General features: G+C 41.8%; 1 protein-coding gene across 1 annotated transcript; it reads left to right on the top strand.

Moving 5' to 3' along the window:
• Positions 1-34,007: 34,007 nt before the first annotated feature.
• Positions 34,008-132,044, top strand: LOC119651806 (protein wingless). Its single transcript, XM_038055598.1, has 6 exons — positions 34,008-34,076; positions 35,527-35,728; positions 96,360-96,622; positions 116,952-117,256; positions 125,169-125,518; positions 130,422-132,044. The coding sequence occupies exons 2-6, from the start codon at positions 35,580-35,582 to the stop codon at positions 130,726-130,728; spliced, it is 1,374 nt and encodes a 457-aa protein (XP_037911526.1). The 5' UTR covers positions 34,008-34,076; positions 35,527-35,579; the 3' UTR covers positions 130,729-132,044.
• Positions 132,045-144,179: the final 12,135 nt, after the last annotated feature.

The raw sequence follows: 144,179 nt of genomic DNA, 5'->3' as shown, positions 1-144,179 counted from the left end.
TCTAGTCTGTGCACCAAAGGAAATCATGACTTCTCCGAAGGAGTTAGATCTTACATATCATCTGCTTTGCCCCATAGAGTTGCAGAGTTGTCTTCTTGTCGGCATTTGCATCAGGTTAGGGCCATGATAAAGAAAGGAACAATTCGAAAGACTTTCCTGAATTGTTTTTGAGAATTGCTGGAGTCTTAAGTCTATGAGCGCAATCTGCATTCATTAGGAATAATATATTTTCTACGGTTTTAAAGCATCAGCCCCTTGTTTGTGCATTATGATTAGTGCTAGGCCACTCAGCTTCAGAAAATAGAGCAACTATTTGTGCTAAAATACCGGATAAAAAAGAAGGGAAGTGTCTTTGGATTGGATCATACTAAATATTTCTGGGGTGCTATTGGCGTAGATTGTCAGATACGGAAATTGTACACTTGGCAACGATCCTCTGCTAATTACACACTTTTCCCATATCTCTGGAGACTTGCGGACTTCTCAGCACTCTCTGTGAATCAGTGGCACATGTGCTGTTCTGCGACAAGTGCTTTTGGACGACCCACTCATCGGCGATCTTGGGAGGGTGTATTCCAATGCATGGCGTAGTACTCAATACAATTGTCGCCCCTCCTTTCAGTGTGACCTATTTTTTTTTTTGGGGAGGTGGAAATCTTCAAAAGACACTGGTCTGGACACACCAGCGTGTAGGATTTTTACCTACTAAAACCACCCCCAACTCCCTTCCTGCCCCGCGGAACCACCATAAGGTATTACATCACGGGGAGGAGTCAGCTTACTCTAGCTTAATCCCATTTCTTCTATACGCGGCGCACGTGACCGCGCTTTTCTCCTTTCCTCTGCCTTTCGCAGTTTATCTTGAATAAATGCGATCATGGAGTTGACCGCATCCCAGTTCTCTTGATGTGCTAGCATTTTCGGCACCAGATTTTCTGGTACCAGCACCTCTCCTAGAGTTTCCTCTAGATTCCTCCTTTTTTCCACAAATCTCGGACAGTGGAAGAATACATGCTCTGGTTCCTCTGGGACTCCATCACAATTTAAACCTGTGAAGGTATTGGAGATATCCTCCATGTCCCGTGAGAAACTGGGTGAGATTATAGTTAATCTCACCGTGTCATGCTGCATCATCTGAGACAGTCCTGAAGGCAGAGCATACCCTCAGAGCTGTCATCCTGTAGACTGCATTCAGTTTGCTAGTATTAACTGATATCCGTTACGCCTCGCTCCAAACTGGGATCGCATAGAGCATGATTGAGGTCACAACCCTGGCTATAAGCAACCTAGAGTTATGCCATGGCCCTCCCACGTTCGGCATCAACCTTGCCAGGGTCATACTGGCAGTGGACGATCTATCGCAAACATACTGCACGTGTTGCTTATAACTGAGCTTCCTGTCTATCAGCACCCCCAAGTATTTGATGATCGGCTTGGAAGTGATGATTTGATTCCCGATCCTAATACAGGCGTAATTTCTCTTCCGACGCTTAGTGATGAGGACCGCTTCTGTTTTTTCCTCCGCCAGTGTCAGACCTGAGCTCTTTAGCCAACTTTTAACAGCACTGATTGCCTCGCTTGATTATAACTCAGCATCTTCGAGATGATTTGCGACAACAACCAATGCTATGTCGTCAGCGTAACCCACCACTGTGGCTTTCTCCGGAAGGGGAAGATTAAGTACATCATTGTACATGATGTTCCACAGCAGTGGACGCAATACAGAGCCCTGCGGGACACCCGCGGAAACAACGTACTCCTGGGGCCCGTCATCGGTGTCATACCAGAGCCTCCTTTCAGCTAAATAACTATCGACAATAGCAGCGAGATAGGCGGGCATACCAACCTTCGCTAAAGATTTCCGTATTAGATTCCAATTAGCGGAATTGAGTGCATTTTTCACATCCAGGGTTACTACCACGCAATATTTACTGGTATTACCCTTTCCATGAATTGCATCATCGGCCAAGCCAGTAACCAATTTGATGGCATCAATGGTTGATCTGGCTTTTCGAAACACATACTGCCGATCTGAAAGGCCGCCTTGGCTCGCAACAACCGGGAGTAATCTATTATAGATTACCCGCTCCAACATTTTCCCCACCATGTCCAAAAGACATATGGGTCAGTATGACGATGGTTCACCTGGAGGTTCACCAGACTTAGGCAGAAGTACCAACTTCTGTCGCTTCCAAGCCGCCGGAAATATTCCTTCGGACAAGCACGCTTCGAACAACTCAGCAGACATGTCCGGCCTGGACTTCACGGCAAGCTTAAGGGCCTTACTCGGTACTCCGTCCAGGCCCGGCGCTTTATTGTCTACTATTCTACCGCAGATCTCCAGCAGTTCGTCTCTGCTGACTGGAGGAATTGCCGTCACATTCAGAGGTGGGTGGAATATGTCGGTGCTCTCCTCTTGCTGGGGGAATAACCCCTGGATGATTTTCAGCAAGAGGGTGGGACACGTGATCTGCGGAGAGGAGCGGCCTCTGAATCGTCCCATCACTATTCTATAAGCACTGCCCCACGGGTTTATGTCCGCTTCTGAGCAGAGCCCCTAAAGCATTTCGCCTTGCTTCGCTGGATGGTGAGCTTGAGGGTTTTGCGGGCTGCCCTATAGGCGCACTCCTTCTGCCCCTGATCGACTCTACCTACCGCCCTCTGAGCCGCTCTTCTGGCTCGGTGGCAGGCTGATCGAAGACCGGTCAGTTCATCATTCCACCAGTAGTTTGGCCTTCTACTGGGGAATGAGCACCTCCTAGGCATAGACGTCTGATGCTTTGGCGATGCATTGAGCCACATGGACGGTTCCTTCCGTAGAGGCGCCCGCCTTATCAGGTTGATCTAACCACACCTGTATGAAGGTCTGCTCATCCAAACATTTTGCAGACCACCCTGAAACCTTTTTCGGTTTCGGGCATGATAGCTCTTTGCCCTGTGGCTGGACACATGTCTCAAAGAAAATTGCCTGGTGATCGCTGTGGGTGTAGCGTTCGCTGACGCACCAGGACATACCACGCGCCAGGGAAGAGCTGATAAAGGTCAGGTCTACAGCCGAGCCTGACCCCCCTTTCTGAAAGGTGTTTACAGCACCTTCGTTAGACAAAACCATTTCCATCTGCGCGAAAGCTGCTATTAAACTGCGCCCCCTAGCATTTGATTCTCTGCTACCCCACTCTAGAGCCCAAGCATTGAAATCACCAGCAATCACCTTTGGACTTCGTCCCCTTGCATCGAGAACAAGATTATCAAGCATTTGCTCAAATTCAGACAGTGTCAAACTTGGTGGGGCGTAGCAGCTGTATACATATAGACTACTTATTTTCGCCCACACAAAGCCACTGGCTGCCTGACTTGCAGTACATTGTATGGCCTGTCGACCACAAGCCCATATCGCCGCTCCACCAGTCGAATCTGTGACCCATACACCACCGTGACGGTTTCTGTACGGCTCACTTATGATGGCGATTTCCATCTCAGATTCGAACGTGGTCTGCTCAAGTAAATCCTGAGCGACCCTGCAATGATTGAGGTTTATTTGAATAAACTTCATTTTCTTATTGCAGTGAGCGCCTTCCTAAATTCCGAACGTTTACTACTTCCGGCAATATGCCGGGTATCCTGTCCCTCTTTCACCTCGCACAATGCTGCTGGTGCATACCTTGGCGAAGTGCCCAAACATGAGGCATTTAAAGCACCTCTTTAGTGAAGTTTATTCCCTTAACCGGCAGACAACCCATCCAATACGAACTTTTCTGGCTGCCAACAACTTCTGCGCTGTCTCCGCTGGTACTCGTATTGTGGCCCTTTGAGTACCACCATAGGCTTTTCGTAAACTCACAACAGACTCCTTGGCAAGTTCTTGAATTGCTCCTTCAGAGCAGCACAAATTTCTGCTTTTGATGTTATTTCATCGAGATCCTTACATTGTATGTAGATCTCATTTTTTTGGGCATGCACTGCGGCATTCTCCCCAAGTGAGTCCTTCACCCGAGTGCGAAAGTCATCAGCCTTGCCCACGCTGGATCTTTTCAGCTCGAACATGAGATCCCCTCTCTGGGTTCTTCGAATTCGATTCACATTTCCGCTCAGATCTATTAAGTCGGGATCCGCTTTGACCTATCTGAGTATCTCCGCGTAGGACAGATTGCCCTTACTGGAGATACCAATGGCATCTGGACGGGTTCGCACTTTTGCTTTTCCTTTCGCTTTTTTGCTGGTAACTTTAGTCCATCCATCGTTTTCGTTCGTCTTGGGCTTCGCAACGCTGGTCGACTTTTCTACATTCGCTGTATGCTTTCCTCTGGAGAGAGGGTAATTCCTTCGGATCGGGCCTCCGCTCCCTATAAGCCCCGACAGGGTTACTCCTTTTATACGCTGCTTCACTTTTGGCGGTTGTTGATCTTGCTTGTGCTTTATCCTTCCTCGTCTTTAGCATTGGTGGAGATCTCAAAGTTGATGAGCTTCTTTTGAAAGGATCCTTTTCCTGTTCCTGGAGCACCTCCTGCTGTCGCGCATTTTGAGCATATGCGGTGGGTGTTGCCACGGTTTTTGTCGTCCAACGATCCGTCTTCAGTTCATCCTTGTGTGTTCTTGCTGCTGGTGTTCTCGGTAGAGTCGTACTTCGCTTGAACACTTCCTGCTCCAGATCCAAATCACTTGTAACATTATATGCCAAGGTGGCCAACTTGTCCACCACCGAGGCACTGCGGTCGAGGGATATCGACGGCCGGGAGCCCGCTTGCTAACACCCAAAAGCCGCCGGTACTGGGGTTCCGAGCCCCTGCACCGTAAGTTTACTCCTTATCTCGTCTTCCATGGTGGTTTTATGTTCTGGGTATCCTTCCCATAGCCATTTTGGTCCGCGCACCAGAGATGAGCAAACACTAGCCCATGCACAGTCAGAAAAGGAAAGTGCATGAACACATATTTACACATCAATAGGTATGCCCCAATCCGCCAGCTGGGGTCGCGCCTGATGGGAGATCTGGCCACTCCGCACAGGAAGTGTGACCTATCCACTGCCACCTTCGTCTTCCGATCACAGTGCGTACGAGCGGCAGGCCTGTGCGCCGACCAAGCCCTTCATCTGAGATAGTGTAAGGCCAGCGCACCTTGATGATACGTTGCAGCCAGGTGTTGACGAAAACTTAGAGAGAAAATTTAGTTGAGAAACAGTGGAGTTCATTGCATCACAGAAAGAAAAGCATAGAAGAGTCAAAATTTGATCTTGGTGTTGGGATAATTGCATTTCGCGCGTTAACTCGTCAGACTGAGAACCTTGGTTTCATTGGTGTTTACCTTCTGTCCGACTCTACTTGTCGCTCTTTCCAAATCCAGAGCCATTTGCCCAAGGTCCATGACCCGGTGAGAATTTTGGAAAAACAAACAGATGTCATCAGTGTAGTCGAGCTGTTTGAGGAAAGATGTCATTGTCCATGGAATACCTCCACGTTTTCCGGACGAGGCAGCACGATGAGGTAATCTAGTCACCGATAACAAAAGGATATAATATCGGTGATGCGCGCTCCGCTCCACGATCCGCTTCTCAACACACTGTTCCAAAAGATTTCGTAGAATGTTGATGTGGTCAATGCAGGACGAGACGTTAGCCAAAACTGCAAGGATTAAAAAAATGTGTCACTTCAAAAGGTTTAATATGAGCAGACGGGTATTATTGGCTTTTGGTGCCATTTCAAAGAAGTAGCAAAATAGTTGACTTACTTTTTGGGTTTGTGAGATTTATGCTGCAATTTATGAAGGCAAATCACACCCATTGGTAATAGCGCGTCTCCTACGGTTTTAAGAATCCCTTGCTTTCGCATAATGTATAATGTTTTCAAAGAAAATCGGTAACGACTTCTTCTGAAGAAGATACCAAGCTCAGCCTGCAGCGCAGGATCACGACTTTCTTCAACTTCAAAAAACCATTTTAGCTTAGGCCAAGTTAGGTCTGAATTAAACTATAAATTGGAACTGCTTATATGTCATGTCTCCAAAATAAGAAAGGAGCAACTGACATCTGGTTACGACAGCGGTCACATTGCTTCCAGACTTGTGATGAAAAAAAGTCTTTTCGAAACCTCTATTGAATTTGTTACAAGATATTCTCCAGAAGCAAGCAGAACTTTTCGGGGTCATTGATAGCCTCCCAGTAGGCAGACTACATTATTGTTGACGGCAATCATCAGCAATAAATTCAGAGAATGGTAACTAGGAAGGATACTAGGATAGAACTGTAAAAATGCCTGAATTGGCCTTGTCGGCATCTGGTGTTGAGTACTATATCTAAAAAAATCAAGCGGTTAATATCTGTTGTTGCTGGTTGTTAGAAGAAACACTTACTATTGGTAGGTGCTCTAAGGTGGCGGCGAAAGAAATGGGTCAGGAACCCAGTCTGCCAAACCAAAACTGAGTAGCCGAGGAGAACCCCATCTGGTGGCACCGGGAAACGCTGTATTCGCTATGGTTTGCTGGCTGTGATGCAATAGGATAATGTTTCACAGCCTAATTAGGGTAGCCAGACCCGAGTCTGCACGGGGACTCATCGGAAGTCGCTTTAAATCAGGAAACCTTACCATGGGTTATACTGGAACCATGGGAATCGGAATAACCCCTGAATTCAGATGTCTTAACAGAATTCTTGTCTCATGTAGGTTTAGCAGCGGTTGGCCCTATAATGCGAGGTTTATCGGGGTTTCGGTTACTTTCAAGCAGACAGAGACGTTTGGACGTCAAACTTTGGTTGCGTTTCAACATGGGTGCCGAACCCCTAAATTCGTAGAGATTTGCATGGGTTTTGCATCCTCCAGTATGAGTAAACTGAACTATGTACTCAGTATAGACTGGTACTGTTGTCCTTAAAGGTGGATGGAGGTCACGTCGGGGGTAGCACAGGGATCCATTCTAGGGCCGGACCTCTGGAACGCTACCTATGACAGTCTGCTGAAACTCGACATGCCAGAGGAGTCGCGCCTGGTCGGCTACGCAGATGATGTCGCAGCGCTTGTTGCTGGACGCACTGTCGAACAGGCGCAAAGCAGACTCGGCATATTGATGCGACGGGTAAGTGGATGGATGACTACTCATGGTTTCAACCTTGCACTGGAAAAACCGAAGTAGTCATCCTGACTAAAAAGAGAATTCCCAATTTTTAAGTGGGCATGGAAGTTTTCAGTCTTACCTGCACAAGATTGGAAAGGCGCGTTCTCCGGATTGTGTGTTATGCAATGGAGTTGTGGACGATGCCCACCACACTTTTTTTCCTTGTGGAAGGTGGGATGGGGTTCGTCAGCAGCTCTATTTAAACACAGGGGATCCCTCTCCAGACAACATTGTAGAAGAGATGCTGAGGACTGCTGACAGGTGGATCGGGCCCTTCTCGTTGCTAAGAAGATAGAACTCGACCAGTGGAGGAGCCGGATGGCAGGGGGCTCCTCGAACTGACAGTTCCCGTCCTCCTCTCCTCTCCCGTTGGTGAAAGGAATTCCCTGATTTGAAGGCTCTGCAAGGCGGGAGAGTTCGGGGGCTAGCCCGAAGTAATGTGACAAACGGTTCCAGGCTAGCTCTCTGACGATGGGGAGGTGTTTAGTTGGTAGTCCGACGACGTGTGTGCGTAAATGCATTCACCTACCCTACCCCGAAAAAAAAAAACTGTTGTCCTTGTTTCAGCAGGGCTCTGATTGTGGTCACAAAATCAATCCGCGTCTTAAGAAGACCGTGGGATTAAGTCAGGTTGACAAGTATTCACGTTATACCATCGAGGCGTAACTAATTTTTCATCTAAATAATATGAAGTAAAAAACCCTGCGCTATATAAAATAAGAAGAAAAGATAAGTGGAGAGGATGGTCTTTTTCGAAGTTAGATTCAATCCTAGCAAGAGGTGGTAACTCAGCTATACAGCGTTATACGTCTGCCTCGCAAAGAGACAAAAATGTTTAAGCTTTCTAAAGGACACATTTTTCAGATTTCGCTAGTTACATATTTTTTCCATATCTCTGGAGACTTGTGGACTTCTCAGCACTTCTCTATGGAAGCAGGCACATGGTCTATAGGAACACTCCCTTCCTCTTGACTGTGCTATTCCAGTTTAATTTCTAACGTATCTAATAACCTTTAAGTGATATGCCTGAAGAAGTAGGGACTAACATAAACATCCATGACGCAACAAGGATTCACAGCACTGGAACGAGACTAAGACACCGGAATTGTACTAACTTGGTTATCGCACTACCAAACATAATTTGTGGACACCCTTCAAGTGAAAGTAAATATTTTTTGAGCCGAACCAGTTATGGTGCCTATTTTAGATATTTTTGTAGGAATTGAAGTTAGGGTCAAGTAGTGCACTGCAGGATAGACTGATGTGGAACATAGCTCCCTGAGGCCAACCTATCTTTCTCTAAGGATGAGTTGTCTCTCCTCTGGGACGGTGTGTGCCTTTTCAGGGGCCAAGCCTCTCGACTACCAAGACCGTTAGTGAGTGGTGATAGCCACACCCTGTACGAGGTGACGTTACTATTAACAAAACGCTACGGATCTAGACTGGGGAGTCGAAAAACAACTCCCCCAATCCAGGGTGTCATGCAAACCGATCGAACGGAGCCTCACTGATACCTGGTCGCCTCAGTGAGTAAGTTAGATCTTACCGTGCTACGGGGGGCTATGGCACGGCGGACCTCTTAACCCCCATACTCGTGGGAATCAAATGAGTACAAAACTAGAAAAGAAAACAAAAAGCAAAAAAGCGGGGCCCCGTACCGCACCCAAACTGGTTAATCAGGCGGAGGCATGTCTCCGAATTATTGAAAGCCAGGTGACTACACCCAAGAAGGGAGAAGTTGGGACGTCAAGCAGTGGATCCAAGGTGAGCATTGGTATACTGCGTGGACTACAGCCAACGAACACCACTGCTCAAAGAGCAGGAACTAGCAAAAGCACGTCTGAGATAAATATAACAGACGTCAGGAATGAGACAGGTCTCAGTGGCGCCGGGGTTAAATTGTATCTGCGCTATCTGAAGGAAGGCCTGAAATCAGAAGAGGCCCTTAAGAAGGCTCAGGGCAGACCTAAGCCATCTCTACCGGAGCCGAGAAAGCGGGGAGCAGCAGAGATCAGCCCGCATGAAGGGAATGCTCCCAAAAAACCCAGACCTGAACCCACGGGAGGAGAAAACCCGGGCAGATCAGGAGTGAAGGCAGGACCCAGGAAGCCCGGCATTAGCTATGCTAGTACGGTCAAGGGCATTCGACTGGCCGTACTGCCAAAAAGGTTTCCCGAGCAAATACTCACTCGGGAGGAACAGGAAATCATTGAGGAACTTGTCGTCAAGCAGATGATCAAGGGTTGGACGTCGAAACTGGTGTTCACCGGGATACGCTTTCGACCAGGCCTTATACTGGACTGCGCGACGGAAGGTACCGCAGAATGGGTTAGAGCCATAATTCCTAGATTGCCAGGCTGGGAAGGGGTGGAACTGTCAACATGTGCTGGAGATGATATACCAGGAGCCCACATGGTCACAGTTTTTCTCCCAAAGGCCGCGGCAATAGTAACAGAAGACCTTATGAGACTCCTAATTGCTCAGAACGAAAATCTCCATACTCGACTATGGAGAGTCTTCCGAAGCAAGGTGGAGGGAAAGGGTAAACTCCTCACGATCGGGGTAGATGACCGATCCCTAGAGGCAATTAAACGTTGGAGTTGTCATATCAACTGCCGATTTGGCAACATACCCGTGCATGTGCACAAGGAAAAGCCAAGGAAAGAGACCTCGGAGGAGGCATCGGGTGGAAAACTTACCGAGGTCCCTGAAGAAGTCGCGGAAGCCATAGAGGCGGAAAGAACTGGATCAACCAGGGAAATAGACCTGCTGCCCAGTGAAGAGCAGAAGCTGGACGACCTAGACCTAGGACTCCTAGGGCTCGGGGTGGACAGCGACGCGCAGGAAAGCGCCATGTCCGAGGAGGAGGGTGACACTTCGACAGTGAAGAAGAGCTCCAAACAATAACGGAGCCAATGGCCAGCACTAAGATACCCCAGATAAACCTCCACCATGCGAGAGCTGCATCTGCAGTGATTGCAAGGGCAAATTCCAAGGAGAACATTGGAATAGTGCTGGCTTAGGAGCCCTGCGTGTACCGGGGGCAGATTCGCGGTCTGCAAGGAGGAGACATGCAGGTAATTTGGGACTCCTCTTGTGAAAAACCAAGAGCTTGCATAATTTTCAAACGTAATTTAAAATACATATGTCTTTCAGAGTTCTTAACCGGAGACCTTGTGGCTATCCAAGTCTCATTGGAAGCCGGGAGGAGCACTCGAGAGGTAGTTGTAGCATCGGGATACTTCCCAGGAGACGAGAGCCGGGCTCCACCGGAACAAGTCGCAAAGCTGACGGAGTATTGCGAGGAGAGGGCGTTACCACTTCTTCTCGGCTGCAATGCCAACGCCCAGCACGAAATGCGGGGAAGCAGCGACACTAATCGTAGAGGTGAGTACCTTCTCGAATTTATTCTTAGTAATAAGTTAAAAATATATAACGTAGGGAACACTCCAACATTTGTGGCCAGCACCAGACAAGAGGTACTAGATATAACTCTAGGAAATACCCTAATGAACGAGATGGTCAGGGATTGGAGGGTGTCGGATGAACCCTCAATGTCTGATCACAGGATAATCAGATTCGACATTGAGGGTAACTCCGAAATAAAAAGAATAATAAGGAATCCCAAGAGAACGGATTGGGAATCCTACACAATGCACCTGAGGAGACATCAGGAGCGAATTGGAATTAGAAACGGTGGTGGAAGACCTCAACACAATCGTCATTGACGCATATGAGGCCAGCTGTCCGGCCAAGACAGTCAAGCCATCAAGGGATGTACCATGGTGGAACTGGAACTTAGCCAGAATGAGAACGGAGGTACGAAAACTCTTTAAACGGGCAAAACGAATCGGGGACTGGCGGAGGTATAAAAATGCACTGACTGCGTATAGCAACGCGATCAGGGAAGCGAAACGGAACAGCTTTAGGGAATTCTGTGAAGGGATTGAACAGATCACAGAAGCAACCAGGCTGTACAAAGCTGTAGCCAAAGACGGGGGAATATCCTCTCTCTGCTTGTAAAAGGAAGATGGGACATTCACCGAGAATGAGGAGGACAAGGTACACCTGCTTCTCAGAACTCATTTCTCGGGGTCCTACCAATAACCCTGAGCCGCAAAGGAGTGGGAAACACCCTGGCACTCTGGATGGGCAAAATGCTAGAAAGCAGACCAATAGAGGTACAAACAGGTACAAATTCTATTATCATGAACACCACTCAAGGCTGTCCACAGGGTGGAGTACTATCGCCGCTGATGTGGAGTATGGTAGTGGATGAACTCCTGGACGTGTTAACTAATACTGGAATACAAGTCCAGGGCTACGCGGACGACATTGTTCTAATCTGTAGGGGCAAATATGAAGATACCCTATGTGATAGAATTCAAACTGGATTAAGGGTTACTAGTGCCTGGTGCAGGAAGGTGGGACTGCGGATCAACCCAACCAAAACCACCATAGTACCATTCACTAGGAGGCGTAAGCTGGATCACCTGAAAGCCATAACATTACATGATATGGAGGTGAAACGAGAAACAGAGGTAAAATATTTGGGAATCACGCTAGACCAACAATTACCCTGGAAGACACATGTCGGAAACACTTGTCGAAAAGCCACGAGGGCTCTGATGACTTGCAGATCCATAGCAGGAAAAAAATGGGGTTGCAGCCCGAAGATACTACTTTGGATATATACTGCAATAGTAAGACCAATGATTACCTATGGAGCGGTAATCTGGGCAGAAAGAACTCAACTCAGCACACAAGTCAGGGAATTACATAAGCTCCAAAGGCTGGCTTGCGTGTGTATCAGTGGGGCAATGAGGACATGCCCAACGGCATCCCTGGAGGTCCTTCTGGGATTAACCCCACTCCATCTGCACATACAGATGCAGGCAAGGAGATCAATATTCAGGATGGCCGGTAGTATGAGTGAGGCGGGGAGCTGCCTAAATCGAAGGAAGATTGATATCCTTTCTAGGCGGTATCCCGAATTACTGATACCGAGGGACAACATGACAACGAGGTTTCACTTCGATAAGAAGTTTGAAACACGTTGGAGTAACAAGGCCAACTGGGAGAGCGTGGCTGCGACATACGGCTTAAACCAGCAACTGATTACTTGGTACACTGACGGATCCCTCACAGCAGAGGGAGCGGGTGCCGGTGTCATTGGTCCAAGGAAAATGTACGTTGAGCAATGGGCAAGTACACTAGCATATTCCAGGCGGAAATTTACGCCATAGACAAATGTGCCTCCTTTAATCTGCAAAGGAACTACAGGGGGCAGAACATAGCTATTCTCACCGATAGCCAAGCAACAATTAAGGCACTTAGGTCCAACCAGGTGAACTCTAAACTGGTATGGGAATGCCTTGAGAGACTGAATACACTCGGCTCGTCCAACAAGGTCTGGATACTTTGGGTCCCAGGGTTGGAAGGCAATGAGGCAGCGGATGAACTAGCCAAGATGGGAGCAGGGATGCCTTTACACGGGCCAGAACCCTTCTGTGGAATCGGAAACGGTTTCATGGCTATGAATCTAAGAAACGAAGAGAAACGGTTGAGGGAACTATATTGGGCGGGCCTACCAGGAATGGAGAAGTCCAGGGTGCTTATTGGGGGATACGAACCCATGCGCACAAAGGATTGCTTAAACCTCACCAAAAAGAACCTCCGAATCATAGTGGGAACTCTCACTGGTCATTGTCGGTTGAACTATCACCTAGGGAAGCTAGGGATATCTACGGACACTGCCTGCAGGTTCTGTGAGGAGGAGGACGAAACCTCTATGCACGTCCTGGGACAGTGTCCGGCACTTGTGCAAAGTAGGTCGATACATCTGGGAGAACACTTAATACCAGATGCAAAGCTGAAACTTCTGGAAGTGGGGAACATACTAAAGTTCCTAACAGTTACAGGCCTGCTTGAGATACTATGATCAACAGGTACACTATAACCAGTAAAAGGGGCACAATAGTTCTTCAAGGACGCGGTGCGACTTTCACTTAACAGAATAATAGGAATTGAAGTTTTGCTAGATAGATGTGAGCATCTCGCTGATCTATTTCATCCTGCTGTTCGTCATATTTTAGTGTTTCCTACAACAAAATACGATTTAAATCGACCAGTTACTGTCAGTAGTGATCAGTACTCTTTTGGCAGATCCCAGATCCTCAGGATATATGGCACTTCTCATCCTTCCTCCCTCGGTCGGTCTCAATGGTCCTTGTAGATCTAACCATGCTTTTGAGCAGTTCTGTATGAACTAATCATTTCGATGAATTTTTCACCAGCCAAATCTTAAGGAGAAATTTCCACATATACATTTGCAGTTCCGAGCTCCAAGTTGGTAACAGTAGCTGAAAACCGAATCTTAGTTTTCGAGTTTCACATTCGGAAAGCTCAATTATGGGCATGATTTCCATTAACTGTTCCTAATCCATTCATGAACTTTTATCTGACCTAAGAGCTACTGACACTGCTTACCCTACTAACATCCTATATTATCATTTAATGAAGCCTTTACATAAATTGTTCAAAACTCGGACAGTAAGCTATTATCAGCACCAAATACTCAATTCTCAATCAAATCCTTATCAAGTATTGAACGAGAAGAAAGGCTCTAACCTAAGCGGAGAGATGCCACCCTCACGCTTGAAATTCATTGATTAACGCCGACAAAGGGTGCCATAACAATCGGCTTCTTTTTATATCTCATTGTTAAGGCGGCGTTTTTTCAGTGCATCTTTCTCAGTGTGTAGGAGCCAATATCTTGTAATAGGCCCAATGACTTCATCAATAACGCCGCTCAAGTAGGACACACAGGTACATGCGATAGTGGGAACATCATAATCTTGCACTGCCTCAATAAAGAGGTTCACAGATATTGGAAATTGACGGGCAATTTAGGACTTATATTTGGTCACTTGGGCTGAGTATGCTTACTTTTACACCCTCGTCATTTGCGCGAATTTTGAATTGGGTCGTTGAGGGGTTATGCTTTAAACAGCGTAAAAGATACAATATGAAATGGAAAAGATACGTAGGTGTCAATTAGTTGTCCAAGTCCATGCGGGCCTTAAAATACCTCCACTTTGTGGTTACAGTATCAAGCGAGCGCTACTCAATGGCTTTTAAGTGAAGGAAGCTGATTGAATTCAAGAAGACCCACCTAATACCCAAGTCCCCCGCCTGAAACGGCTACCACCAGTACGGTTTTATTACAAGAGCATTTGTCAAAATTACCATAGCTCGTATGGCAATAAAACCCATTTCTACGCACGAGTGTTAACTGCCATTAGGTGGTAATTCAGAGGCTGCACTTGTAGCTGCAGCGCGAGTTTCGAAAATCGCTTTGATAGCCCTAATACAACCACCATAAAAAATCCCAGCATCCCTGACCCGCCAAGAATGGTGAAACATTAGTGGTATTTGTTTCGACTTGAGAACAGGACAAAAGTTGGTCATAATGACGCGTATTAGCTGCCGCGTTTGCACCGTTGCTCAGGTAAGACCACCATCGTGTGCCTAAGATTTGGATTCGGTGGTGCAATAAACAAATGAGGGCCCAATATAACCTTTGCTACGGGACTCGGTGTCGCGTCTTGAATCCTTTACCAAGAAATTGATATGATGAGAAAAACTGATGGAATGCCGGAACTGATAAGAAAATTGGTTCAAAACTGACTTTCGGAAAATTATAGGAATTGGTTTTATGATGTGTGCTTAGGACAAGAGTGTTCATATTAGTACAAATGCTGGGAACGGATGTCTTTATTAGCGGAGTTTTCAGGTATGATCTGTTGTTGAGAAGAAACCAAAGTGCTAAAGGTAATATTTAGATGTTCAGTTTTTTGTCATCAGTCGCGTATTTCCTTTGTTTAAGACGATTCTGACGATGTTTTGATAAGGATTTCATCTCAATCAATTGGAGCCAAGAAATCCTTTAACTATGGATCTTGGTATGACTTCAGGAGTGAAGAAAATCTTTGAAAGGCCTCGAAGATCAACTATGTCGTGTCCAAGGCACGAGACTCTATAATACCCTACTTACTACCGCTGTTTTCCTAAGCAGAAAATTGCCCTCGTGGTGTCCCTCGGGAAAACAGCACTCCAAAATGCTCTTTGTCTAGAGATAGTGGGCTAACTTCCTTCGGGTTCCTTTATGGTTTTCTTGTAATTGTGACATAGAGCGTAGTGAACCATTTCCAAGTCTGCCTATTCTTTGAATTAAAGCTTCATAACAAGCAAGTCCTCATTCCTCTCAAGAGACTGACAATCCTGTACGGACAAAAAGAAGACAAAGAAAGGGTTGAAGCAACACGTTGGAGGCGGTTCGGCCTTCTAGCGTGAAAGATGCTGAAATGGACCCAATGTTAAAAATGGAATTGTAACCCCAACGGCTGCGTAACCAACGAAATGCATTGTCAGCAGTATGTGACCTCCATTTAAATAAGCTCATCACCCTAGGATGCAGGCTATTCCAGGGAAGCTGGACTCGTTGGACCAAAACCTAGGACCACAACAAAAAAGTGGGATAACTAAAAAAAATTGGAATAGTCGAAGAGATAATGTTAGAATAATCATCAGAATGGAGCTATTTATTTCGAGACATTCACGACCTGTCGAAGAAGATGCAACCATAGCACACGAGTGATATACCCAGATCTTTTTTGGATAACCAGCCAACCAGCCAAGCCAACTTGCGAAACGATGTGCTTAATAAACTCTCCTACCTTGTCGTGGTGAGGTAGCTCAGTAAGGAAGGAACTCCAGAGAAGAAGATATGACACCTGCATTTAATCAAAATCCCAAGTGTGACTACCGTGCCGAGGGCTAAATGGTTATATAAGCTAAGATGTGGTCATGAACGGTGAACTCTGGGCACCAGGCGATCTCACGTTTCAATTAACCTTGCCTCGGCAAAAATGGGTTCTGCCAAAATCGACTTACTTTCTCCAAAAAAACATTAAGGTCATGGCAGTCAATTATGAAAAATCAAAAATAAAAAATTAAATCTTGATAGTGATGATCCAACCCCGAGTGAAGGGCAACTCGAAGAGCATCTATGGAGAACCCAAGTCTAGACGCAGCTTCTTCACTCAGGTGGGAGCGAACCTGATTGGGACCAAGTCCTTAACGGACGAGCCGAAGTTGGACCTTTCTCTCTTTCCCATGGGTAAGCATCGGTCCTCGGGCAGTAAATAGCCTTCCGGTGGTCGGGAAAACCAACTCCGGATAAACCGAATTCATTCAAACCGATTCCGGGCAAACCACCCTGAGGGGAAATGAGCACCCAGAGCACCTACGGCTAAGAGCAAACTGAATCGGTGGCGGTTCTTGGACTATCCCCACTCTTCGACACAAAGTGCAGATTACTCGGCCCGCAACGGCTAAGACTTCATTTGCAGGCAAGGCTTACGAAGTGGATAGATGGCTCTATTATGACGAGACCAATCCATGTCGTTACGATACTGAGCAGTGTGAACAGCTTAGGAGGAAGCTCCTCCCAGCTGCAAGCACGCTTTGAGTCGGTACGTGTATACCGTAAAGTGTTACGGATAAACTTTGCCGACGAAAATACGAACGAGGGGCTGAGGCAGTACTGTTCCACCCTCAACAATGTGTGAGAGGGTGCATGACTAACCCTGAAAAAGGTCTATGAGCCGACATCGTTCAAAAAGTGCTTCCTCTGACTTTTAGAAGAAGGGCATAATGGCGCTGAGAATTTAGAACAAATTTCTGCTAGGCAGCAAAACAGGGGAGATAGCCAGCAGGCCATAAAAAAGATATGAATTTATCTTGAAAAGCATTGACACCTAGGACGAATCAGAAAAATGCTTGTCAGGATATACTGATGCCTTCTACCCCGATACCTCAAAAACAGAAAAGGGTTGTGGTGCAGGAGTCTAGCTTTCCAATAATAGCGAGAAGTGGGCTTTACCTTTGGGGCAATATGTAATGGTCTTTCAAGCTGAAGTGGATGACTTGTGAACAGTTAGAGGGCAGGCGCATAGCAAGCTGCAGCGATAGTCAATGCGGTTTCCCTGCCTATTGTCGTCTGATGCGCAGATTTTTGGTGCTGATGTATTCCCACTGCAGCGGGTAGTATCACAGTCAATAACGGAAATCCTGCGATACATAAACTAATCCGGGATATTTCGTTAGCGGCGGGAATCAAGTACAATGGGCCACTGGGGTCTAAGTGCTCAGAAGCTTTGCTTCTCCCCCACCTCATTCATCCCCTACAGTCTACAGACGGTAGGCTAACTTCCCTCGGGTGCATTCATTCTTGTAATGGTGGCAGAGAACGTAGTGATACATTTCCAAAAGCCTGCTTATTCTTTGAGTTAAAACAACATAACAAGCAAGTCCTCCTTCTCATCGTGAAACTGACAACCCTCTAGGGACAAGTAAAAAGACCGTAGAAACACTTGAAGCAACAGCATCAGCAGTATGTAATCTTCGGTTAACTAAGCTCTATAGTCTTGGATTCTGGCTTTACCAGGGAAGCCACACCTTACCTAGTCTACCCGTTGGACCAACGCATGGAGCCTCATTAAAAAGTGGGAGAATTAAAAAATATTTGAAATATTTAGAAATAATTAGACGGTTTTTGCTTTTTCGATAGCATTTTTTATACTACCGCTAGAAAGATCATAAGATTACACTTGGATTAAAAGAACGTACAATAGTAGAAGATATAAAGTCAGAAGAATTATCAGAAAGGATCTATTGGGTTCGAGTCATTTAAGAGATATTGAAGGAGATGCTCAGAATACCAGCCATAGCGCGTAATTGCCTATATCGGGTATTTCCTTGGATAATCGTTGGTCACTAGCTTTAGGGTACTCTTCATGATGGGGCAAGGCAACTTGGCGAGACGTTGGGCTTATTTAATTTTTTTTTTAAATTTCATGTGTCAGTTCAGTTTTATTAGAACCAAAGTTTAGTGCCAAGAATAACTCCAACAATTCCCATGCTGGAAACTGCAGCGATAGTACATAAACGCTTGCAACCCCTGGAAAGCCCATAGGGTCTAATGAAACGGACGAATATGGCGTCCTTCGGACTTCTGAAGCAGAATTATCATCGATAGCAGAAAGTGAGGCCAAATCGACGACTCCATGAGCAATCAACACGGTAACATCATGTGTCCTTTTAAAGAGGTAGGTAGGAGTCATCTACAGGTAACTTTATCTAGATTATCACTAACCCATAAATGAATCATAGTGCCTCGTTCCATATCTAAGCGTCTTCATTATTAATATGATCAAATGTGCTTCAGTTCTCTCTCGGATTTCCCGAGAATTTTTCTCTCTTTTCTATTGTTAAATGCTACGTATTATCTCTTCGTTCGAAATTGTGTCAGCTCGGCGATGATACAACGGAAACAATATTGACGAGAGCTTGGAGTTGGCCTCACACGCGTTCCTCCCATATATCATCAAAGAAATAACATTCACATGGAATAGTTTCTATTTGAAGTTAGTGTTACGTATATTCAGACTTTGGAATGAAGGTGAATTTTGCAGTGTTAATGCGTCGAGCAACATCAAGTTTGGCAGGAACAACTCTTCCTAGATATGCAACGCTTTTGATGTTCTCGGAAAATCGAGATGTCCTGTCAAACTGAGGTGATTTGGTTTTGCTGGTGTTTATCTTTAGTTCGACTGCTTTTGGCTCTTTCTCGGAGGTCAGTTCCATGATCCACTGAGATAGCAAACAAATGTCATCAGCGGGATCCTGGTGTTTTAGGAAAAATGCGATTGTGGATTGAGGCCCTCCACATATTCCCAGCAAAGCAGCATGGAGAATTATACCGCTAACAATATGTACGGTTGCCTTTCATTCTTGGTGGGGTATAGCACGTCAACCACACGTACGCGCCATCTTTCGCGATTACCTGAAATGCGCTTCAGCTCCTCCCAGGATGCCTGTCGGAGTACAGGCTCTGTCTTAGGTTTTTAAGTTTCCGTGTAAAACAAATCCTGATTAAAATCGGTTTACTGTCAGTCTGCCACACCCATTTTTTCCAGAAATTATTATATCAATTCAAACCAAATTTGGTAGAAAAGTTGGAACTGTAAACGCTCACCCATACAGTGGGTTCTATCGTTCAATGTGGAATTTAAGTGGAAGGATGGGGGGGGGGGTCTCCAGACATTCAAAATGGGGGTGTAATACTTTTTCCTATCACATATAACAACGTGGGATATCACAGAATAGGTATCGATTAGTACCTTCCAAATTTGGTGTTAGTTTTGACATTTAATGCAAGTTAGGGAAAGGCGGGGGCTGAAAATTGGTCATTTCTTTTACGGACCCATTCTCAAAAACTACCCAATCGAAAATTCTAAAAAAAATCAGGAGACAGCCACTAAATACCCTCCATATCGATATCTGTTCTACTAAAGTCAATAATGGTATTTTAAAGTAATTTTCAGTAATTGTCCACAAAACTCCCCTTAATTTCATCCTTGAATCACGCAGCAATGTAGGATATAAGATATATTAAGATTCTGAGAAGTTTGGTGAAAATCGCACTATTATTAGCAAGGTTATAATAGGTTAACTTAACCTGTGGTGTAATCTACGGTCATCTTTAGACACGGATCAATTTGGGGATAGCAATCACAGTCGGTCGTGAATGGCCCAGTGATACCGGGTTATACTGAGTCCAGGTTCAGGATTCATACCAGTGGATATGAGGCCTACCTTGCCCCAAGCCGTAATGCGCAACTTCACGCTCCCAAAAGGAGCTCTGCCCGCGATATGGTCGCATCTAATTAGGACCTGCGCACATGTCCCCTGGCTTTCCGTATTGTAAATTGTTAAGGTCTTACTCCTTTCACTATTGCAAATTTTATTGGATATGAAGTTAGGCAACAGCTAAATATTTGATGAAATAAATGAAATAGAACGAGGAATGAAAATTTCCCTAATTCAAATAAAAATATGGTAAGCCACAGTTCTGAATCTCATTAACCATATTCCAATCTACTTTCCTAGAGCAATCTTTACATTCATTTATCTCTGAATTCCACTTTTTAAATATTTGTGATTGCCTATCGAAGTCTAGTCGAACTCCAATCAAAACCCATTAACATCCATACCAACCCCGTGGCGTTTATTTTCCTCCATTCAGTTTGCTATTAACTGACCATTAAAAATATATCAATTAAAATTGCTCTTTATAAAGCAATGAAGCTCGGTTGAACGCAATGTTAACCCATTAGAGGAAATCGAAAGAATAAATAATTTCCATATCAAGCAATTGGAATGCAGATATTCTCCTAAAGCACCATTCAGCTGGGTGTTGTAGGGTGTACCTAACAAATATGTAACCCTGAAATTATTTAACTCCAACGAAAAGGATACGTTGCGCAATCTTTTTTAGTAAGTTTCGATTCCTTCAAAATGAAAGTGCAATGAAGGTATTTGAACTCAAAGTGAAAGTAAAAATAGGAAGTCAGTTGCATGAGATTTAATGAAGAACTTCAAAACCCACGTTAACATGATACACTTTTGCTATTTCCTTTCTGCAGCAGACACCAATGAAAGTGAATATTGTGTCCATTCTCACTTGCAATTTACTTCATTGAATATTCCATCCACCCTTCAGTTATGGGTTCAATGGATATTGATCCTTTCGTTGAGCCGCAAAAGCAATGTTCTCTGTAAAAAAAACCACATAAAGGAACCAGGAGCTGTTGGCAGTCCGTGTGGTATCTCGATATCCGACAATATCTGGTTAACATTAAAAATATTGGAATTAGCCATTAACGTATTGAACACGTTTTTACATTTTATCTATTGATATGCATATGATTGGTGACCACACGCATGTAAATGCATCATAGGCGAAGTGCTTGAAACTTTAATGGAAAATCTTGCTTAGTAATTAAAGCTGTCTAGATTCTGCACGAAGTTAGAATTGTTTACAATGCTTCATTGAAAATTAAGATCGTTTAGTGTCTGCAGGTTTGCACTTCTTCTCTGGAGATACCCTTCATATAATTTATCCTCTCTTAGTCATACAGTCGTCGGAATCTAGAACGCTTATAGGTAGGTTGATAGGCTCTATTCCAGTCATCTTTCGAGATAAATCTACAAGTCCATGAGTTCTTCTTTTTAAGTTCCGATTGTTGTTAGGGCCTTTCACTTTCACAATTTTTTATCTCTATGGAGCTGATAACGCTCTTTTAATGGGTTTCCGACTATCAAAGATGAGGCGGAAGTATTTACATTATTTGGTCTAATATGAACTACCCGGTCCGATATTTCCTTCAGGCTGTCTTCGATGACAGTTTTCCTAAATAATTGTAAGTCTTAGGCCTAACCCCTAATATAAAGAGTCCAGGATAAGTCTCTCCGACATGTCTGTCATGCATTTTATAACATATATATATGTACAATTTAATGAACATATTCTGTTTGACTAAATCTAACTGTCAGCGTGGTTATGTTCTTTAAGAAGAACATCCACCTTGTTGACTTTCTCTGCACAAACTGCGAAGCACTTCACTGTTGTTTCCAGGCTGTCGGAAATGGTCATCGAGCATCTCCTGGACGACAAAGGCAGCACACGGGATTCATTTCCCGCTGCGATACCTTTCAGTTGGATCGTGGGTTCCACGTTATATCTTGCAAGGGCCTGCATCCAGTCGACGCCGCCAAAGAGCTGTTCGAGGAGTTAAGGATCGACGTTCCGGCGGGAGCTGATAAACGCCCCATTATTATTATTATTCTGTTAAGGGAAAGTCGCACCGCGTCCTTGAAGAACTATTGTGCCCCTTTTACTGGTTATAGTGTACCTATTGATCATAGTATCTCAAGCACCTGTAACCGTTAGGAACTTGAGTATGTTCCCCACTTCCGGATGTTTCAGCTTTGCATCTGGTATTAAGTGTTCTCCCAGATGTATCGACCTACTTTGCACAAGTGCCGGACACTGTCCCAGGACGTGCATAGAGGTTTCGTCCTCCTCCTCATAGAACCAGCAGGCAGTGTCCGTATATATCCCTATCTTAGATTCATAGCCATGAAACCGTTTCCGATTCCACAGAAGGGTTCTGGCCCGTGTAAAGGCATCCCTGCTCCCTTCTGGGCTATTTCATCTGCTGCCTCATTGCCTTCCAACCCAGCATGGCCTGGAACGCCCCAAGTAAGCAGATAATCTGCAGCTCTCGAAGTGCGCAACGACTAACCTGCTTGTCTTCCTCCTTCGACGTCGCATCTAAAGCAAATATTATAGTTTATTCCACAGCACAAGAGACGCTTATCGAAACAGACCTAGCGCATATATCTTTGCAGAAAGAGTCTTCACGCTTTTCTGTGTCCGGACCTGAGTTCTAATGACCTAGTCGTGGTCAAACCGGACCAGGTGGGGGCAGGAAACGTGTATATTTCCTCGGTTTACATGGCTCATGACCGATCAGTTCTGCCAAAAGAACTGAAACATTTGACGGCCAACATAGCAGCAAAGAGGCCAACCTGTTGATAGGCTATGATGCCAATGCAAGACATACGCTTTGAGGCAGCTCGAAAATCGACGAAAGAGGAGAGTGATTCTTTGATTTTCTTATTAATATAAATCTATCGGTGTGTAACAGGGGCAGTACACCAATTTTCCAGAGAGTGGAGAGTGTCTGACCAGAGATACTTCTCAGATCATAGTTGGATACTTTTCAGTCTAGAGCTCGCTGCAAAGGTCTCTAAACCTTTAGTTATTAGGAACAAACTTTCTGGTGCACAAATAGGCAAGATTGACACAACAGACGTACTGGAGTCAAAAATCGAGGCTTTGGAAAAGGCATTCGTTACGCCCTTTAAAGTCTCTTGTCCTACTATGTACAACCAGAAGACACTGCCACCGTGGTGCAATGAAGATCTGCCCAGACTCATGAAGCCGACCAGAGAGATCTTCAGAATCTGCTACAGTCACAAATATTCGCAGTCATACAAGTATTGCTGAACTTCGGCAAATGTGAACACCATTGCTGCTAGCGAGATTACTGCGTCAGAGGTTCACAGCCTGGTCTTCATTGCAGCTGCCACAGTTATTCGTCTCCATAATCAACAACTTGGAGCAAATAGCAGAGCAACTTGAGGGGCGCAGGTGGTATTTACTGTTTTGGGTATTTCGACTCAACAAAAGGGTCGAAAAGTTGAGAAAAGAGATTAGTCGTGTCACGTAACCACTTCTTGGAAATCCATTACTAAGGGTGCACAGATGCGTTCCCAAACATTATTCCAAACTACCATCTGTCCAATGATATGCTAATCGAAGCATCCGTAGGTATCACAAAGGCTTTCAGCGAAGGAGAGACAACACCTTATTCTTCCAAAACCAACGGGGATTCTATAAAAATCTCGCCAACTCAGGTCGTGAAAATAACCTCGATCTGGACCAAGGAGAAGACTTCTGGAGAAGTATTTGGAGCGAACCCAGCCGTTGTAACTTCGGAGCAACGTGGCTCCCACCTTTGATGCATTCGTGCGAGGCCCTCCTCGAAATGACCATGCCTGAAATAACACAAGCTGACGTAGAAATTCTCTGCGGTAGGCGATGGAAAAACTGCTGGAATATGAATAACAGTTGTACCATCTATTCATCGACTTTAAAGCCGCCTATGATAGTATAGCCAGGTTAAAACTGTATACGGCCATGAGAGAATTCGGTATCCCGACGGAATTGATAAGACTGACTAGGCTGACCCTGACCAATATGTGAGGCCAGATAAAAGCAGCAGGATCACTCTCAAGACCATTCGACATCAACAACGGTCTACGACAGGGGGATGCTCTATCATGCGTCCTCTTTAATCTGACCCTCGAGAAAGTGATCCGTGATGCTGAGGTAAATGCAAGAGGTACGATCCTCTTTAAATCCACCCAACTACTGGCTTATGCTGGCCATATCGACATCATGGGAGGAATGACCCGAGACGTACAAACTGCCTTCATCCAGATCGAGCAGGCGTCAATTGGTGGGAGATCTTAGGCTCCACATCCATGAAGGTAAGACAAAGTGTATGGTGGCAACGTCAGCACCAAAAACCAATTAATCAACGACATCAAATCACACTGGTCAAACAGGGAGAATAAAGATAGGAGACTACAAATTTGAGACAGCTACGACGATGAAATCCGCGCACGGTTGTCGGCAGCCGCGTCCAAGAGAAGAATCCTCCGAAAAATGTTTGGCCTCCTGCGTGAGGATGTGCAATTCCGTAGTCTGCATAACGACAAAATCTATGAGCAATACCATGACCATCGGGTTGTGGATAAAATCCGGCTGAATAGGTTATGATGGGTGAGTCACTTAATCCGTATGGATGAGGATGATCCAGCCCGGAAAGTCTATAAGGGCAATATCTATGGTAGAAAAAGAAGACGAGGCAGACCCTGCCTGAGATGGGACAATGGCGTAGGTCAGGACGCCAGGCAACTTTTAGGGATATCGAATTGGTGGACCCCGGCGCATGTCTGGAGTTTCTTATTAAAGCAGGCCTAGACTGGATACCGGTTGTTCTGCCGTTGATGATGATGGCGTAGAAACAGCTCTTGAACAGGCACGTAATTGGAAGGGGTCAGAAGTTGACAAGATTCACAAGTTCTGGCTGAAACGGTTCGAGAGCACTCACAGGGTATTGGAAAATCATTTTAACCAGATGATTTCCGATCCTAAATTAGTTCCAGAATTTCTCACCAAGGGGATAACTTTTCTCATCCTCAAGGAACAGAGTGCCGTTTACCCTTCCAAATGTTGACCAATTACTTGTCTTCTCAAAACATCTTGATGTACATACATTGATTTCTGAGGAGCAAAAAGGATGCCACCTAGTTGAGTAGGGATATCGGAATGCAGTTGGGTTTGGAGAAATGTCGCATAAAAACAATTGTTCGGGGAAAACATACCGACAATGAAGGATACAGCCACAATAACATCCAAATTGAGGGTATGGATTCGGACCACGTCTACAAATACCTCGGCTGTGGCAATAATGAAATCTAAGTTGCTGGGGGAATTTGAGCGGCGTCTGGATCTTGTCCTTAAAACTGAGCTATTCGGAGAAAACAAAATCGTGGTAATTAACGCCCTCGTAATTCCCGTCCTTCTATATACAGTGGAGCAATACGGATTTAGAATCTGTCAATAGACGGATAAGGGTAGTTTTTGCAAACAACACCATGTACAATAGAGCTGCCGAAAAATTGAGGGTCACTATTCCAAGTCATCAGGGTGGAAGGGGGGCACTTGGTGATGATAAAAACATTGCACTACAATCAAGTGCATTCTCTTCGAGAGTTTTTCTTCGAGAAACAATCCTCTAGTCAATTACACTAGGCTACCGTCATGGCAGAGAATAAATTATCTCCTTTGAACTCGAAAAGCAGAGAATGGGATCCCATCTCGAATGTGACTTCAGTCCAACAAAAAATCCACATGTGGAAATAGGAACCCATTCACGGATGTTATATAAAAAAATTGTTGTTGCCAGGCATTGACATTGAAGCCTTCAACAAATGATTGACTAATGGTGTACTTTTCTATGGGTTCGAAGCATTCCTAACTTCAATTCAGGATGCTTCGCTCCCAACAAAAAATTACAAACGGAGCATCCTTTATTATTCCTCAATCACCAACTCCGGTTGTAGGTTATGCAACTGTGAAGAGAAGACCATCCAGCACATAACAACTGCGTGCAGGGTGTTGAACAGTACCGAGTATACCAATCGTCATAACTCCGTCTGCAAGATTCTCCTTTAAAGCCTTACGTTGAAGTAGACCTTAGCGGCAATCTACCATCCTTATTATAAATATGTTCCTCAGAGAATCTTGAAAAATTATCGGATCAAACTATTGTGGGATCACACTATTGCCACCGACCACAGTGTTAATCACAATAGACCCGATCTGGTTCTTCTTCTCAAGGAAGAACGAGCGTGCTTCATAATCGATGTAGTCGTACCGTTAAACCGGAAAACTGTTGAAAAACTGCAAGAAAAAATTCGGAACTACGGCCACTTGGCGGATGATGTGAAGCAGGCTTGGGGACTACAAAAGATCGAAGTAGTCCCAGTGGTAATTTCAGCGACGAGATTAGCCCCGCAGAATTTACATAAAGCGCTGAAAACGCTCGATCTTAGGGCTGGACTATACATAGAGATGTAGAAAGCGGTTATCTTTGCAACCTGTGCTATAGTCGGAAGAGTCCCGGTAACAATCTGACCTAATGGGGTTCAGTCTTGATTCATACTATAAATTTAAGAGAAATAGCATTTCTAAGCCAAAGGCACAATCTTGATTTGCATCAAAACAAAACTTTGTCCATGGTTGAGGTTCGACGTGGTATTGTCAATCCAATCCGAGACTCCTTTCGTGGCTCTGTAACTTTGGTTTTCCATGTAGGCTTGTCAGTTCTACCTAACTCCAAACCTTGAAGACAAGTTAGTACAATTTGTCCTTTTTTTTGGGCGCAGGAGATTCACCTTCATTCTTTTCTATCTGCAGTTTTTTCTTTAAGAAAGAACTCCCATGTGGAGGTGGAGATAGGGTTGGGTAGTAGAGCTGTTGGTGTTGGTTTACCACGTGTTTCCCACATTTTATGCTCTATCCACGTTTCGCCCTGGTACCTATAGTACCCTTTAATCGCCTATCAATTTTGTAGCCATTTTTTCTGAGGGAGCTGGAATTCTCTGGAAACAATCTGGACTTCCTGTCAATTTTGCATCTTGGTACAAGGCCGTTCCTTAGAATGGGTAAGTTTATAAAAACAATCAAAACGCACAATTTAAACTTCTTAATATTTGCGAAGTCCTCCCTATTTTCAGTGAGCATTAATGAGGTTCTACAAACTGAGGAATTAATTGAAATTACAGTTTTATATCTATTTTTTTTTTTGGAGTAGGGTAGGTGAATGCATTTACGCACACAGTGTTAGACTCCCGATCCGGTACGTCGTCGGACTACCAACTAAACACCTCCCCATCGTCAGAGAGCTAGCCTGTAACCGTTTGTCACATTACACTTCGGACTAGTCCCCGAACTCTCCCACTTTGCGGAGCCTTCAAATCAGGGAATTCCTTTCACCAACGGGAGGGGAGAGGAGGAAGGGAACTGTCAGTTCAAGGAACCCCTGCTATCCCGCTTCTTCACCGGTCGAGTTCTATCTTCTTAGCAACGGGAAGGGCCCGAACGTAATTGGCAACACGGTTCCACCTGTCAGCAGTCCTCAGCATCTCTTCCACAATGTTGTCTGGAGACAGATCCCCTGTGTTTAAATAGAGCTGCTGACGAACCCCATCCCACCTTCCACAAGAAAAAAAAGTGTGGTGGGCGTCGTCCACAACTTCATTGCAAAAAACACAATCCGGAGAACGCGCCTTTCCAATCTTGTGCAGATAAGACTGAAAACCTCCATGCCCACTTAAAAATTGGGTAAGGAAATAGTCAGTCTCACCATGCTTCCGATTCAGTCACGCACCTAAGTTGCCGATGAGCCGCGCTAGTTTCATTTTGCCAAGAGAGCTGCCACTCATCTAGAGTGTGTTGCCGTTCTTCGCGAGCAACCACCTCCCTTGGCTCATCTCCCTTGCGCTTGTATATGGCCTGATGCTCCCTAGCAAGAAGGGCAACGGGGATAACTCCCGCGATCACCATCGCGGCCGGTTCAGAGACAGTGCGGTACGCAGACGCCACCCGCAAAGCTCCCCGTCTCTGTACTTGCGCGAGGCGTTTACGACATACCTCCTTTTTAAGAGCAGAACAGACTGCGTTGAACTCATCAGGAGACGTCGCCTACTAGACGTAGGACCCCCAATGTTTGCCATTAGCCTACTTAACGCCGAAACTCCAGCCGCAGCCTTGTTCGCTGCTGCTTGAATTTGCTCAGAAAAGCTCATTTTTGAGTCAAAAGTCAACCCGAGGTACTTTACCGCTGATTTTGACTCGATTATCGACTAGCCGGACGATATGGGACGCAGGGTCGGAATTCTCTTTTTAGTCAGGATGACTACTTCGATTTTTTTCAGTGCAAGGTTGAAACCATGAATAGTCATCCATCCGCTTACCCGTCGCATCAATATGCCGAGTCTGCTTTGCGCCTGTTCGACAGTGCGTTCAGCAACAAGCATGACATGTCGAGTTTAAGGAGACTGTCATAAGTAGCGTTCCAGAGGTCCGGCCCTAGGATGGATCCCTGTGCTACTCCCGACGTGACCTCCATCCACCTTTGACCCTCTAGTGTTTCATAGAGCAGGGAGCGGTTCCTCAGATAGTCCCTCAAAATCCGTAAAAGATAGTTCGGCACGTTGAAGGTATTGTCTAGTGTGCCTAGAATGTCTTTCCATCTTACGGAATTAAAGGCGATTCTGACGTCAAGCGTTACGAGGAGCACCACCCGTCGAGTTCAGCGGCCATGTGCCTCTGCTCGTCGAATGGCGTCCACGACTTGCATGACAGCATCAATTGTCGATTTCCCTGCCCTAAAACCAAACTGCTGGGGAGATAAATCTCCGCAGCGCGTATCGCTTCAGCGAGTCTACTTCTGATGAGCTTTTCGAGCACTTTCCCAGCAGTGTCAAGCATACATAGTGGACAGTTTTATATCTATAGGTCACGAAAAAGTAGCAAAGATTGAAGGAATTAAGTTTTTTCCCAACCACCAACCCAAGTACCAAAGTCTAATAAAACAAATAATGATTGAAAATTGATTGGCCCCTCGGAAGGCCCCTCCGAAGAGTCCCAACTCCATTCTCACCCATTGGTATACAGCTTTATAGAAAAATATTGAAAAATTCTGAATTTCAATTGGAAAATTCTGATCTTAGAATGGAAAAGTTAGAATTTGAAATCCAAAAAATTGGGAAAGTATGAAGTTACATAATTTGGAAAGATCTGAAATTAGTGTGGAAAATTCTGAATTAGAATTGCAAAAATTATATACAAAAGGGGCGAGGTGGGACATACAGCAAATGCAGGCATATCAGGTTAATTTGCTGGGAACCCCATTCTATGGGTATACACTGCTATGTATAGAATATTAGATCACAATAGATACCATCATTTTGAAAAATTTGGTAGGAATCCTATTGTTGCTGATAACTCGACAGTAGGTCAAAATCGTTAATTTTACGTCAATTTACTGCACTTCAATGTATACGGAATGTCAGTACCACATTAAAGTGAACAGTTTGACTTACTTAATACATACCACCAAGGGTTCTAGGCAAAAAATCTTACATATTCTTACAAGTCCATAAAATTGTCCATACCTAAATCGCAGAGCTTCCAGTTTCTGACTTTTTTGAAGAATCAGAATCAACCCACAACGCTGATTCTTTTATTCAATCCAAATCTAATTTTTTTCAGTAAATTCTAAAACTGTCGGTCTGGGGGTCGCTAATTTGGATCATCATCATCATCAACAACGGCGTAACAAACGGTATCCGGTCTAGGCCTGCCTTAATAAGGAACTCCAGACAACCCTGTTTTGCGCCGAGGTCCACCAATTCGATATCCCTAAAATCTGTCTGGCATCCTGACCTACGCTATCGCTTCATTTAAGGCAGGGTCTGCCTCGTCTTCTTTTTCTACCATAGATATTGCCCTTATAGACTTTCCGGGTGGGATCATCCTCATCCATACGGATTAAGTGATCCGCCCACCGTAACCTATTGAGCCGGATTTTATCCACAACCGGACCGTCATGGTATCGCTCATAGATTTCGTCATTATGTAGGCTACGGAATCGTCCATCCTCATGTAGGGGGCCAAAAATTCTTCGGAGGATTCTTCTCTCGAACGCGGCCAAGAGTTCGTAATTCTTCTTGCTAAGAACCCAAGTCTCCGAGGAATACATGAGGACTGCCAAGATCACTGTCTTGTACAGTAAGAGCTTTGACCCTATGGTGAGACGTTTCAAGCGGAACAGTTTTTGTAAGCTGAAAAAGTCTCCGTTGGTTGCCAACAACCGTGCGCGGATTTCATCATCGTAGTTGTTATCGGTTATGATTTTCGACCCTAGATTGGAGAAATTATCAACGGTCTCAAACTTGCAGCTTCCTATCTTTACTCTTCCCGTTTGACCAGGGCGGTTTGATGTTGTTAGTTGATTGGTTTTCGGTGCTGACGTTGCCACCATATATTTTGTCTTGCCTTCATTGCAGTGCAGCCCAAGATCTCGCCCCAATTGCCGCCTGCTCGATCTGGATGAATGCAGTTTGTACGTCTCGGGTGGATCTTCCCATGATGTCGATATCGTGAGCATCGGTCAGTAGTTGGGGTGGACTCCAGGGCCAGGTTAAAGAGGACACATGATAGGGCATCCCCTTATCGTAGACCGTTGTTGATGTCGAATGGTCTTGAAAGTGATCCGGCTGCTTTGATCTGGCCTTCCACATAGGTCAGGGTCAGCCTAGTCAGTCTTATCAATTTCGTCGGGATACCGAATTCTCTCATGGCCGTGTATAGTTTTACCCTGGCTATGCTATCATAGGCAGCTTTAAAGTTGATGAAGAGATGGTGCAACTGATGGCATATTCAAACAGTTTTTCCATCGCTTGCCTCAGAGAGAAAATATAATTTGCTTGGGGTGAAGCCTGTTTGGTATGGGCCAATGATGTTCCGGGCGTATGGCGCTATCTGGCCGAACAAGATAGCGGAGAATATCTTATAGATGGTACTCAGCAACGTGATACCTCTATAATTGCTGCACTGTGTGATATCTCCCTTTTTATGTATGAGACAGATAATGCCTCATTGTCAATCGTCAGGTATTGATTCGCTGTCCCATACCTTGAGCACAAGTTGATGAGCCACTTGGTGTAACTGGTCGCCTCCATATTTAACCAATTCGGCTGTAATTCCATCGGCTCCTGGCGACTTATGATTTTTTAGCCGATGAATTGCACAGACTGTTTCTTCTATATTTGGTGGTGGCAGTATTTGTCCGTTGTCTTCAGTTGGTGGGACCTCCAACTCGCCGATGTTCTGGTTGTTCAGTAGCTCATCAAAGTACTCAACCCATCGCTCCAATATGCCCATTCTGTCGGAAATCAGATTTCTATCTTTGTCTTGGCAAGTGATAAGTTTTCGTGCGTGCTCGCGTCCTTTGAGAATGCAACATTACTCGGTATGGGGCATTCTTCCGTTCCGTTGATAGCTTACATTCATCGTCAAACCAACCGTTCCGATTCTTTTTGCGGTTGGGGCCAAGTATGTTTGTGGCCTATCCATGATAACGTTCTTCAGGTGATTGTGAAAATCATTTGTTGATGCTTCATGTCCTGGATCTCTGTTGATTGCGGCTATTGCGGCATCCATTTCCTTCTTATAGGTGTTGCAGAGTAGTGTGTTGTGAATGGCTTCAGTGTTAACTCTGACCTGATTGTCAGAGGGGATTCTGGGTGGTGTTGTTATTCGAGCTCGGAGCACCATGCCAACGAGATAGTGATCCGAATCTATATTCCTCTGTAGGACCGTGAACGTCAATGAGGCTTATATTTCTAAATTTGCCTCACAAGCGTAGAGTGCATAGCCGTACGCTAATGTTTTCAAAGCCGATAACAGCAAGTTTCATTTTTTGGCTGACTAAGAAACCTACTCCGAGCACATGGTTTACTGGATGGTCACTATAATGTATGGTGTAGCGACTCTTCTCCATGAAACCGGTCCCTGTCCAACGTATGTTCTTTAACGCTGTTACATCAGCCCTATATTAGGACAGGGTATCGGCTAGCTGCTCAGCAGTCTCAACATTGTACAGGGAGCGCACATTCAATGAAAAAATGCGGAAATCGTTACTCCCTTTTCTTTGCCGGGTTCGACGTGTTTTGTCAATCCAGTCCGAAACTCCTTTCGTGGCGCTGTAACTTTGGTTGTCCATGTAGGGTTGTCAGTTCTGCCCACCTCCCAACCTGGAGAATAAGTTGGTACAATTTGTCCCGTTTTTAGGCGCAGGAGAGTTCATCCTTTTCCGTCTGCAGTTTTTTTAAGAAAGAACTCTCAGCGATCATCGCGTGGAGGTGGAGACAGAGATTGGTAGTAGGCGTTTCCCACATTGTATGCTCCATCCATGTTTCTGCCCTGGTACCTATACTACTCCCTGTTTTCAGTGGGCATTAATGAGGTTCTACAAATGGAGGAATTAATTGAAATTACAGTTTAATATCTATAGGTCACGAAAAAACAGCAAAGATTGAGGGAATTAAGTTTTTTCCCAGACCAAAAACCAAAGTCCAATAAAACAAACAATGATAGTGGACCAAAAAAGAAGGAGTAACTTGCTTCCCATCTAGTCCGGTCCGGCATTAAGTTGATGTGGATTTAGGACCCCACAAAAGAAAATATATTTCAGCTCTGGCGGATTTGTGCTCTATATAATTCGTAGTCATGTTGTGTTCTTATCATCTGTGAGCCGCCTTCGTCGCGCTGCTCCCAGGGCAGTGGTGAGGCAGCGTCTCACGATTTACCTCTACCCTGGTAAGAAACCGTAAAGCCATCATCGCCTAATTTTTAAAAAGTGTGGGTGCTAAGCCCTAAACGAGGGGTCCGTGGATCGAAAAAAAGAGGGAGTAAGTTGCTCCCCATTTGGTCCGGTCCAGCATTAAGTTGATGCGGACTTAGGACCCCACAATTCTCAAAAAAAAAATGATAGAAAATTGATAGGCCCCTCAGATATTTTCGAAGAATACTTCCTAAATCCTTATCCACTATGAAGTTACATAATTTGAAAAGATATGAAATTAGATTGGAAAATTCGCGGAGCTTAAAGAATCAGAATCAACCAAATGACGCTGATTATTCTACTTAATCCAAGTCTAACCTTTTTCCAGTAAATTTTAAGACAATACTGTTAATTTTCTAATAATGGATAGTACAGGTCGCTTATCTCAATTTCAAAGATAGTTTGATTATTCGCTGATCTACATAAAGTCCCAAAAAAGAAGGAATCGGTTACTTCAATGACCATAGTCATCTTTGGTTATTCCAATAAATCAAGACCTCCAAGTGTATCCCAATCTGGACAATGAATTAATATCTCAACCCCAAACAAACTCTAATTAAATCTGCTGAAATTAATTAATACCGAACGCAACGGTGGCATAACTCTGTGGTGCTGTAATAATCCACCACTGGCAGATTATCGTAATCACCATTAGTCGTAAGAGTAATTATCCACCCAACGAAAAACTGAACAAAAGCACATTGTGAGCGCTGATCGCCGGGGCGGTACCATGTTTTCATTGTATTGTTGGGATTACACTAAATTACCGGTACCGCGCCGGTGCCTCACCGGTACAGTGTTTCACATTCACAAAAACAAGCCTTAAAATTAACGCCTTCTTTCCACTCTCGCCAGTTGTACGTATGTGATCATGTGCAGTCGCGCGATCATGTATACCTACACCTACCTGTACACATGCCGCTCGTCTCATTTACACCCGTGTATACCTGGTTTAACACTTTCCGACCGGTGTAGTCTTTTTTTAACACCATCTTGATGAGAGGGCTAAGTTCGGCATGATCACCTTAAGTCTTCGCCCCGCGTTACATAGCAATACAACTGTAAACGAGAGGTGAGGTCGGGAATCCACTCAGAGCACTCATGAGGACGTGCGAGATGCAAACTAGAAATTTAGTAACAAATTCGGATGGGATCGAGCGAGATGCCTATGGTGGCGCCAAGCCACCACCACGATCACAGGCTGATATAAACCGGATCCTGAGAGCTAAGTGGTAAGCCGGAGATCACATAGGCTGGGAAGACCCCAGGTGCACATATATGGCTTGCAGACTCCTCCTACTGAAGTGATCCCGGGGTATATAGTGCACGGCCTAGGTTGCCAAACAATAGTGCAATATCGGAGGAAACGAGAGTGTGTGTTTTAAGGCATTCTCTGCCGCGGTGGCACCGGATCGCGCCTATGTACCGGCGACATCCTCTGAAGATCGCTTTCAGGTATTTACCACAGATACTTCCCGTGCAAGACCGACAGAGTGGACAAGATCTGTCCTCAGGTAGAGCCAATATACCAGCACCAGGCATAGGTGTATTTGCCTACTCCGCGGTATGGATGGGAAATAGGTAGAGATGGCATGGCCTGAAGAGCCAAGAGGCATGAGAGGTATTATATATGACGGGGTTGTTGTTGTTGCCCCGGTGCTGCTGCTGTTGCTTTTCTTTTACAGCAGCCGCTCTGATGATGGTGATTTCTGGATGAGCTGAATACAGTGAGGAGGCATTTCAGTCACAAACTTTGTTAATATGTGGATTTAGTATATATGGTTTGTGCTACCTTTACCTTTAGTTTGTTACCGATCTCTTAGGCTAGCGGGTATCTGTTTTACTCGTCGTCGACGTTGTCGTCTTTGATCGTTGCTCGTCACTGCGATCGTGATCGTGATCGAAACCACGGAAGAAGCGTTAAAGATACTTTTCTCGCTTTTTCATCGTGTGCACGCGTTACGGGCCTAGGAAATTTAAGATTCTTTTTTTTTTCCGAAATATTAAATACGGTCATCCTTTCATTTAATAATTGGAAAGATTCTCGACTTCAGTTAAATATTGACAACGAACGGGATAACAATCGAAAATTAGTAGTAAGATCAGTTCCAGCCCCGAGTACAGTGAGCGGTTTGGACCAATTTCGAAAACGAGTGATACTTTTGAGTGGTTTTCAGTGCACAATCTTAATTTAACGGAAACTTGTGAATTCGGACAATCTGAACGTCATCGAGATCTTATCAGGTCGTAATCAAGTGATCTTGCTTTATGGTAACGCGATCGGTCATAAAAATTCATAATCCAATTATCACTGCGTACGATTTAAATGTATGAATTCGTAATATGAAAAACCCCAAGCTCATCCTCAATTGTTTGATCTTTCAATAAAGTTTATTGAATTTCAAAATAATCACACGCCAGATATTTGTGATTTTAGTCAGTTTTTTAGATAATTCTTCTCCTTAAACTTTGGGCTTAAGAAGCATCGACCCAAGAGTAGTTGCTTAAGATACAAATTCAGATAGAAATATGACATACTTGTATACGCATAAATAAATATGATAATCGCGATGAAAAGAAAAATTATGATAACAATGATGATGGTCATGCGGAAGAAGATCATTTTAAGAAGGTGTTAATTGATCGTGTGTGCGCGCACGCGGGTTCTACTCTAATTTTATGGCAACAAAGTATACTTGGCCAAAAATACCAACAACACTATTGAGTTGTTAGTAGATATCTTCAAGATATAATTTCAAGTGTGTGACTTCTTGGTTAGTATCTTAGAGAAATTTCGAAAAGATATTTAGTAGAAAGATCAAATACGAAACAAATTGAAATTATTAAATATTTCTAAAAATATTTATGTTTATACTTTCACGAACTGTTGATTTCGATTGAAAAGAAATTGTCGGTGTTCGGTTTTGTGGTTGAATTATTTAATTAATTTAATTTAGAATGAAATATTCGAGTTTGATCAAAATGGACTTGAAATTGGAAATTTTGGTTGTTCTTGTGTGCATTGTGACAATGATCCCATCCGTTAGTTGGGGTCTGAAAAGTGAAAGTAAACAGAAATCGGGTCGTGGACGGGGGTCAATGTGGTGGTAAGTAGATTTTATGGTATTTTTGAAATTTATTTGGACGATCAATTCGATTTTTGGATGCTGTTATTGCTGTCAAAAACGACATCGCATTGCAATATTAGTGATTATTTGCGTTAATTTAAGTTCTAAGTCCTTTTAGTTAGGTTTCAAAATATAGCTTACCTGGGTATTTGCCTGAAACATCAGAAGTAGATATTCACATAAACTTCTTTAAATATGTTATTGGAAAACAGTTGCCAAAATACTGTCACCAACTAGCTCCGGTGTGAAGGAAACAGAACTTTCACTTTCGGGCCAAGCAGTCAGCTTTCAAAATGACCAGTTGTATCTATTTTCATGATAAGGAGCCATTCCTTTATTTCTTGAAAGGAAATTGTCAAAGAGAATATCACGGAAAATTCAAGTGACAATGTTGGTTTTTAGTGTGAAATTTTATTACGGAGCTTTTGATACATGCACACCTGCGGATACCAGATTCAAGGGATAGTGATTTTATAAATTTCGATTTAGCATTTTAGGTTGACAAAACTGTCAGACAATTTTTCAAAAAATTGAGTATTTCTCGTGCATGCACTAGAGGAAAAAAGGAAGTTGGTCCTCAAAATTAGTGTAGTGGCGGACTCAAGACCTTTCTGTCCCCAAACAAAGAAGGTGTTGTTTAGGTTGAGCTTTGCAGGCACCCATTAATATGAAAAGAACTTTCCTCCCTTATAAATACTATCTTTATCGAAACTTTTCGAATCGTACAACTAAGCTTAAGGAGGGAATGTACAGTTCAGAAGGGCCTAAATCAGGTCTATTTTCGGAAGTAAATCGAGGTTAAAATTGGCAAATTATAGGGGCGGCACTCTAATTAGCATACCCTGGTACGTGAAACAGAATAAATAAATATAGCAAATGTTTATTGATGATCGTATCGGTACATTATAGCGCACTGTTAGAGACAATACGGCCATCATTGCGGTCGCCAGAGATTATCACCCTAATTTGACTTAGGTACTCATTCACAGCTGAGTCGACTGGTATCCGACTTCCAGTTATGATAACAAATCCCTCTGCTAAGTGAGATTTGAATCGCGACCTTCCGCTACGACAGTCCAGCGCTCTAATCACCTGAGCCTTCCGGACATATAAAAGAATGGCAATTACAAATTAAAAATCAGTAGGAGCTACTGACCCTATACACCAAACCCAACGGGTATACCCCAAAGCCCCGTCCGGTCTTCAACACAGTTATCATTCCTGACATATAACAATCCTAATTCCGCTCAAACAACGTAATGCATCCCCTGGAAAATAAAAGAAGGGCATAGTACGCAACCATATTTTGACAATTCCTGGCGACATTTTAATAAGCAGCGAATAGCGTATATTCCTCGAAAATGAATTGAGTTAATGCTGCGGTAAAAGGGCCCTCAAATTTTCTTTTTCTTCTTCTTTTTAAAGTTCAAGTGTCCGTCGGTTTGTATGTCTGCCACTCCATGTCTTTTTCTTTAAAGAAGGTGGAAATCGTCAAAAGAAACTCAACACCCTTATTTTTTGAGTACGTGGCTCTAGCAGCCATGCTTTCCCGGTCTCCTTCTCGTCTATTCTCCATTTGTGTCGAATGGATCTGGTCATAGAGTTAATGGCATCCCAACTCTCCTTGCTAGTCTTCAATGCACGGATTTTTCAGTTTCAATTCAATTCGAGTTTTCCTTAATTCCATTACAGTTTGAACTTGACGGACATTCGTGATGCAATTTATGCGCAGTGAGAAACTAGCTAAGATTATGGTCGATCTCCCAATTCCTTCACTCTAGTCACTTCTCGATAACAATCAACCCATGTGTCCACCGAATTTTCTTGAGGGCTTCCATCGCTGTTGTCAACTGCTTATAGATCCCTCCCTTTCAATGTTCTTCATCGTTCCGAAATTTTGAATCCTGCATCATCTGAGATGGTCTTGAAGGCGGAAACACACCCTTAAGGCAGTTCTTCTTGACCTTGGTATCAGACAAACTGAGTTCGATCAAAAAGATAGCAGTGAAGCCAATTTAGAGCTTAACAGGATATACCAAAGTTGTATAATTTGCTAATTAATATTCGATGGTCCACCCTGTCAAACGCCTAACTAAAGTCCGTATAGATTGTATCTACTTGATATCCTTTTTCCATTTCACAGAGGACGTCAGAAACAAGGATTATGCGGTTTGAAGTAGTCGATCTGACCCTTCGAAGCTCGTGATGTTGCTCCTTGAGAAGAAGGTCGACAATGGGCTTGAGGTTATTACAAACCAATTTCTGGATTAGTTTGGGGGATTGCTGATAAAATAGCGATCCCCGATAGTTGTCGACTGATCGCTTGTTGGGCTAATACTACGTCGCACAGATGATCTTGTATAGTTACTCACAGTCATTCCTTCCTTTGGATTTGTAGAAAAGATTTCTTCTACATTTGGTCTGGTTCAATTTAATTTTCGGAACAGCTAGGGAAAGAATTACTCAGAGAACGGCAAATAAGACTAATTAAGAAGGAAACAGAGACCTATAGAGAAATCTAAAGAGAGCTGTGCAGTGGGGTAATTGAGACGTTTGAAGGGATTCTGCTTAACATTAATTCGTGGAATCGAGGACAATTGATTGGAAAAATCGGTATTCAGTGTCAAATTTTATAGTAGACAATTTTAGACTTAAGTTTTTGCCATATGCAGACCTTTGCATAACAGATCAACTCTAAGGGATCGTGACCTAAAGTTAGATTGAGGTAATTTCAATTTTGGCCTTTTTATAGCCAATCACTCTGATAAATCATAAGTATTAAAGCATCCTGACTTTTAGTGAGCTTATGCAAATATTTACAGGAAACTCTGACATTGAAGTATCTATCCCGGCTCCTTCGAGGGCGGGCACATTTATTTACAGAAATTTAAGCAAAATCTTTCAAATCCACATTTATTTCACAAATCTGAAAATAAGAAGGAAGAATACGTTGTAATCCTGGATGTGGTTGCTGTTGTCACCTAACGATCTATTTAGTGTGATAATTTAGAAAAAGTAGAGCCTGTCTGACAGACGTCACATATTGCATTGCGCGCAAACCTTAGCGATCCGCACCTAATTAGCATGTATTTGACCTGATCATAGCGAACTTCCAGTTGAATCATCTTTTTGGAACTATTTATTCGCGCTAGGGTCATTTACTTCATTTTGTATTTGTCTCCATATCCCAGATAGCTGTCATATAAAGAATCCGATCATTAGAGGGCAATTCGATTGTATAATCCTTGGATTACCTTGGAACATTATCCACAGTAGACGGATCATGATGATAGTTAAAACTGTTAGCCTTCAGCCTTGAGAACATTTTTCTTTCTTTGCGAATGACCTTATTATACATGCAAGCGTAGAATAGGTCCCTGTGGAGGGTCCACCGAGTTGAAAATGATCAAAAAGGATCTTATGGTTAGTGTTCCAAATTTTTTTTCAGCGGCCCTCTTGGCTGCATTGTATTATTGTTTAGGTCTAGGTTACTTAAAAGTTAAGTAAATTTCATCACCATTATCAACAGCGCAACAGCCGGTATCCGGTCTAGGCCTGCCTTAGTAAGGAACTACAAACATCCCGGTTTTGCACCGAGGTTCACCAATTCGATATCCCTAAAAGTATTTTGTTGTCCTGACCTACGCCATCGCTCCGTCTCAGGCGGGGTCTGCCTCGTCTTCTTTTTTGAGTAAATTAGGTTGATGGTGTGACAGAACTTCCAAAATGATGCCTCATGGACATTAAATCATTTTTTAGGCGAACATCTTTTCCATGGTCATAATAACGTTGCTTTGACACCAGGAATCGATGTCGGCAGTAAATTAGTGCCACCGTCAGCTTTCTCTATAGCCTATAAAGTGGTTTGAAATATTATATGAAATATTAGATGTCAATTCTTCAGTAAACCACTGAAATGATATATCGCCGGAGTGCTCATTCTTGGAATATTTGGACCAGTTGCTTCTATGTAGTAATAAATCCATATAATTCGCTTCTTCAATTCTGCCTTATCCTACTCAATGATCAATCGTCCTTGCTGTTGATGAAGTTCATCAAGATCTTCTTCGGCAATAATATTTTCAATATCGGACTCTCCTGCGTTGCAGTTGCTGAGTATTTTTTCAAGTTTCTTGACACTCGTTCAAACTGCAAAACCTTCAACATCAGCTGAACTCATTTATTTATTTATTTGATGAACATTAAACGGAGAGTACTAAAATTACTTATTGCATGTAACTGCAAAGGAAAGCAAAAAATGGCAAAGTGTCAATGACTCTATTTTTGTAAGTGGCTAGGGATGAAGCCAGAGGACCAAGCTCCAAACGATTATAACCCCGTAACATTCTAGGCAAAGGAGAGTTGAAATAGCACGAGAGCTCCGCAAAAGGACCCTCAAAAATATTAATGTTACGATGATGATGCGATGAGTCACGGTAATCAATTTCCATCAACGCATTACACATGCGTCAAGTAAAGGTTTACGGAATTGTAAAGATGTCAGATTAAGGAAAGCCAGACGTTCAGGATATGTCGAGTAGGGAAGATTTTTTTAAAGGCTAATCGAGCAAATCTCCTTTGTACAGATTCAATTGCATCACAATCGCAATTATGGTAAGGGGATCACACTACCGAAGTATATTCTAGAATATTACGGACGAAGGTTGCTTTATAGCTTCCTCAGAGTCCATTTATTTTTAAGGTCTCAATTTTTAATAAAAACTGGCTTCTTCGCTATTGACTATTTATTGCATCCACAAGTGCCGAACGTCAGATACATAACACTAAACTCGGCATTTCCAAATAAGGCGATCCCCTAACAACGAAAACTCTAGTACTATCAGGACCATTTTCCGCTTGGGGTCATTGATGCAGAATTACAGAACAAAGACGAATACAAAAATCCATGATGATCAGAGTTCAAACCTGGGTGATCGCAAAGCTTCCACTCAAGCATCTGGAGGATCGTGCCTGCCAAAGGGAGGGAGAAAAACTGCACTGTAGGCCCTAATTGTGGCATTTTTGGGTTAACTTCGTTGTTTTGCCGGAGTTCCACCATAATTTCTTCGTACCCTGGATGATCGTAGTAAATCTTCTTTTCATCAGTGATGACAATTTAATGTAAAATTCGGTTTCTGCATGACAAAAAATCAAAGAAGTTCCATTTCATGGAACAGTACCCTTCTGGAGAATCGGGAAGTGGTTAATGGCTGTAATACTCAGTAGTGAGAAGGATTGGTTTAAGGAACTATACTTTGCAAATTTATTAGGAATGAAACAGTGAAGAAAGAAGAGCGATGATAGAGAGTTCCCCGTTGTTTGGAGATTTCTAGACTTTCTAGGATGTCCAATGACTGTGTTCCTCTTACCGTGTGGAGCATCTTGTAGTTACCTATGGTGATGTTATGGTTTCTGCTTGCCATATGTTGGGCTGCTGAAGATTTTCTTTAGCTTGCTGTTCGTCCTTTCTTCTATACAACCTGTGCTTTCCCAAAATGTCCTCTTTTTTTGTCTTTTAGTTTGTCCAACGAAGACCTGGTCGCATTCCGGACAATCAATTTTGTGTATCCTACTCCTCTTATTCTTTTGCAGGTAGTCTTTTGGGAAAGTTGACTTTCCTTTCTTCTTATGAGATGCTTCACTGTTTTTGTCTTGCAGCCGTTCATCCTATCGGTGCTGAGGATGTATTCGTTCTCCTTGTTGAAGTGTCCCTCACTTAGCGGAACCGTATAGATTCGATGGATCATGGAGTTGAAGGGCGCCATTTAGTGATCCCATGAATGGCTAGAGGGTATCGAGATGGTTGGTTTGGTGTGAGTAATTTTTCATTGGATGTCAAACTCCACCTTCCTCTCCCTGTTCACTATTTTGACATCCAAAAATGGCAGGCTGTGGTCCACTTCCGTATCCATTGTGATGGTCATCTTTTCGTCGTTATTGTTGAGACTTGCCAACACGAAGGCTGCGTATTGTCCCTTAATCACATCATCCACAGATCTAACCCACAAAGGAGGGACTATTCTCTCCTTTTCCATCCTCTCTTCTAGTTTTTTCGTGAAGATTTTGCTGAGCAATGGTGAGAGGGAGCTGTCCATTACAATTCCTGAGGTTGTCTTGTAGAATCTATCCGTGAAGGTGAAATAGGTCTCGCTCATACTTAGAGAAATCAGTTTTATATATTGGCAAACCTCCTTCCTCCACTCAGGCTTCTTTTACAGGGATGCTAGGGAACAGGCTTTCTCATCGAAGGAAACTAGCATTTCGTCGTTTGCTATTTCCTTCAGCTTTTCTCGGATCCGGTCGATGAGGTCTTTCCTTTCGTTCACCGCGTATTTGCTTTTGAGCTCCAAACTGCTTAGTTTGGAAACCAGCCATTTAGCTAATTTCTAAGTTGGTTTTTAAGTTGGGTTGAACATGCATACCGTTGATAGGTTCCTAATGAGACCTTGGCATGCCTTCATTGTTTTTTCCACCCTTTTAATCGATTCTGGAAGTGGGAAGTGGGAGTCTTTATTTAGTTTATGGAAGTTACCCTTGTTCAACTTTTCCATGACTGCTCTATCGTAGTCCTTCTTGTCCATGATTACCATCGCATTTCCCTTATCCGCGTTTATGCAAATCGCAACTGATAGAAACTACTGACATTTGCAGAAATTATCTGTAGATTCTATGAAAACGCAATATTTTGTATTTTTATAAAACAGAAAAACGATGCTCAGAGAATGATAAATATTAGATGCATCCATTTAGAAGTAGGAATCGGAAAATACCTGTCGGTTACCGGACTAATCGATGTATTATAGCTGATAGCTTCCCTGCACAAATAAACCATCATATAAAGTTGAAGGTGGAGTATCTTGGCTTCTAGCAAATGGTAGTCATCTGGTAACCAATCTTGGCTGATCAATGGATGGTCTACCTAATCCCAGTGAATTCAATTTAGTTTGAATTAAATGTAGATAGATGGGATGGCCTAGGTATTGTAACAAGGAATGACTTCTCTATCCTTTCAAGCAATTTTTATTTTGTTCAGCAGTTGACGGTAATAATCAGTTCGGCGATCATGAAAGCCGGAATTCCCAAACAAGACGGCAAAGACTTTCTCAGAAGTGAATTGTGCTTCTGCCACACACACTGCCTGGCTCTCTTGTCCTAATAGGCTCCTTTTTCACGAGACATTCAGGTCTTTGATAAGCTAACTTCCTCCCTTATTTTCAAATGTACATGAATGTGGTTAGGTCAAGTTGAAGAAGCCGGGCTTCCTTGAAAGTCCCGAGATACCGATCCTGACTCCAATTTCCCACCATTTTGGGCCTATTAGGGAAACGTTTTTTTGTTGCTTGTTCATTTGTCAGTATCTTATCTGAAAAACTTTCCTGTGGATGAAAATTCACGCGCCTAGCTGATTTTTGGTAACACCCTTAAAGAGGCAAACTTCAGCAAAGTAGTGCCAGTAAAGCCCCGTGACTGTTCCATTTCTTAGAACAAGCTAGTGGTAAATGATACGTAGTTGGTCCATCTGGAGATAAAACATTGCTTCCGGAATGTTGCAAATCTTATTTTAAACTAGAATTTACCTACTTTATAAGGATTAGGAACGGTTTTCTGTGTTTAAAGCATACCGCTTCTTATCCCTTGGGAAAATTCCTTCTACGTTCAACAATGGAAGTGAAGCCTTCAGAAGGACGATTCACCGGATAGCCATCTTTAGGGGAAGAAGATGTATGCCCCATATCGAGAAAGAATTTACTGAGATCGAAGTTTATGACGGAAGTAGGGACCCCAAATTTATTACTAGAATCCAAATCTCACCCCAATTGTGCGTCTGCCTGGTTACTGAAATTGGATTGGGACCGATTATGATTGACGCCCAAAATCATAATCGGTCCCAATCCAATTTCAGTAACCAGGCAGGATGTGATACTTTGTATTTACTCCCCAAAAAGTATGGTCGCGTCTTTCCGTTGGGAAAGGGTTCAGTTGTGCATTGGAGTCTCATGGCTCACCGATTAAGAAATTTGGGGACAACATTTCTCTTTGGCACGACAATAATTAGTTGAAACCAGACAAGCTCTGCATTTGGCATCCTCCCACTGAATATATCCTGGCAAAAACTATATTTGATAATACGGAGTGTAATATCAACGCTATACATAACGCAATGCAACATTCCGAAATTAAGTTAATTTGTCTGTAGTGGGGTCCTGTCCATAAATGGAGCGATGATCACCTGTCGTCACTTTCGATCACTCTTCTCCCAGGGCAGAGGTGAGGCAGCGTCTGATGAGTTGCCTCTGCCTTGGACGAAACCGCAAGTCAGCTTTTTCAAGATAGAAGGTTTTCATTATTATAATCGATGCAGGGAGTAAGAAATCAATCCTATCCGTTACGCATCCTTTACATTAAATTCTCCATTTTTTGAATGACTCTACCAATTTTGTTTCTTTTTTTCTTTTGTAACGTTCAGACCGAAAGCAGGGCAATGGTTTTCTGTGAATTATCCTACTTAAATCTGTTCGGTTAAATTTATATAAAATATGTCCTGAAAGTGTGCATTTCTCGTAACTTGACACCCAAGAAACTATGGAAATTTTCGCAAATTTACTATATAATGCCCGGAAATTGCACGCCTCAGTTCTTCTAAAGAATCTATTTTTGGTGTATTAACGTCTCGATCAGGCTCGATGGTCCTTCTGCTCTCCAAAATATACACTTTGTTGCATATTTGGCATAGAATTATGCACACTTCGGCTATTTTAGGGATACTCCCTTTTTGGTCTCCACAAGTATATAGTTGTATGATGTCGTCTAAACGGAGTAATAAAGACCATTATTATCCAGTACCTTTGGAGGACCTACAGGCTTAGATTATTAAAAATGTCGAATTTAGCTTGCCTAGTGATATCCTGCCTTGAAACTTATTCTTGTAATCATTTGAAATATTTCTTGCAATCTGTTTTTACCGAGTCCCATGTGATAATTTTGGGGGATTTCCATGGTTCAATATAGAATCACGGGAGTTTTCCCAAAGGTTCTCATCTATCTTGTCAAAAAATGAACATGCCACCGACATATCGAAAATAATTTGTTCGTTTTCTATGGACAGAAGTGAATTGTGTGGTGGGTCGACTGAAGGAGTTGCATGTACACCGAATACCTTGAGAAAGTCGCCCTTAATTGGTACATGCATGCTTGAAGCCTATTAGATTCGTAGATTCTAACAGGTGGCATTTTACCTTGTATTAAGCTCTAGGATTTTGTCCTCCTTGAAGGACCTTTTAACCGTCGGTAGTTGTGGGAACTAAACTGCGTGTATAACTCAAAAAGCCATATGGAAATAAGTAAAGTTTTTGGGTGTACCAGAGACTGTCTAAGGTGACGTACCAGTGGATAGTATAATGAGTCTTTTGTGGCCTAAACTGCGGGTCCTTTCCCCACATTTGTTTAACCTAATCTAGTCAAATGAATATTTATCTCACCTTCAGAATTTCATTTTGCATTTTTGTGGCTACAGCCCCTGTTGTGAAAGTAAGTGGGGGTAGGCCATCGTGAGTAGGAAATCTAGGTTACCAGCTCTTTTTTACATCTCTTACCAGAAGGTGACTTTCAATTTTATTGCAAAATATGTCTCGGTCCGAGCGTTCGGTATACCTGGTGTAGAGTGGGAGAGAGCTGAAAAACTCTCTCCCAACTTTGATTTATTTAGATATTAACTCTAAGTATTCACTTTCTATAAGTTTGTGAAACTTAGTCACTCGTATCTTCTGTCCAAAACATTTATTCCTTTCGTATGCACCAGTGCTCACCACATGGATACCTCAATCTTTATCAACAAACATACATATATCAATCTCTTTGGATTATGATTCAATCACGGCACCTAAGATTTATTGATTTTTGATTGAGTTGAGACATTAAACATTGGACTCTATTCAGCAATCAAATAAAATGACGTTGAGAATGCTATTAAAAATTTGCAATATTATTGTAGGACAGCATATAAGCCCCAGATACGTACATAAGTATATATTTATGTTCTCAATGACATCATAATTTTTTTTATGACCCTAATTATTTCAGTCTTAATGAAAGAGAGTAACAAGAATTATTTTATGATCATGAATCAAGTTCAATCCGTCTTAAGGAATTCCAATGGAGAGGAGAGTGTGGTGTTTAGAATGAGGGTAGATGTGTATGTAAACATGTCAAGATGGTAAGATTTCGAAGGTACATATTTTGCTTTGTGTGCCTTGAAAATATCTAAAGGCTATTATTGAAGTTTTATTGAGCGTTGATATTTATAGTGAAGTTGATGGTGGCGATTCTGATGATTTATGGACACGTTTATGCGGAGTGGTTGGTATGGCTTGGTTGGAATTGGAATGAATCCAGAAACACATAAAATTTCCTTGAAAATAATTTATTGTGGCAGAAAGGAATCTGGATTTAATAAGGTCACTAGAACAGAAAAGTAATGAGGTTTTAGTAATATTGGAGAACCCGGTTTTGGAGTAGAATAAACTGAGGCATTCCCTTCACTTATACTGGGAGAAGGCAACTTTTACCTTTATCCACATCTTTTCATGAGACAAACTTACACAAGACACATCTATACCAATTTTTCCTTACCGTTTTCCGTGACTTTTATAGGATATTTGGGAATATCTACTTTGTTTGCAAAAGAGCAACACAATTAAGGTATCTAAACTACTCAAGGATTTCAGGCTAACTCCCTACTCCCTTCAACTAATCCACTGATCCCAATAAAACCTGTACATAATACTCATTCCATCCAAATATTTAGTTCCTCTGTCTCATCAGGTAAATCCTTGACGAAATACTTAAACTAAATTTATGCCTATTTCTTTGTAAAGTGTGGTTTTGGTGATGATCTATCTAGCAAACTTATCTTTTAGGGAATAGCTAAACCTGAATATCTTCTATGGGTGACAAAAAAGGAAGGAGATTAATTTTCTTCTCATTAGGAGGAAAATGGTAAACTCATTCAGGGACAGGTACCTTTTTCATGGGATAATCCTTTCTAGCTTTCAAATCAATACTCTAGTCATTCTGAACTGAGGTTTACTAGGGCTTAGAGGTTAGTCACTGAAATGTAGGCTTGAAGGATGTAGAGTATATGAGAGTCACTGGCCATGAAAGAGACTAGATTGCTTTGATTGGCAAAATATTGTTCTTAAAATAGTCTTTAGATTGCATTACTAGTAAACCGTTTGTGAAATAGGATGTATGGCAGTAATAAACAGTGACGCTAATATGGAACGCTGCCTCAGATTTAGGATAAAAAAATTTCGGTACTTCTAATTTTCGTTCAGAACGTGCTTTCACCTTCTTTGACGAATCTCTGGTATCTCCATGGGTTCGGCGAATTCGGATGAAAGAACCTTTTTTAGCGAATCTCTGATATCTCCTTGAATTCGGCGAACTCGAGTGAAAGAAACTTCAAACCTGACTAATCCTTAAGTGAACTTGAGTATGGAGAACCACGTTTAAGGTTGGCTTTTCCAATTACTTTTGCTGAACTTGTGCAATGGGTGTTCAATCCGAAGTTATTTTTAAGATGCACTATAGACGGCAGAATCGCTCTTGACCTAAAGACGGATCGGTGACCCTTTCTTCCGAAGTTAGGCGAAAAACAGCTGCAGGACTATTGAGCTGCTTCAGGACGACCGGTCAACCAATCATCTAATTAAAGTTAAGAAACTCATCAAAAAAACCAACTTTGCGACTTTTCAATGAGCAATTTGGATTGAAAAAATATTTATCTAAATTCGGGTAATTCTAAGGTGCTCTGAGGTATGTACCTATATAAATGCTTGCCGCAGACTATTGGGATGAAGCACGTCAACTATAACCTCTCGTTCGTGGTTTTCTAAAATATGTTTCAGTTCCCTCCCGGACTTTCTGAGAAGCTTACATTCCTTCTTTAGTGTTATGCGTTAAGGTAGAAAAAAATGAGAGGCATATCCTGGTTAGAAATTCCGCGAAAATACTAACTTACCTACTTTTGCTGGCGTAGAAAGACCTTTTTTCCACTTCGTTGAAGGAACTCCATTACCACTTTTCTTTCTCCGTCACCTCAAAAAGTGTGATTGACCTGATATCATCAGGCAGGTAAAACTGAAGGCAAGCATGGCAATCCAGATCAGGACCTTTGACAGAAAAAATGGCACAATCGACCCCGCTTCTGAACGAGACAAAGGCTAAACAGAAAGAAGAACTGAAAGGGGACAAATATGGCTTATGATTTCGCACGAGCGCAGATGCAACTCATCAGGCACTGCCTCACCTCTGGCTTGGGAGCAGCTTGACCCATGTTGTACGCACTTTTATATAATTCGTAAAACACAACATGGGTTCGACTTATATCGAACGTAAATTTGCCCAGACTTCAAAACAAAGCGAGGCCGGAGTTTGGAAAAAATTTTGCTTAGGAACTGATGGAATCCTAAGTCCGCATCCACTCGATGCTGATCTGGACCAAATGAAGAGCAACTTACTTACACTCTTTTTGGTCTACGTTGAGTAAGTTGGTCTCCATTTGAGGTGGTCACAAATGAGTTGCCTCTGTCGTGAGCGAAGTTGCAAGTCGTATTTTTTAAAAAGTTCAAAGTGCTTAGTTCAGAAGGAGGGACCGTAGATAGAAAAAAAATTTGACAAAGGTGCTTTTCGTCATCAGTAGATGCTCAAGAACTTTTAATCTTTAAACGAATCAGAAAAAATTAATGTCAAATTTTTAATCAGGGATAAAAATCAGGCAAATGTGAATCGAAAACTTTGGCTCTTGGAATGGTAGATGTCAAAACGGCAGTTCAGACCTAATAATAATCGTCGGGGCAACAATTCATATTAAATCAGGGCCTTGAAGTGTAACGTAACGGTACATTACAGTACACTGCAGGAGGCAATATGGTCATCAATGCGCTCACTCGAGATCATTACCCTGATTTTAATCAGGTACTCATTCACAGCTGAGTCGCCCTTAATCCTTACAACCAATTCCCACTTTTGACCAATTCGTTGATGTCCCATGACGCAGGATCTGTAGATGGTAAGGAACTTTCCATTCGAACTCTTGGGGTGGGCTTTTGGCCAATTGTGCATCATGAAACCTAGGGTTGTCGTGTCTTCAGCTGAACTACTTCATTTACCCGGTGCAGCTGGGCAACTTAAAGCTCCTCGCTTATCGCATTGTATTTTACATACTTTTCTGGTCCCACCAAGTGCAAATCCTGACCTTCCTTGGATTGAGGTCCTGTTTGGCTGTCAGCGTTGGTGTTCCTCCTGGAGCCCACCACTCTTTTCTTTGCTTCATACTGACGTATAGGCACGATTCGGCATAAGAAATATTACTTGTGTCCACGTATTACTCGATGGCGGATAAGAAAATTGTTGAGAGGCTGTTTGAAATGCCGTTCTTTGTTTTCTTCGCCTAATTCCTGTGACACCTGTGTTTCCATTTTTTTTTGGCAAAGCTCATCGAATGAAAATGGTTGCGTATCGCTACATGATCGCAGTTCATTTTTTCGGCCAACTCATCACCTATTTGGTAACTGTACTCTTTCAAGGGTGCTTTGAGACGATTTTGAATCTGGTGAAGCGTATTAATGACGCAGGGATCCCGAAGTGCACGGTAAAGAGTGAAGACCACCAAAGAAATCGCGAAAAGGGTGAAAGTGAGCGGCTACCGCAGACTCAATTCTCTCAACTAACCACCCACTTGAATTGGCAAGGGCAACCAACATGGGATTAATGACTCTCATTCTAGATTGTATTTTCTAAGTTGTCTTTGAGTAGGCGCCTGCAATTCATCCTTTTTTTAATCTATCGGTTCTATATGGCTCATAACCATGTCCATGTCCATGTCGAAATTTCATAGCTGCATCTGGTCATAATGTATCCTTGAAATTTCGACATGAACAGTAGCGTCTTCTTTTCCCGTCTGCTATAGCCCGTTTCGAGCCTTGATTCCCAAATGCCTTGCTCCCTTCTCTTTTAGTTTAGCGACTGCATCCGTCTGTTTGTTACACCGAATAATGAAAAGTTGGCTACATCTACTGATTCTTTCCTTCGTTTCCTTGCCTGTTGTGATGGGATCCATCCGAGCGTTGAACAGCTTCTTAGTGGCGTGTTGTGGGTGGGTGGCACTTGTAGGATGGCGGCATGTGCTATGGAGCACTCCGTTGTGGGGATCAGTTAAGGAAAGTGCTTGGTAGGCTGGACCTTCATTGAGGGTAGGTAGAAATCTTCCTTCAGTTAAATAGAGCCTTAGCTGTGGGTATCCAACGGCTCGTTTCCACCTGATATGTAGCATGTTATTCATTCAATAAGCAAAAAACGAGGAGATCGACGACGAAAAGGATTAGATCGAGCACATCTCATTCTGTGCTGCGTAGCCAGTCAAGCTCTTCTTCTTGGCATCAGACAAAAGACAATGTCTGTCTAATGCCCTTGCCAATTTCTGGTAAAATAAGGTTTTACCTGAGCATGTGAGTAGAGTCAAAACTCAACATATATCGACCAAAAAGTTGGTGTTAGTCTATTAGTCGTGTGGTGCAGACGAAGCCTTTTTCAAGATTTTTCCTAAGCTAAGCTAACCTCCCTGAGGTACTCGCTAAAATAAAACTTGATAATCTACGAATGCGAGCAGCGGCACTGAAGTTCCTGTGGTACCAGTATACCCCGCGTATGGTCGAATACGCTGAAAGCTTACCTTGTTCTAGGGTAACAGCATTGTTGACCTCTGACTCGAAAATATCGAGGATTTTTATAAGGTTATCTCCTTAACTAAATTGTATACCACCGATAACGTTGTCCACGGTATTCTGTGGAGTAAAAAATCTTTCATAGATTTTGCACGTTTTTCATCCGCATTTTGTGTTTCTCCATCGCTGGAGTCTAGTCAACTATCACATTTCTCTTTTTTTGAATACCATCTGTGACTTTCTTTACGCTGAACCCGGCTTCAACATGCAACACCCAAAGCAAGCGTATGACCCCGGCCTTTGAAGCGTTATATTAATCAGAGGTAATCTCGCTGGAGTTTCAACGAACACGAACTAGGGTCAGCTAAGCAAAAGGGCTCAGATGCTTGAATTGCCACACATGTACACATAACGGTGTGATGAACATATTAGGACCAAATTTAGTTGAAACCTTTACCAAGCTAGACATTGTACCGGTCAATGTTAGCTGCATGCCGTTCTTTCGGATTAGGTTCGCCCGTCAAACCGGCATATTTCAGTACTTTGTTGGTGTGGGGGATGGTCTGGTGGGTAAGTGAACGCTAAATCCATAGTGATTACCAGGCGATCCTTCTCGATGGATGGAAGAGGAAACACTAGCTGGGTGGGTCAGAGGGGTTTTCGAGGGGGAGGCATTCCTGGCGGCACCCGAAGGAAACGGCGTTGGAAAAGATGAGTCAGATGTGTCAAAGTGTAACTGAGGTTTGTATGCTTCACCTTAGTGGTTTCGAGCTCCTGATGGGGTGCGTGAAACTTAGATTTGCATGTGCTTCAGAAGATGGTGATGGTAGAGAATTTTTTGTCTGCTCAGGGGGTGTATTGGTGTTGTTAGTTCTGAATACCACCTTCAAGAAGTTGGTCAATCAAAATTGGATGGGTATAGGCGCGGCAGCTTCTGAGGTCGTTTTGACAGGTTGATTTTGGGCATTCCGGTCAAAATGTCAATTTGGTTTTTTGCTGTTTTGATGTTTAACTGAGTTTAGGCAGTAGAGATTTCATTGACGCAGATAGCATAACAGGGCCGCCGAAGCTGCTAAGAGGCAGATGCCTCCCTTTTCAGTGTCTTTTATTTGGATTCCTTTCAATGTGCCTTGGCTACACCGTGACTTTCCGAGAAGTTTATATTCTTTCTCAACCGTTTGGTGCATGTAACTATCTATACCATTCGAACCCTCCGTCTGCCATCCTCGGATAGTAGGACCCATTACATAGAATCACCACCAATTGATTTGACCTGGTCTAAAATCAGGCATTCCTATTAAAATTTATTAAAATAAGCCCTTGGCACGCACTTACAACTGAAGAACTTCAGTGATATTCCATGAGACCCGCTCGTTGTACCATCCAGTCATTATTCCATAGAAAGATTCTAGGTTGAACGTGGCTCTGAACAAACTACTTTCGCCTTGGATACGCCTTATCCATCGATTTTTTTCCCCGAGCTGTCTAGTCAAATAAATTTGGTGATTTAATTATATATTTCAATTTCTGTCTGCCAACGTCCAACCAACCCCCAAAAACCTCCACAATGAAGCTTCTAGCTCTCCATAGATGTGACCTTACCTTTGCTGGAAAGCGTCACCTAACGTAAGATTACACTTATAATCTTGTCTAATCGACGTGCTAATTAAATCTTTTTTTTCTAAAATAAAAGACCATTTTTTCTCGATAATCGTAAATTTTGTCTTAACCCCTATTTTGGTGTTTCTATATCACAAATTAAACGCTGATTCGTACTCTTACGCCTTTGCAAAAATACCACATTTTAATTTTTTTGTTTCGACTGAAAACAAAAACCAAAATTTTATAATTTTGACTTCTTGAATTTCGTTTTCAAACTTCGGGGAACGCTACACCTAAGCAAGAGTCTGAAAACGACTAGTTGTGACTAAAACTTGGATATGAATTGTATATGAGGAAAAAACCTAGAAAAATTGTGTAGGAGAACTGGAAAAAGTGTTAAGTGGAATTTTGAACTTGAAGATAACGTAGGATATTTGAGGAAATAATCATAATGAGCCCACAAACATAAATAAGAGACATCTGAAATATATATAAATTTATCCGATGAATATTTATGAGAAATCTATTATTCACAGTCTTTTATCTTAAATGTAGTGGCTGACTAATTTCGTATATGTTGAAACAACTTGTGGGGCCTAAATCCAGTGGAAAAGATACAAGCCTTGCAGAAAAATTGCGCCACGTTCAAGACTATTTTTTGAATCCAGGTCAATTAATCAGCCTAAAGAAAATCAACAGTTACCCTCCATGAATTATATCGAATAATACCACAACAAATGCGATCCAGCTACAGCTCCCTTACTAAGCCTTAAAAGTATGTAATAATTACTTTGACATAGTCACCAATTCCGCAAGACCTCACGGCAAGTGTGAACGCTCGAATAATGGACCCTGACTACATTCCAGCCTCCGAGACCACACATACTCCGAAATCAAAAAGATTTAAAATTATGGATAATTCAAATTTTGATTAATAGGATCAGCAGACAACACAATTATGAATGATTCAAACGATGAAATTGCTTGTTCGATGTCATTCTAGGCCAGGAAAGTGTTCGGTAAAATCATCCAGAAACTGGTCATAGTCATCACTCCTTCATCACCAACAATCACTACCAAAAGTATTATGTTCTTCTCTAGTCTCCGAAATTTGTGACACTATGAGGCACGGAGCTATCAAAATCCGGCCCATTCCAAATTGAATCTATTGAATTCGATGGAGCTGAAAAAAATTAAGAAGGCAACAAATCGATGTGGAAAATCTGACCCCCAATTTTTTTGGCATAAGCAATAAATTCAGTACATCATCCCCACCAGCAATATGGAAATTGGCAATATGGTTGATTCCAGCAAGATCCATGCAAAAATCTACGCTTGCCCCAGAGACTCGGTCTATTTTAAAAAATCTTTTTTCTTCTCTCTCCCCTCAGGGTCCAATGATAAATGACTCCCCGTCCGAAATAGAAAGCTAATCAGCCTGAAATAATGCCTAAACGTAATGGAATTAAAATGTTATAAAATTTAATTTGTTACGTTACGGAATTATAGGAAATCGGATTGGGTAGTGTTGTTTACTGGTGGTGTGTTTCGGGCCTTAATTGCACCAGATAGTCGGCAGATTGACTACAATATCTGGAAAGCCACACACATGCTTCCTATTCGATAATGAATAATGGACGATCATTTGCACAGGAAGGTTTGGAAGTTTTAATGGTGATATTTTTAAGGCTTAGATTCGATAAAATTAAGTATTTTATTTTGGGAATGTACTTAATTTAATCTAGGCTGGAAGGTATTTTTAGTGCTGGGAATGGCTGTTGAGACGTATTGAGAGGGATCCTGTAGATAAGCTAATTTATTCTGGGAAAAATTGACTTATTTACAGAAGTGGAGGTTCATTTATAGAAAGTATTGGAAACTAAAATGCTTTAAATCTTTCGGAAATGATAAGAAACTTTAGATTTTTGTTGTGGGCTCCTGAATAGGTTTTCCTCGATTTTGCGAAGTTGAGTCAGTTTGAAGTTTCGCGATTTAAGAAAGCACATCTCGAAAATTTCACTTGAAAATCACTTCTTATGGGCATTAATCGTCGTCTTCTGTTTCCTTTGATGCTGTTGTTTTTGGTCTCTTCAGTGAATACACCAGCAGAAAAAAGTGGTCTTCTTGGTCCCCTTAAGACGCGAATTGATTTTCTGACCATAATCAGCCTTCCCCCTCCTCTAAATCTCTACCGAACTAAGGAGTACAGCACCGGGACTGGTTGGAACGCAACTTCATCTTTGAGGCCCAAATGTCCCTTGTCTACTTTGAAGTAACCACAACCCTCATGAAACTCCTACTAGAAGGCCATCCACTGCAACTGGCTTGAAAGTACATGAACCACAAATTGCTCTGAGATATGTACACTTGGGGGGCTATTCCGGTTCCCATTGTACTGGTACACCCCTGAAAAGATTTCGCAGCCGAAGCCACTTTAAACAAGTCCCCGTGCAGACTCGGGTCTGATCGCTCTAATAAGGACTTGGAGCACAGGGTTGCTGTCCGGCCTTCCTCTTCGCTACCTCAGAGCACCTGGTTGAACAAGAGAAGGAAGGTGGATCCTACTAATTTTATCCCTGGGAAAAAAAACTTGCCTTACCATATCGAAAGAACGTGCTGCCGGCGCTAACTTAATAGAGAATGGAGAAACGACTATTCAATTGATAGAGTATGAGTTAATTTAAAACGCCCAAAAATATAAAGGAGGGGATGATTTAGGGAAGCTTCTCAGAATATACCGAAGGAAGGCCATATAGTGGCAGCCTCTTCTTTTCAGATTTTTCTGTTAGTTAGTTTCTGGAAATGGGTCCGTTATCACCTTCGACCCCTATGCTCTTCACCTTTCCAAAAAAATGTCAAAATTGAAACCGGTTTCGCGAAGAACTAACCGAGACCTTCCGTTTGATACCCCACATCTGATGAACAAAATTTACCAACCCCCCCCCCCCCCCTTTTGCATGTATGGGACCAATCCTTCCTTAAATTGTACGTAGAATGATGTAACTTACTGCATGGGGGAGCGTTCACAGTTCCCACCTTTCCACCAAATTTGGTGTGAATCGCTATTCCTGTTTCCGACAAAAATGCGTGTGATGGACAGACTGACAGACGGATAGACGGACAGACAGGCAGAGAGTAAACCGATTTTAATGAGGTTCTGTTTTACACAACACCTTAAAAACCAGTACCCGTCAAAAATGCAGGTCCCTTTGGACAGAGCAACAGCAGACGTATAAGGCGCGATCTAACAGGCCAAATGCAAACCAAAATCAATTTCTGCAACAAGCATTGAAGTGGTCGCATCAAAATTGTTAAGATTCCTTTTTTGGAAACTTTAAGTCTTCGTATAATTAGGAGCCTACTGCCACCTTTGCTGCAAAGGAGGACCTACTTGAAAAATATCCTAGTCGACTACATCTAGCATCGAAAGGGCTTATCAACTAGATTCATGTCCTATTCCCAGAATGGAAGTGAACATTCTTCGCAAGTTAACTTCATTTGAGATTAACAGGGTCACAGGGAGGAAATCCAGGCCCTGGGTTCAAATTATGCGGAAAACTGATCCCGGAGTGATAATTAGACGGAACTGCGGCGGAAATTGTGCAGGGCCATATAAATTCCTCTCCCGTGCCACCGAGAAAACTCCTCCGTTTTTAGCCCTCTTTCGTTAGGCCTAGAGATTAGCTCATGGTAGAAATGGAGCTTGTAATATGGGTCGGGGAGTATATAGAGTTGAATTGCATAAAAAAGAAACGTCACTAGGACAATCATTTCACTTTCGATCCTTCTAAAGAAGAAGAAAATGTATGCACACTGATGTGAAGTTTCCTGAGGGTAACAAAAAGCAGCTTTAAAAAAATTTCACCCGAATTGGTAGTAAAAGCATTGCTTTGAAATCTCTACTTTCATGACGATTTCCTTCCAAAATATTAGCTGGGCGTATAAAATGTCCTTTGATAACACAGAAAAAAAACCGATCCTAGATACTTAGATTTAGCAGTAATAGATAACTATGCGTATCATAAAAATCTAGGGTCGCCCTAGAACTAGGTGGCGCAAAGTAGTAGAGGAGGAGTGCAAGCCTCTCAGAAAATCGTGAAAAAATTGAAATGCATTCAAAAAACACGAAGCTCTGCTTTTACCAAACAATTGTCAAATCTGTGTCATGCTACGTCCTGGACCCCTGGAAACCTGGACTTTAAATGCATTGCCGTACACAGCGGGTTTCACCATCTTGATAGCCGGCCTCTTCGATAGCTAAGACAGGGCCCAGTGGTACCTGTATAATTAACCGTTGAAACGATTTGCCCTGTGGTGATCGCAGGTGTGAAAAGCGCGATGTGCATCGAATTGACGGCCTAAAAATACCCAAAAGAGTATTTAAGAGAAAACTTAACGAATTGATACCAGTCGCCAGTTGAGAGGACTAATCGACGTTGGTACCAGGGCTGATTTTTTTAAATCATTCGGTTTAAATCAATGATTTATATTATGTGATTTTTTTATTCACATTACGATTAGAATCAAATTTGAATTTTTTACAAAAGTTAAATTAAAACCAGTCGCCAGTTGAGAGGATTAATCAAGGTTGGTACCAAGATTGATTTATCTAAATCGTTTGATTTCTATCATGATTTAAATTAATAATCAAGTAATCATCTGATTTTTTTTTATAAACACCACGATTTAAATAAAATTAGATACTTTTCATAAAAGTTCTTAGATTAATTAAAATCATAATAATTGAATTAGTTATATAAAATAAAAATACTCATTTGAACACACACAATTTTTAATAATTAATGGAAACTATATGATTAGGGCAAGCTAGAAACGAATAAGAATATTCACTAGCCAGCCTACTTCAAAGATTGGATTAGGTCAGTCGAAATGTTGAAAAAATCCTTTATAGAGAGGCAGAGGCAGTCATGGCTTTAAACAACCATGCTGAATTATGCTGGTTAGCTGTGATTGAGACGACTACGGTTTCAGCCTAACCCTGAACGAAACCGTAGTTGTCTGTTTTTATTTTTAACTTTGGGTGTTAGAAAATCACTCTCCAATTGGTCCGATATGTCATCAAGTGGATGGCGACCCAGGGTTTTCTCAATTCCAAAAAAAATGAAAAAAAAGTTTTATATTTTTTGTTATTTCCTCCGCAAACATTGTTTAAATGAATCAGCTAACGTTTGATCATTAAAGGCAGTAGGCACCCCTTATCAAACCCCGCAGTTTGGTAGTTTTTTTTGCAAAATAGTAGCGTTTTAGTTAGCATTTATAATCAACGAAAAAAAAATTGCAATAAATACAAATAAATAAATAAAAAAATCATGATTTATTTGATTTTTTTAAATAAAAAAAATCTGTTAAAAATAAAAATCGTGATTATTATCAACGCTGGTTGGTACTATATAGCCTTGACTATTAAATTCAAATTGAAGGATATGAAGTAAGTAATAACAAAACAACGTTTCGCTTATTATACTAAACGTATTTTATGCGTAGTTAAAAGTGTGTATTTGTGTTTGTTGTACCATTTACTCCGCCTTAATAAAAAATACCACATTTACACTCATTATCAAACAAAAACACACTTATGGCCGGAAAAATAACCAATTGAAAATTTTCATCCCAAATATATTAATAGTTCCATTCATCCTAAAATCTGTAATACTTTCCTCAATCTTTTATTTTTAAATTGTCATTTATCCATTATTTTACATAATTAATTGACCGATCACAACCATACAATCAATAAATTGTGGGAACTTCATCCGAAGAGGTCTCCACAAATTGAGAAAAATCCAATGAATATAAAATGAATGAATGAATAAAGATATTTTACGAAGAGGAAAGTTTATGCCCTCTCTTTTCTCTCTCCGTTTTCAATCCAACATAGTGGTAAAATGCGTAACTATTTTCCCAAAAAGAAACTTAAAAATGATTACTACACCCAGAAAATTCAACGACCTTAACATATGAATGTATAATTTTTTGTTTTTCATTTTAATTTTCTTTTTAAGAAAGAAAAAAAAATTTCGAAACAGAAATTATTCACTTGTGGGTAATAAAATTATAATTAATGTAGGTATATAGTGTAGCGAAAGGTTATATATTGACGTAGGAAGATCATTAAAGTATATTTCCCATGAGATAAAGGCAAACTTATTGAGATTTATGAGATTTTTATGAAAATCCAATGCATAATAAATTTTTGTGTTGACGGGGGAGCTTTTGTTTAAAGTTAATTATCTAATGTGCTATTTTATTGTTTAGAATTTTGAGATTTTTTTTGGAAAAATTTTCTTTTGGTAGTTTATTTTGAAATTAGTTCAAGGTCAGCAGATGGTGGGAATTAGCAATGAATTTGTCAAGAATTATAGTATAATTTTTTACACACTTTCCGCACTAAAAATTATCAGTTTCAATTTTATAATTTATCATCAGAAAATACCTACATTTGTCAAAGGACGTTTCCATTGTATTTCGTTGTATTCGAATACTTTGATCGAGAGCAGGGATAAGAAAATTCAAAATTTTACACATTTGGTTCTTTGGTAATAAATTCCTTCTGAGTGCAAGATAATTCAGCCATACCAAACTCTGCAAGTACAAAAGTTTAACTAACAATTAAAAAAAAACTCCACTTCCCTAACCAAACTAATGTCCTCGCCCGAAAACCGCATTATACCAGCATTTAAATTCGTAATCTTATCGAAAAGATTGTCATAGTTTATTCCAAATAATTCTGATGAGACAACCGATCAATTTATTTTATATCGATCTGACTTAAGATACATTAACATTTACTGCGATGGTGGGCCCACGAATATTCAAACATCTTACCATATTTGGAGTATTCTAATGATCGCCAAATATCAAAACACACACACATATACATTCATAAAAAATTAACATTAATACTATTTCATTTCCGATTAGACAAGATTAAAAGAGAATATAAAGGTTGTTTTCATTTTTATCTATTTTTATTTCAAATCCACTTAGGATAAAAATCAAGAAAGGAACAACAACAAAGATATTCAACATTAGATACAACTAATTAATTTATAGAAATCTTATCTGCATATATAATATATTTGTATATTTAAGTATGCGTATTAAGATAATACCAGTCAGTCAATCTAGAGGATGAATATCTGTTGTTGCTGTGATCAATTAATAAATTTTCTAGAGCTGTGAATCGACGTGAATGGAACCCCAAAAAAAAATTTAAAAAAAATCATTTCTGATGGACATGTGTATGTGTATTGATATACTGGCAACTATACATATTTGTAATCCATATGGAGTGCGATGGACTGTTAATTTGCCCTAATGGAGTTGTACGACATAATCGAGTTTCCTTATTGAATGTACAACTTGTCACACGGCCATAATGGATCGTTTTGTTTTTCCAATGAATTTGGTAAATTTTCTTGGATTTTACGATGATTTTGTTGGAATTTTATTTTAATGAAAATTTGAAAATTCCTTTAATTTATACACGTTTTGAACACCTGCTTGGATAATATTTTGTAATTTGTAACAAGTTGGCAAGTTTAGATGAAAACTTTAAATGGTAATTATTAGGTGATAAATTGTCGCGTGTGCTTACTGTTTAGAGTATTTTGGGGGGGTTAAGAAAAATTTAAGGTCAACGTTTTAGTGCGTAGGAAAAAGATTTCAATGTGCTTGCGAATAATAGTAAAAATGACAATTCTTCTTATTACCATTTTTCTATTTTCTAAAATAAATTTTTGGTTAACATTTTCATTTCTGACCGAATCATACAGGGTCATCTATTTTATTTAATATTTTTAATAAAAAATAAATTTTATAAAATAAAATTTGAAAAAATTAGTAATAATTATAAAAATATAATTGAAAAAATAGAACAAGCAAATTTATCAATTATTCTAGAAAATCTTCAAGATAAATTGGCAAATGTAGGTTTTGCAAGCTGATTCAGAACATTCCAAACCAAATTCGGCATTTTCCAAACTAATTTCAAGCTTTTCGAAATTAACTTTTCAGCAAAAAATCTGAATCTGAAATGAAAACTCTTGAAATTGACTGGAAAAAGTAATTTCGAAAAGTCAAAAGATGAAAGTGGGATTTTTTTGGAAAAAAAACCTGTGCCGCCGATTAATTTTCTATTCGGTCTGCTCAAATGGTTGAGGTGGGAGAGAGCTCCTCAATCTCATTGCTCTGAGTTTGAATCCACGTCTTCTCGATGTTAGCACATAAAAGCAGTTTTCTACTTGGGGAAATTGGCTGTTATGCCGTCATTCTTGCTTATTGATCTATAGAAAATGCTAGGCATAATTGACTTCTACATACACAAAAGAATATTCGATAAATATATCCGGAAATATAAAGTCAAATCATACCTATCATGGAGCTGGATTCCTATCTCGAATTACAGGAATTTCTTCAATTTCTGCACTGCCATTTTTGGCAGCATTACATTTACAGAATGGAGTACCACAGACAAATTAATTTGAGTGTGGGGGCATTTCTCTTATGGCAGTGTATGGTGGGGAGTGATATCATTTGACAGAGGAGAATAGGAGCTTTATTGTGATCTCCATTTTGCTGACCCGCGAGTTGTGCAAATTTCCAATTTTCTTGGATTTCGACCAGCCTTTCCGGCGCTTGATTTTCCGCGATATCTCGCCCTCCCGGCATCGTAGCGTGAAAATTCTTGTGTTTCTGAAACCTTGGGCGCCTCCCTTTCCGATCAAGGTATGGCCCAGGGGAATCACACGATTTTGCATGTTTGGCCATTTTGTCGACCTGAGAGTCGTGCAAATTTTTAATTTTCTTGGATTTCAGCCAGTCTTTCTAGCGCCCGATTTTCCGCGATGTCTCGCCTTCCCGGCATCGTAGCGTGGAAATTCTTGTGTTTCTGAATTCTGGACCGCCATCCTTTTCGATCAAGGCATCACCCACGCGCATGCCACGATTTTGCATTTTTGGCCATTTTGTCGCCCACCTTTCCCCAAAAAATATTGAAAGAATTCTAGCCGCCATTAAACAGTCTCCCCGGTGTTAAAAAGCGGAGGCAGTCAAACTTTCATGGCATCTCGAGGTATTCCATTCATTAAATAGTTAGAGATCATCTTCATGTGTTTGCTTACGAAATGGTAGTCATCCATGAATTGCTGGCACGTGATTATTAGGCCAGACAACTTGCTTGTGAAAGCATACTTGCTGTGCTATTGCTGGATACCGTCATTTTCTTTTCAGACGAGGGATATGCGTGGAGCTCCACCAGAGGCCTCTGTGTTCTGAAAGGGTTACAGTACGGTGTGCCCTTTCAAGAAATGTGATCTTCGGTACTTATTTTTTTAAGAAGACAACTGAACCGTTTCGGTCAATTCAGCTTGTTACATGACCGTGATCCAGGATTTTGTCTTGCCTGAATGAGTTTGAACTGAAGTATGTCTGGTTTCAGCAGGATAAGGCTGTAGCTCAGACACAGCTCATAGCCATCTGCTATGTATACCTACGCTCATTACAAATGAGATGTCAGCATTAGTAGAGCTCCTGTATCCTTGCCAACGCCTTGCTGCTATGATCTTTCTGGAAATCCCTATCAGCGCAGAGGCGAACACAAACATCGAAACGACTAGGATTTGAACCCAGATCAATCATTTGAGGACATCGAATAGAAGATAGAAAATTGAAGGGCTCATCAACTTTTTGAGAGCAAGGTTCTTCAGATGCCATATCTCTTTAGAAGGAGATTGAAGCTGGCGAGCGTGTTCTCCTGATTTGGGCCTTTGCGATTTTTTCTCTGTGGGGATACCTCAAACCTAAAGTTTAGAAAAATGAGTCTTTCGTTAGCTTTAGTAAATAACCTATCAGCACAAAAGGACTTGAGGTACTTCTTTCGGAAGGCCACCTGTACTGTTAATTAATCAGACGAATATTACCTAGGATAGAAGGCTGAAAGGAAAAGCATATCTACTTACGAAGCGCCTTAAAGGACCTTACTAACCATAGTACATACAAACAACTGACTGGACAACACTCTTCCCTAAAAAGGACAAAGATGAATACCACTAGAAAACGCGCAAATTTTTGGGTTTGTATTGAAGCAATTGCTTAAAAATGTGAACCTTAACTAGTTCATATAAATGACGCCTTGTTCAAATTGATTAGCGTCGCGCCTGTATGGAGAGCGGCTGAAGCAGAAATGGTTTTGAGGTCAGAAAAAGGGCCAACTGTGTCCAAATTCTATTGGCCAATTTCACTTCCTCTAATCATGATCAGATTTGTTAAAACGTTGTCTGATAGTTTCATCCAACTTCTCACATTCTTCCTTACCTCTGACCCAGGAGCAACGTAGCTAGTTGATGCTGGTTACAGATGGTAATCGCTCCTTTACGTATAATGGCAAACACGACGTAGGTCCGAGTTATATCAAAATGAAAATCGCCTTTGTCCATACCCAAACCTGGCGAAAGTGAAATTTTTATTTGGGGATTAAGGCCACTTGACGACAGAGCAAAAAACTGGAAATAAACTTTCTCCGATATTTGTCGCCCGCGGACCCCCCCTCTTAGGACTAACCATCTTAGTTTTTATAAAAGGATGGCTGAAGGTTTCGCGCAGGACAGAGGTAACTCATCAAGGGTGCCTCGCCTCTATGACACCATGAATCTCTAAACAAAGCACGGTCAAATTTTTTGGAAAAATATTTCTGAAAATACTTAAACCAATAATTAGCCTTATCCTAGCAGATCAGTTTGAAAGGAAACAATTAGGGTATCTCTTTGTTGTACGCTAAAGTTTTTACAAGATACACCGTATTTCGGGAGCCATTTGTTCTTTTTTTCTGTGGTAGATGTCCAGTTGAACAGGGAGGGCATGGGGTGAGGTGTGAGATTATACTTAATTGTTGCAGGAAGTGTTAGTATCAGGAGGATGCTTCACGCTTGCAGGAGCTAAGCTTTTAAAAAATCTTGCTAAAGACGAAAAAAAAGTTGAGTCACCTGTACTTGTGGGAAAGTGTGAAAGTGTCATCCCCCAATGAGGTTTGGAAAAGAGGTACCAATTCTGAGAGTTTTAGTCTTACCCTGAGAAAAGAAGAAGAAGAAGTTTCTTATCTTCTGTCCATTTATCGCTCTTGAATGCGTGGTAGTAGACTAGAGATACCTGGATAGAATGCGTGGACAATGGGGTGTAATATCCGCCTCCCCCCTCCTATTTGATTAGAGTGCTGGATGATACTACAATGATCTTATTCTAGCAATAAAATTTTATGGAATTCTCTGGAAAGGGGGAACCCCACGAGTTAACTCTAATAAAACACTGGAAAAATTAGAGCAGGGGAGAAGCAAATTAATAGCCCCTTCAACTGTCTATTTACTGACATCAATCTTACTGATGAAAACATTAAAATAAACAATTTAGCAGCTCAATTTACCGCTCAGCTCAATTTAACGTTCAACTCAATTTAACAATACCCGTAAATCGATAAAAATTAAACCATTTACGAAATATCAACTTCTTTTTCCATCCATTCGCTTCTCAGTATGAAATTTAACTTATAATTTAACCGAGGTTAATAATAGAACATAATATACAATGTCATCAAAGTTACCAATGTTGACTTTTCCTTTTACGACTATGTATCTTTTTTTTTCTCTCTACGTACGTATGTATCTAAATTGTATAATTTCAATGCGTTAAAAATCAGCTACATACAACCATTCATGATTGTTATTATTATTGCATTTGTTGTATCTGTTGCTATCGTATGTTGTTTGCTGAAGAGTCTGTTTCTATGCATGTGTGATGCGATGTCTTTTTTTGCGTAAATGAAGACACATCGTCAGAATTGAAGATACACACAACATATAATAAATGTCTTATCGTGATGAACTTTATAATTGTTGATCTTTTTGCGATAAATGCGGTAAAAAGAAAATGTGAATTAAGGAGATATATCGGGGGGAGATTTTATGATTGGTATAAGTTTACTAAACGTGAGCCAAATTGAGGTAAATGGGGTGGTAATTTGCAATGTTTTTATAGTTAGGTGTACTATAAAGCATATGTGAATGCTTGGCTCGGACGCATGTGAAATTAGTGACGCATGTTTGTTTCCAATGAGTTATATATGCATATGATGGTCACGGAACTGAAAGCGTCAGAAAAGGTGGCAGTTTCGAGTTGCGGTATTCATGATCAGAGGGGGTGGAACTGTAGCCAAACTGATTAGCTGGGTTATGGACGAGGTACGAACTGATTTTTCCCATGTGTTTCCGAGATAAGTAATTTTTGGATCGGTACATCGTTGGCACTGCGTCTATAACAAAAAAGGCTCCGATCCTAAAGGCACTCTTCCTAGTCATGCTCAATCTGTCTATAATTATACCATCGGGTATTGATTCAGGACGTCTAATATAGTTGCCTCTAGGCTAGATCCTTGCGACGAATTCGAGTGAAGCTCGGAAAGCAGGCATTTTCTTCATGGGACCGAGTGCTGAGCTAGCGAACGATTCTCTTGATAGTCAAACATTTTAACCCAGACAACTTCTCCACCGTGAGGATATGAATGGGAGAGGAGGTCTTACTAGTTCCGGCTGCACGAAAAGCCTTTAATAATTTCATCTCGGGAAAAGGGTGCTGCAGTTTGAACGCCATTATTTGGATATCGTGATAATAGTCTAAGCATGATTCACTAACCTCACTAGTCCAACTACAACTCTGTTCGTAGAAATCAATGCCCATTTACGGCCAGGAGATAGTAACTGTCAAGGGCAGTACAGTTGGTGCCAGCTATAGCATGCATAGCATAGAACCAACAACATGGACCTTCCAGAGCAAACAGGCAGGCGGGTTAGCGCTTGCCAGCATGGAAACAACTGTTTTAGAAATGGGCGCAGCGAATATCAGCCGCAGTACTCTTACTCTGGAACCGTCGATGTCGGGGCTGTTCCAAGAAACGAGGAACAACCATTATGCCAGCTGCCGAAAGCCAGTAAGGAAGCGGACCCCATCCATATTTTAAGCCAGAGAGGGAAGAATAAAAGGGCCGAAAAGAACCCCCCTAACTACGAAGCGATTGCCGATGAACATAAAAACAAACTCTTAAAAACCAGTTGAAGGCCTTCAAGCATAATGGATCTCAGGATGAAGTCGAACAAAAAAACAAGAAGAGTAGAGTTTGCAAGGGCTTGGACACTAAACAACTTTTACAACAGCGAATCAACAATTGCCCACCGATTTCACACTTCAGTGACGTGGTTAAGACTCACTTACGGGTGGCACCGGCGGATGCTAACTCCGCTAGCGGCAAACTAGCGCCAGAAGTATGGACAATCCTACTTATAGAGCATTTCCTACATGGTAAGGGAAGACAAGGGGATGTTTTATTTGATTTTTCCGAGTGGCTCCGTGCATACCACGAAATAGAATTCCTTTTTCAGCACGCACGTCTTGAAGATTAGCCGAACAGTTGATCTGCCGGGTCTCAAGAAGGTGACCGGGGAAATCTTCAACATTTGCTGCAGGAGGAAATACTGCCAACCATACAAGACTACCTCAAAGCGTTCCTAGCTGAACTATTGTCAGAGCGTTGAAGTGACTTGCCTTTGAGCTATCAGTAATTTAGAATTAGGAAAACGTTTTTTGAGGCAAGTAAGCTACTGGACGATTCTGTTGAATCAGCGGGAAGGAACGGACAAAAGAATCATTAATGATGATAAAAGGTTGTTTGCGAGGTAAATCAACACAACAGAGCGTCAAAAAATCTTTGCTAGACCACTATGACGGTTCCACGTATCCTCAAATGGAGGGTACTTTTGCGGGATTTATGGCACTCATTCTCCCAAGGCAAGATCGTTTGATGTAATATTTGCATATCCTTCTGCCTCGTACATGACAGCTCGAATTAAGTTACCACTGGGCTTGCTGGTGGGAGAAGTTCTTGTTGAGGAACAGTGTTCGTCGACAATAAAGAGAACGCTGGTGTTAATCCGACCAACAACCACAATTGGCATCAAACTTGGGGCGGTCTTTGCGAAGTAATTAAACATAACATAAATGGTACCCAACGTGGGGTCATCTTTCAGTAATTCCGCTTGGTTGAAACTGAAATATAGCCAAGCCTGGCCCAGACGAGTAGGAATGAGGCCTAGAAACTCTTGGAGGAAAATAAAGAGTGTAACCAACAAATAGAAGATTAAGCGAAGGGCATATGGTGTCTCGCAATTAAATGAAATGAGGGACTGATGTCATTTCTAAGTAACAAACCAGTCGTTATGATTGTTTCTGTTTTTGTTTCATTTAAGGGGTTAACTCCACTTGAGACTTTCAAAAAATCGGTTCTTTCATCGCATTTTTTTTAAGTATGACTATCTAAAAATACGCCCATAAAATTTCAAGTCGATTTAAGTAAAATTGATTGAGGTATGATTGCTGAAAGGGAAGAATTCGTATCAAAAACCACCTACAATTGAAACTTTAATCGAGTTCCTTTAAAAATGACATATTTGATATCGGTGACAAAAATTGCTCGGGAACTACTAAACCGATCTTTTTGAAACTCGGCAGGTTTTTTGGGCGCTTTGACCCCTCATTTGCCATTAGTGCAAAATTAACGTCCGTACTGGATCTAAAAATAGAGAACAAACAAAGAAATTCGCTACGGCCTGACGAAAAAAACAGAATGCGAGCTAAAATTGGAAAAAAAAGGGCTGGACCGCATGCGTGGAGCCGTAAGTCTCCGGACTCGAGTGCTGTGATCGAGAGGGAAGATCCACGATGGATCAAAGTCCCGATCATGGCTTCTTCTGCCTCAGATAGTTATTGAGGCGCGGCCCTTAAGGTTCCCTACCTTCCTTGACATCCTCAGGTCATTGTTTAGAGGATACCTCTAATAAGGTTTTGCGGGACCAAGGAGAGAGAGAGAAAGGAAGGAAGTCCTCAAATAATAAAAAGAAAAAAATATTTCCAATTCATGTTATATTATAATGGGCCGGAATATGCTGAGTAAAGCGCCGTACGACAGCACCTAGTTGAATAAAATGCACTAAACCGAAGGATAATGTCTCCCAAATGAAAGTGGATTTCGTCTGTCCAATACCCGAAAAGAAGCAAAACATTCGTCATGCTCGATCACCTCAATTGTAAGGGGATGATGATTAAACACTGTCGACGCTAACGATCAGCTTCAACTCTTTCAACATTGCAGTTAGATCCACTCCCCGCTTTTGTTTGCGACTTACACTACTCAGATTTAATAAAACTAATTGATTATTTTCAGTAGGCTTTCCAGGTATTGTACTTGGTGACTTACAACCTTCTTACGAATCCTTCGACTGCACTAGGACTTCATACAGTGGTATCGTTAACTGGTTACAGTACTTTCTTCAAGAAATCTGGCGATCTGAAATCGAGTTCGCTTGGCACTGTGAATGGGAAAACACTCATTAGTTAACAACAAACTCAAATTCAACAAATTTAATTTAATTTTTATTCTTCCGTCAACGCTTTTCGCACTAGAAAACTCCAATCTTTCAAAAAGAATGAAATTCTCACTCCCAAAATCACTGGCTATTCCGCGAAACCGGCACAGGTGAAAAATCGCTTCAGCATTTTTCTCGCCCAAGGGAAATTAGGATATCGTTCCCCACAGTGTCGCCTTCGTGGCTGTTCGAGGTGCGAACCACCTCTTTCCAATCCCACCGGCCGTTGATCCGCTGTGCATCCACGAACCGGTCCCCATGCTGCTTTGAACTCGATTGAACTCCGAGAGTTCATGTTGCAGCAACATGCGCGTGAGCCTACGGATGCGGCAAATCATTCCCCTCTGTCAAGATCAATTCGCCCGAATGCAATCAATAAATTGCAATCTGCGGCGAACATTAGGGTAATTGAATATTATGGAATACATTATTTGAGGAAATTAATTCAGAAAGAGGCAAATGAGACTCCGCTCTTGTCGCAAAGCCGCGGTCACTACAAAATTGCCGTTTTATAGTCCAAAAACCATAGTTTTTTGTGAAAAATCGAACCATTATTTTTGACCATCCGCCATTTTGTGAAAAATGCAAATTTTTTCAAATCCTTCCCTCAAATACTAGCTTTTACTGTCATTTAATCAAATCCATTGGCATTTTTTGGTTCATATTATACAGTTCACCATAATTTTGGTCACCACAAAGTTTAAAAATAATAATACATGCTTTTGACGGCCATTTGTAACATAACTGTTGATTTTTTTTCAGTAAAAAAATTACTGAGAGTTGCTCAATGTATGCCCTTTCAAATAATATGATGATTTTTCAAAAAAGTTTCAAAGTTTTCTTGAAAGTAAGTAAGGTTAACTTCTTAAATGAAATCTCTTAGAGATGGATCCCACATTGGGCGCCATTTTTTAAAACTTTGATAAATTAGGCCGGGCTCCCTGCTAACACCCAGTAGAGCGGAACTGACCCTAAAATCGAAGATAAGTGGCAAAAAGTGACCTTTGGGAAAAGAAAAGTAGCTCATCCTTCAATGAGTGATACTCGTTTGCCTGCCTCTGCGACAGCCAGATTTGTCAAGATGGGGCAGTTTTTTTTTGACAACCGAGTCTATACCGGGTCAATACTACTGGACCTACTGGTGGCATAAGAAGATGATGTGTTGGAATCACACCCAAATGGACTTGATGTCGTAGTGTAGAAAAAGAAACAGGCGCATCTAGTGGATGGATGTTGAAGTTGCAGAAAATGGCTGGCTTGAAGGCGCTCAGTGTTAAGTACCTCGGAGCCTGTGAACCAGGATCGTTGACTGGAGGATCCATCACGGATTGCACTCTCCTCCGGTGATGCGAGTGGCCACAGATCTTATGAGGCACGGCTTCTGGGGTGTCGTTCTCTCAGCACTTCAGGCCAAAAAATCATTATGGAATTGTCTATGAGACGCCCAACGTGGGACCAACTGATTTGACTTTGGGGAGCTTAGATAATCAACCCGACCAGCCCAACACATTAAAGTCATAGCAACTGAATAATAATTTAAGTATATTATCTGCAAATATTTGAAACAATCAACTCCGATCAACATCTGCCAAATTCATAACCAACCAATCAATCAATCTTCCTTTCAAAAGATACAAACAAACATTTCATTGATTCTAAAACAACACGCATCAATATTGATTTCAAAAGCTACCGACCGCCTTATTCACCGATCAAACACATATATTACCTATATTGTCTCAATTACTACCTTAGTTTAATTTACAAACAGCAACTTCCAGCAAATATTTACATTTAATTTTCTCATCTTAGTTTGGCAAACATTACACACTCGCGTTGCCGTTGATGCTACTAAGAGAGATGACAAGCGCATTGTACTCCGTAGATATTTAGATACTTGTTTGAAAAGTGCGTCATTTTTATAAGTCTATCTGCATACACTACACACCTTGAACTTTTAACAGTTGGGTGTTTAATTTTCCTCTCTTTTAGGGAAACGAATGCCAATATCTTCTGATCATAGATGTACAGATGGCTACTGATCGAGCAAAATGTAAAATAGATAGAGTATACAAAGATGCAAAGAGACAAGTCACAAGTTTTCCCCTGCTATCTATTGAATAGTAGCAAATATTGGCACAAATGTGTTACTGGCATTTTCCCACGTTACTGAATATTTCCCATCTTCATTAGTGTGTTGGGTTGGAAGGCAGACGAGACTTTCCTGGAGAGAAGATACAGGAGACGAAGACAAAAACTACGGATAGCAAACAACAATCAACAGTGTTGATATTTGTTGTTTATTAGCTGAGCTGATGGAGGACAATAAAAACGAAGAAGACTATTATCAGATCAATGGTGTTTTAACAGTAAATTAACCGCTGTTGTAAATGTGTTTTTCTCAGGTTCGATTTGAGCCATGATCATTTGTCTGGCATTAATCAAGTTCGTTTTATAGGTGGCAATCTGGATCATCCAGTGGTCCAGGCTGACACAAATGCTTGTAGGACTGCAGGGAAAATGCTAAAGCGTTCACATTAGTCACTCATACTAAACACTTTTGGCATTTCCACTTCAAAAAAGTATCACAACTCGCTCGGGGCCATAAAATCTTTGATTGCTATTCGTCGGGCTTCCAAGATAGTCTAATTGCTATGATCATTTTTCTTCTTTTGATTTTTAGCAACAACTTAACATTTTTATGGTGGTCTATCAAAATCTTTTTGTTCCACCTCTAAAAAAGCCGGACAATTACATACTCCAGCAGTAAATGCATCACAAATCATGTCACTGACTCTGCAGCTTGCAAGAGATAGCCAGGCTTGAAAATAAATCGTCATAATTAGATACAATTCACTTTGAATACGAAATCAATTTACCTACTCAACCGTTCAGAATAAATTATATCAAACTGTTACGTACTGGAAAAAAAAAGTAACACTGGAACGGCACCGGGACTTGGAAAATTTATTGATATTCACTGAATGACCACTGTTAGTGTACTTAAACGATACTAATGATATTGATAATTGACTCGCTAACAACCTGACATTGTACGTAATCATAGTACGTGGTGCAGAAAGTGCAATAAATCTATACCAATTTACCCAGGGACGGGGTTAATTTGAATGCATATTGCGGTACGGTAATGATCGAAAAATGGTTACACGTACTGTACATTTGTTATGGTTTTCTATTGTATTCTAGTATCTGATACTGTTGTATTCTGTTGGGTTTTTTTTTTGGTCTCTTTGGTGGATTACCATGGAAATTATATAGGTGAGAGGTACGATATGGGGATTCTCAGAAATTTTGCATAAAATTGGAATAGTGGAGCATGTTGAATGTAGTTTAGATTTAGTTCATGAAGATAAGCACGTGGATTGTAGCCGTAATTGGATGGACGTGATTTATTTCAAGGGAAAGATTCTTTGATTTATTGACAAGTCGTGAATGAACAAAATCCGGGGGACCAGAGACGATTTCAGCTGAAGTTTTGTATTTGTCTCATTGCTCAGGCATTGGACATCCTCCTTCCCTTACGGCCAATTTGATTTTTAAAGACCACTGTTTGGCTGGCCGCCTTACTTAAGTTTAAAGCTTTCGTGGAGTCGCTCGATCCTCAAGTCTCCAATACACTGAATTCCATCAATTTAGCTTAAATCATCATCAACGGCGCAACAACCGATGTCCGGTCTAGACCTGCCTGAATAAGATACTCAGATATCCCCAAGATCCCTCTCCACCAGCCGTTACTTAGTAGTCTCAAAAACTTGGACAGCCTCTGACAACTGCACAATCAAGCGAGAGCCTTTGGTCTTCGATCCTGACAAGTAAACATTAAGGACCGATTGATGGTGGGTTCCAAAGCCGCCCAAGAAGAAACGACGGTAGAAATTTTAAATGCCCAAGAATCTTTTCATATCTGCAACTGCTTTAGGAAGCGGCAAGTTCAAAATCGCTTGCACTTTAACTGGGTCCAGTTGGACGCCTTCAGAGATAATCAAGTGGCCGACGAATCTCGCACTCTTAATATGAGAATTGGTGCTTTTCAACTTGACCGGAATGAAGTGCGCCAATACGTGGGTTGGCAATGTCCTTAAAACCAAAGGAAAGAGCATTGGCGGAGCAGAATGGAATTCTTTCTTATGGTCTAAGGGAAATTGTGGGGTCAATGACATATCTGTTGTGCAGAACTAGTAAGCCATAAGGGCGCAGTAATGAGGCACCAAAAGAAGGCTCATTGAAGTTCGAGACTCATGTCCGCTTGCCTGTAGCCGTATATGCAGTTCGACGAAAAATTTGTCGCCGCGAGTTGTAACGATAGCGATGCCCTAACGAGCAGCGATCACCAGGCACAGCAAGTTTACTTTTTTGTCGAGAAACTGCAGGGGTTGGAATTGGCATGCCCGATTTTTTCTGAGGATCTGACCACCTACTACCCAACTGATTTTTCAGGACGCGGATCTAGACCATGATCTACTTCTATTTGTCCAACACAAAACACCGAATGTCTCTGCATCGTCTGCTGCAGCCGCCTGATTTGATGCGTCGACCATACACCTCGTGGGCTTAATCTGTGCCCAGAGACTTCAGTCACAAAGGCAACTCGAAGGTGGTTTTGTCCAGCCAACTTCTATATTTTGCGCAGCGATTGGCCTGCACTCACTGACAGGCGCTTAATGAGCTGCTTATCAGCATCTTGCAGGAGTAGTTCTTTCTTAATCTAGCTCAACAAGCGCATGGTTACACCGTATGTCGTCCATTGTGACGTCGGTTAGAGGAAATTTAACTTTAAGCTGGCGGAACAATGCTGCGGGTTCCTACGCTAAAACGGTGTCACCCGCACTGCCACAGCAGTTATTGAGGAGGTCCGAGGACATCCTTTGATGAAGCGAACCAACTCGCAAGGACAACCAACACACGCGAGAAACGGGGGCTGCAAATAGCGGAGAAAGAGCATATTAAAATAGCACTGCGTCGTCTCGTGTAGCGTTATCTATTTTATTTTACAAAATTTAAAAGATCCTCGAAAAACAAATTGATCCCTTCAAATTATTTTGCAGAGGCCAAAAAAACCTTCCAACGAAAATTTGGCCTAAGCAAGTTTCACTTGAAACTCAGTAATCAACAACCAGCAAATGGTCATATTGGGGATTCAAGGACTTGCGCTTCTGGATGTTGAATGTTAAGGCCAGGTCGGTGATAATATAACTATGGGCCTGCAATTTGTATTGCTTGATCATGAGGGTGATGAAAATCCATATTCATTAAAAAACCTAGCGAGTCTATGCAATTTATCCATTCTTCATATTTCTTAACCATGCAAGCCGCTTCACGAATATTCCCCTTCTTGGTTGTACTCTGTTGGCTGCTTTTTTGTATTCCCTATTGATTCTACTGACGATTCTGATGTCTTACTTACTCGAAGTATATCCTAAGTATCTCTCTTTGTGCTTTATAGATACAAAGATCTTTCAGGAGTTCATTTTAAAGCAGATACTTTAAAAGTCAGAAGTTTTATAACGACCACCGAATACCGGCCAGACTACGGTGCTGGTGATAAAAGACAGCAGTCTGGGTTTATTGGTTGTCGCGAGACACGGATTTACTTGACAGATGCTTTGCGCCGATTATACCTAATGATAAAAACTGCAATCACCGACAGACGACCCCCAAAATTGGTCTGAAAATACTTTTCTCGGCTTCGGTCACAGATACTCATCCACAGATTCAAACATCGGGGATTTTTGCAAAAGAGTTGCTGATTCCCATCAATACGGAAGGCGTTCATGTCTCTGTTCGATAAAGAAAATGATCTATCTGAGACGAACCATCCAATCGGTAATTGTCATTCTCCAGAAATTAAGGGGTTTCACCACTTGTTTAGAAGGCGCCGTAGATTTTATGGGAATCATGGAATTGATTGATGTTGTTAAGATGGTGTCAGTCATTTGGACACCGAGTTCTTGATAGGGTAAGCTGCTTGCCTCTCTTCAAGACATTAAATAAAATTAGATGGTTGACGTTCGATCACTAGTGAATTTTGAAGGATACTTCTGGGATGAGTCATATTTTCTTCATTTACCCAAAAGATCCTGGAGATACCAGAGTAGAGTAAATCTCTTAAAAGATATGATCGGTGCCTAAATTGTTAAGTAAAAGTAACTTTGTGGTGATTTAGAAAGATACCAAAAACTTTCAGCTTCAACGTTTGAGACCTTTCCCCGGAACATTTTTTAAAGCCCTACAAACTGAGCAAGAGGACTAAGAGACATCTCGGATAAAATTAGACCCAAAACTACCAGTAAAAGGTGGGCTCCAAAGACACGTCTGGCCACCACTAAATGGCAGAACAAGAAAAAGGAAGTTGGTAGTTGAAGTGTATACCCATGGCCTGGGATGAACCCCGCGGAGGTGATATGATTTACGCGATTCTAACCCAAAATTACCCTTTTTAAACCCCTGGGATTATATAATGTTGGTTGTATCAAAAACTCGTTCCTTCAAAATGTTGACTACAATATTTACTCAAATGGAGAGAGAGCTTCAGAAACAGCTATTTGCCAGGAATCTTCCATGTTGTTCAAGCATGTTTCGAAAAAGGCTAATGAGGTACACTCTAGGAACTCCTCTATAACTGGCGATCAAGTTCCAGATTTTTTTTCGGGTCCATCATTTGTGGCTAAGTAAGGTTATTTAAGGGTCCTTATCAGCGGCTTGACACCCCAACTCGAGCTTTGGCTCCCAGAATACTTTCTCCCTCTTCATACGGGCTGCCACTACCGCTTGCAAAGTTTGACCAGAATGGCCAAATAGTAACACAGATCTGATGATAGTCCTGTATACGTGACATTTGCTCTTCTTGATATTAGAATCCGGAGGACCGACCATCATAATTTTATTCGCTAGATCTAATCGCTAGACTTTCGTTCTGAAGTTCTGGGAATTTTCTTTAGCTTGAAATTCGTGCTAGTTTCGGAAGGATTTTAAAGCCGAACATTATCCTTTAAATTATGTTGCGATCTCACTATCGTAGGTACAGTAAGTACATAAGTCGAAGTTTGTAAAGATCTGGTGCACGTCGATGTCAAATCTCCTGCCCTTCCCAAACACTGTCTTACTGAGAATAGTTGGTCAACTGCAGATCGCCCATTTCTGAAGGCGCCTTTGTTTTTTTTCGTTATATAGTCCTTTTGTGCTATTCATCAGGTATAGGTATAGGAGTCCATATGAAAACAATCAGCTTGTGTTGGAGAGTTGTCAAGTATGATCCATCTATTCTTCATAGCTCCAGCGGTATCCTATCAACACCGGGAATGTTGGGAATGTTGGTACCCCTATATTCGTGTAGAGCCTTTTTATTTGCAAGTTTCCGTAGCTCGTCATATTTTCCTGTCTTAGTTCTATGCATTTTCTTTGGGAATAATTTTTGTATTTATGGTGTTAGAAAATTAATTGTTAAACCCGCGATGTCATCTTTTATTACGAAATGATAGGGTTTCCAACGCTATTGTCTCTACTCCGTTTTTCAGATACCTCCACAATTGCTCTGCTGATATGTCTATCTTCATCAAAGAAACGTTTTCAAAGTTTGCTGTAAATTTCGTCAAAAATATTTCGTCAGTACCAAGTTGTTCTTTAAGTTGGCTATTGGCCAGCTTCTGGGTCCTATTTTCAATTTATTTGATTACCTTCACTATGGGGCACCGATATTATGGACTTATTATTAGAGATGGACCCAATATCATCATAGTGAGTCGTGTGTAGAAATATCACATCACTTTGAAATGATTAGAAGTTGCTTATTCTATTCGCTAGTGTTATTTATTGGTCTTGCACTGACTTGTTAGCACTAATGAAGGGAATAAGTGGTTCTCGAAATATCGGTATTTGCAAGACCAATAAATAACACTAGCGAATAGAAAAAGCAAGTTTTTATCTTTTCAAAGAATTTAATTGCTAGAAATACCGCGTAATTTCACTCAGATCGCATCAGTGTTTGAGAAATATTACATCACATAATAACGTCACAAACACCGCCCCCCATTACCCTAATCGGATATGTGATGATATGAACATCGCATATTGCACTCGGCAGGCGATATTGCCGAATATTACTTATCAGTGGAGTGGTATTTGCCTTGTATTTATCACACGTGTAGCGTAATTATATAGCAGGACTATATAGATATGGATGAAGGTAGATTCCATATACTATTATATAATAAGGTGTTTTCGCAATCGAAGAACAGGAAATCTTGATTCTTGCGAGCGAGCATTAATTAGTTATCAAATAAAAGTATGTGTTATCAAATAAAAGTATGTTCTTTTCCTTAACATTGCAAGGATTACCCTTATTAGAAGCTTCCAAACAGAAATCTGAATTTGTTTTTATAGAGCAGACCCAACCAAAAGAAGGAAATCAAAGTAGCAATACATTTGCAAGCGAAAGTCTGCATTGGCACTTACTTGCGGCTACCACCACTTGACAGCCGCCACCGTGACTTGTGCTAGGAAGGATGGTTTTACTCAGTGTTGACTAGTGATATCTTGCAATATGATATCACATCTGTACGAACTTGAGTGAAGAATACTTAATACAAGAGTAATATCATCTCTAATTACTTTACTGAGTGGTGATGCGGTGATGTTGTGTTAAGTGATGTTAGGATGTTCGGTGATGTCATGATATTTGGAAATCACTTGTAATGGCGGAGTGATGTTAGACTTTAGGGTGATATCACGTTTGTGGTATTACATATATCACCTAACCACCTCTACTTACTAGATAGTGGCCTGAATCGCAGTTTACCCCATGAAAATATCTGCCAACCAATAAGTTATTCTACTTCTTCAAAGGATTGTTGAAGATAATCTCAAAATATAGAACTTTGTTTTCCGTGCTTTTACCAATTAAATTCGTGCTTTTTCCAACAAATTTTGTACTTTTCCGAAGTATGAAATTTCTTGGTGAATAATTTGTTAGGAACATTGGTTTCTGGAAAATTGGGTAGAGGGGTGGCGTTAAAGATGTTGGATACCTTCTTTTTGGGTTAGTTGGGCGGACATTTTTTGTCTTATTTAGATTTCGTGCCATTCGATATTGAGAGGGCCTCAAATCACCATCTAGCGTATCACAGGCATGGCTGTTTCAGTCGGCCTTTAAATCATTCATCATCTTCCTTTATTCTGAATTGACTAGTTATAACCTACCTATCCGTACAGGCTCTACGAAAATGTAGACTCAAAGTTTAAACGACCTCAATCGAACATACATTTCACGAATTTCTACTAACTTCTGGTGTGACCCAAGATTGTTGCTTTGGACCACAAGTCGCTGAAAATACGATCACCGATGCTCTCTAATTGGAAGAGTATTCACATTTTAGAGGGTAACCTGCTGTCTCGAAAGTAGTAAGTGACTCCCAGATACTTGGTGTGACTATATAAAGGGCATATTGCAGCAACTTTCGAAAAGGTGAGACAAATGGTTGGCCGCGTCGAAAAGACCTCGAATTGCAAAAGATGAACGAACTTTAATAGTAGCGAATCTGCAATGTATTATTATCACCTGGTCTGTTTCGCATAAATGCAACTAGACCGAAAAGAGGGTGTTCGCTTCCGAATCAAGTAATCTTCTCCCATCACTTCACTTTCATTGTCTTTTACGACATCAAAACAGATTCAAACTTTTGGAAATTCCAAAGATCCCAAGTCTTCATTCCATGATGTCAGCCCGCTGCTAACTTACGACCATTCTGACAAAAATCATCAAATTGATGTAGGGATCATAACTCCATCTGAAAATCTACATGAAAAAAGATCGTGTTGATCTTCAGTGATATTGTCAAGTAGTACGTGATGATGATTGACATCTGATGATAGGCAAGAAAGAGTTGACTCAACTCCGTAATGTTTCCTTTGTGTGTATTTTTAGTTTACTTTCATTTTCACTTTTTCACTGTTCAACTGTTGAAATCTCGAAAATGCATTTGGCATGATTGCGATCATTCATTCATTACCGGTAAAAACTAACTAAAATTCCATTAAAATTTATACGTTTCAATTTGTTACTAAATCACACAAAAGCGAAACTGAACTTTGTATCTAAAAAAAATATGTTATGTGTCGTTGCGTGGTATGTAAGACAATGATCTCACTTTATACGCTTTCAACCCCCTTTTAACACCGAATCGAAAAACCATCCCATCTTGGTAATGTAGTGTGAAATTTTTCGTGATCGCGTATCGTGATCTTGAGGTATGTATCTTTTTCTCCCTATCCGCTTTTGCACTTTTGCAAAAAGATTTTATTTATTGATTGGTACATTTGTTTGTACAGGAGAGTTTTTTTTATTAGTTAGAGGGCGCACAAGATGGCAAGAAACTAAGCCCTCCCGAAGTAGCATAGCAATACAGAGCGTTTAACAGAAGCACGATCAGTATGATCAGAATTACAAGGAGATCCTCTTCTACATCAGACGGGACAATCTTATTTTACAATTAAAATTTTCAAAGTCGAATGTGAAGTATTTTTCTTGTGGTTCTCTGATCTGCTGATGCGCAACTGCTCAGGCCCAGATTGCTGCTGTTCAGGTATTCAGTTCGCGCCGATCACAAATTTAAGATGATGTTGATGATGATGATGACGACTAAGACGACGACAACAACGACCAAGATGACGATGATCTTTAGTGAAGATCACCTGAACTTCTTGCAGTCCGAGCCAGGTAGAAGTGGGTATAGCTATAAGAAAAATTGCAGGCGCATTACAAAAACTGAAAACTACATGGAATTCTTTAACGTGACACATAGTTTAGTTGCGCCTTGGTTGCATCGTTCAAATCGCTGAGCAAAATGTTTCGTTTTTTTTTTCAGAAGGGGTAAATTGTCTTGCATTTGGTGGAAAGGGTTAGTTGACAGTTGGTTGTGCGTGTGTGTGGTGGGGGAGAAGCTACCGCTTCTGAGCATTCACGCCGTGTTGGCCCATTGTACTCACACCCCCGTCTAAAGGAATATTCCGGATTCGTTCGCAGAATTTGCGTTAGTGGATGTGATGCTACCCGTCGCAACTGGAGAACATCGGCACCAAAAATCTGATGCCTGATGTATCCACAGGTGGGACATTCACATAGGAAATGCTTCGTGGATTCCGTTTCCTCATTACAAGAGGGACAGGTATCATCTTGAGTAATTCCTATTCTGAACATATGCCCAGCTAGTGAATTATGGCCTGTCAGAATGCCCACAATACACCTGCAAGTCCTCTTGCTTCTGGGCAGGATTAACTTTGCGGCACGCATGTTCGGTTCTGGCAGGAAAAGTTTGGTGTGTCGAGCAGCATTTAGGCTCTGTACCTGTCATTGTGGGAAGCTTCTTCCCAGTTTTTGAAAACAGACTTAGCCAATGCTACTGCTACTCCAATTGGTGGTTCCGGTCTCGGCATAGGGGAGATTGACCCCTCTTTCGCTAAAGCGTCTGAGATTTCATTTCCCTCTACGCCACAGTGACCAGGTACCCAGAGTAGTTCTACCGTATTGAATCTAGAGGTAGAGTCCAAACGGTTTCTGCATTCGTGATCGATTTTCGAGGTGATCAAAGGACTACTCAACGCCTTCAATGCAGCTTGGCTATCACTGCACGTTGCAATGCGTCTGCCCTTCAACCGCTCGTCAATCACCCAGTTTGCTGCCCTCAGGATCGCCTAAACTTCGGCTTGACAAACCGTTGCATATTGTCCCAAAGGAACAGCCCATTTCTCGTTTTTATTCGAGAAGTAGACTCCGGCTCAGAACCCTCATCTGTTGTTGAGCCATTGGTGTAGAAGACTTCCTTATATTCCGCCACGCATTCCTCTGGGACTTCCAAGTTCTCTTTATGCTTTAGGGTAACTACATATCTTCTACCAAACCGATGTATGGGGACACGAGAATCGGAAGGCATTGTAAGAACTGGATTCAGTCCTCCCAGTAGCTCTTCCAATGCTCTGTGCCCCCCACATCCGTTGTTTCCCCATAGATCTAATCAAATAAGTCTATGAGCTCCTCTCATTGCAGGGCTTTGAATAAATATATTCAGAGGCTGCAAATTGAGTAGTGCATTCAGAGCTGCGCCGGATGTGGTGCTCATGCACCGGTGATACCCAGACACATAGTGCAGTGCGGCTAGTTTACGGTGAAAACCTTTTTGTCTCACCTTAACCCACCGTCCTATACGCATATACGAACATCGGCCTAATGATGGCAACGTATATCCACATTACCACATGAGACCTGAGTCCCCATGTCGAGGCAAAAGTCCATCTGAACAGCCCATAAGCTGTGAGAGCTCGTTTCATCTTTACCTCTACATGTTTGTTCCAAAGAAATTTTTGTGAATAATACCATTGTGGTTTTATTTGGATTAACTGAAAGACCATGTCTGAGGCACCAAGTGTTTATCAAATCAACAGCCCGTTGTATACTCCTATACACCGTTTCAAGACCCCGATTAACAGCAAGCACAGTCACGTCATCAGCATAAGCTTGAGCGTATATTGGCAAATTTTACAGTTCGCATAGTAGTGACTGGGTCAGTATACTCCACAGAAGTGGCGAAAGCACATCTCCTTGGAGGAAGCCCTTCGTTGCTTTGGCAGTCAGATAGTGATCGACACCCACCTCAGCGTACAGCAATCTCTGCGTTAGCATAGCATGGATCCACTTAATTAAAGCATCATCAACACCATGCGCTCTGGCAGCATCACAAAGTTTTTGAAAAGGTGCACAGTCAAAAGCCCCTTCAATGAACACGAACACCCCCATCGTGTACTCACCATTTAAAGTTGCATCCTCTATCTTTGTGACCAAAGAATGGAGAGCAGACTCACAGGACTTTCCCGCTGGTAAGCATGTTGGTTTTCATTAAGTTTGTGCGCCTTCAGTGCGTTTCCACGAATGTGACGCTCCGCCAGTCTCTCCGAAGCTTTCAGCAAGAATGAAGTCAAGCTGATCTGCCTGAAGTTCTTTGGATTAGAATAGTCGTCTTTCGCAGCTTTCGGTATGAAGACTACCTTAGCCTTTTGCTAAGAGGAAGGCACGTAGCCCAGAGCAAGACATCATCGAAAAATCGTTCTAAGTGCTCCATACCCTCCTTTAGCATTTCCGGATGGATGCCATCCATGCCAGGTGCTTTGAAATGTTAAAAGGACAGTATGGCAGTTCTCACCTTTTCAGGTGTAACAACCGCTTTCACAGTGTTCCAGTTCCCCTTACAACACTTGCGTGTTGAAGGGGTTTTAAGAACCGTAAACTCTCTCCCTGCCACTTCTCTCACTACGGGTGGTGTACTTCCAGGAAGGTCTGTACAGAATCCAGTCTGGAGCTCGTCAAAGTACCGTCGGGTTTTCTAAGAGAGTCCAACTTGGCCGAGGGCTTTGCACTGCCTTGAAGTCTCTCTTTCGCCTTCTAGTTCCTCACAATACGCTCTAAAGGAGTCTCGTTTTGAACACCTAACGAGCCTCTTACATTCACGCTGTGAGTTCCTGAAATTTAAGCAGTCTTCGTTTTGATTACTTTTGCGAGCCTGGTTCAGAAGTCGCCTGGTTGATTTCCTGAGTTTTTGCAGTTCCCGGTTCCACCAGGGAACCGTTTTACCGCTTTGTCCTCGGGAAATAGGACAAGTCTTTCATAGCACCCTAAAAATGTTCAGTTCAGAGTTTTCAATTCATCTTCCAGCGCTAAAGGAGTCCCTTCCCGCCTAGGGAACTGTACTTCATTGCCAAGAAGTTCATTGAGCTTTGCCCAGTCCGTTTTCCTAGGGCTCCTTCTTTGTACTGCAGACTGTTCGCCCGCAATAGTCAGATTGAATTCTAGGTATCGGTGATCTGACTGTAGGACCTCGTCTAGCACTCGCCAGTGGTAATCAATTCTAACACTTTTGAGGTACAGATTGTTAGGTCAATTACTTCGCTTCTTCTCGGTCCCAGGAAAGAAGGGGGACATCCTACGTTTGTAGTCATAAGACCAGCTGAAGTGATAAAATCAAACAGCTTCTCTCCTCTAGGATTGCATTTGCTACTGCTCCAACAAATATGCTGAGTGTTCGCATCACAGCCTATTAAAAGTTCAAAGTCACTTGATTCTGCATACACTATCGGCGGAGGGCATAAAGAATCCTTGGGTAAGTAGGCAGAAGCAACTATAATGTTTCTCCTCTTACAATTGACCTGGTATTGTAAGTTGACCGCAGCGGGGTCCTGGGAACAGAATTGTTTCAACATGGTTCCTTCTAACAATTTTGACATCAGAACGCAGGCCTCGGTCTCGGGGATCTTTCATCGAAGAAGATCCTGATCCCCTTGACTGATCCAATACCACAGGTTCTGTTAAAAAGAATCCCTGGCAATTGGACCAGAAATATGTAAGGACAGTCCTCCAACTTTGCCAGCTTTGCCGCCCGAAGATAGGAGGAAGCTTCGGCATGCTGCCGGTTGGTTTGACTTGTTCTTATGTTTGTAGCTATAAGTGCAGTTGGTTGTAGTATTGGGAAAAAAAGGGGGGGGGGGGAGTTGGGGCTATCAGAGGAGTCTGCCACTGTCAAATTGACCTAGTCTCACTCCTGGTACGATTTTAAATAAATGTTACTCTAAGATCTCGAATAATTCAAGAGACGCTTGTCATGTCCAGCCCCAAGAATTCGGTTGAGTAACAGCGCGCAATTTACTTGTTCTTCCTACCTGCCATATACCCTACTGCATGGCTGATCGCATACCTACAAACTACTCATAAACTGAAAAGATGGAATTCCACTGAAACGCTTACAACATACTAATCAGCGCATATCATTCCGGTCAGTATTTCAACTGAAAGTCATATCTTCTGTTTTTCCCTGACTGCATACTGCAGTGGATTGTTTATCTTCGGTTAACTTCTGCAATTTAGATTTCATACCAATGTCAAATAAGGCCAAGGAGTTTAAGCCTAGTCTCTGCAATCCACGTAAAGATTTTTTTCTCGTCACCGTACCATCACAGCCTGCCTTCTTGGTTACTTTTATCCAGTCCAGTCGACTTATTAGAGTTTTTTCACACATGGCTGAAATTCAAGAGAATAAAAGCGAAATATATTGATTTGAAGCGGTTCAATTGCCCCCAAAAGGGTTGGACAACAGCAGCAAAAACCACCCGAAAGATATTTCGCAAAAATCTTGGTCCAAATTTTTCCGAATAGCCGCTTCGCAAAAAGTGATAAAGGGAACTGCACATAAATAACGCGGGGCTGAAAAAAATGAGGAGCGATCTTTTTGCGCTCTATTATCTTTTCAATGGATGTTGCTGAATAATGGAAAGAAACTGGTATAGAAGTAGCGTCCCGAAAGTCTCAAAGGTAAAATCCATTGATCTGAGGAATTTTTGATGGTCACGGGAAGAAAAGAGCTTGATGGATGCGTGGAGTATCTGAGAGCTAGTTCCATGCAGTTTTCATCTCCAGATCGCTCCTGCTCGAATGATGCCCTTCCTAAGAGAGCAGTTTCACTTCTTTATGATTTTTTAATAAATTTCATCTGTATATTATCAGGTAACATGTCTTTCATTTATATCAGGAAATAAGGAGATCATGATGTCGCAAAAAATACCAATCACTAACGTAAATCTCGTAATGCCAGCTAATACCATCTACAGAAATAATGTTAGCGCCGCACAATTAAAATAGCTGTTATGTCTTAGGATTACCATCATCGTCTAGGATCCGATCTTCCTGCTATGCTTGGCTTTATCGAGCTGTTATAAAAAATAGGAGGACAAGAAGTGTATGACAACGATAACGACAACAAGATCAACAACAGTAACATGAAACAACAAAGACGCTATGGTCTGACAAGGTGATGTCCATTTCTGGCAAGTTGATTATCGTGTTGCAGTTTTCAGTGTTTTATACACTGTGTCAGTTCTTGTGCCGGTCGATTGATCACTAGATCGATTGATCGAAGCGGCTTAACCCTGGAGTTTTCCGGCTCCACAGTGCATCACCGCAGGGCCCAGATTTAGCGCTCCAGTTGGTCTTGTAGGCACATCCCACTGGACCCTCTTGTCGGGGTTAACCCAAGCATATGACCAGCTATTAAATGATCGAAACAATATTCGAAATACACAATATTAACGTTAACGATCACTTCCAGCTACCACCTATGAAGTAGTGAAGAATAGTATGTTACGCCGGTCACCAGAGCGCATTCATCCATAGTACAAATTCTTGGTTACCACTCATTCCACATTGATCGTGGACCACATAGAAGCCAATATTTCGCATTCAATGCACAAAAGTCGCGTAACATGATCGGTATTTGATTGTTTTATGGCAAGTGAAAAGACAGCGAACAAGAAATTGGAGTGACATGTGCCGCAACATTGCTGCTACAGCTTGGTGCCTAGTGCTTCAGCTTGAATGTCTACGATATGCGTGGTGCGCTAGGCTTACAGGCTTTGCAGAGAGGCCACTCATTGCGTACATAGTGCGTGTGTGGCATAGTTTTCATATATAGACAAGATCGATTCGAATTGCACCAATATGTTGTATAATGGGCACCGATCGCGCCCCTTTAAAGTGCCAATCGAGAATCTGAGGTATTTCACATGCTGTTAATTTGGATGAAGTGTAATTGGAAGGAGCGTGAATGGTGAATGTGGAGTTGAACGAGTGTCGAGAGCGAAAATAATTGTTAGAGTTTTTTCTTTAATGTTCGATTGTTCGAATGCTAGGCATACAATTAATGAATTTCTTTTTCTTTGCGTGGTTGCCTTGTAAGGAAAATTGGTAGTCGAACTAGAGGAAGACTCATTAATTATGTCAGTAAGCTGGCACTAGATACGGCAGAAGAACTAGCGATTCTCTTGTCTACCAGTACGAGCATCATTTATTTCCTCATTTGGGCATGATTCCTTCGTCCAACAATTCACACAGCAAAAAGGTTTTTGGTAGAAACCCCCAAAACATAACTGATCTCTTAAAATTCGTAGAAAGCTACTACCCTACGAGAAGGACTTCCATCCTTTCATCTTGATAAATCCGTATTGAAATTATCAAGATGAAAGGAAGGAAGCGTTAAGAGGGCAATTGGTCCCTGATCCCAGATAAGTTGATACAGCGATACGCCTTCCAACTTTTAGGGCTTGTCGTCCGGTGTCCTTTGCTGGGACTTTTTAAAAATGAAAATGAAAAATCACGTGGACCTGCGTCACCGACAAGGAAAGAGCTATCACACTGATTACTGTCACAGCAACTATCCTCAATCTACTGTATAGGCTGTTGTATGCATATGCCAGGCGAGGAGCGAAAATTGGCCCATTCTAAGCCTCTAGACAGTGACAGATACTATGACAAATCGTTCCACACTAAATATCGAGAACTCCCCTACACTTTCATTAATATTTAAGCGACATTCCTGTCGAACCTTGCCCACTAGAGATAGGCAAAACATTGCCTTAGTTGGTGATGTGATATTATATCACTTTTTCAAAGAGGTGATATTACAAAGTAATTACAAAGTAATATCACAAACGTCACCTTTCATTACCTTAACTGTACAGATTATGTTATATCATCAAAAATTCAATATTAACGTTGGGCAGCCCATAGAAACAACACTGCCGCCGCGACTTGTACTACAAAGAGCGCTAACGTGAGGCGATGTTATATTACGACATCATTTTTGTAATTCGATGATGCTTGGTAATTGGATGATACTGCGATGATGGTAATTGATGATGCTAGGTTAGGCGATGATGCTAGGTAATGGGATGATGCTTGGTAATGTGGTAATTATAGGTAAAGCAATGATGCTTCGTAATGGGATGATGCTTGGTAATGCGATGATGCCTGTTATTGGGATGATTCTAGGTAATGGGATGATGCTAGGTAATGGGATGATGCTTGGTAATACGATGATATTTTGTAATGTCAGGCGATTTTGTAATGTTTGGATTGCGCTCGGTGATAGCAATGTAATATCATACTTTAAAGTGATATCATTCTTGTAATATTACATTCCTAGTCTGCACTGTGACCCGGCTGCAACACAGCTTCCGAGTCACCACACTGTGGCGTTAAGTAATCTGCAAGGCGGGTAGAATGGCTCCTTTAATTTTCAGTTTCGTTTGACGACAGTATATTCTCCTATTAAGATACATAAACCTCAGTGGAGAAGTTATTTAGAACCTATGGACGACAGAAGCATGCCAACCACCAGGAAAAGCCACAGATGGCTCGAATCGACAACGACCAGTGTGTATGCTCGGTTTCCGAAACTGGAAGATGTGGTTACCGAACCGAGAAGAATGGATCGGACGTTAGCAGTATAAGAGAAGAAGCAGCGTTCTACTTTGTCGCCCATCTAATATACCGAAGGAAGTTACTCTGAATTCGGGCGTTATACATAAGTTATCCAAGGCACCTAACACTTTACCTTTGCCCGCTTTATACTACTCCTGCATGAATTCAAATACTGATGCTAAACCCGATGATTCCTCCAACCCATACTTCATTCAGCAACCATATTTCATCAGAACGGCAAAACTTCAGAATCAGCACCGTTCATCAACGCATCATTTTTGTCGTTGAACTGCCTCGAACGCGTTGTCTCCCCAAAGTCCAATTGACGCTCGTCACCGCAGAATTACACTCTGTTTCTGCTTACTTCAGGGGCCTCTTGCACCAAATCACTTCACCAATCAAAGAATCTTTTATATCCAGACAAGCTAAATTCACTTTTTTTGACGGTGCCGTTGAGTAGATTAAAAGTGAAACCCGCTACGCCCCGTCTCTCATGCATAGAGGTGACGAAGCTTCAGTCTATCTGACCTGACTTTCCATCACACGTAATCCCCATTTCTGAAGCCCTCAATAGTGATCGAGGCATCCTGGTCGCTGTCAGGTTTTCTTTTCGTACCGATCCCGTCTTTCTCTCTACCTTTTTCATATACATCAACATTCCTTAACGAATTTTTGAGTCCAAAGCATGTATTCTTTTATATCTTGTACATCCTTTCTCTGTTTTATTGCATCTCACATGTATGATCACTTCCTTGACAAGTTGTCAGAAGTCCCAACCTTCTCGTTGGCTTTTCGTTGGCTTTCCTTTCATGGTTTCAACCTATTCTATCCATTCAGCATGAGCAATGTTTCAAAAATTTGTTGAGTATTTTGGAGGTCCTCATCTAATCCACTTTTATGCTACCAGCCTCCCTCCTCAAATCCATGCGATGTTAATCAATCTGATTCATCACTGGAATCCATCAAAAACTTTATCCTAAATTTGCGGCAAGAAGTAAGTTTCGATCTCCCGGGAATCGCCCTGATCTTGTACCGCAGGGATTCGTTCTGACACTCTAAGTATATTCGTTCTCTATCAATAACTTTCCATCTCTCCTCACTTGTCCTTGCCTGCTAACGTAGATGATTTTGATCTCTTTTCCCCCTTATGGGTCTCAATAGACTGATCTGTCTACAATTGAAGTTAGAAGTTTGATGATGTGGCTGAAGTGGAACTGAATGTCAGCAATTGCTATCCACGTCCAGTCTATTTTCAACTCACTTGGCAGACACTCTTGATTGCATCTGTTCTTCATTCAAGGCTTTGCCGTAACCTTCGACGAAAAGCTTAGCTTTGGCAGTCACGGGCTTGATGTCACTAATCGTGCTTCCTCTTCGGACCATGACTCTGTCCAGTCCTCCTTTACACTTTACATTGTTACGTAATCTTGTCGCTTCGGCTTGCCTTGATGCCTTGATATCACGAGTCGTGCTTGGAAAATATCGGGCTACATGCTGTATTTCTCTTTTGACTTTAATTTTGGCCAACCCTCTGAAAACTGCAGCAGCCACGTTAAAAGCATTCCCGAGTATTGATCCGTGACCAGGTTCACTGCAGCCCTGTACTTGTTGCTTTTGCAGCCGATCACTCCTTTTATTATTCCTTGTTTATATTCTCCTTGGCTTCTCTCACTTGAGCGGTAAATTCTATGACAGATTGGGCATAAAAGATAAGTTGGAAGAGAAACGAGCACTAGGGAAAACCTACAGTTGGGTGGACTCACTGGACAACGGAAGTTACACGCCCCTCAGTTCCGAAATTGGAGGATGCATTGCTGGACCGAGAAAAATGGAAAAGATCAAGAGGCGAAGGTCCGACATCGGATGGTAGCAGCATAGAAGAAGAAAAGGATATGCTAATAAGATTCCACTCTCTTTGCTTCCTCCTCCTCCCTCTCCCTCTCTTCCTTTGTGCGCCTTCATGAGCACCTGCACCACAGTCGAGTTCAACTCAATCTGTGGTAATAGCCGCCCTATTTCCCTCCCATCCTGTTGCTCTAAACACCTTGAAAACTATCTTAGCAGCTGGCTATTCATTGTTTTTTGTCACCATGCAGCTAAAAGGCAACAAGACTTTCTTATATGGTTCGCTTCCTAGCTTTTGTATCTCATTCGTTCTCCACTTCGTCTGCTCTATAATAAGCTCCTCTTCTACTTCTGGGCTTTGTTATCGACCTTCCTCCTTTCGTCATTTGCATTTGCTTGCTTTACCTCGATGATTTTTTTCTCTTTATCGTTCGCAACTAACCGTGTCTCGCTGTAATGAACTTAGACACTTGCTACTATGGTCCCTTAAATCCTGACGTATGTAGTTTCCTTCTCGCTTCATGGATACTTCTCGTCCTATCTGAACTCCTCGCTTCTTCTTCTTCTTTTTCTTCCTCTTCCAATTCACAAGCGGGGTCGGCTCGTCGTAATCTGTTTTGCCATTTGGCTCTATCAAATGCTTGATCTGGATGCAATTTTGAGACTTTTAAATCCCCATCCAGCGTGCCAAGCCACCGTTATAGTTTTGGGCGTTAAGCTTCACCTCGAAAGCCTTGACGCCACCACAAGCATTGCGTTCCGGTCCTGACTTTGGCATTGTCCAATCTCTGCTAACACTCAACAGCTACTTTGCTAGTAGCATTCTTGACTGCTGCTTCGAAATCTAGGCCTCCCTATGTAATTGTCATTCTTTAGCACTTGAATAGACCCAAGGACCTCGTCAATAGTTACCACCTTTTCTATATGGACTTCCTTACGCATTTCTGTTCTTTTAATCTCTCTTACCTGCAGCAACATCAAGCTTTTCTCGGAATGATGTCCTTCTCTCAACTCTCTACTGATGGACTGCTTCGATGCACACCTACTGAAGACATTTATGGAGTACCCTTTGGCTAGCTGGAACTCTATTCCGCTCCTCGATTCCGAATGTTGATGCTACAAAACAGTATAGCGTGGCTTCTTTTTTCAGAATAGTTTTAGGCGTAGACTATGCTTTTGCTGTATCCTACTTCTGAGGGAAATATATAGCAGGATCGACTGGGGCTATTGTCTGTTTTAGAAATAAATAAGCGCAAAAAGCGGCGGATATTTGACTGTTCATGTTTGCCATCCCCTATAGGAGGCTTATTCTGTTCCTTCAACCTTTGAAAGTTTTTTCCGTCCGGGACTCCAATTTTGTCTCCTTGATTGCCATCATCTCAATGCGGTGCTTATCGACCTTCTCAGTAAGTGCTCTAAGACCACCTGTCCTCAGCAGGGAGTGGAAATCTTATACTGAAAATTGACTTTCTCCAATGGGTTGCCGAAGACTTCGTTCCAGTTCTGTTGAGATCTCAGGCTCATCATGTGATCAGGGCTGTTTTTCTGTTAACTGCTTATCACTCTGTTACACAGCCAACGTTGGATTCATTTAAAGCATCGACACTCAGGTTCCACGTCATTTACTTTGCACGTTACTGAGGTATAAGATCCTTTGTTTTACTTAACTTTCACATGGGATGTGTACTTTGATGTGAGGGTCCCATTTGTGATTTGAGGTTAGATTTGGTGGTACTTCACGTGCACTTAACGAGATACCGCATTGGAAGAATATTCCAATGTGTTATCTCGTGAATCGAAATTTTTGGGTACCCATCATATTCTGGAAAAGCTGCATCTAGCCATTCTACCAAAGTCCTTTGTTATAGCTCCCTCCGCATACCATAGCCTTAGAAGGGTTTATCGTTCAAACTTTAAATTTCATTAAGTCTCTTCTGCCAAAAAATCGAAACCCACGAACACCTAATTGCAACTGCCCTTGGCTGCACTGAGCGTAACTACCGATAACAGTTGCCCGCCATCCATCTAATTGCCCATAGGGGCAACATAGCAATAAAACGTAAATAAAAAAAATCATTTATGGCAGTCTGCGTTTGCGTGCTTGGAGGAGGGCCATCTCAGTGAATGGTTTGAAAATATCTATCTCATCAATTCTAGTTCCATCTTTCACCTCGGTAAAGGTTTCAATGGTCGAGTAGAAGGACTCCTCTCCTTTTTACTTTCCCTTTTTGATTAAAAATGCATTTTGATCACAATTTTCAACAAGATTGCAAGAAGAATCGAAGGAGACAATTTTTAGTTAAAATTTAAGTATATCACCAGCAAACCAGAACGCAGCTAGAACGACATCTTATTTAGACTTAACCTCTTACAACATCATATAGATTACAGCAAAGGAGCATCTTTTGTCCGGAAAACCCTTTTCCATTCACTCGAATTCCCACAAAACTCAGAAAAAACCAAAGACTTCGATGCATCATCAAAGCGAGCAACTTCGAAATTTTCTTTAATCATACATATTCCACTTTAGCTCATCTCTGTCCGGAAAAGCCACAACAAAAGGGCTAATCATGGTGTTAAATACCCAACTTAGATTGCTTCGGAAAGTGTTTAAATAATCCTCAAAGAAAATCTCAAAGAAAAACATGAAATCCCGAAGATGGAAAGTAAGATTTAGTCCCTGCTCGGACGTATCTGTAATAACAGAGTCCCTTGAAGACCATTTGAAATAATAAGAGGTTTCCTTTCTTCTGGTTTCCATTCCGTTCTATATTTATCCTTCAACTATGAAAATTTTTCTGAAATATCCTGTTCGAAGGTAAGTTTACTTGAGCAAACCGAGACCGAAAGAATGAGCCCGACTTACGGGTATATCATCTCAACGAAATGAAAGGTGTTCCATGCATGCATGAGTGTTAACATGGAGCTGAAGAATGGCGTGTAAGTTACGAGGTCAAAGAGAGTCTTGTATGTTGTGTGTTGCTTGATTGTTGTAGTTGTTGGTATTGTTACTTGAGACAGAGAATATTAGTTTGGGAAGAACTCATATGGAAAAATGTGTAAATATTTTGTTGTGTTATACCTTTTCCTGTCCGGATGGACGCTTGTCGTTTGTTTGTGCTTTTCTTCACCACTTCTTAATCGTTTCGTTATATGTTTACCAAGCAATCAACTCGATTTTAAACTCTTTTTTCTTTAGTTTAAAGTGAACTTGAGGATATGCTTGATGGGATGGCTATTGGCTTAATACTTTGAATCAATATTTAGCAGCGGTTTATGTTGGTTTTGATGAGTTCATTTGAAAAGGGTGGAAAAAAGATTTCCTTGCACCTTCAATGTTGCTTTTTTGTATTATTTCGTTGTTTAATGAAGATATCAGATTTGTTTGAGGAACGAGGTATTAAAGGACTAGACCGTCTTCACTTTTAATGCTGGAGTGTTGAGATGTATATTTTTCCTTTTTTGAAAGAGGTTTCAGACAATCTTATTGAGCATCCTTATATTTGCGATTTGTGGATTACCAGCCTCAAAAATTGAACACGGGTTTATGCTAGTACCGTTGATAATTTCTATAAAAGCGTCGTTAGAGGTCCTTCTCTCTCATTTAGTCATGAATCCTGAACTCGATATTACTCTATTTAATTGTCTTCTACTTTGCTCAGATTTTGAAAAAGCAGGTGCCCCCTACCGCAAAGTCAGATTGAAATAGTTCCGTAACATTTTTTCTTCATCTTACTATATGAAGCGTAGCTACAATTATCTCTCCAGAGTTCTCCGGCCACTCTTGCCCAATGGCACCGGCTAGATTAATGCCTTAAGAAAAAACCATTGCAGAATTTAAAAACAAAGGAAAGCATGCATTGAATACTTAATGGGTTGACACCAGAACAACGAGCTCAATGGGTGACACTTAAAAAAATAGCTTAGAGTTCAAGGCTTACCCACAAAGAGTATTCGCGCGAATATTCGCGGGTGTCACAGCCTATAGTCAGTGCTAGGATAATATTGTGAGCGGCTATTGAAGCGCAGTAGCCATAAAGGCATCCACAATGTAGTGCTAGTAATCATTTGGAAAAGGACCGTTGAATAGTCATTCATCCACTTCATTGAATATCTTTACTTATGTAACGCCCCAGACCAAGTAAAGAACTGTTTCGAAGGCACAAACTCGAAGTCCATATACCTCTCACACCCAAACTTCTCGATGGTGGCTAAAACATGGAAGGCCACAGGAATAGTAACACTTGCAGATTCTGCGATAGCACTGGTAATTAACTACTGCTTGGAGGTTTCCGGAAATACTCCCAAAGATCACCGCAAAGTAAATAGGATGACGCAGAGAGTTACACTGTAGGCTCTCAGTTCACCTGCACCAAATCACCTGAACGGCCAAGGTGGTAAGCAGGTTTTTGTCTCAGGACAAAAACAGTTGATGTCATATGCAAGCGTGAATCAAACAAAAACTGTTGCAGAAAATTGTATGCTTACCATTTCTGCCAGTGAATTTGAAGCCTGCGGCACAATCACAACAATATATGCCAGGAGTTAACCACGTACAATAGCCTCCACCGATGCATCGGCTTGAAATCGAGCTCGTCTTAATGATATTTAAGAGGCGAAAAGAGGGAAATTACTAGTCAATAAGTCAGGACTAGAGAGAGGGTTGTTAAAAAGAACCTACCTCATTTCTTCACATTTTGTGCTATTTAGCCAGTGGCCGAACATTGTTGCAGAGGAAAAGCAAGTCTGGAGTTGTTTGACCGCTTCTTTTGCAATGATGCCATGACTTACCATCACTCGAAAGTTTGCAATAATAAGCTGCATTTATCGCTCGACGTTGCAGAATATAATCATTGAGCGGGACATGATAAGGGCCGAAAAACCAATTTGAAATATTTTGACAGCTGACAGTTTAATTTTGGCTTTTATGAGGGTGTTTTCCACCTTCTTATGTCATTCAATATGAGTTAGTTTGAATTGTTGTGTGTGGTGGATGGTTCCTGGTAATGACCTGCAAGCGTCTCGGCTCCTTTTATGCTCTAGAAAAAGCAAAAGGATCAACCCCCACATACCGTACGGTTCCTCAAATAATCTGTACTGTCCAATAGCTTTATCCGTAAGCGGCATTTATCCGTAAGCAGCAATTTTGGAAATTTTCAAATGTCGGTCGTCCTTAGGAATATATCAAATTTTTTCGCTTTGCAATGCTGGTCCGAGGACGCGATTAGGTTTGACATTCGCGTTCACTGAAGGCTTAGATGGTGTCTGACTCCCGAACTCTGCAATTAATCTTTGCAATATTTTAGCTCGGTTAGCCTTTCTAAGCGCGGGAAGTTTAGTGATGAAGTACTTCTTTTTAGTAGGAGAGTGAGCCTCTTGCTCTGATATAATGTAGAAATGGAAAGCCAAACCCAATGTAGTGCAGTCCGTCAACTCTATTCAAGTTCAAACCCTTGAATGGTCATCCGCGTAAAATGACCATTCCGATAACGAGGCTGTTCGGAAGAGGGATTTTTTAAGTTCAAGGCTGCTAGGGATATCAGCTGAAATCAAATTAAGGTAATAGCTCCGGGTACGAATAATTGGGACCACGTTCCCTCCTCGTGACCCGTTTTCATTGATAAATGAATTGTTGTCGCATATCTCAAGGCTTAGGTTCAAATTGGGCTATTGTGCCAATCATTATTATTACTATGCCAAAGGAAGCATTTTTTCCATTTACGCACTTCAGCGACAACGTTTACCTGGTTGATTTCCTATAAGCTCTTCGTAGATCACAAATTTTTGCAAACTAAAGTAAGATTTTTGGGGAAATCGCTTCGTTTTTGTAAGTGCTAAAGGAAGGTTTCTGGGGCGCATTCTAGTTAAAATTTTAAACAAAGGAAAAGGAGGTTGACCTTTGGAGAGTATTGAAAGCAAAAGCAGAATTGCGGTGCCGGCGAATAGATTGGACAAAGAAAAGCTCGGAAAGTCGGACAACGAATGTCCGCGTTAGGATTAAGGTAAAAATAGCGAGGCGAACAATAAAGGGTACAGTGAGCAGAAGTTGTGTGAAACACATGACAAGATAAGTTCAAAAAAGGCCGAAAAGAAGAAGTGTCGCAGAAGCCGATTCTTTTATTCCTTAAATCAGGTCGGTAAGTAAAAGTTGACAGCTAATTTCAAAAGGACATGAAACCCAGAGAACGGCAATGCAAAGAAGGCCTAGAAAAGGGGTAGTTCCGGCAAATAATTTAAAGAAGCTGAGCGCTTCTTTGGGGATCTTAACCCCAAAAAGCACTCAGCTGAAAGAACATCGGCCCGAGCCACGGAATTTGTGGTAACGCGATTAATAAGTTGAAAGCAACCAACGGTTTACACTATGAAGATTTTGGCGCACATCCTTGACAAGACCATTAGCTTTGTCGAAAATTGCCCAGCACGATGAGAAACACCGACGTCTATTCATTGCCTTTTTCCAACTAGAAAAGCTGTAGCCGATATTACATCTTGACACCATTCTATGTATCTATGGGTGTTAGCATCCACCAAAAACGACGAAATTGGTGTGGTCAGTGCTGATGACAGTAACCTGACCTGAATTGAGTGGACAGGTACTGCGGAGGGGTACCCTGAGCTAATGATGCTCTTGTTTCGCGTATTTAAAGAAAGAGGATGATGGGACGCTCTTCATTCTCGACTAAAGAGGGAGGAAAACCAGATGGCGATGCTATTGTTGTCAGTGCCCGAATTGAAATGAGAGACGGTTTCAGTAGTCATCATCTGGGACAAAAAGGAGATTTCCAAGTCGTCAGCCAGCTTCATATTGAGAAAAATTTTTCATAGTTACAAGTTTTCTTCTCCTCAAAAGTTGATTATTCGTTTAGGTTGCTATCATTGCCGATTGTGCCCCTTTCTCTGTCACCTGCCCCTTGCCTACTGTTGCTCTATCCTCTGTCCTCTATCTTCCATCCTCTATCAGCTATTCTCAACCCTTAAACTTCGCTCCTCAATCCTCAATCCTCTATCCTCTATCCTCTGTTCATTGCCGACTGTTCTCTTATGGCTGTTATCTTATGTCCTCTGTCCTCTGTCATTTGTCGTCTACAATTTGTCGGAATGCTAGCCCGGCACAAATTTTAGTCTTCTAGAAAAACAATTTCCAGCCTTTGTGAGTGCAACAATCGCGTCTTCCAATTTGGAAAGTAAGAAGTGTTTTGTTGCCGGTGTCGATTGAGTCCTCCAGCCATGCACGCGATGGTCCCTTCGTTGCTTTTCTTTGCGGGAGCGTTTTCATCATTCGTCTTCAAGTATGGCTTTCAACGCTCTCAGAAACTGAAATATTCTGTGTTCATTTGGAATTTTCAGGAATCTGTTCTGAAATTGGTAGCGGCGACAATAGGTACCCAGTTTTTCTTATTCGATTTAGAGTAAGCATGTAGGGCCTACGTTATGGGGTGTTGCTCCTTTCTACTTTGCTTCTATGCCTTAATTGTTTTGGGGGTTTAAAAATGTAAGGAATTTTCGTAGATACAAAGGGAGGACTCTCCATTTTGCCAAGAGTCATCAGACTCTGCCTCACCTCCACCCTGGGAGCGGGGAAAAAGCCATTCTCATCAGGCTTAATTTTGTTCGTTTTGGGAATTGAGGGAATCTTCAATCCTCATCCGCTTGATGGCAGACCGGACCACTCCTCTTTTTCTTGGTCCACTCCAATTGGGTACAATTCGCACTCACGTCGCGCTCACCAATATATGTAAAAAAGCGAAACCAATCTGTAACCCCTTTTGGTGACGCAACCTTGCAGAGCAAACATCATCCTTGGTTTTATAAGCGTGTATTTCCTGGACGAAACCGCCATTAGTCTTTTGGTAAAAACTTTGATCTTCATCCCGAAAGAAGGTGTTCGTGGAAAAGAAAATTAGGGGAGAGTTTCTTCCCAATTGGTAGGGTTAGTTATCAAATGGATGCGGATACCCAATTCTCTTGGTCCTTAAAAAAATGTCCAGTCAAGTAAAAAAAAATTGTAAGGGTCTTGTAGGTTGCACTTCACTTGAAAGAAATATCAAATGAGAGTTAGCCGAGGTTTTCCACTCTTTAAACCCAGCAACTGGGTTACTGAGATTTTCAGGTTCATGTGTGGGGTTGGCTTTTTGTTTTATTCTGTATTTAAGCTTTCATTTTTGTTTCAGCTTTTTTCGGGGTTGCAAGGCCAATCCAGTAGAAGCACCGATGCTCAGGGCATTGCAGGACATATAAATTTTATTTAACGACGTATGAGAGACCAAATTGTCAAGGGGTTCAGATAAAAGCGAGTCGAGCTGTGTCAGGTCTAAAAGGTCGAAATCCGCCATTTTCCTGAAATAGACTTCACCTGTGCTACTTTATTTAACAATAATAACCTTGGATCGTTTTTAAATCTGATGTCATTCTTTTATTTTAACTCGATTTTGAGTATCTAAACCGCAGTAATTGCAAGAAGGGTTGTGGAAAGGTGTTTAAATCTTGAGAACTCGGACACCCAGTTCTTTTGAAGTAGAGAGGAGTTGCTTGGCGAACTTCTGATAAATCATTACACCATTTTAAGACAAACTATGTATTTATTGCAAACCCAACCTTAGATTTATTAAGATTGAATTTAAAACCAATTTTCCTCTTCCTTTCAGGGGTCTTGCAAAAATCGGAGAACCAAATAACATATCCCCTCTGTCGACGGGGATGTTATATCTCGATCCTGCGATTCATACGACACTGCGAAGGAAGCAACGACGTTTAGTACAAGACAATCAAGGTGTCCTGAAAGCACTGGTGAACGGTGCAAATTTAGCCATCTCCGAATGTCAGCATCAGTTCCGAAATCGTCGATGGAATTGTTCGACTCGAAACTTCTTAAGGGGTAAAAATCTCTTTGGAAAAATCGTCGATCGAGGTGAGTAATATTAAAAATATTTTTGAAAGATATTCATATCTTAGGATAAGATCTTATTGAATTGAATATTAGCTTGGGATCGTCTAAAGGGAAACGTTTTAAAGTAGTGCGGAAAATTTTGAGGATCAAATTTTTGTATTCGACCGAGATAGGGTTGAATAGAAAGACAGCAAATTGATCTTTTCTGTGATAAAATCTAGGATTTTAGGATATTTGACAAATGTTGACAACGCATAGCAGAAAAGTTGATACTTTTCTATTAAGATGGCTCAAAATTAACACTGAAAAACAAAAGACTTCGATGCTTTAATTAAGCGAGTAACTCGATTTTACTATTTGGTATCTGTATCTTTTGGTATTATTTTTCAAATTGGCTATTTCAAAGGAGTGGCAATAAGTTACGTAGTTCGCTTGCGATGTTATATCATTTTTGTAGAATCGAGGAGTACGGTCCAAACGGACTCGGTGGAAAATTCTCGTCCCAATCTGAGACCACTTCAATCCAACAGGAAACAAAATCGACGTTCCCACACATGACTTTCCCTCATACCTGAAATAAAAACATCAGATGTATGTCGCACATTCTATCCCTTAAGGAATATCATCAGATATCCATAGATCTCATAGTCTGATATGAAATTGAAACATCTGATGATGATGAATGGGATCTCAATTCCTGTCGTTTTCACTCTGCTCTAGTTGCCTATTCATATGCGATGCAGTGCACTATGGATGTTAACAACGAAATGCACATACTTCGTATCTAACAAATGTGTATTTAACGGATCATGGTCGTCGTGTGTGTAAAACATGTAATAAAGGATGTAACAACTTAACTAGCCCTCTTATGTTATGTTGGCTCTTTTTGTTAACACGTGCTTCAAGAGATTTTAACATCTGTCCACTTTGTACACTGTATGGAATACAGGAGACGATAGTGGATGGTGGTTTTATCTGGAGATTTTGAATCTTTCTTGTCTCATATGACTAAATGGTTTCGGCTAATGGATTCTCATATGTGTACCTATTTTAAGGAATTTCAAGTGGGTTTTTTTTTTCTTCTCTCCGAAATCGGAAAGATTTTAGATGCGGAAAGGTGCGATTTGAGGATATCTTGAAGTACTTAGATTTACTAGGAAATGTGAAAAGATCTTGACTTCCTGCGAATTGAAAGGTATTCAGTAAATTCCCCTTGTTTTTCCGAACTTTGCTTTAATACGCCGCGCAGAGGGATGTGTAGTGGATTGCTGTAAATACTTTTGGAGGTGCTGCTAAAAGGCCCGCGTCCGTAAATAGAATCTTTTAATCCATGTTTGTAGGCTATTGAAAAAAGACATTTTTCACTTTAGCATAAATCTATTACAGCTATGACCGCGTTCCTATCGCTTATACCGATCATGGAAATCATTTCTTTGTCCCAGCACTTTCTGAAAGTATCTTTCAAACACAATAACATCCTAAATCACCAACAAAATACATTTCAACCCATTATCGCTTCAAGTACACGAACAGAAATCAACAACTTTCTGCATTCCGTACCTAAGCTAGCTCCAATCAAATTAACTTTGCTATTTGCAATAGAAATGATTGTTGTGTTGCAATTCAAATGTCTCCGTGTTACAATTGAATGGATGGCGGGAGCGAGAGAAAACGATTTTATTGAATTTTATTCAGTTGTCAAGATATCGGCGTCAAGTAAAATACAAATAAATTGACTGAATTGATATGGTGAACATGGAGACCGGGCATGGTACAAGCTGCTTGTTGGGCACGCCTCTCTAGGCTTTAATAGAAACTTTCACTTCACCATTCTTCGAAATGGCTGTTGTTGTCGTTTAAGTGCTTGTCAAGTTGTGGAAATTGAATGAATAAATCGGAAAATTGGACTTGAGTTAATTTAAGAGGATGTAGAATTTGATTGCACGCACGGTGGTCTAACTTGATGGGATTTGCTTCCGTGGAAATGGGTTTAGTTTGGTATGGATTGCGATAATGGTTTGATATACATTTTTTAATTCGCTTCCGTTAGAGAAGGGTAGGTAGGTAAGTAGGTGTCAGTGGCCGCTCCGAGGAGCGCTGCGGTGCGCTGTTTTGATGCCACAAACTCCTAAGACCGTGACTGCTGCTATGGGAGCAGGGAGCCAGAGTCCAGGCAGTTTGCATCTTCAGAGCCAGCCCGTAGCATTCACGAAGGAAAGCAGCTCTCCGACTCTGCAGCTAGAAATCTCACTGAGGTCCACAAAGAATGGTTTACCCAGTGTCCGCAGCCTGACTCTAACTAGAGCTGGACAATCGCAGAGAAAGTGCATGAGGGTTTCCCTTCCTTCCCTGCCCAGCATCCGAACTCACGTTGTCTGACGGCATTGCATGTTGCAGCGTATTTAATGTGGAGGTCTAGGGGCAGGAGTTGCAGCAGTACATTAAGAGCATCTGCTGGGCAGGACTGCAGAGCCCCGGTAGCACCTGCACACGCGGTTCTTTGAATCCTATTGAACACCTCTCGCAATGCTTCTTCCATCTTCTGCTTTTTGTCTTCTTTTCTTCAGTCTTTGTCCCGTTTACAAGCGGGGTCGGCTCGTCGTGATCGGTTTCGCCATTTAGCTCTATCGAGTGCCTGATCTGGGTGCTATCTCGAGGCTTTTAAATCCCCATCTACCGCATCAAGCCACCGTTGATTCGGCTTACCTTTTGGTCGTTTGCCATCGCCTTCGGTGTTCAGACTAATCTTGGCAAGTGAATTCTCGTTAGCGCGAATTACATGACCATACCATCAAAGACATCTCTTTCGCAATGATTCCACGATCATTGCAACCCCATAACGATCGCAGATATCTTCATTTTGGATGCGATCAAACCATCTGACGCTACTAGTCCAACGCAACATCTTCGTCTCCATTTCGGAAAGACGCTACTCATTGTCTTTTATAGTCGACCAGCACTCAGAACCATAGAGAGCGACAGGACGAACGGTCACAATCAACACCAGTCGTGGAACGCCACTTCATCCAGGTTACGTTAATGCGTGAAGTAATTTCATAACGCAGTTCTCCATTGGCTGATAGAGTTGACCCGAGGTATTTCAATCGCTCATTTCTGGGCAGATCACTTCCGCTGATAGTGATTATGCCTGTTTCATGGGATTGGTCGTCAACGCTCCTTCCATGATGTTACTCATAATTGACGGAAACATCCCTGATACTAATATCACCAAGTGGTCGGCATACACCACCAATTTCACCCCCTGCTATCCAATGTTCGTAAAATTTCGTCCTTTACTATAAACCAGAGTACCGGTGGGATGGCGCCACCCTGGGGCGTGCCTGCTCTGGTCAAATGGTTGCCTCCAAGATCCGATTGGATTATCGTGGTACTTAGCATGGATATAATTCAATGCGTGAGATACCCCTCCAATCCAATACCGGTCAAGGCTTCCTTGGTGGCATTGGTAGTAACGTTGTTAAAAGTTCCCTCTATATCCAAAAAGGCGGCTAGGGTAAACTGCTTGCACTGCAGCGGTCGCTCAACCGTGTCAATTACCTCGTGGAAGGCGGTTTCTGCGGATTTTCTTTTGAGGTACTTAGAGACTTAGAGAAAGGCGTTCTCTCCATAATCGTCCTTAAGTGAATGTCCAGGACGGGCTCTAGGGTCTTCAGCGCGAAAGGAAGGCAGTTTCTGTGGATCTTTCTTTGAGGTAGGCATGTTGGGAGTTAGAGAAAGGCGCTCTCTCCATAATCATCCTTAAGTGAATGTCCAGGACGCCCTCTGGGATCTTCAGTACGAAAGAGGTTAGGTTGATTGGTTGAAAGTCCTTCGCGGAGTCATGACCGCGCCTGCCCACTTTTGGTATGAAAACCACTCGTGCACGTCTCCGGGACTGTAGTACGTACCTCAATGAGGTGCAGCTCCGGTAAATCTCAACAAGCCACGGCACAAACCTTTCCTGCTGCTTCTGTAGCATGACGGGCATTATGCCATCTGAGCCTGGAGATTTGTATGCGGAGACGCTGTTTATAGCCCAGCCAATCTTATTCTCGGTAATTAACGATTTGATAGTCTCGCACAGTTGGAGTGGCCGCAGACCCTCCAAGCAAGGGTCTGATTCACAGTCCTCCTTGCTGTCGGGAAAATGCGTTTCAACGAGCAGCTCCATGGTTTCGCTAGAAAATTCCGTCCAGGAGCCTTCCGACACCGGAGAGTTTGTTTTTAATTACTTGACCAAACTTTCTCCAGTCGATCCTCCTGGGGTCCCTGAAGGGTTTGGAGACCTCTGCGGCGCGATCTAGACTGTGATCTGCGAAGGATCTCTGGTCAGAAACTCTGCAGTCCTCCACCCTAAGAATCCCATTGTCGGTTAGTTAAGTTTCCTTTCTTCCTTTTTGATTGAGGTAGCTCCTTTTTCAAGCTTGACACCAATCCAATAAGTGTACCATTTTCCAGGAAAACCTCCCCTAATAAGAGCATTTATACTTATCAACTCTTAAAGTATCTAAATAACCGTCGAAATGCAATCATCACCTACACCAAAAACGGTCATTTTGGCCCACTTAAACAATCCACCAGAACCACTCCATCATTCTCACACCTGCCCGTAAGCTTTCGAGTAGTACTCACCAAAAACGCTGTACAACTTGGGCTAATTGTTGAGTAAACAAATTAAGTTTGATTGTTATCGAAGCAATCCATCTTTTCGTCACTAAAAACAGGTGCAAAAATGACTAAGTTTTCACATCTTTTTTTTAGGGGAATGAATCTTCGAGTGTTCATGCAATGTTGACCCGAAAGTATTGGTTACTGTTTTTATTTTAGGCGGTTTCCTGTCTGAACGTACTGAAACTTAGGTGTGTTGCAGGTGGGCTTGGAGTGCCAATAAATTAGTTGTCAATGAATGGATGTGTACATTGTGATTTTCGGAACTTAAAGGCGCCATCCGGTTGTTGGTTAATAGTTGAAGATTGACGGTCAAGTCATTTTTTTCATTCTAGTTGTGACTTAAGCGCTATGTTTAGTTAGTGGAGTGGTCGCGTAATGTTGAAAAAATTTAGTTTTATGGGTTGACTTTGACACTTTTTCAAGGTCCCCGAACCCACATTGGGCGCCATTTATACAAAGCGGTTGAGGAATACTCAAATGATCATCCATGTGATTATTATCAACTGCAATGGTAGGATCATATCGTATGCAAGAAAACTGAGGCATTTTGCAACCATTCAGGTTGACCCACACCGAAATGTAGCTCTGTTCTCTCGGAGGCTACAATAGTCAACCCGGACCATTCGATCATTGTCCAACGCTCGGACTTATTACAAATTAGGCGCCGTTCTAAATACATTGTTCCATTTAGTATCAAATTTATAACTGTTTCAAATAAAAAGGACATTAAAGGTCCTTGATCGCCTAAGGTTTTCCGAACATCAACTCTTTTATTCCAAAATGCGACTAAACAGTTTCCGTCCCTTCAATAGCCAATCCATCATCTGACTCAATTCTCTCATCATCCAACAATAAAATCTCCAAGAAAACGACATCAAGGCAACTATAACAGAAACAGCATGTCAAATCAAAACCCCAAAGGAGTGATCATTTTGTTCGGTTGTAAAAATATCGTTTCACACCTCCCAGGGGTGTATGTCTCTCACACCACGTCATGTCGTTTGTCTCCGAAATCAAGTCCTAAATTTTCTACTAAACACAACACACTAGGACAACATAGTCGACGAAATGACAATCAGCATGATCAATTGATCATATATCTTACAAGCAACAAACAAACAAGCAACACTCACTCACAAACTCGCTATTCAGATTCTCTCTTTTTTTTCGGGTCATCATGCTGGGCTTTTATTGCAGATATATGGGGTGGACAAAAGCGTTCACTGATCCGCTCAATGAGCATCATTTAAGAAGGTTGTAAATTTTCCTGAAAGCAGCAAGAGGATTTGGAATCAGCGGAGGAGCGAAACAGACCTCTTGAGGTCTTCGTTGTAAATGTAGGAACGACTTCGGGATGGACAGATGACAATAAATGATCCCACATCCTGTGCTACCGAAAAGTTTCCAACATGGATGGATGATGTTGTGTCCTTGAAGGTGTCGTTGAGCTATGAAATATTCTAGCAATAAAATTGTTGGATGGCGTGTTGGATTTTTGTGCCTTTGTTGATGGCAGTGGTGGGCTAATGAAGTGTTAAATAGGATTTCAGGTGGTAGTGATGAGGTCTTGTGGACCAGAAATGAAATGATGATTTAATTGTATTTAATTGAGATCAGAATTATTTCGTGGGTAAGTCCTGATTAAATAATTCACAGTGGTATTTAAAAGGACACTGAAAGAGTTTGATAATCTGAATGACAGAAAGACAGTCAAGTATTTAACTCCCATCCTCATATCATTTCCTAAGCTAGAGTGGTGACGTCTGATGTAAGGCATTGTCTATGAACGCTTGTTGAATTAACCGAATATGCTTTGTGAATTTTTTCTGTCCCTCATCAAAGCCCTGCATCTTTTTGGAGCTTTCTCTAGTTCAGCGGGGTTCTGCTTGTAGAAAAAGACTCATATTATAGGAGAAGCTGTTCTTATGAATAGTTTTTGGTCAAACGGGCGGGCATGCCCCTCTTCTGAACCTACATCATTCTACTTAGGAACGCTCAGCAGTTTTATATCTAGAGGGTTCATATTGACCTGAAGTGTTAGAATCATGTGCATCCCAAAAAACGTATGCCATAGCTTTCTCCGCAGAGATCAAAAATTGAAATTTTCTCGCGATAATGATGGACGCTTCTAAACTAAACTCTATTGGCCTCCAGGTCAAAGCAACAGATCCAAGTCTCATCCATCCTTATAAAACGAGGCAAAATTCGACTGTGGTCAGCCCGGAACATTTCAAAATTTATCCTTTAAAAAACCGTAGAGACAAAATCTGTGTCCGAGGTGAAAATTATGCGGGCCCTCTATTTATATTTCCTTATGATTGCAATTTCTATTCCGAGTAACAAGAAAACACATCCCCTCTCGCTCGGCCTTTTTGAATGATCTGTGCATAACATTTTTGACGCCCAATGTGATCATTGAGACCTTTACTAAATTTCTGACAGGGTCCTGGCCCCGGTCTTAATGCAATTCTAATGGAACTCCAAATCCACATACCCAACTTTTAACAAATACCCCCGCGCAAATTGTGGCCTCCTGGTTATGTATTGGCTATTCTTCACGCCATTTGCTAATATGGTCCATGACGACGACATGTACCCAGTATCTATGGTCTTCGGTGGAAACGACCTTGCTGTACCCATGGCAATGAGCTCAAATAATGTTTCAACGTTAAAATTCCATAGAACACACGTACCTATCCACTCTTCCAGAGACTGTTGGCATTCAGCGCTGTAAAATAAACGCTTAATTTTCTCAACGGTTTTGGATATACTTGAGGGTTTTGTGCTTGTTCCATTTTGATATTTGTTAATAATTTAGTTTGGCCTTTGGAAAGATGATCAGTTTTCTCCATCCTCACTTTCCTAGACATGATAGAGGCACCCGTCTTTCAAATTTGGAGGGTCTGTTATTGAGCCTTGTGTGCTTTCACCCGAGGTAGGCCGCAGGTAGGCCCCTCATTTTTCCGCTTAAACTCTATAATTGTGGCTAACTACCTTCTTTTTTTTCACTAAACTATTCTGTAATCCACATCACACGGTCCACTTTATGGCCGCCGTACCCTCTAAGCCTTAGCTATCCAACTCTTCACTATGGTATCATCCTACTTTCGCATTCTGCGCCCTAAAATTCATTGCGTATTACGTCTTTTCCATAGTTCAGATATGCTTATTTCAAAGTCAATCCAATTTTCCAGACACTTCCTATAGGCTTCGGAAGTCCTTTGATTACGGGATAGCCTTTGGTTCCTTCAGTTAATTTGGTTTTATAGCCTCAATTGACTAATAGCGCATTCCCGGAGTAAAACAGGAAGGAGTCACAAAGAACCAAATGTGGGGAGAACGGAGCTAAGTGGTGACTTTTTTTTCGTGTTTGGACGAAAATTTAGTCACGATCAGACTGGGGTGTGTCGCTGTATTATCGTGATGAAGCATTCATGTATTATTTGCCCAAAAATTCGGCCATTTACGACCAATTGCTTGATGGAGAAACTTCAAAAAGGATCACGCTTATAATATTTGATCCTCTGGAATGAATCCATGGTGAACAATATGACGGTAATCGACGAAAACGACCTTGATTTTCGGCCGCATTTGACGTACTTATTTTGATCCCGCCATATTTTCGGCAGATTCCTCGGTAATTTCGACATTGTGTTCATAAGCCCACATCTCGCCCTCTTTGGAAACCTCTTTGCGATGCTTCCTTGTTTTTCTAAAAATTCTGGTCTTACGATATGAGTCTGGTGGTGATACCCAGTTGTCATTCGGCCACCACTCATCCCCTCCTTCCAACCCCCGAAGTTGATCTATAAGAGATGTTGAGAGCCTCTGCTTTCTCTCTAATTTCAATTAAACGATTTTCCAGATCAATTTCCTTCATCTTTTCGATGTTATCTTCGTTAAAAGGGGGGGGGGGGGGGGGGAAACTCATATGATTCAAGTTTTCTCGGTATCACGACCCTTAATGAGTGCTCTATTTGAATCAAATACTTGCATTCTAGGGTAGACCCCCCGCCCGTTGAAAGCCCAAAATTTTCGCAAACAAATGGCTGCCAAACAGCCCTGACGAGAGGAAGGTGGAAGTGGGTGGGTATTCCTTCAGGTCCGAATTTGTTTCGGAGTCCAAAATAGAATAATAATCGTTGGCCCGACAATTCAATTGGATGAGAGCCTTGCTGCGTGTAAAGAGCTTTTCATTTAAGACCATAACGGTCAGCATTACGCTGACCATCACCCTCATTTGACTAAGGTGTTCATTCCCAACTGAGTCGACTGGTAGTTGCCATCCAGTCACAATAAAAATCTCTCTATCACCAGTAAGATTTGTAGCGCGGTATTCCGGACAGTTTGGCGTTTGGGCCATTCGAACAGAGGAGAAATAGGGGAGGAAGAGAAAAAAGGAAGAATATGGATACTTGCTGGGGTGAAACACCCCAGAACCGTAGACATTTTCACCGAGGACCCCTATTTTTTGGGATAATTGTCACTCCTGGCCCGGATTTGTTTTCTACGGTTCTGCTGCCAAATCCTCCCTGGATATACCACTTCTAACTTGAAGTTGATGCCAATGGTGAAGAAGACTGTATTGGTCTAGAAAGAAAACGGCTCGAATTACGCGCGTAGTTTGAATAAACTAATGCAGGCCAAATATTATTAGATACCATCTATCAATTTTGGCCTAATTTCTGCACGCAGACATCTGGCATTCGCCTTATAAATTTCTTGTGTGTAGAGCTACCTTTGCAAGTCATTGATGGAACATTTTCGATTCTAAGTTGGCACAGCAATTTAATGAGTTGGGGATGCTTTGCTATCAATTCCTAGTCACGAGTTTAACAGCGGCGCGCATGGCGATGAGAGGGGTGATAGCCTTCAATCGTGACTGGTGACCTTGTATAAAAAATTGAGAATCCGTCTGATGATGGTACCAGATTGAAGTTGAATGAATTTTCTGTCATATTCCTTCAACTTTTAACGTCTTTTCAGTACGAAAAGATCGCAGACATCCAAAGGTACTGGAAACTGTCTGCGAGATGAGCCTTATAATATCTGACAGAGCAATACAAGTTCAAACCAGTGCAGGTCTCCAAAGAGTTTTGGAGCGCAGTAAACTCGACGCCGACAATGGCTAGATGAAAACCCACGTCACCTTTTAACTCTACACAAACACCTTTTAACTCTACATAAAGCCAACATTTTATCTAAAAGACATGGCAGGGGAGAGTTTGCCTCCTGCAAGACGTTTTGAACCACCTCGCATCTCCTTGGCCTGGCGCCTTCAAATTACCATCTATTCACTTCTGGTCCACCATCATGGAAGACTAATCCGACTCAGGAATTTCTTCGGGAAATATGATTATGAAACTGGCCTGACCTCTCGGAAATATAACGACCTTGCTTTGGCCAGAAATATATTCCATTTTATTGGCAGCAGGAAAATGTTTGCAACAAAAAATGGCAGGGTCGTACCATCTGGCTTGGCATGTCGTACCTGTTTAGTGCTGATAACGCAGGCTGACTGTCCGGAACAGATTTGGCATTGTTACTAGCACTAAACAGTAACGAAATTTCAAGCCAGTCGGTGTGGAGTTACCACCAGTTGCCACTGAAACTTGGCCGACTGAACGTGACATTTCTCATGTGGGTGGGAGTCAAGGCACTCGAACATCGCTGGTAATGAGGTGACAGATTGGTTCGCCAAAGGTCTAGATGCAAAATAGTGGGTCTAGAGAAAGCTTTTAGCATCTGACCATCTAAGTCTACTATGAAGAGTGAAATTGCAAGGATTCACGCAGTCGAATGTAGCAATTTGAACTACTGTTGGCCGATCTTTGGGGGTAGTACAATGGGCTTAGCGAAAGATCTAAGTGCTTACATCCGCGGCTCCCCCTACTAAACTAAGTTAAACTCCCTCAAGGTGCATATGTTCAAAAAGGTTTTCAACAGTCAGGAAGGTGAAGAAATACGAAAGAGCTGGCGGGGGATTTTTTTGAGGTACGTCTAAAAAAATCGATCTCCGGCCTTACCACCTGTGTTAAAAGGGATGCTGAACATATTGGAAAGCAAGTCACATATTTGCTAACGTAACCATGGCCTTTTTTTGCTTTAAATAGTACAAATTTGGAGAGGAGTCTTTTTTTAGAGTGTCTTGGTTATCCATTGTGATTCCTTTTTAGATCGTTTTTTGAAACCTGTCAATCTCTTAATTGCCTCAATTGAGAGCGCAACGGATGGTATTCAACAAAATTCTTAAAATATCAGTGGAGTAAGTTTTTTTTTATGAACTTTTTCTAATTTTCCCATCTCACTTGAGTGCGGGAGTCATTCGAGTTTATGAACCTTGCCACTATCAAAGAAATACAACCCCAAACCCATAAACTCTGGCTGCACCTCAATCTTGTAAACAACGAAACGCAAATATGTAATTCGAATGAAATATGTAATAAAACTTATATTGTTGTGTTACTTCTTCGAAATATTATCTATCATCGTTTCAACATTCATCGCCATATGCCCCGAGACCAGTCCAGGGCTATCATAAATATCATATAGTAATCCAAATCCCAAAATCTAAAGATAGTCCAAGTAACTTGCAGTGCTATACAGGCTCAGATATGCGTATATACGGGAATGTATATCACTTTTATGGCCAAGTAAGTTCCGATTCGACTCCAGGTCCAAGTCGAGGGTATGAGCTCACCTCCGAGTCATAATCGCACTCGATACTTGTTTCCCATGAAGCCCCATGTCATTTGTCATCTCTAAACATTCGTCTACGCCATCTCCACACTGCTCTGGTATGTAGCCTAGGAATTTCTCAACTATGTTTGTCCTATAGATATCGTTTCACTGACAGATTACTGTCATTTATTAAAGGCTGGCATCAGACATCCAGCGAGAGAGAGCTTGGACCCCGGGCCCAGTCACAAAAAAAAACTCGCTGCCATATAGATCAGTGCGATCAGATACCGTGTGGATACGCAGTAACAGCAGTACACAAGACGCCAACCTCGACATGGTATCGACATAAGGAGCCATGTCATTCACGGTTTGTATTTTAATTCATCTGTCACGAGGTATATGTCAGGAAGGAGTGACCCCATCATGATCATCTAATATTGAGAAGTAGCCTAAATATCACTTAATAGACCACTTTGGGCACCTACTAATCTCTCCCTGGAAAGATGGTCGACAAATGGATACCTCAACTATCGGACTTATGTCCGCTTCCATCAAACTCGTCTATCATTTATACCTCACTTCTCCTTTAGGGGCTTTCATTAGCCTTATCTTAAGCCCAAATAGATTTATTTCAATCGAATCGACTGCAATAGAGAGACAAGACAAGGTAGACAGACCAAACAAGAAGTCAGTGTTCTCGAGACATTCCGATGACTCTTTTTTGCTGAGGGCTGGGTGTGCGGGTGCTCTGAATCATAATGAAACGCGCAAGACTGTGAAATCGGACTTAGTAACATTAGATGCGGAGTGTAATTTCTGCAAGATGTTGGGATTTTCGGGTCAGTGGGGTTGCCGGATTGAGCTTTGGATTTGAGTACAGATCTATGTATCTTTGGAGAGAGCAGATTCATAGTAAAAATGAGGTGATCTGAAAGACAAAATAGGGAGTTAGTTGCTCCCCATTTGGTCCGGTCCAGCATTAAGTTGATGCGGACTTAGGACCCCCCTTGTGGTCGAAGAAGTTCCCCAAAATTTTCCGTGCAGCTCCAAGTCTGGCTACTACAGCCACAATCTTCATTTTCAAAGTTCAACCTGCCGTCATTCCTCACGACAACCCTCAACCCAAAGTATCTGAATCAGTAGTTAAGACACGGCACAACATTATGAAACCCCCATCCCATAAATTTACCAATATGAATCATAAACATTTATACTTTTTTCGGACACAAGATTGATTACAATCTAACAACAAAAAGCGAGACAACTAAAAATTTCGATCAAGATTGCGTGAGAGGTGTGTGTTGTACACACAAGAAATATCCAAGATTGCTCCATACGGAAGGAAACATTACTCAAAACAAGCGGGACGAAAAGAGGGAAAGTTTCGAAAAGAAGCTAAGATAAAACCCATGAATCCCAAAAGAAATTAAAACAGCAATTTTAGATGCTTTAATGTAGATTAAAACAGAGCACAAGTCTCTCTCGATTTCGGTCCCGGTCGGGTTCCTCATCTGGAACTGGTTTAAACAGTAAAGATATTATGAAACCTCCAAAAAACGGGCTACTGAACTGAATCTTATTTTATTCTGGAGCTGGATGATTGTCTTCATGTTGGAGACTCTGTTTTTTTTTTCATTTAGGGGTCTATCAGTTGGTCTTCTAAGGTAGGCATAGTTGCCTACCGTCGACCACACTATGCCGGTCAGTGCACGATGACCTCCAGGCCGTGAGAATTATTCTTTTCACGGAAAGACAACGGACAAAATGAAAACTCGCTTGATTCAATGCCATAACGAAATATGACAAATTGAAATTAACTTGTAACGAGTTTTATGACGATATTGTTGAACTCCAAGTCGAGGGGCTCTTTTTTTTGGCTATTTCTGCTTCGTTTGTTCTCATTTGCTTAATCAGATTTTATGTTAGAATGCAAAGTTTTAATTATGTTTGCTTTTATTCAAATTTTATCGCTTTGTAATTAAAAATTTGCCTGAAAGCGGACTCAAATTAGTCAAGAATGATTCATGATAGACAAAATCGCAGACAGACAAATTTGCTCCCAAATGATCTCATTCTCTTGCGAATTTGTTTATCTTTTAATTGCTGCCATAAAAACTTTCTAATTTTGCCTGAATAATTTTGGCTCCTAACCGGAACTGCCATGAAATCGTGCTTCTAGCTCGAAATTTTCGTGGGGCCGATTTTCCGGTCCTCCAGAATAGAGTGCTAATTAAGCTCTACGCCCGCTCTGATGCAGAATTAGGCTCTCCCACTGTTGCACATCTGCATCCCTTCTTCTAGCATTCTTCTAAATTCCTGCAAATGTCCAGTCATGATAGGCGTAAAAATATCAAATTCATTCCACCACAAAGCACATTATCCCAAATTATCTGACACTAATCACGAAATTGCCCCTGTCACAATTCCATCCTAGAAATTTCTTCGAATTGCGACCATAGCAAAAACGAAGACATTTCTGCAAACCGGATGACACAACAAAAAGAAATCATATATATATATATCCCGAGATAACTAAACAATTAGTTACGGAACGTAAATTTTAATAAGACATCATCATCGTCCAAAATGATGACAATTTAACTTCTCTTGGTATTATTAAATTCATGTCAGCTTACCGTGACAATTGGACACCCAAAAGAAAAAAAAGAAGAGAAAATCCTTTCATTATCTGCCTCTCGTTTTTCTTCGCTGTCATTGCCGTTGTCGCCTATCTATTGCCTACTGAAGACCCTATCAAACCGTGACGTGGTCACACATTGAGCCCCGAGATCTTTGCTTGTAATCTCTTTTCTCTTGGCCAGGATCTAAATCTCTGCCGGACCAAAAAAGATTTCGAGGTCTCAGACCCAATCTCAGACGAGCAGTTTCTATAATAATACAGTTTCAGAGGTGTCACCAATTAGACAACAAAATGACAATAAAAAAAAAACGAGAAGCTACACAAATGTGAAGGCATACATCTGAAAGATACTAAGATTTTCTTGTAGAAAAATTGAAAATGAAAAGATGAAGAAGTCAAATATCCCGCAGAGGTATAACACAAAATGAAGACCTCCCAACGATGGTTAATTTGATGTCGTTGGACAGAAGTTGACTCTACTGTTTGGTTTCTTGCAGAGGTTGGGTGCAAGGTTGTGCGCATCTTTGCGAGCTAGCTGAACAATATTAGGGAAAAAAAGATTTCAGATCTAATTCATGGAAATTACTCTCCTAATGCAATAATACGACGATAATTTTAGCTCCCATTAAGTACTTGTTTGTTATGTCTTACCACCCATCAATATTCAGTTCCTGTCTGAATGTCTGAAAGATATGAATCTGTTATAAGGAAAAAGAAATCAATATTCCTGAATAATGGACAGATTTATAGTATTCATAAATCTCTACCAAGCCTAAAAACTTAAATCCAGGCGCAACGTCCTAATATTACCGCTAAAATTGAAAGTAGGCCTTCAATGAAATTAACGCAATTATGTATATGAAAAGTATCTTTTTATGTATAAAATCTTCGATAGCAGCGTGGTGCTAATTCCTTCAGACTGAATTTTTTTCGAACTTCCTAAAATTAATCTAACTTAACGATGCCCGTCATTTGGTTTGGACATGGCCTTCAAAAAAACTTCCAATATTCGCACAACTTACAAAGGAGAAAGGAAGATGAGAACTAAACTTCGAAATTGCAATTATCTAAGCTAAACAATCTTAACCCTTAGATATATTTAGATATCTGATACAACAATCATGGGTGGGGAAATCAGGAGTTTAAATTTCTGGGGGCAGTTGATTAGTAGGCAGAGGCTGCAACTGCTGATTTGAGTGGGCCTGTGGCGGTTTAGATTCATGAACCCTGACCCTGTTAATGTCGACGAGAAACAACTTTATTACTTCATGTAGGGTGGTATACGGCTCCTTTAGTGGCTTCTTGATGGCATCGTTGCGACGGAAAACTTATTCGTAGGTTGCCAAATCCTTGAAGGGGATGATGCTACTGATACCTAGATGCTGAGATGCTCTAAAGAGACTGTGCAGTTCGGTGGTGCAATCCTTGGGGCTGGTGGTTGGCTTACCCTGATAATAGCGATGAACTCGCTTTGAATGCGGGGCGATGGGCCGAAAGCCATTTCAGTCACAGAGTTTTGCAAGTGGTGCATAGCCCATGGAGGACTGATGAAATCACTTTAAGGTGGCCTCGATAGTGTGATTCATTCATTCCAACATGCATTTGGCCTGCGCGTTTCACACTCACGAAGCGATTGAGCTGGATGAGCAGGGTAGCCTCAAATTGGTAACCTTGTTCAGCCGGGTTATACAGAGACGCACCAAAAAGGATCGAATATGGCCGTCGTATCCACCACTGGAACTGCTTTCGGCCAATGTGTATATCGATCAATAATAGTAAGGAAACTTTCGTAGCCTTCGCAAAGAGGAAGCTTGATGAGATCCATGTAGATATGATCGAAGCGAGCGTCAGTAGTTTTGAAATTAGCGAAATCTGCTTTGTTTGCTGCTGTGTACGTTTGAGAGCTGCCATGGAATACATTGCTTGGTCCTTCGCAAGGAGATAGCTTGATGAGATCCATGTGGATGTGGTTGAAGCGCGCGTCGAAAGTTTTGAAATTATCAAACTCTGTTCTGTTATGGCGCTGTACCTTTGAGAGCTGGCATGGCACACATTGCTTGGCCCAGTGCAAGACATCCTTCCGGAGTTTAGGCCAAAAAAATAAGCGATGCATGCTTAGCTGCGGCCGCCGCAGGGGTGCGCCATTTGGTGAACTGTGCATGGAAACCGGTAAATACGGTTTGATCATACGGTTGAATTTCGTTATTAAGTCGATAAAACTTGAGACGGCGGTTGGCGATGAAGTGCAGCAGTTATTCGTCTTTCATCTGCGCCTCGTTGGTAGCTCGGAAACTCAATGTGGTGGTCATAGAGATCGTCTCCACGCCAGACAGAGCTTCTGCCACAACGCTTAGGTCGCCAGGTGTGCACTCGAAGTGGGTGTCAAACAGATGGATGAAGTCAAGTTATTTGGCTTGACGTGGTGAGGCCTCGTCGGAGCGCCAGGTCAGTGCGTAGATGAACGGCCGATGGTTGGTGTCTATAATCAACTGGCGTCCGTCCATTGAAAATAATCGGCGGTAATAAAAACGGCGAGAAATTCGCGGTCGTAGGTGGAATACCGCTGCTCTGCCTCCGACAGCTTCCTTGAGAAGAAGCACATACAATGTCTACTCGTTATTGATCCAAGACCGCAACGATGGGATGTTGGAAGCGTCGGTGGGCAGAACTATCCTTTGGGTGGATGACAGGAAAGCTGAAGTGGCAGCAGAGATGATTCTCCGCTTGCAACACTCAAACGTTCTCGATTATCTAACATGTGAAATTGCATGTATTTAAGAGGCCGAATGGATGCCCACTGGCGAGAATTTTGGCGAAACAATCCAGCGCCACTACAGTGGTAGTTTGGTCATGTAGATGCTCTGACGGCACACTGCTCCTTAAGCCTGTTACATAGAATGAATTGGAGTGACGATTTCGGCCATATGTAACCAATGTGAGAAAGATGAAAAGGCGGTCCTGTAGTGCCTGGATTCGTCAAATCTCAGATGAAGATAACTCGGAAATTGTTTCTTTAGTGAGAAATCTGCGCACTCTCTGCTATAGAAAATGTTGCGGGTTCAAAAGAGCCTGCAAATGCCGCAGGTGGATCGAGGATTTTAGTGATTAGTAGACCTGTTAGAGACCTGGACCTGATAGAGGAGGCCGATGACCAGAAAACCATCCTTGTTGGGCGAAGTCGAAGTCGGCCAAGAGGAGAAGGCTGTTGCAAAAATCTGCAAAAGGTGGTGAAATTGACCTGAAAGGTCGTATTGGAGCGGCGAGTAGGTTTTTTTAGACACTACCCTGACGTATGATTACCCAACATTTTGTTTGTGAGACAGTATCAGAATCTGAAATATAAATACGCCAATTAGCAGTTATTCTGATTCAGATTTCGTTGAGTGCATATTCGGGTTCGAAAATTGAAGCGTACACCATTGCGTTCGAATCAATCCATGAAATTGAAAAGCGATATAGGCTTTCACCACCCTTGCATTCCGTGTGGAAGGAGTAACCCAACTTAAAGGATCTTTCCTCGTCATCTCGTGCCACTGTCAATCATTGCGAAGTGCTGGAGATTCAAAATAGTCCGAATGTCCTGACAGAAAAGTAGGGGAGGGCGACTTGTGAAAAATTGTCTTGGTTTTGCAAAATGATTATGGTCCTAAAATGAGCAGTACTTAAGAAGGATAGACAGGTTTTAAACCGGCGGTTTTCGTAATTACACTTGTATTCAATATCGGCCACGCTGCACCATAGAGGTAGAGGCTTGGATTCTTCTCTCCTTTTACCTAAAATTCCCGAAAACATCTACAGAGTTGATGCGGACTTAGGACCCCCTTCATTCTCAAAACGAATCTACAGATACTCAGGATCGTAAAATGCTACCCCAAATGTAAAATTATTTACTCTCGTGACATGGGAAACTCCAGCACACGGAGAAACATTAGCCAATCAAATAATAAGAGGATCGCGAAAACTCGGTCTTTCCCGTTTGGAATCCGTGAACAAAGTGAAGATGATACGTTGAGAATTGAATGGCTCAGATTAGGCCAACTGTTCCCGCATTTTATGTAAATTCCAAAAGAATATATTTTACAAAATAATTGAGCGAGACATAGGTAGAGGAAGACACTCCTCTGAAGCTCGCATGATCATATCTTGCAGGGTATAATCGTAAAAGCCCGCATATCCAGGACCTCCGAAAAGCTAATCAGCTTGAGCTGTCAAGTCCCAAGATGAACACAAGAAGTGGCAAGCTCTTAGGGTGTGTTACCAAAGGAAGGGATAGGAAAACCTACTCTACAAGGTGGGAGAGAAAAGTGACACTTAGGAACACTTGGCTACAAGGCAAGGGCGTGTAACCCATAGTTTGAGAAACGAAGTCAGTTTCACGTGGCTGCTAGGCGGGGAAAAGTTGAGAAACTTGTTTTTCTATCCGATACACGAAAACGAAATTCGTGGCCGGAAAATAGGCTCCTTTCCCCAAGTTCACTTTTTGGTAACCAAACAATATCTGGCTCGGAACCCTCTTATTTTGTGACCCCACGTTGGGCGCCGTTTGTAAATATTTACGCTGGCCATTTTTATTCGGGTTTCCAAAGACTTCAGTGCGTCGTGAAATAAAAAGATGTCCCTCTCATTATCTACTTTTTTGTATTGAAAGAATACTGGCATAGGAAGTCTATAATTTTTAAAGACAATGGCTACTACTCACAGAAGTCCCGAAATTCGCTATTTCCATATTGAGAAATCGTGAAAAAGATCCTTCTGTCTTATTTGAAGGAGCCAGAATTGCCCCTGGTTTTCCTGAAAACATCAGTGGCTTTCACAAACTCCTGCTCAGATGTAAGATATAATACGAACTATTCTTGGACCAACAGCGCAAACCCATCCAAAACGCCATCAACATGAACAGTGGGCGTATTAAAAACCCTTTTTCAAATTCTTTTCATTACTAATGATTCCCGAATCGTTTCTCAATAGACTCCATACGGAGATAATTATATATCACTTACATGAATCATATTAGTTTGTATACGACAAACATAGAACGAGAACGGATATCCGTTCTTGTCGTTGTCATTGTGGATATGATCAACAGAACACGAGGAAAAAACCCAAATAGTACTTTTCGGGGTGGGCGTGGTATTCCAAACAAAAAATATCTATTCATAACATGCAGTCATCATTATTCAGATAGAAATGTATATTATGTTCGCTTAAGTGCCCTCGTCATTTGTAATTTGAACAAATACTGGAAAAAAATAAAACATACGTGAAGAATTGTGCGAACATAAAACTAAATCTTTTTAGGGAATTTCTTGCTAAGCATTCACTTATTGTTGTTCGTTATTGTTGTTAGCCAGATTGGAATTTTGAATTGATGGGGCGGAGTGGGTAAACAAGAAGTATTATGTTCCTGGTTATTTACAAGGCCTGGTGTCGGAGTGCCCTGCAATACTTGGAGCGGAATTCACTGGAAGATATTTGGGCTAATTAAATTTGGTCCAATTTTTCGACCCCGAAAGATACTTCAATCTACAATTTAAATCATTCGTATTTTGGGGCGAAAAGAGATGATAACAATCGATGATTTCAGATATCTAAACTGTGAACCTTGTCCCTGCCCCCCTTACCCCAGCCAAGCCAAATTCCATCAGATGCTTCCAAAGCCCCTTGTGCCTCTGTTCGTCCCAGTTACACTCGACTGTTAAGCGTCTTGTCATAATCCTATCAAGACAATTTCAAAATCAGTTGTCAGAAAAGCCCAAATACCACAAGAAAAAAAAGTTAAAGTAATAATTACGTTATTTGCACATAACACTATCATCTTGGGACAGGTTTTCCACCGTGATATTTCCCAGAGTGTGCTCTTTTGTCGCATCTTCTTGTCTATCTATTGAATCTTAAGAGGTACTTAATTTTAAGTGCTTGTCCACAAGATAAGTGTGAATTAAATCTTAAATAGAGTGGCACCGTGTGCGGTAAAGTGTAGGACCTACCGGTAGAACAGGTACAGGTAACCGAGCAACCGTCCTAGTAGACCAAGTGACTCTTCAAACGCGCCATCTATTATTTTGTCACGTCCCATGATATTGTAGGCCCACATATGTCGGGCACTTATCTCTGATTGTTTCACGTGATCAATGCAGTAGTTATGTTCCTTTTATTTAAAAAAAATCCAATCAATTAACTTTCATAATTATTAGGATAAGCCCAAAATATCTTTTCTCGGGAGGTAATAGATACAAATTAAACTTTTTTTTACAAACCACAAGAAATTCTTACCTTTAACCTAGAGATAACCCTTTATTCCGATGCTTTGTTGCAACAATGTTTCTGGATTGTATCTTTTTTTTTCTTATCTTACAGGATGTCGCGAGACTGCATTCCTTTATGCAATTACAAGCGCCGCCGTAACATATTCGGTGGCACGAGCATGTAGTGAGGGTACAATTGAATCATGCACCTGTGATTATAGTCATCAGACGAGTTCTCCGCAACCCACGGATCCAAGTAGTAGTGATGTAGTTGGTGTTCGCGAATGGGAATGGGGTGGTTGTTCGGATAATATACAATTTGGATTGAAATTTGCTCGGGAATTTGTGGATACAGGAGAGCGTGGAAGGAATTTACGGGAAAAGATGAATTTACATAATAACGAGGCAGGAAGAGCGGTAAGTGTTTTATGAATATATCATAAGGGATTTGGTCCATGTTTCTGTAGGATTGAGTGTAATCACTATGTTAATGGCTAGAAATATAATCATTCAAGTGAATTAAATATAAACGGGGCATTCCAAAGAGTCCCTTCATCAAGCAGGGACTATTTGACCATAATTACTATATGAAACTGGGTAAAACTTACCTTAATTTTCTTGGACCCCTTCGGTATTAAAAGAGCTATGAACGAGAGTCTCTCTATCTCGTTACCCTGGATTTGAATTCCAGTTGTCATGGACGTTTGCACTCGTCTTTGTGTTGTCCCGCTGCTATAGGCTTATCACTTACATAGCATTAAATGTGTTAATAGTGAAAATGGAACAGGGTCAAAAACAGAGACTGGTGGCCAAAAATCTGACAAAGCGTAGGAAGCACAACATAATAACTCTGTGTTTAACAGATTGTGACAGTGGAGTTTGTGTATTTCAAGTGTCAGCTAGATAGGGCGTGTATTGTTGGAGGATCTGAAAGAACAACGATTGAAAGTTTCCAGCAACTCTTCTTCATTCCAGCTAGAGTGTGATTCGTTTTCCAATCGATTGTTAATTTTCGGCCCTTTTGCCAATAACTGGATTGATGAAGGATCACGGGTAAGGGCGAAGACGCGCTTGTCAGCTAAGCAATCCTAGTAACTGCAGCTTTTTTCTGGCCTTGCTTTGTAAGCACATGTCACTAGGGAGACATAATAAGATTCCCGATTCACAGGGAAAAGTCGATTTACCTTATTAGTGACTAGAGCGAGAAGCTTCTGGCTATACTATGTGGTCCCTCAATGAACAGTATTCTAGGAAGACATGACTCCTGATGCGTTCATGACGGATGATCAGACCGACAAATGGGAGAGTCCTTTCTTTGATGACCCCGTTTAGCTAAATTATGAGAATGAACTAAGTGAACATTTCATCCTTCCATATAATCGCGCGCCAAACGCCGCAGGAAACCCCTATTTGGTTGTTTATTGGAGCGCAGAAAAAAAAGGATCAAAAATTCTCCGCCAAAGTACAGCGCTCATGGTCAAACATTTTGGAGTTTCTTTGACTACAGCACATAAAATTCAGACATCTGTTATGTTTGGTGACTTGTTATCAGTAATGCTAAGGTTCACCTCCTCCCGTGCATTATACAATCATCAAAACGATTCCTGCACGATGAAGGACTCTGTAAGAAGGAAACCACTTTCCTTTGGGATGTTTCCCATCATTACTATTTCTACACAGGAATTCTAAGTCCACATCCACTTGATGTTGTACCGGACCAAATAGAGAGCAACTTACTCTCACGTTTTTTGGTCCATGGATCCCTCGTTTGAGGCATGGTACCCATGCATTTAAAAAATATAGGAACAAACGGTTTCGTCCAGGGCAGAGGCAACTCGTCAGGCGCTGCTTCACCTCTGTTCTGGGAGCAGCATGAACGTAAGTGGCAACAGATGGAAAACGCTCCTTGATGCACTCGGAAAAACTAGGCTAAAACTAAATTATTGTTTAGGATAAGTGAAGGATCCTAAGTACACAACCACTTGATGTTGGACCACAGGAGCTATTGGTTGCACATCAGAACTTGTCGCCCGTTGATAAACGCTGGGCGATGAATTAATCACTACCGTCGTCAATTAAAGTGATTCAAATCGGCAAACCTGCAGGATTCACCTAGTAATGGAAATCTGCGCTATCGATTTTGGGACAAGTGTTATTGGATGGCCTTTGTTGGGCTGCTAAATCCTGGTATCACAAAAGGATTGAGCAAAGAAGGCTTGCCTGGGGACGTGTGTTAAAAGGTGGATAGGTGTATAACTTATTTGCTTTCCGTTTTTTGGCCCTCAGTTTGCTTTAGAGCTAGCCTTCTTCAAATGGTATAGAAATTATACGCTTGATGGAGGCCGCAGTCGAAGAGAATTCCAACTTGACTTAAAAAGAAAAATGAAATAAGGTTCGCCAATTTGAGGACAGAAATTGAGGTTACTTCATGAATTTTAAATCTTTGATTTGAGATGCTCCTCCTGCTAACTGCCTTTAGAACTTAATATTGAAAAGGGTGTTCTCCTTGTATGTAGGTCAGGAGATGTGAAGGCATGGAAATAACCAAAAATGCTGTACCTCAATCTCATCAGAATCAGTAAAAAATATTACGTGAGGACGCAATAGGACGTGACTGTGTCCAATGGCATTATCAGTTTCGGATGTTCGAAACAGTAGAGGATCGGCTTCGCACGCGGTCAATCAGTTTAGTTTTTCCTCATTTTACGTGATTTCCAGACAATGAAGATATTAACGGGTCACGAGGTGTACCCTGGCTTCTAATTTCCAATTCACTGAGCCTTCACTAGTCATCTGGAGTCGAACACAAGCAAACATTCACAATAGATTTTATTTCTCTTGATCAATTACAGCTAGTTATTTTGTGGACTAACCTGGGGAGTAGTGTACCTATCCTGGCCCATCTTATGATCAGTAGTCCTCTGTTCGGCTTTAGCTGAGGTCAGGCTGCGAGTAATAGATATTCAATACTAAGGGATCCTAATAGGGATCTCCGGCTGTTGAGTCGGGGAGCTGCTATCCTTGGTAAAAGCTAGCACTGACTTGGAAGATCTGAGCTCGTTGAATTCTCCATCCCTTGCCCTTCTCACAGCAGTTACGGTATTATGAGTTTGAGCATAAAAACAGGTCACCAGAGCGTTAATTGAGATCCTCGGAGCGGACACGAATACCTGCCTGCCTACCTAGCCTGCTCTTTTAGATCTACATCAAGGATGAAACTGAGGCGTATTGTAGGACTTATAAGCTGTAAACTGATCTCAGTAAAAAGGCACCAAAGAAGTGTTTTCTAGGTTCACTTTGTCAACTAATAACGGACCCCCAGTAACTCTACTGATTAAGTGCGGACAGCACCATGTCTAGATCTAGATGGATGATCCTTTCAATTCAGGCAACCTGAGCCCCATTTTGAACATAGGTGCCATCGCAGAGTCATGCCAACCTTTTTTCGTACGTGAGCTAACGATCCGGCAGAGCTTTCAGTTATACCTAAGCAGCCCACGGTCCGTCTGCTCGCCTCTTAAACTGAAAATCCTATAAACGTACCAGCAAGGTGGGCGGTAACATTAGTTGAACTCTGGGCGCCAAATCGTGACATATAAAATTCATATGGTGAACAGAATGCTCCCAACCTAGACGGCCTGTTTAGCCGGGCGCCTCATCACACCCACGTATCAGTTTGCCAGAAGCTTCTTCAGGTCAATTGATTGACGCACGTTCCGGCCACTAACTAGTGGCCTGTCGACTGTTTAGGCGTATCTGACAGGCAGATGGGGCAGTATGCGTTCAACAAATTATCTGAAGGAGTCAGATTTACATTGACCTAACTTTAAGCCGTCATGTTGATTAAGGACTTTCGGTCACTTTTTTCTGTCCTCTTGGAACTTTCTGAATGATTTGAAAGAGGACTCGTTGGCTTATTGCCTCAAATCATGGATATGGGCATAGCTTTTGCTAAGGTTGGCCCAGAACTGCCGTGCCGTGCCGTGCCGCTGTTGTGACACTTTTGAAAACTAAACGTCTGGGATGTCTAGCTAGGACAGGTGACCCATATACCATCTTTATAGTAATAGAATATCAGATGAAGATGAAATCATTTGCAGTTTTCCCCTATTCCACCAACTCGTTTGGGTTTGTCAAGGGCTAACTCTCTTTAAAATGATGCTATATGGCAATAATTAAGCTATTTAAGCAAGGGGGTGAAAAACATTCGGTAGGGACCTGCTTTATCTTCGCCAGGATTAGGTGGTTAGTGTTCGAACTCTGGCACAGAGAGAAATTCATGTTCACTTTAGTTAATTTTTTAAATCGAATGGTCATCTTAGTCCCCACCGAACCTATCTCTATTTGTTTGCTCTCTTAGAAAACCAACAACCGATTTTACTTATCCGCGATTTTACAAGTCAAACTTTCAATTTTAACACTGCTTCCGTTGTTCGTTGGGTATTTAGGTGCTCCTTCTTTTGGTTCCTTAGCTTTGTTTCTTTTATTAGTGTGGTCGGCTCGTCTAGATTGAGCATTTTGCACCAGCTTTATTGGTCACAAGTTTGATCCGGGTGGAGTCAGGATGGCACCATCTAGACTCGTGGTATTTTTCTGAATTGTTTAGGATATGGGGGATCCTAAGTCCACATCCAATTGATGGTGGACCGGACCAAATGGAGACGAACTTATATCCACGTTTTTAGGTCCGCGGTTTTGTCCAGGGCAGAGGCAACTCTTCAGACGCTGCCTCACCTTGGGTGGTTCAGGGGTAAATTCCAATTTTCCTCTTCTCTTATTTCTTCAGGTGAAATAATTGTTTGTGTTCATGGGAGAACTCGCTTACTCACAAATTGTCACATGTTATAGTCAGACTTTCAAAGAGGAATAGAATTAAGGAAAAACTCATCTCCTTTTGAATTGTAAGTAAAATTTTACCCATTTTTTGGGTATGATCTCTAGCGGCAAAGAAAATAGGCCTCTGGTCATCGATGTTAGGGGTCGACTCCTTCCTGTGCTTTATTTAGCTTAGCTAATCGATAGTGTCTCTAATGCTTGTTGTAATTGCCCGAATAGATCAGGGTATTTGAAGGATTGGACTTCCTAAGATATATGGTTGTGCGGCTTCGTTGGGGACAAAGACAACTCATCAGACGCTGCCTCACCCCTGACTTGAGGGCAGTGTGATCGAAGTAGTTATGAGATTTTTCGATCCGATATCAAAACGGAATTTACTTGGGCTTTGGTCAGTTCAGATCATGCCGTAGGAATCCTTAGCTTCCCCAATTGGTAGTTAGGCCCGCAGTAACCTGGAAGTTTGCCCACTACGATCCTTGCGGTCTTTCCAGTGAGGTTTAAAAAATATTTGGGGCACATTCACCTATGAGCAACTTGAACTGCTCCGTCCTTGCTAAGTTCACTCAGCTGTTTGTATCTTTTCCTTAGTGTTATGGTCCCGAATCCATAGAAGGATTCCGAATCTTTTAACAGCTTTTCCAGCCAGTTCATCCGTAGCCTCATTGGCGTCTGACCCATTCTAGCTTGGAACCCTGAGTATCCTGATCTTGTATTCAATCCATTGAGGTATTGTCAAGTGCTCACCTGATTAGACCTAATTGCTTTGAGAGACTGGCCGCCGCTTCAGGTCGCCTACCCCCTCCGCTGTGATGGATCTGTCAGTATACTAGGTAATCTGCTTCTGGCTTCACTGCCACATTTTCTTGATCTATTCAACATACTACCAATAAGCGTTCCCAGAGATGTACACAGAAATAAAGTGGGAACCTAAGGACTCCTGTGATGTCAAATATGAGCTCCTTCTTTGTATCCTTTTTCCGAGGACCAACTGAGCGAATTCTGGGGATCTTTCAGACCCTTAAAAATGAGGAAGCAAGTTGACTCATTAACCTATTTTAAGTTGTTATCACAAAAGGACCGAAATATTCAGATTTTTCTGCTGAGGACCGAGTCCTACATTTAACGACACCCAAGTCCCATGAGATACTTTCGACACGCTCCCACTATCATCACTATCATGATTCCATACTTTTTAAAAAAAATCCATCTCATCCCATTTTATTGAAAATGTGATATTTTACTCTAAATCATTTGCTATCAATATCTTACGTTCACCTCTATCTTTCGGCTGGCTTCCGTACGAAACTAATGATCGTCCAATCCGTATACGTATGAATGAATGGCGGACCAGATACAAACGTATCAGATATCGATAATCTTGTACAATCTTAAACAGCATGAGGTCTCAGTTGATTGCCTCTAATAAAATATCTGAATGTCGAAGAAGACGACAACGAAGACAGCGTAGTAGACGATGCGGATGGACGTAGAGGAAGCAAGCAAAGGAATGAAACCTTCCCAATGTTAACGTTAACATTACTCTGGCACGGACGATTTTCAGATCAACAGAGAGGCAAAGATCAAACGTTTTTAGTTCCTCCTTTTTTGTTGTTGTTTGTACGCTGCCTTTTTTTCTATCCTACATATTAATATGTAGTACTAAAGCGTACATACACTCATACCCCTGGGTGGATGGAATGCTTGAGGTAATGTCACCTGTATCTTGGTCGTGTCCACTGTATGCTCAGGCTCGCGACTTCTTGGCCCCTTGCCCGTACAGTAAATGTGTCGTTTAATTACCAGACGATATTATTTTGATATTTTTCGTGTAATTGTATTGTGGCAAAAATGTAATAGTTACCGTAGAAGGATCGCTAGCTCAGGGAGGACTGCGCAGTCATGGTGAACGCATTGCCACCCGTTGAGCATTCAATTGACGGTTTCATTAGTATCGATTGGTGGTACGGTGCAGTTTTCAATTTAGATGCAGAAGAGTATCTTATCGATATCAATTCCACGGCAAGCGAGTCAGACGGCCCGGATGAGAACTATCGTGCTTCAGCTGATGTTGGGTCGGGGGTTCAATGGGCATACCTCGGGAGCTATGAATGCGAGCAGGGAGAGCTTGGGGTGACGTGACCTCTTGTATGCGCAGGAGGATTTAATTTGAAGTTGACCATGAAGTATCTGTTAAGATTGGGGTTCAGTTGCGAAAGGAGAGACTATGAAAAGTATGGGCTCACTTTAATTTTATATGGGACAAAGTCCTTTTATATGTCCCTCCTTTCCGTTTAACCCTCATGGTCGTCAAGGATATTAATTCATTTTTTATGTACCGTCCATCATGCCCTCCCTATTAGCAGAGAATCCATTCCACCAATTTCGTCCTCCTTCCTTTCCTCCTAAAAAAAGATTGCTTCCCAACCATATCAAGGATCGTTCGACCCCAGGTCTCAAAATCTTATCGAGGCCTGTCACCATACGTAATATATGACTGAAGAACTAGTTTGACGCGAAAATTTTCTGCAACTTGTGCGGTAACTGGTCTTTTATCGTAGCTATCGCCAACCAACGTCCATACGATTCGTTGTCGATGACAATGACACCGAGGACGCTGGGTTGACAGCAATCGTGGCGGTGGTGCAATGACGATTCCACCAAGTGCTCATGTCGTTCAGCCAACAATCGATAATTGCTTATTGACGTGTAAATGTACACACATTTAAAATCGTAGTTATTGATTATGTTCTATGTGGCGTACAAGATCGCCAGGTAATTGTTCGGTGTCAGTAGTTCCATGCGATGATTTATGGAGTTAATGTTATGAAAATTGTTATTTATCGATCGAAATAAATGTCAACGATAATGAATGGTGAGCCTAGTGAATTGGGGCGATTGGCGACCACCTGGAATCAGGAAACCAGAAGCCACAAATTTGATGAAGTGATGATTTATGAGCGAATAATTTAGTGTAGGAAACAAGACCTCGGGAATGGAGAAGAAACACGTCCTTTTTATACCCCTTCCAGCAAGGACTCAGTGTTATGCAGGGCGATCCTGCGAAATATTGCAGTTGATCCTTTACGGGGAATGCACTCTGCTGACTTAAATCATGCTTGGTCAGTTGGTTGAGTGTCAGCTTTTCTATGTCGAGTCGTGGATTTAAACCCTAATTCTTCTTTGTGCTTGTCCTGGTGGTCCATGGCATCCCTTGCACAGCATCAAGTGTGGTAGTAAACTGAAACTGAACCACAACTTTTTTGAATAGAAAATCCGGGCTCGACGCAAAAATTGTCCCGTCTCCCTTTTAGGTATAGCCATTTAATCGTGTGACTCTTTTTGAGCGCATTAGAAATTTCCGCGCCCAAAATCCTGTCCAGGCCTCACTCAAGGACACAGGAGACTTTTATTATCGAATTAAAAACATTTTTTGTACATTTTAAGTCGCCATTTTAGGCATCTCTCTAATCCCCTTCTTTTGTCTCCATTACAGCTCGTTCAGGCCGAGATGCGAAAGGAATGCAAATGTCATGGAATGTCAGGATCATGTGCGATGCGTACCTGTTGGATGCGGCTGGCTCCCTTCCGGACTATAGGTGACAAACTAAAGGATCGATTTGATGGAGCTTCACGTGTTATGGTAACTAACAATGTGCGAAGCAATGGCGGCAACGGCGGTGCTAATGGTGGTGGAAATGGTATGGCCGGAGGCACTGGATTGAGTGAGAATTCGATAAAACATCATTCGGGAGGAATACAATCGAATAACATTGCGTCGAGTTCGTCGAGTATTTCAAAGAATGCTATTCGTGGACGAAATCGTCATCATAAAAAGGATAGAAGGTGGGTGTTGTTTTTTTTTTTTCTCTCTTTAAAAATTTTAAGTTTAAGACTAAAATTCGGTGGGGGGGGGGGGGGGGGGAAATAGTTTTTGCGTTTGGTGAGTAAAGGGATTGGAGGGATTTACTTGGGCCATGGGAGATTATGTTATATATCTGCATTATCTGTTGAAATAGGTTCTAAGAATTCAGGTATTGGGATCAGAGGTGAGAGCCTGGGAACAGGTTCTAAGAGAGCAAAAAACTGGGCTTGGTGTGGAAATGATGCTGGCCTACCCGAAATCGCATGGTTAATCTGATTTTGTTCAAATCCCTGTATTTCAAACCGCCGGAGGTACTCAGGACCAGGGGCATCCCCCTTTTCGACTGGCCTGCCTCTGGGCCATCCTTCCATTGAAGGATCTTCTGAAATGTCCTGTTGGTCAGAATTTCTCTTTTACGGAGTTCTTCTTCTGGATGCATATTTATTGGAGTGACAGTCTTCATAGAACGGAAGATTCTGGCAAAAAGCCATTCTAACCAAAGCCTACTTGGTAACAATTAGTAAATCTAACTCGTCTAACCGGAGCTAGATCGGTTTTTGGGATGTCCTTTCTGGGAGCTTGTATTATCGCGATAGTTTCCTGGCGTTGGTACGAGATTGGGTTTTCTTGAATGTCGTTGGCCATCGTGTAAGGGGATTTTAGTCGATCGGTGGTTGCCGCGAGAGCACTGTTCAGCAAACTTAACACAGCGATATAGCATTCATTTTGCGACGTACCGTGTTGAATCGGTTGCTGAGATATTGATGCTTCTTGATCACGTGATCGTTGCGGACTTAACGGTTTTGATAATCCTGTTTGCTTTCCTTGGCTGCTTTGGAACGTCTCTTTTTAGGTATATGCTTGCGATACAAATCTTATATCGGCGCCTCTGCCTATTGACAACCGCGTTGTCATATTTCGGTTGTACGTATAAAGGCGTTGTGAAAGGTATCAAACAGGGCCATCCACATTCACTGAAGTCCAATTATATGGTTTTGTCTATTTGATGGCTTCGGAATTGAACCTCCAGTGATACCAACATATACCCTTCGGGCGAAGATTTTTGGAGCTGCGCTGTAGATGCGACCTGGACCGAGAACGTTTAGATTTCCGTCTGGATGAATTCGCGTAGTGAATCTGCTATTTCACTGCGGGTATCTCGGCGTACAGCTCCACGAGTTGGCTTAACAATTATTGAACTAGCTGCGTTAAGCTTGTTTCTGCTGCTGAAGGCGGTGGTTATTGTATGGCTGATGTTGCTTCTGCGAGGTATTGTGCCGAAAGAAGTGCGGTGTAGACCTTGTCAGCTATTTCAACTGCGATTAGTAGTGGCTGGTCATGAACCATTGCCATAACGGGTTGAAGGATCTTTGGTACCTCCGAAAAACTACAGGCGGCGGAGGAATTGGGGGGGTTGCCCATATCTATGAGATACTTTGTTTTTTCCTTCTGGCTGGCACTCAACCGCTTTATTAATTGCTCATGTAAGCGGCTATATGACTTATCTGTCACTGACTCTAACATCTAGCGAAATCCGGTGGCATACTGCGGTGCTAGCACTGCTATGACTTGAGAAACATTACTATTGTGGGTCTCTTATGTTACATCTTACAAAGTTTGCCACAACTATTTTGAATCAAATTTCGGGCGGAGATTCAAGTCCGGAAAGTTTGGAACGCAGTTTACCGCGGTCACGGTCGTACTCGTGTTTGCAGGCGAGTGCGTACTTTTGGTATTCTGGTTATCACTGGTTTTCTGCTTCTCCTTTTGAGCTCTTCTACTAAGTGACTCTGTTTCACCCCCTGGCAATTGGCTAACTTTTTTTTGGCAAAATAGGTAATTAAAAAACTAATCCCAGACAAGCATCGGGAAGTAATTTGCACCACCATACTACATACAAACTCAGCTCAGGTCGTCTGATTCCAACTTGATCTTCTTCTCCTTAACTATGATCCCAATGGAATTGGAATTTTTAGGGACTCCGCTTCCGCCTATAAAAGCCCGAAACTTCGTTGCCAATTTCGTCAGCGCCTAATGTAGTTGAAGTTTACTGTTGGTCTTCCTTATCTCTAGGCTTCAGTGAAACGATTCACTTTTTGGGGTTTATAGATCTGTAAAAATTTGACTCTAAGCAAGATTCAAGAAACTCTCCCTCTTGCAGCCATTCTTAGCATCTTCTAAACTCGGCGATAGTTTTTCGTTTTTCGATTAAAGAAAGGGTTTCTGGATATCTTTTCAACACAAAATGCAATAGTCAATGAAAATTCGAACCTAGGATAATGAAATTAAAACTGACGCTTAACATTGCAAATTTTTGCAACTTTTCTGTTCTGAGAAAACCAAGTAGTTGTCATATTCCTCTCCATCGAGGACCCTCACAGGCAGAGGTTTTCAAATGACAAAGGAGGAGGAGGATGAAAGAGGAGTTAAACCCATTGTGCAGGGCAATTTCTTGTCAGAATTTAAAGGAGTTAATGAAGCAAGTTAGCATACGCCCCAGCTCCCTGCAGGGTACTCAAATGAGCATAAATTCTCTTCTAGACTGCCCAGTACTGCGTCAATCTAGGACGAACCATTCGTCTCTCGTTACTGAACTGTCTATTCTGTTCTATTTTTAATGTGTGGCCTGCCTCTACCTCTATATTCTAGTCAATATATCCTTCCGGTATGTCTGAGCGGTATGCCGGAACGACTCTTCAATCAAGATTTCATCGGTTTTGGTACCACTTGAGACAGTGGGAAGTCTTTTCGCTCAAAATCGGCAAACATTTTCAAAGTTCTTAGTTCTTTCCCAAAGCGGTTCATTTTATTTATCCTTTTTCCATATTACCTAGCATCCTGATATCCTACAGGTACGAAGTCTTTTGGCTGTCACCTTGCTGTGTCTTGTGACTCTGCATTTTATAGCAAACTGAATAGTGGGGTTTGATCCTACTAATATCCAACCAGACTTTCGGTGGACCAATCTGGTAGCTTTTTGGCGAGTATCCTGACGTTCACATCAGGAACATCTCGTTTAGTTGAAGGGGTTTGAGCAGCATCAGTTAGTAGCGATAACACTGTCTGACTATACCGACAGATTCAAAAATTGTGAGTCCGCTTTTCCTGCCAAAAGTATGGCATTTGAGGACAGGTCTAGCTACGTCAATGAAACTTCCAAAAATTCCCCTGAATCCGATACCTTATCCATAACTGTCCTGATGTTGGCAATTACTGTGTTCACACATAATTCCAAGGACCTATAGTTGTCTGGAAAACATTCTTCTTTTTCGTTGATTACGACTGAGAATGACTTCTGAAAAGTGCCTCTGGAAATAATAGGACCCATGGGATTATAGTGGCAATTGGTGTATTCTCAGCGATTTTCAAATGGATGATAGGAGTGGTCACTTTACCCCGAGGCAACTCAACTGTGTCTGCATGGTGAGCTACTTCTCAAGCACCTAAGTCGGCTTTATTACGGGTCTGTACATCCAGCGAACCTACAGCACATAGGTAAACTGTTTTAAATCTGATGTTGTTCCTGAATAACTACAAAGTGGGCTTTCAGGCTCGATAAAGTGGGTACCCTTTAGTTACCCTGTTTGGAGTTCCTAGGGAACATAACTTGTACGGGCTTCCTTGATGATATTATGGAGATACCGTCACATCCCATTTTCAGGCAATGATTATCGGTCGCAAATGGTTGCGCAAAGACTACCTTGACTTCTTAAAGAGTTGATAAGGTGCCTGTTATCAGAGGCGATAATTTGGCGGAGAGAGCGTCCATTTGGAGAGACGTTAAGACACCTTGTCTCAATAGACTTTCTTCCGCCAAATATGTTTTGCTTCTTTCTAGCATGCATCCATTCGATCAACTGCCGATTGACGTGCGTCACAAGTAGCTACGAAGGAGGTGCAAGTCCGTTTCCTATCACGAATGCAATAAATTTTGGATGTAAAGCTCGGGGGTTCGAAAGGATTGTTCAGTGTTTATCCCTTGATCTGCAGCAGAAGTTATGTGCCGAATCTATGCCCACATGTCCCAGAAATTCGGGAGAGGTTACGGACATTTTTGAGATTTGAATAAGTCAATAGCTACGTTGCTGGTCGAATTTATTTGGTCCATCTAGACTTTGTGATTTTATGTGTAAGAATGTCACCGAATTCATGCGAAAGAAATCTAATTCAGTACCTGCTTCGTCAAACAGTATTTAATTATTTTTATTAAAATATTATTATTTTTATTTATTTAATTCGAAGGCACCCCCAGATCTTGCGGATTCACAGTTGACATCCTACAATATCTCCTTTGCATGAGTCCCACGATGGCATGTAGAGTGGTATCGTAGCCTTATAAAGTCTGGTAGTGCTGAGTTTTGATTGTGATTGGATTTGACAATTTTCTTTTGTGCCTTTCTTCGGAATACACTTGGCCTTAATGGGCAGTTGGGTCTAGATTGTCCTTTGTAAACATTGCTCCAGTGCTTCTTAGCAAAATTCATCTTTTAGGGCATTACTTCCGCTTTTCGTTGAACTACAATGAGAAGAGAGACATCCTTACTTCATCGAGCACTGCGCTGCTTAATGAGTCATTTAGATGAAAAAAAATCATTTTTCCCTGAAATATCTGCGCTTTGATTTCTAAAACCATCAATGCTCAAGCCAAGGTTTTTTTTTTTATTGGTTGTGTTGTGCCTGATTCTGTAAAATGGGGTGCGTCTCTCGTCTATGCTTTCAATATTCTCCATTGTTGTCTTCGCTCTTCTCCTTTTTCCAGGTTCCCTATCTCTTAGTTCAACTTTGTCCGTCCCCTTCTCTTCCTTCTTCTACTGAGTAGTCCTATCCTTCATCTTTACATTAAATTGCTTTACTAATTATACCTTTCATTTCTTCTCCTTTCAGATATAACTTCCAACTGAAACCCTTCAACCCTGACCACAAACCTCCAGAGCGTAAGGATCTTGTCTACTTTGAACCATCTCCGGGATTCTGTGAACGAAACCCACGTCTAGGCATCCAAGGAACACATGGCCGCCAATGTAACGAGACCTCAATGGGCGTGGATGGTTGCGATCTTCTGTGTTGCGGTCGAGGCTACCGGACGCAGGAAATTACCGTGGTCGAACGTTGCTACTGTCGATTCCATTGGTGCTGTCAAGTGAAATGTCAGATATGTCGAAATAAGAAAACCATCCATACTTGTCTGTAAGATATTCACGATAATTTAATGTAATGTATGTAATTTTATCGAATTTCGTTAGGATCTTTTTTCAATAATTTTACGTGTGATTGTGTATATATATTTTTGTAAAATGACTTTAAGAGTTCCTTGAAAATGAAAAACAACGCGAGCGTGTATGTGCGATTTGTATATAAAGGAAATGTTTTAATATAAAACAAGGCGAGACGATACGAACACCAAAAAGTATGTAGTAACTTTCTGATTTCTACTTGAAAGCAAAAAGATTGAAGATATTTCGGTTGAACTTAGATCTTAAGAACATCCATCCGTCAAAGTTGCATCTTTCATCCAACTTTTAACAGAGAAACTTCAATGGTTTCAGAATTGTACCCTTACTACTTAAATTAGCACCCTAGACTTACATATACCCTTACTATTTAAAATTATGTAAAAACCTATCTTTTCGGCTTTAAATTATTTTAGCATCTTTCTAGCAAACCAGTTAAGAAAACCATTGTAAATTATTATAAAGAAATTTCAAAACCTTACGCCACAGTATTAAAACGACATGCCCAGTTTACTTTTACTCTAAGAAAATGTATCTATTTATTAAGCCTACATTAAGACTAAATGCATTTCATCAGAATTACACAAAAAATCAAAAAAACGATTCAAAAACTATCTAATAATTTACGATAACTGTTGATAAAGTCAACAAAGACTGACTGTAGTATTTAGAAATGAACGGAATCTAAAAGATGATAGATATCTTTATATTCTTTCATAATTTCGTTTTATTTTATAAAATATTTACACTAAACTATTTCAAATATGCTGTGTACTACTTGGTCATATATTTACTAATGTAATTTTAGATATATTTTATCATAAATTCGGAATGTAATAAAAACATATTTCACCATTGTAAATATCTTTCGTTTGACTAGTTCATATCACATTTAATTAATTCCTATCAAAAAAGAAAGATCGTTCTCTGAATGAATGCAAAAAAAAAAGATTGGATTAAGACTACTACAATCATAATATTTATTTATATATTATTATATATTTTAATAACATTTAACGAAGACATTTAGACTTTGTACATATCCATGATCTTGTAAATTGTTATTTCAGATGTGAAAGAAAGTGAAGTTTGTGAAGGTATTTGAGGGAAAGTATTTAAAGAAGAAGATTCGGTTGAATTGTATCTTTTTGACTAAATAGCACTATTTAAAAACTAAATCTGCCAGTGCATGAAATATTTTGTTATTTGTCAAAAATTGTGTACTTTTAATTCCTCTCCAGTGTTGCTTACACGAAGGATTTTTATAATAAAATATGACGCCATCAATGAAAAATGTGTTTTAAATTTACTTAAAATTGCTTGCAAGGATAATGCTCAGGATTGATGAACTAACCCATAGCAACAGCCTTTTCATAACAACCTGTTTTAAGGGGGGCCCTTAAAGGCAAAGTTAAGAAGATGCAATTAAAAATTGGTGAATGCAATTAAGAGTTTATAGTTGAAATATGTTGGATATAGGTAAGTTGTCTCATGATTAACCAAATGTTTTACCAAAAGCAAAGAATTTATTTATTTATTTAATGAAGACAATACACAGAAAGCAAATTCCTTATTACATATTGTCATCAGAGGGAGAAGCAAGTCAATGGCTTATTTTACGCTTAAAGCTAGAGAGGGAAATGAGCCAAAGGACCCAAACTGTAGGGCATTGTAGGACCGGCATCTCGAGCTCCGCCTCGATGTACCCTTCGGTACATCAAAAATGTCCGCACTACGTGTGTTATGACCCCTATGGACGCATCAGGCATCAGATCTTTGGTGCCGATCTTCTCCAATTGCGACAGGTAGCGTCACATCCACTAACGGAAATTTTGCGATACGTTAACGAATCCGGAAAATTCCGTTAGACGGGGGAGGCGAGTACAGTGGGCCAACACGGCCTGAGTGCTCAGAAGCTGTAGCTTCTCCCCCACCACACAGCACACACACACGTGTGCTATGAGACGAGGCGGTACGGAAAGTATGATAATATCCGAATTGGCGGAGCAGTCTATCAGACAATTGCAGAGTTTGGAAAGAGTACACATATCAAGATAGATACGGCGTTCCTGTAGGAAGGGGCGATTGAAAGTGTGGAGTCGTGACGGATAATCAATCCGTGGAAGACTCTTTTTGTAAAAGAGGGTCCGGGTGAATTTGCGTTGTACAGCTTTAAGAGCGCGCCAGTCACGGATGCAGAAGAGGGACCAGACTACACAACAATATTCAAAGATGTTTCTGACCACGGAATTGAAGAGTGTTAAGGAGGGCTGGATTGAGGTAAAGTTGGAGGGGGAACGTAGTATAAAACCAGACATTTTGGAAGCTTTATTGATGATGTCAACAAAGTGGGACTTGAAACGAAGTTTGCTATCGAATATTACACCCAGGTCTTTGAAGGAGGTCAGTAGTGAAAGGGGTTATCCATTGAGAGAATAGGAATAAGATGTTGGGGAGGGTTTAAGGGAATAGCGGATCCAGTGGCATCTGTTGACGTTCAGTGTTAGCTTGTTGACCGAACACCAACGGACTAAATTTTCAAGGTTGGACTGTAAGGAAGCACAGTCACGGAGACGAAAGAGAGGCAAACAATTTAAGGTCGTTTGCGCAAAGCAAATACGGGCAGGTGAGGATGGAGGCGAGGTCACTGATAAAAAGCAGGAAGAGTAGGGGGCCCCCCATCTCTTTCCAGAGGCGGGGAAAGTAGCATTCATCTAGACTTTTATTGTAGATTATACTCAGGGGGAAGGAAATGTGTTTTCTACAGTTAAGAGGAAAATTTTAAACTACAATAACTTCATTAATAACAGCAGGATTACCTCCATACTTTGCAGTACTGTTCTCCATGTTGTTACCTTTTCACTAACTCATATCACGTCAATAGATACTACCTTTTTCATGAAAGGTGAGTGTGACACACGTGCAGACAGATAGACAATCGACCGACTTTAACAAGGTTTAGTTTTCTACAGAATCTTAATTAAAGAAATGCACCAAAATGGAAGCATCATCGGTGTTACCGGCAAAATGAAGCGCCCTATTTTGCTGAGTAACCGAACCGACTCAATGGCAAGAAAGCGTGATCCAACGAAATGCGGCTTAATAAAATAAAATGAAGAGTAAAAGGTGACAAAGCACAATTAGAACTGTACGAATGAGGCCACAGTGTACCATTATTAGGGAAAGAATATTTTATGCTCTGTTTGAAAAAGAAGGCAAGCTACACTTTGAAAGATGCCGAAGTATTTGACTGTCCCGTGGATTCTATAAGATACTCAGCTGGAAAACAATATCAGAACATTTTTAGTGAAGACTGGAGTTGCCAGGAGCCGATGGAATTACAGCCGGATTGGTTAAATATGGAGGCGACCAGTTACACCAAGTGGTTCATCAACTTGTACTGAAGGTATGGGACAGCGAATCAATGCCTGACGATTGGCAAAGAGGTATTATCTGTCTAATAGTGCAGCAATTATAGAGGTATCACGTTGCTGAGTACCATTTATAAGATATTCTCCGCTATGTTGCTCCATATGCCAAGCACATCATTGGCTCATACCAAAGAGGCTTCACTCCAGGCAAATCAGCAACAGATCAAATTTTCTCTCTGCGGCAAGCGATGGAAAAACTGTTAGAATATGGACAACAGTTGCACCATCCATTCATCGACTTTAAAGCCGCCTCTGAGAACATAGCCAGGGTAAAACTGTACACGGCATGAGAGAATTCGGTATTCCGACGAAACTAATAAGACTGACTAGGCTGACCCTGACCAATGTGCGAAGCCAGATAAAAGCAGCAGGATCACTCTCAAGACCATTCGACATCAACAACGGTCTACGATAAGGGGATGCCCTGTCATGTGTCCTCTTTAACCTGGCCCTGGAGAAAGTGATCCGTGATGCTGATGTAAATGCAAGAGGTACGATCCTCTTTAAGTCCACCTAACTGCTGGCCTATGCTGACGATATCAAAATCATGGGAAGAACCATCCGAGATGTGCAAACTGCCTTCATCCAGATCGAGTAGGCGGCAATCGGGGCGAGATCTTGGGCTGCACATTAATGAAGGCAAGACAAAATATATGGTGGCAACGTCAGCACCGAAAACCAACCAACCAACAACATCAAATCGCACTGGTCAAACGGGAAGAATAAGGAGAGGAGAATACAACTTTGAGACCGTTGACAATTTTTCCTATCCAGGGTCGAAAATCACAACCGATAACAGCTACGATGCTCAAATCGGAGCACGGTTGTTGTCAGCCAACAGAGCCTATTTCAGCTTACAAAAACTGTTCCGCACGAAACGTCTAATCATGGAGTCAAAGCTCTTACTATACAAGACTATGATCTTGCCAGTCCTCATGTATTCCTCGGAAACTTGGGTTTTTAGCAAGAAAAGTTGCGAACTCTTGGCCGCGTTCGAGAAAAGAATCCTCTGAAGAATTTTTGGCCCCCCTACATGAGGATGGACGATCGCGTAGCCTACACAACGACGAAATCTATGAGCGGTATCATGACCGTACGGTTGTGGATAAGATCCGGCTCAATAGGTTACGGTGGACGGGTCACTTAATCCGTATGGATGAGGATGATCCCACCCGGAAAGTCTATAAGGGCAATATCTATGGTAGAAAAAGAAGACGAGGCAGACCCTGCCTAAGATGGAGTGATGGCGTAGGGATGTCGAATTGGTGGACCTCGGCGCAAAACTGGGGTGTCTGGAGTTCCTTATTAAGGCAGGCCTAGACCGGATACCGGTTGTTGCGCCGTTAATGATGATGATTAGTTTTGGTTTTCTACAGACCTAGGGGAGGTTTTAAGTAACATTATAAAAGACGCTTTGAAATGATTAGCCTGTGATGCCAGTCCAAATTGAAATACGTATTAGCTGAATCAGGTCTATAATAATACATCCCTTTCAATGAATGGCACCGTGTCATCGTTTGGGTCAAGTTAATGTCAGACATTTAACACGAATCAGTCGACTTAATATTTTCAGGACTGCAAAACAAAAAACTTAAGCCAGAAGCTCGCTTTTGCCCTACTTGGTTAAATCAGGGAAACACACTTTATAGAACCAAATAAATCGGATCTTCTTCTAATTTGATAACAATTTGAAGGAAACTTATTAAATTTGATTTGATTGATTTTATAGAAAAGTTAATTTAATCAGTGAAAATAAATTCTATAAAAGAAGTTAGCCAGCTAAATCATCCATACGGGGGTCTGTGTAAGAGGCTGATAAAGCAGATTGGCATAGAACTTAAAGTTCAGCCCTGGAACAGATCAGATTTACAATGGCGGATATGCCAACAGAATACAGCTTCGAAATGGAGAAACTGTTGTTTTCCACCAACCATATCGATCCATCGATTCCGTCCTCCAATTTTGAAATTCGCACAATGATGCACTTTCAACAGAATCCGCCCAGCCCTACCTACCATTTCATAAAATTCATGGCTGCCATTTATGGTCGGCGCTTCGTTCAGTTTTTGATTTTTGGTCGCCGTGTCTATTTCTTCCAATGTTGGCGGTGTCATGGTCCCATTATCCTCCATCATATTTCCTGTGAGTTCTTGTGATTAAGTTCTGTGTGAGGGGTTGAAGAGTTCTTTGAAATAAGACGGCCATCTTTCACGTGATTCAGTTTCACCTCCGACGATTATTCCGTTTTTGTTTTTACAAAGGGTGGTTTTAAATTGATATCTGCCCCGTACGCTGTTCACTACTTTGTAAGCTAATCTTGTATGTAGCACAGGGGTCCATGCTAGGGTCGGACCCCTGGAACGCTTCCTATGATAGTCTTCTGAAACGTGATATGCCCGAAGAGCCGCGCCTGGTCGGTTATGCAGACGACGTTGCGGGACTTGTTGTGGGACGTACTGTGGAAGAGGCGCAAAGCAGACTTGACATATTGATGCTCACGGTTTAAGCCTTGCACTGGAAAAAGCGAAGTAATCATCTTGACCAGAGGAAGAATCCCGACCCTGCGTCCCATATCGATTGACGAGCCGACTATAGAGTCAAAACCAGCGGTTAAATACCTTGGTTTAATACTCGACCCGAAGACGCACGAATGCCGAATGCACGATGAGATCGATTACTGCCTTACCCAACTTCTAAGTGGGCATGAAGGTTTTCAGTCTTCCCTGCATAGGTTTGGGAAGGCGCCATCTTCTGATTGTGTATTCTGCAATGGAGTAGTGGGCGTCGCCGAACACACTTTTTTTTTCTTTCTTGCGGGAGGTAGGACGGTTTTCGTCAGCAGCTTTACGCAGACACAGGGAAATTCCTTCAGACAACATTGTCAGAGAGACGCTGAAGAGCGCTGGCAGCTGGAATCGTATTGCGCATTATGTTCGGGCTCTTTTTATTGCGAAGAAGATTGAACTCATTCGGCGGAGGGATCGGATGGGATGGGGTTCCCTGAACTAACAACTCCCTTCGTCCTCTCCTCCCCGTCCCGACAGGAATTTCCTAACTTGAAGGCTCCCAAAGCCGAGCGGGAGGGCTAGCCCGAAGTAGAAGTTATATAGGCTACCGTCCCTCCTTATGTAGGGGGCCAAAATTCTTCGGATAATTCTTCTCTCCAACGTGGAGAAGAGTTTGCAATTTTTCTTGCTAAGAGCCGTTGTTGATGTCGAATGGTCTCGAGAGTGATCCTACTGCTATCATCTGGTCTCGCACATTGGTGCTATCAGAGGCGGCCTTGAGGTCGATGAAAAGATGGTGCAACTGATGTCCATATTTGAACAGTTTTTCCATCGCTTGCCGCACAAAGGAAATCTGATCTATGCTTGATTTGCCTGGAGTAAAGCCTCTTTGGTATGGGCTAATGGTGTTCTGTGCGTACTAGGCTATCCGACCTAGCAAGATGGCGTGAAATATTTTATAGATGGTGTTGAGGATTATAGAGGTATCACATAATTGCTGCACTGCATGATATCCCCCTTTTTATGGGGCGGATAATGCCTCGTTGCCAGTTGTCAGGTATTGATTCGTTGTCCCGCACCTTGAGTATAAGTTGATGAACCGCTTGATGTAGTTGGGAGCCTCCATATTCGGCTATAATTCCATCAGCTGCTGGCGACTTATGGTTCTTAAGCCGATAAATTGCATGGAGCGTTTCTTCTATACTTGGTGGAGGCAGTATTTTTCCGTCGTCTTCAGTTGGCGGGACCTCCAACTTGCCGATGTTCTGGTTGTTCAGTAGTTTATCAAAGTACTCAACCAACCGCTCCAATATACCCATTCTGTTGTTAATCAGATTTCCCTCTTTGCTTCGACAGGATGAACATCGAGGTGGGTAAGGCTTCATCCTGCTGACTTGTTGGTGAAATTTGCGCACTTGGTGCGGTTGCTCCCTGTACTTTTCGAGTTCGCAGACTTGTTGGTTCTCACAGGCTTCCTTTTTTCGTCTGTGAAGTCGCTTCTCCGCCGGATAAATTAGTATATTGTATAGTGGCTCTTCTCCAGGATACGGATCCCTGTTCAACGCATCTCTTGCAACGCTGTTATATCAGCCCTTCTTCGTTGTGTTGTCAGTCCAGTCTGAGGCTCCTTTTGTGGCTTGGTAACAAGTTGTTTTTTGTGCATGCTTGTCAGCCCTACCCAACCCCCAACCTAGAAGACCAGTTGTCACAAATTGTCCTGTTTTTAGGCGCGGGGGACTCGCCATCATTCCTCCCCATCTTCAGCTCTTCGTTAAGAAAGAACGCCCAATGGTCACCACATGGAGGTGGAGAAAGGGTTTGATAGTACTACTTTTGGTATTGATTAAGCAGGCGTTTCCCAGGTTTTATGCTCCATTGTGGATACCAATCCACGTTTCTCCTTGGGACTTATACTAGCCTTTGACCACCCGAAAAATGAAAACAAAACCTTTATCCCCAAAGCGTCGAGTTTCTGGCATTTTGGCTTTTTTGTGCCTATGTGTGGTTCGGCGTTGCTGGAATTGGTTTTTGCATAGCAATCGGTTTGCTACATATTTCGAATTTAAGTTACATTGCTTTTCTTTTCCATTGTGGGATGCTGTTCAGTGTGTTGAGCCTCAGCCCCCCTTGAAGTAATGATTGTTTTACGGGTGTGCTTTGGAAAAGTGCCTTGACATCAAATCACACTAGCGCTTCTTGTCTGTGTCCAACCTTTGCTAGTTTTCCGATTAGTTCTGGGAAGTTTCTTACCGCGTATTGGCTGTTTGGACTACAATATTTATGGACCATCTATTTTGCTATCTAATCTGTTGGCGAATTTGAATTTGAGGTTCCTCTTAACCCAGAGACCATGCCACCCTGTACCCGTTTCGGTCACGCTACTACCAGGGCTGAGGTGAGGCAGCGTCTTATGAGTTGCCTCTGTCCTGGACGAAACCGCAAGTCATACACTTTTTGCGTGGACCACAACCGTGGAAGTATGTTGCCTTCCAACTGGTCTGGTCCATCAACAACTAGATGGCAGATTTAGGAATTCGTCGACTGTCAAAAAAAAGTCTACTTATTTGAGTATTATTATCGGAGTTTGGCATTTTCTGGTACAGGAGCTGCAGGCGTCAGCTGTGTCTAAATTTTCTTGAAAATCCCCCGTTGGTGTTTTCACCAAATACATTGAAGCTTGGCGTCTTTTCTAATGATGGTTTGTCAGCGTCTCGTCCAACCCATAAGTTTAAGGATAAGTCCGCTTTGATTCCACTGATTTAGGTCTTTCCAGTTTTCGAATATTCGTAGGTTGATAGGTCCCTTGGTTAGAAAAATAGTGTTGAGTGTTGGGATGCCTTATCTGGTTGTTATTCATCCTTTATGGAGTATAACGAGTCAACCATACCTACACGGCATCATTTGCAGTTAGTTGAAATGCATTTTAGCTCACACCAGGACTTTTCAACACAACCGCATGTCTCCTCTACCGTTCTATGCCAAGTGCTCTTGGGGCCACCCACTTGCTGACCATCTTGTGAGAACGGTGAAGCCAGCAATGCTCTTGTCGCCCCTCTTTATTTTGTCATCACAACGCGTACGAGTGACAGGTCTGAGTGCAGATCAACTCTTTTATTTCTAATAGTATTAGGTGAAGGCTTGGAGTTTTCGAGTATCAGTGGTGGTCATTTTTCACGGAGGGAGTAACACCCATGTAGCAACACAGAAAGACCATTCCTTGTCAAAACCCAAATCGAACGAATTCTGTAATTGCCGCTGAAAGCATATCCTATAAATAGATACTTTCATACCCATTTTGTAAATGAAAACAAATGTCTTCAATTATAAAATGAATGAAGCTATTTCCCTACGCTCTCCCGATCTAATTTTACGTTTGTTACCCGTCTGATGGCCGCATCGAAAACTGTAACAAATGCTTCTACTAAAATGATATATGAAAGCAACTTGTTAATAACATGTTTAATAAATATATTTAGCAATAATTTGCGGGGGTGTCCCATTGAGTTTGTTAATGCACGCACGCTCCATGCCATCATGTTCATGATCTTCCTGATCTCGCTGTGATCTTGCCCTGATCCCAGGCAGAACTACATCTTCTTTGTGTGCATGTAATAAAGTCTTGTGCTGATCATGTTGTTACCTTAGTCATTTGCATCATGGAGTTCTTTTCGAGAATAATATGAGCCCCTTAACCCTATTGAGGTGATATTTGGAGCAAATGGAAATTAGGGATGAAAAATATACGCTAAATTTGAAGGGCCGAAAAAGTTACGATAGTCTGATGGCAACTTAATAGAGTTTTTCTAGGGAAGGATAGTGGAGGAAGACCATAGAGTGAAGGGTTTATGGAGTACTTGGCACTAATAACTATTCGGCAATACCCAGCACAGTGGAATACCTCAGGGTTAACCCTGGCCCCATCATCAAAAAAGTCCATTTGAAATTATTTCAAATTTTCTCGCTGAAAGCTTCAAATAATTTTTATCGTTGTTCGCGCATTCAACATTATGACCGCGAATATGATCTTCAGGACGCGGAATGTTTTCGTAGATTCCATCCCTCCTTTTGCTTCTCGATGAGTACATTACACCTCGGATGGTTACTTTTGTTCCTCCTTGAATTGCATTCAATAATTTTACATGCGAGGAGTGTGGTCAAGTGGTGGACTCCGAGTTGATGCAAGAACTGCAAGAAACTCGCTGCATAAATGCATGTGTGCAGCAGGACATGGACCAGTACTGATTCGAGTTGGTCAGCCAAGAGCCAACTAACGGAGAGTCATGAGAAATGTTAGAGATACATAAATTATGCGAATATGCGTGCATGTAAATACCAAATTATTGCCTTTTATGCACGAACCACTATTTATGTCTTAATAAATATTATTGATATGGCCCATGAGCGATTTCGCCACATGTGTGCATGTTGTCAAGACAGTTAAATTGATTGTGTGCGTTTTTAATTCATTTCACATAAATATTATGGATTTTTAGTAGTTGGGTGAGTTTTGGTTTTCAGGATCATCAGCTCTATCGGGATCACCATTGCTTAGACTTAGGCCGATCAAAGTGTAAATTGCTCTATGTAGTTCAGCTGCATTTGTAGGCGTTCTCTATTTGACACACTAAGGTGAGGGAGCTTCCAAAGGATCGCTTCTACCTTGACAACGAAACCCCATCTTCCGAAACCACAATCCAAAAATAAAAGAGCTTTCATGTTAGAATTTTCCTTTTTGAAAGATGAGCCCACATTGTGGAAATTTTAGACAGATACGTTCACACCAGCTCAGTCATCCGAACACGACCCCGAAGCGTACAATTTCTCCCAATTCCTGAATCTGGGTCGCCCCGGTTCGAACGAGGTATCTTTCTTCAGAATCCGACGGTTTTGCATTTTCGGCCATTTTTGCGACCCGGGTATGATGGAAATTTTCAATTTTCCTCGATTTCGGCCACGCCCTCTGGTGGCCGGTTTTCCACCGTATCTTGCGTTCTTGACCACGTAGCATAGGAGTTCTTGTATCTCCTGAATCTGTTTCGACTCTCGGTTCGAACGAGGTATCCTTCTTCCGAATCCGACGATTTTGGATTTTTGGCCATTTCTTCGACCCGGGTATCGTGGAAATTTGCAATTTTCCTTGATTTCAGCCAGGCCCTTCGGAGGCAGATTTCCACCATATTTCGCGATCCCGACCTCGTAGCGTAGAAGTTGTTGCATTTCCTGAATCTATATCGTCTCCCGGTTCGAACGAGGTATCTTTCTTCAGACTCCGACGATTTGGCATTTTTGGCCATTTTTGCGACCCGGGTATCGTGCAAATTTTCAATTTTCCTCGATTTCGGCGAGGCGCTCCGGTGGCCGGATTTCCACCATATCTCGCGTTCCCGACCACGTAGCGTAGGAGTACTTGCATTTCCTGAATTGTGGTCGCTTCCCGGTTCGAACGAGGTATCATCCTTGAGAATCCGACGATTTTGCATTTTTGGCTATTTTTGCGACCCGGGTATCGTGGAAATTTTCAATTTTCCTCGATTCCGGCCAGGCCCTCCGCCCCAGATTTTCCAACATATCTCGCGTTCCCGACCTCGTAGTGTAGGAGCTCTTGCATTCCCTGAATCTGGGTCGTGTCCCGGTTCGAACGAGGTGTCTTCCTTTAGAATTCGACGATTTTACATTTTGGCCATTTTTGCGATCCGGGTATCGTGGAAATTTTCAATTTTCCTCCATTTCGGAAAGGCCCTCCGGCGACGCATTTTCTAAAATATCTCGCCTTCCCGACCTCGTAGCATAGAGGTTCTTGCATTTCCTGAATCTGGGTCGTCTCCCGGTTGGAACGAGGTATCTTTCTTCAGAATCTGACGATTTTGCATTTTTGGCCATTTTTGCGAGCCGGGTATCGTGCAAATTTTCAATTTTCCTCGATTTCGGCCAGGCACTCCGGTGGTCGGTTTTCCACCATATCTCGCGCTCCCGACCTCGCAGCGTAGAAGTTCTTGCATTTGCTGAATCTGGGCCGTCTCCCGGTTTGAACGAGGTATCTTTCTACAGAATCCGACGATTTGGCATTTTTGGCCATTTTTGCGACCCAGGTATCGTGAAAATTTTCAATTATCCTCGATTTGGGTCAAGCCCTTTGCTAGCTGATTTTCCACTATATCTGGCGTTTGCCAACTCGTTGCGCGGAAGCTCTTGTATTTCCTAAATCTGGGTCGTCTTCCAGTTCAATTCAAATCACTGTCCTGAAAATTTCAACGTATGACCTTGGCCTCGTGTAAAGGTGATCATATTCCCGAGGTGCCAGCTTTCTCTGGATGTCCTCCCTATGGAGCTCTTCTCACTTTTTTCTATAACTTTGCGTGTTGAACCCTGTTTTTCTACGCGATTTGCTGCCCTGTTAAATCGTTGAATCCTTCATGCAACCTCTTCTCCGATTTCTTCTCTGCCTTGTTTTGAGGAGGCGTTACTTTTGGCGCCTGGTTCATTTTTTGACCCTTTGCCTGCACTTTTTCATGGATGACCCTGGCAGTCCGAACGATCTTTCCGTATCCTCCAGGAGTAGTCTCTCCTCACCCAAGGGTAGCACTTTATATCTTGGGAAATTTCTGCCCGTAAAGTGGATCAATGGAGGGTCGAATTTCTTCTGAAGGGGTCGTTCTTTGCAACCAGTTTTATTCCTTCCCATGAGCTTGCAATATTTTATGCCATTCTGAAGTACTGAGTAAAGGCGTTCATTGGATATCGACGGCTGGTTCCAGGTTTCCGAAACCTTCAAAGTTGCTCTTCTCTTCTCCTCCATGTTTGTTTTTTAATTATGGGTATCCTTCCCATAGCCAGGCTGTATCCACGGATGGCGTTTTTCTTCCCACTCTAACGTATCCTTCGAGCGTCGTCTTATCTATACGAAAGGACGTTTGTGATAGAAGATTTGACAACTCCACATAGGTTAGGCTTATTATGGTATGGCATGTTTAAACAAAGAGTATGACTATTTACTTTAAACCAGGTCCCAGGGGGAGTTGACACCAATCATTCCTATTCCGTCCTTTTTCCGCAAATTTAAAAAGGCGTAACAGATATGAACAAGCTGCGGCCTTTCGCATTCCAGACACTTTTTACCACTACTTTGAATGCACAATTTCTTTCATATTTCATGTATATTCCCACAACCTCTGGTTTCTTAAATTCCTGCTTTGAATTTCTCAGGATGCTGACCACATACTCACTGGTGTGACCTACATACTTATTGTGTAAAATTTTAATCCTCTCCCAACAAAACGTGCTGTGTAAAAAGCAAATTGGTACAAAATACTTTCACAGAGCCAATCCCCGCCATCTAACCAGTATTGCATCCCCTTTCGACCAGCTTCCAAATATTTATTTCACATTTCTCAATTCCTTCCCATAGGTTCAACACGACTTTGTAACCGACTTGTTCCAATCCGCTCCAGTGCAGCATCCGTGACTGTAGCCGGA

This window comes from Hermetia illucens, chromosome 1, assembly GCF_905115235.1.
Source record: "Hermetia illucens chromosome 1, iHerIll2.2.curated.20191125, whole genome shotgun sequence".
Classification (NCBI taxonomy): Eukaryota; Metazoa; Arthropoda; class Insecta; order Diptera; family Stratiomyidae; genus Hermetia; species Hermetia illucens.
Note: the sequence above shows the minus strand (reverse complement) of the source record. Positions and strands in the feature narration are given on the sequence as shown.

What these genes read in the sequence shown, in the direction of transcription:
- LOC119651806 (XM_038055598.1), top strand. Translation starts at nt 35,580, where the DNA reads ATGAAATATTCGAGTTTGATCAAAATGGACTTGAAATTGGAAATTTTG. An exon ending in GGACGGGGGTCAATGTGGTG is followed by an intron (nt 35,729 to 96,359) that starts GTAAGTAGATTT and finishes TCTTCCTTTCAG; the next exon opens with GGGTCTTGCAAAAATCGGAG. An exon ending in TGGAAAAATCGTCGATCGAG is followed by an intron (nt 96,623 to 116,951) that starts GTGAGTAATATT and finishes CTTATCTTACAG; the next exon opens with GATGTCGCGAGACTGCATTC.